The sequence below is a fragment of the Sinohyriopsis cumingii genome, chromosome 16 (genome assembly GCF_028554795.1).
Source record: "Sinohyriopsis cumingii isolate HCF-2022 chromosome 16, ASM2855479v2, whole genome shotgun sequence".
NCBI classification, from domain to species: domain Eukaryota; kingdom Metazoa; phylum Mollusca; class Bivalvia; order Unionida; family Unionidae; genus Sinohyriopsis; species Sinohyriopsis cumingii.
The window spans coordinates 63,909,835-64,024,996 of NC_142976.1; the positions used below are offsets into that span (position 1 = coordinate 63,909,835).

The 115,162-nt window shown below is 37.8% G+C and overlaps 1 protein-coding gene across 1 annotated transcript; it reads left to right on the top strand.

Moving 5' to 3' along the window:
* Window positions 1-28,080: 28,080 nt before the first annotated feature.
* LOC149780588 (sodium-coupled monocarboxylate transporter 1-like) lies at window positions 28,081-110,916 on the top strand. The gene is made up of 14 exons (XM_089936401.1): window positions 28,081-28,445; window positions 47,501-47,566; window positions 83,503-83,554; window positions 86,305-86,372; window positions 86,843-86,997; window positions 87,857-87,997; window positions 88,835-88,964; window positions 95,416-95,504; window positions 95,985-96,112; window positions 97,256-97,413; window positions 98,060-98,250; window positions 99,899-99,996; window positions 103,136-103,251; window positions 109,952-110,916. The coding sequence occupies exons 1-14, from the start codon at window positions 28,104-28,106 to the stop codon at window positions 110,180-110,182; spliced, it is 1,965 nt and encodes a 654-aa protein (XP_089792527.1). The 5' UTR covers window positions 28,081-28,103; the 3' UTR covers window positions 110,183-110,916.
* Window positions 110,917-115,162: the final 4,246 nt, after the last annotated feature.

Here is a 115,162-nt window from a genome sequence, read left to right on the forward strand (position 1 = left end):
AAGACGTCAATATTCTGGTCGTTGATAAAATAAACTATTTCTTTGCGCTTTTCCGGTGGCCCTACTGACTGGGCATTGAATAATGCAATACGCAGAGGTATCTCTTGGATAGTTGACACAAGGGTTGACGAATTAATAGGGATTTGAATTAGGTTATCTAAATTAACGGTCGAATTTTTTTGAAATTGTTAAGCCGAAATAAGGGAGATAACTGGAATTCTTCTTCCTGTTCTACGCCGGCAAGCTTTGAAACGATGTTTCTTTTTTCGCTTCTGTTTACATTTAGGTAATGATGAATGAAGTCCCAGTTCGTTTAGTCTAGAGTACAATGTAGTGTGGAGAGCCAAAGAATGATCATTTAAAGCTATTAATGAGGGTCCAACATAGCATAAACGGGTTGACTGACGTGTATCACGTGATGGCGGTTTGTTCAAAAACAGTGGAGCAAGACAGCTGAGAAAAAGTCTAATTGTTCTCATTTCCAAAACAAGGAGATGAGGAAACAGCCAAGACATAATGAACACAATAACGTAGATGAAGGCAGGCAAAAAGCACAAATATCATGAAAACGGCACTAAAAAAACGGAACATCTGCTTTAAGCCGGTTAAGCGACAGAGACCATCTTGTTTCCATGTCTGTATTTAAATTCGATTTTGTATACTTCTTCTTTTACACGCTACCCTATGTTAATGGCATGGTCGTGTTATTTAAATTGGAAGGTATGGTAAGGTATGTGCATTTTTGAGGTACTGGAGGATTTTTTCAACTTTATTATTAATGGAGATCAGAAGGTGGCAGGGGTTCTAAGGAAGGCGTATTTTAATTTTAGTGAAATTATACTTTTTTTAACGAAATGAATAAAAATATGTTAATATTGAAGAATGTGCTTAGATATCTTCCTTTCGTTCAATATTCTGATCAAACTTTAACCGATTTCGGTATTCCCGGCTTCCACTCATTCCAGCCAGCTGAAATGTAGACCAACGCAACTTGAAAACAGGTCCATTTGCTTGTTTGCGAATTCGAATTTATTAAGAAAAAGACATCAGATAAAGTCTGAGTAAAATATTATAACTTTAATTGGTAGAAAATCGCCGATATGGGCTGCCAAGTGTGTGAGATATTCCTGAAAATTAGTTTTATCGTTCGGATGTTATCGACATCGGAACACGCTACACAGCGTCGTGATTTAGGCATTAAGACATCGACGCCCAAAGCATAAATATCAGGGTCGAGGGCTTACATTGTAGGACTAGGCCATTCGTGTGTATGTGAGGAGGCTTGTCGTAGCTTCCCGTGGGTCGGTGGTTCTTTCACGGATTTTCCGGGTTTCTTACTCCACCAAATATACTGGCCGCTATATATAGTAGCTTATCATGTGTTGAACACTAGCGTTAAATCCATAGCAACAGCAACAACAACAGCAAGATGCATATCAATGCGAAACTGTAATTAATACAGTGTGTTAGTACTCAAGAGAGATCGTTATCAATACAACCTTGGCACTCAGTTTGTGAGTTACTTCTCATTTGGTTTACTAGTTTAAACCTTTGTTCTAATGACGATATTGCGCCCAAGTACATATAAACAAAGCAAAGATAAGGAGAGTTTCATTTTATTTATAGTGGTGATTATATAGTGGTAAGGGGGACAAGGAGAGCCTTTCCTGATCGATGATGGCTTTAAGTCATTTTAACTAATTTCTTTTACATCCTACCTTGTGTGAATGGAATGATAGAAACATTTAAAATACGAAGGCGAGGAAGGTATTGACGCAGTGGATGGAAATAGGAATTTTACTTTGCTTTACGTGGGGTAGTGGTGAGGGGGACAGAGAAATTAGTTTTGTTTCTCAGGGATTTAAATTCAGACTGGTATACGTCTTTATTTTACATCCTACGCTGTGTTATTGGAATAGTTGTCTTGCTAAAAAATAGACCAGAAAGGGAGGGTAGGGAGTTTATAGAAGGCCTTGAGGTTTCATGCTTCATAAGGAGTAATCTGAAGGAAGTTATTGGGAAAGTATTTTGTTAATAATGAATTTAAATTCAATTTTGTATCCCTATTATTTTAACCATAAACTATATGAATGAGATGGTAGTTTTATTTAAATTGGAAGGTAGGGGAGGGTATGGTCATTTTTTTAGGGACTAGATTTATTTTTAATGGTGATCATAAGGTGATATGGGGTCTAAATAAGGTATGCTTTATTTTTTTAGGGGAATTAAAATCTATTTTTATTACCCTTCTTTTCAATGTGTGGTCAATAAATGAATTAGAGTTTTATCATTATAGTTCTTGTTATAAGCCAAAGCGAGTAAGTTGATTTTTAATTGATATAGTTCTTGTTATAGGCCAGGGAGAGTAATTAGAGTTTTATTATTACAGTTCTTGTAATAGGTCAAAGGGAGTAAGTGGATTTATATCATTACAGTTCTTGTTATAGGCCAGAGAGAGTAATTAGAATTTTACTATTACAGTTCATGCTATAGGACAAAGGGAGTAAGCGGATTTTTAATATTACAGTTCTTGTTATAGGCCAGAGAGAGTAATTAGACTTTTACTATTACAGTTCATGCTATAGGACAAAGGGGGTAAGCGGATTTTTAATATTACAGTTCTTGTTATAGGCCAGGGAGAGTAATTAGAGTTTTATTATCGCAGTTCTTGTTATAGGCCAGGGAGAGTAATTAGAGTTTTATTATTACAGTTGTTGTTATAGGCCAGAGAGAGGGAGAGAGAGAGAAAGAGAGTAATTAGAGTTTCATTATTACAGTTGTTGTTGTAGGCCAGAGAGAGTAATTATACTTTAATTATTACACTTGTTGTTATAGGCCAGAGAAGTTAATTAGAGTTTAATTATTATAGTTGTTGTTATAGGCCAGACAGAGAGAGAGAGAGAGAGAGAGAGAGTAATTCGAGTTTTATTATTACAGTTCTTGTTATAGCATTGAGACCTACATATGATACATCTATATTCAGCTCAGTTAGAGGGTAGGCAACTCCAACCTGTTTAATTTGGCATCAAAACAGTAACCAACATGTTACATACAGACACCTTCCCTTAAACATATGACGTATTTGACGTTTATTTTAGAGTTCAGATGAATGAAAATTCCCCGCCAAAATTAAACCAACATGCTACAAACATTCTGTGACATACGTAGAAATTGTTTAGAGAGTGCATTTAGTAACACCCCTCCTTGTACCTCAGGCTGTCATTCTCATGTTTAGAAACTAAGACAAATATAAAAGTGTTTTTGTTTACCTTGTGTTTATCTATTTTCTTTATCAAAGAAATATATGGTGGAATGACACTAAATAATTGGAAGTTTTCTTTACAATGTTGTTCAGCTTTGGTCTCAAGTGTCAATACGACTTCTTACATTGTACCAGACAGAGGCAGAGAACCATAGATGGTCATAAAATACATTGACTACACCTACATGGTTGCATACATGGCTAGAGTCGAGTTGAAAAAGATGAGTGTATTGGCTATTGGCTTGGTGGGTGGATGGAAAGGATATAATTACAAATGGCGGCCCGCTGCTTGATCATGAACCCTACAGCATTAACTTTGTATTTCTGTTTTGCTTCAATTTAGCAAGGTTGTATTAGCATTTTCTTAATTTCAATGCCGAGGAGTGTCAGAAACTTTGAGAGGCTCGCATCCTTATTATACAGAAGGCGATGATTCAAACTATGGTACGTCAATAGCATCCTCGCTGTAAATAAGCTTACAGCGTCCGTTTACCTGACTTCAAAGGATCGGTCAGTTAATTTAACATCCAAGACCTTGTAAAGCGACGAATACTAACTGAATGCATGACAAGACTGTGTGAATTCAGATTTTAAGACACAGCGTACATTAGAGAATTTTCTTACATAAGGCCATAATACAATGGTTTCCATAGCAACCATGTGAAAATCAGCTTAGTGTGACTTCTTAAAGCTGTTGAACCAATTTTGATCACGTATGGCAGAACATAACTTATTCAGTTTTTCGTCCAAGGTGAGTTCTCGAGCCACAGAAGTGGCCAGGTTAAATATTTATATTTTTCTCTCCTGAAAGAAAATTGTTGGCATGGCTTACACGATTCACAAGCAATGCATATCATTAGCTATCTCATCGTTAATATTTCTCATCTGATACGTTCATTGGTTTTCGTGCCACCCTAAACGCTGTTATTATTCGAAAGCACTACTACTACTACTACCACTATTACTACTGCCTCAATGCAAGCACAGGATCGTCCTGGTGTTTACATCAGCGACGCAGCCAAACCAGATCAAATACGCTCTTTTTTTAAAAAAAAAAAAACGTAATAAGCAATCAACAGTTATCTTCCTTTGCCTAGTCGAGAGGTGTCACGCGTACAGAGTGGGACAATGATCTAGGCACACTGATCTTCTCATGGTACTAATGGCGTTGAAAAATTTGGAACCAGTCTGGAAATAGGTGTATATAAATTGAGTATATATGGGTTTGGCAGGCCAGGATTGGTTGATAATTAAAGTTAGATTTTAGTTGTTAAAAATTCTTTTTGAGAGCTTATTCGGGTTGATGAAATTTAAGACCTTGAACAGACCTGAGTTTTGAACATCCCTTATTGAAATTATCGCCTGACCCTTCGGTGTGGATTTTAAAGAACATGTTTCAAACACAAGTAGATCAAGAAAACGCCGAGGCTTACATACTTTACTCTATACGGACGTTGCCATTCAGGTTTCATCTATACTGATATATAAATATAGGTTTGATCAGGAGTACTCAGAAATTTAAGGATAAGGAATATTTAATATCATGGTGTTTGCATAGGTTTACTATGGGAACTGAATTAGTACCGTGAGTCCTCCAATTATGCGTGTTGAAATATGCCAGTATTAAAGAATTCTGCCATAAATGTTTACGAATTTTTTAAACAGGATAAACATTCATGAAAAGCGTGACATTTAGTAAATTCCCCATTCCTAAATATCCTCGTGGTCAGAATTCATAATTTATCGAGAGCAATCTTATGTGGAGTAAGATTTACATCTGCAATACAGCCAGATGAGATAAAATACTTTCTTTTCAAAATACCGTAGTAAGCAGTAAACAGTTATCTCCCCTTGCCTGGTCGACAGTTGTTATTTATTATATATATATATATATATATATATATATATATATATATATATATATATATATATATATATATACACACATACATAGAGAGAGAGAGAGAGAGAGAGAGAGAGAGAGAGAGAGAGACAGAGAGAGGGATACTTATATCCGACGGATACTTCTTTATTTATAAAAAAAAAATATTTACATGATTTAAATGAAGATAGACTTATTTAATGATGCCGCGGTAGCTCAATTGGTTGTGCGTTCGTCTTGTAATGTTGCGGGTTGAATATCCGCCCAGGCCAGCATGGATCGGATACCTCGCTGTATCCTTCTGAAAGGCAGTAAGCTCCCATTTTCAGTGGCATTATATAGCCAATAAACCCGAACCCCTCCGAACCCCCCCCCCCCTTTGTGGCGTGATGTTAAAGGTAAGTTGACTTATTTTCCCAGTGATAGCGCAAAAATTATTTGATATTGGCACCACGTGCTTTTCGCTCAATGGTCTGTGATCTTCGAAATATATGAAAGAAAAACAATAAGTCTGCGTCAAGTGGTGCTTATTTAAATATATTGAACGAATTTCTAATACATTAATATAACAAAGCAACTTGTCACTTTTGGACTTCAGACATATGTAAGTGTAAAGGTTTAAATTTACCACCATTGAACTTGCAACTGACAACAATTAGATCTGATGAAAACGGCATTACTCTACCCCGTGACTGTTACAGGCTAAGGTCTCGCTCACCAAACCTTATTATCTCAATCGTTCATTAAAATATTATAGTGTCTTAGCTCCGTTTTCATCGAACTGTGCAGCTCCGAATGTTGTTATGTCGAATTCTCTATTCGGCGTCTTCGTTAGGAGAAGATAAATTCAACAGACACCGTACGTACTTGCTTACAACACTAGTCCAACTTCAAAACTGTACAGACCCAGATGCCGTCGCATAATGTGCAGGCGGATGTTCATCTGTGCAGTATGTTAGGAGTAAGCAGTAGAACTAACAACATACACTCTGATGTTCAGGCGCAGTATGCTACGATAAATCAGGATCTATGGTATTTATTGCGGCCTGACTAGACTTATAAGCAAGTACATATGGTAGTCGCTCCCTATAAATACTCTAACATTAGCTACTTCTTTTGCAATAATTGCTCTTGCTACAATCACCTGTCAAACGATAACAATTAAACTTTTTATATGCAATTTTAATTTTTACAGTCTATCCAAAGATACGTAACAAAAGGTATGCTCTGCAAAATATAACTGTGCTTTTCTTGCATCTAAAAGAACCAAGTTTAGACACCTCACACTGCTCTTATTATAAATCTCCACTCTTAATTTATCTTTAATCTATATATAATCAAAACGCTATTCTCTTTTCTGATCAACATGAATTTTGGCAAAATACACTGAGCCATCCAGGGCCGGCGCTACCATATAGGCAAACTAGGCAGCCGCCTAGGGCGCTGATTTCAGGGGGCGCATTTCTCCAAATCAACAACAGTTTTGAAAAATCAATAAATAAATTTCAGTTTTATTGAGGGTCGTTTTTATCCTGGTTTATTTCATACAGGGATAAATAATCGGGTAGATTCAGTCTGACCGAAACACCAGACTGACCGGAACAAGCAAAATGAGTGAGTGAAAATCGCGCGTATACGAAACTTGCAATACGTAATTACGTTCGCGTGTTTTTATAGGCACGAGTTTTTCCGTGGAATCACGCGTATACGAAACCTTCAGTTTGCCGCGGAAACCAAACTGAAGGGGTTAACTAATTATTTTAATGGTATAAACAAGGAAAGAAATGTTCAACTGTCCATTATGCTGTTAGTTCATCACTAATGTCCATCTTTATGTGTGTTTATTCTTGTCTTAATTTTGCACAAAAAAATAGTATCAAGTAGCAGACATTTGAGCACAGAGGGGTATTTTTTTTTTAAAAATTACCCTTGGTACGTGCTCAAATGTTGAATTTTTTTATATAAAAATCTATTGTTTATAAATTTCGAAATTGATATTTTCTAGGGCGCCACATAGTCTGGCGCCGGCCCTGGAGCCATCACAGTACATTTTTACAGCTCTGTAACTCATCTATACAAATACATCTTCAGAATACGTTTTCTTTTGCGCTACTCCGTCAATGAAAACTTGGCCATATAAAGGACTCCTTCGTAAATGTTAGTAATGAAGTTACACACACAACATTATCAATCTTGCCCTTTAAATGTTGGTTTGTTAATCACAAGAAATCAAAAGATTTGTTGTTGCTGTTCTTGTTGTTGGTGGTATCTTCCACAAGTTAGTTGGATCATCGCTATCCTTAATCCGCGAATGGTTTTCGGTCACTTAAAATACATGCCAACTGGTTTATGAAACAGTCTTGCAACAGTCTGGTTAAAGTAAATATCGTCAGTCCTACGTTGAGATCTGACACAAACCGATACAAATTAATGTTTTGTTGACCCTGGTAAATTCCAATACGCTATAGTTTAGCTATCACATAAAATGTAGTTCGTGTTTAGGAAAGTTATCGTTAGTAACGATATGTTCCGAATTAGCGTGTTAATAATTTGAATACTGTGCTTTGATTGGTGAACACAAGGTCGACAGAACATGACCTCTTATTGGTGCCATCAGATCTCTACGTAGGACTGTGGCGATACGATTTTAATCAGTTTTAATCGGATTGGTCATGGTTTACAGACAGTACATGGGCTGCATAAAATGCAAATGATAAATGCTGAAAATTTCCCTTTAAGTATTTTCTTCCTCTTCTTCATGATCTTTTATTTTCTCGTATTCGCATGCTTTTATTTGTACAAGAATATTATACTGCATGCCATTCACTCAGAAGACTGTAATGTATAACCATTTTAATCGTGCTATCGTTTAAATTTATATCTTTCAGCTTTTGAGATAATCACTTCATCAGATTCAGGAATGCACCTGCACAGGTGTTTATCTTCATCACTAATCATGGCACAAAGCCATGGGGCTCGAGTCAGAATTGGCCGTTGAGAAAAATTAACATGACTTATTTCAAAGATAATAGTTTTAAACACTGAATCTGGACACTAAAGAAGACCTTTTTGAAAAAATATTCATAACTTCTGGGCTAGTTAGTCGTATGCTATTTGCAATAATCTTGCAAGTATTGATTCTTTGCTTCAACAGCAGATTTTAAAACAAGTTGCTTTTTACATAATAAAATGGACTTTTCATAACTGAAAGATCATAGAAACCTGCATTAAAGCTTTAACCATGATGTTTTTTTTTCATTTATAATTTTTTTTGTTCACCATTGTCTAATTTGCTGGTTGTTTTTTAAACACGTCACAGTATTTTTTTTAACCATTTTATTTTCCACACCGTTACATTTTTTTAATCAATAAGAGAGACATTGACCTGCTTACCACCATGTATTCGGTACACTTTGGTACCTTTATATAAATCACATCTGAAATTAAAAGTGGTCATAAATCTGTAAGTAACGATTGTGCAACAGTTTTTATCGAACAAAATACATGAGAGAATATGCAACGTATTCTAAATATACGAAAATGTAGAGCACTTGCACGATTGTACAAATAGATTGACAACTACTTTATACTACGCAATGTTGAATATTGGAACGACTTGATTAAAGGTTGAGTACCTTTTGTCCCATTGTTCGTTACAGTTTTGTACTCATTCCTACTAACACTGACTCAACTGGTAACTGCATTTATAAAATTTCGCCTATTCTCCCCGATCATTTATTTACTGATCCATGCATTTCTCCCTCGATGCATGCATCCATCTGTGGCACTTTAAACGATTCAGATCATGTTTCCTTTTCAAAATATATCATAATATTTTGCTAACGTGGTAAACGGATTTCGTATTTTAGTATCATATGTATTGCCGGTAGCTTCGTGTATCATATGATCAATATAAACCAATGTTTGTGGATGGCACCGAAAGAGGGAATTTCTTAGTCGAGGGCTTACGTGATTTGTCTTTTGCGAGGCTATCTCTGACAAAAGACAAATTATATACCTCCCCTCAGTGCAAACATCTACACTCATTTTGTGCTTAACAGCGTATACATGTGAAAGAGAAAATGAACGTAATTAACAATAATTTGGCAAATAAAAGTACATGTCATAAATACACCACGTCTTTAGCACAATGAAAGAGTGTCATATGACATTATGACATCATGAAACAGTCGCACAACAAAGGGGAAAAAAGCTGACCCGAGATAATCAAGCTTAGATGGAAAACGTTAGCGTCACACATCTGTAAGATGTTTAAGAGAATGAAAGAATCTTTAACCTCGTTCGCACAAGGAACTCCTAGTCGAGCTGTTACTGTATTTTTCTCCTGCAACGCTCTGCCAAACCAGGAGACAAATAATGTAACCCACTCGACAGGGATTTCCTCGTCTCGGCGCAAACCCCAAAATAGATTATTTTTTCCCACGAAATGTTTCCTTTTCAAATGAAAATAAACATTTTTTTCTGCAGTACAGTTCAACACTTTCAACACATATAGTATCAGGTCCTATTATTTCCATGCCTTTTTCTACATGTCATTCGGCTTATAAATGTTTTATCAAAATCTAAATCATTCCGTCGGGCGAATCATACTGTATATCTGCCACTCTTGCAATAATAATAATAATAATAATGATAATTATTATTATTATTATTATTATTATTATTATTGATATTATTATTATTATTATTATTATTATTATTATTATTATTATTTTTATTATTACGTGTTGTCCGTATTGAACCAAAAGCATCGTACGTCAGGTACTGTTGTTTTGTAATATTGATGAAGGCATGAGAGATAGATCCGAATTACATAAGTTCTTTACGTAAGAAAACAACACAAATCGTTTGATAATATTGCTTTCTCATATAACAAGTTAAAGTCATATGAAAATAGCAAAACATAATTAATGTTTTTTATAAGGAAAAACTTTAAATTTTGAAAAAAGTATTTCCCATGCGAGTAGGCACCTTGACTGAGTCAACCTGACCGAGATACGGAAAGTAAGGATAGCAATATATGTAGAGTTCTCTACCATGATAGAGAAAAAGAAATCTTAGCGTTGCATCTTTAAAAAAATCGGTTAATGAGTAAATTATTTTGCGCTAAAGGCGCTTTGCAAAATCATAGCTACTCCGTTGGATTTCAGATAAATAAACAATTATACACGCAAAACAAATTCGACCCAGAGTGGACAGCTCCACGTGGCTCCATTTGGAAAGCGACATCTGGTGGATCAGGCGGATAGTCAACCACTGCTCCCGGACTTGTCTCGAGACGGCTCGACATTGTCGTCCTACTGGATTCAGACAGGCCTGAGAGAGTGAGGGCGACTCTGCGCAACTTTCCCTCCCTTAAATCTAACTTACGCGCAAGTCATGACATTACTCCCTTCCTTCCACCAGATAGTTTATGGTACTGAGACGATGGGCGAGCGATGTAGCTGCATGTCTGCACACTGGCGGATCAGAGCATTATGACGCTTTCATTGGACCGAAGCATTAGAGGAAATTGGCAACCCCCGGGTTACTGAACAGCCATTATTATAATACACTGCACACCTCCGCAGCATTAGGATGTATCTAGAAAAGGTGTAATAAATATTTCCTGATTCACCTTAACAATGGTCAGTCTCTTATTGCAAAACTTCCAAATGGCAGACAAGATCATCATACTTGGTGATTTCAATGCTAGAGTTGACACAGGTTAGCGGACATGTCCATGTGTCATGGGCACAAAGCGCTATGGCAAATGCAAAATCAGCTGACTGCTCCTGCTGTAGAAATGCGCTAAACACGACCTCCTAGTCACTAACACAGTCTTCCGCCTGCCAACCCGCATCAAGACGTCTTGGATACATCCACACTTCAAGCACTGGCTTCTTAATGACTACGTAATCGTCCGCAGAAGAGTTAGAGAGGATGCCCGAGTAACTAAGGTCACAAGAAGTGCAGAATGCGAGGCTGACCACAAACTCCAATCTCCATATCCATATTTATCAGCCAAGCAGATGATCACATGGCGCAAAGTTCACAGAAAGCTTAATGTCTCCAAATTGGAACAGCAACATTTGAAACATGATTTTGTCTAAGAACTGTGCAGTCAAATAGACACAAATGGTATAAACTCCGAGGATGTCGTGGAAAAATGGATATTGTTGAAACTCGCTGTACTCAACTTCATCCCAAACCCTCGGTTCCACTACATATAAACATCAGGATTAATTTGATAAAAACGATGTTGCAACATAGAGACTTCTGAATGAGAAATAAAGGCGACAGAAACCCTGTATAGAAAATAGCGATTCGTTATCCAGGAAGCCAGTCTTCAGCAATGTCAATGGAACTGTCCAATGCAAATTCAGAGAGTCTCAAGATTCATGTCGGAGCAAAAAGGCAGAGGAGATTCAGTTCTCCGCACACAGGAATGACATGAAGAACATCTGTGATGTTTTGAAGACAATCTACGTGTTGCAGTCATCAGGAACGTTGCCAATACTGAGTGCTCACTCACTAAAACTGAGAAAGCAATTGATCTGCTGTCAAATAACGAATCACCTTGATCAGATGAAAAACCAGCAGAAATCTACACAAGATGATTGAACTCTTGAAATCAATGTGGACACGTGGAACTATATCCCTCGAATACAAGAATGCATCCATCGTCCATCTGTACGAGCTGAAAGGTAACATACAATCCTGCGAAAACTAATGGGTGTTTCTCCCTGTTGTCAACAGCCGGCAAAAGCCTAGCCAGAATTCTGCTAAATCATCTTCGATATCACACTGATCAATGAATAATGCCTTAGAGTCAATGTGGCTTTAGAAAAGGACGAGAATCAACGCTATGAAAACTGCCTGAACGGAACTCCAACCTTTACACGACATTTCTTCTACCTGACAAAAGCCTTTGACAAAGTCAGCCGAAGAAGATTTTTGAAGGCCATGGCAAAATGTGGTTGCCTTGATAGCATACTCGTTTATGTCGTGGAAGATAGTGAATCATCTCAACCAATATCAGTCACCAATGGAGTCAAGCAAGGCTGTGTGTTGGCTCCATCCCTATTCAGGATTATGTTCTCTGCCATGCTTACCGATGCCGTGACTATGATGCTGGTGTCAACATCAGATACCGGACTGACGGCAAGCTCTTCAATCTGAGGAGACTGCAGGCGACGACAAAGTTACCGGAAGTGATTGCATGTGTTTTCCTATTTGATGGCGACTATTCCCTGAATTCCAAATCTGAATTTAACATGCATCAGAGTATATTCTATTTCTCTTCAGCTTGCAACAATTGTGGTCTCACAATCAGTATCAAGAAGATAGAGGCGATGCACAAACCTGCGCTAGGAAAAACTATCATCACAGCAAATGGCCAAACCCAGTGGCATGGAATAAGTTCAACTATCTTGGCAGCACACTGTTACCAATGCTGAAGCCGAGGCCAGAAACGATAAAGCAAGCGTGGCCTTTGTCAGCCACACTCTGCTGATGAAATCACAGTTGAGATGGGCAGGACACATGTTAAGAATGTCAGAAGATTGACAACCAAAGATCTAGCTGAAGGAGGGATGGAGACAATCTCAAGGTGGTCATAAGAAACCCTTCAGAGATTCTCTGAGTTCAACATTGAAACACTTCAACATTGACCCTGAGTTTTGCGAAGATCTCTCACAGGATCGCCCCATCTCCATGAACTTCAGATTGCAAGGTATTTGAAGAAAAAATGTGGTGCACCTTAACTATTTGCACACAAAAAATGCTTCACTGTACCACAGGTTGAATTACGTACAGAGCTCTTAACCTTTTGTTTCGACCTAAGGGCTCGAATATAGGTAAAATTCAACCATGTAATTGTAGGTATTCAAGGACATCCCTGCTGATGTGGTATAAGAAAACATGACGATAACCCTTCCAATTCACTTGAAGACAAAGCAATAAAGTATGTCCCTGGTGGTGGAATGTGGAATCAAACCTCCAGAGATGACAGTCCTTAGGAACTGACAGACGAGAAAGCAGCATATAAATTCGACCTCAATTAGAATCAGCATAACTCAATGTTGGAAACATTGCAAAATCCCGTATTCCCAAAACCAACGCCATGGTTATCACCCACTCTGACCCCCAAAACATATTTGGCCTTTGAGAATTCCAAACGTCTTCGATAAATCCTCTCTTCTTTCAGAGTAAATTCACTGAAATCGGTTTCGTATCGTTACCTTCATCTGTTATTTTATTGACATTTTACAATTAGCTTTTCGTTTTATGTTATCTTCTTGTACTTAATTTTAAATTTTTGGAAGGGTTTATCTTCCTACAATTTTGTGCAATTCATTTGTGCATTTTTCGAATTTAGCAGCTTGCAATATATATCCGCTTTTGTGCTGATGTGTCCTAAAACACTATTACATTTGTCTAATCAATATTGAACAGAGTACAAGTTTATGGTTTCTTTCTCTTTTTACAACTGCCTAATTATAAAAGTAGAAATGATTGCATTGAAGGTAAAATATTTGTTTAAACATCTTAGTGCTCAAGTTATGAAAACACCCCGCCCCCCGCCAAAATGCATTTTCAACCTAAATTTACCAAAATGTCACTGATATTCCAACATTTTTTGCGTAAAATTCCGCAGATGTGGTCAGTATGCAAGGATGAATGCGACCATGATCTTCAAATATCACTCCTTTAGTCTTTTAATGTGGTACCTAAATAAAGCATTTTCAAGTTATGAAATAAATATTCATTTATATGGCAACCCCTTGGATGGAAGTCGGTCATAAATTCTTTCTCGTAGTTTCATGAAAGTTAGATTGGTTCACCGCCTGTCGAGCGTCCAACAGTTGTCGCTATCGGACCAACAGGTCGTTATTATTTTATGCCGTTGACAGTCATGTTGGATATGATTTGTGAGCCATAGGAAAATTCTCCAGAAGGCCCCGATGAATTACAGATTGTGACGGCGATGGGCTTCCTAACCTTTGTGGGCCCCCCGAATTTTAAAGTAAACACGATATACACATGTTAAAAATTAAACGCGATATACACGTATTGAAAACTAAACGCGATATACACGTATTACTATGCCAACTGTGCTTGCGTGTTTATGTAAGTTAGCGATAGCGACGTAGAACATACTTTTGGAACTATTATTTGATCAGAATATTAAGAAATGACTCTGTAATATTAACGTATACTGTTCAACTGCGTGGACATAAACATAATAACCCTCATTCTTAAGTTAGCTGAGTACAATTTAAATTTTCAATGAGTTTAACTGGGTAAATCGCTATCAGTTGAATCATAAAACATAAGTCTACTTTTCACAGTGGATATAATAGATATTCTGCATTTAACAATTCCACTTTAAATTATATGGAATCAAAAGACCACAATTTTTGTTCAAGCCATTCTTGATTTATATATGAAATTGTAAATGTACGAATCTGTCCTCCTCTCGTAATTTAATTTCGTCAACCTGCTTGGCAATTACAGATGTTTGGACAGTAATAAATCTGAAACTGCAAATGTACGAATCTGTCCTCTCCTAACTTAATTTCGCCTACCTCCCTGCATTGGCGAAACTACCGTAGTAGCAGATACATGTGTGACTGTCGCTATCGCATCTCTCGTCCTCCCTTCCACATTCCACTTTGGAACATGGTGCACAGGAGTTCATAGCAACTCTTAAATTCATAATTTAAGTATTTAAGTAGTGAACCAATAGCTTAAATCATACATATGCCTGCAAGATATACCTTTATTAAGTATTTACTGTTCTGTCTGTAAATAAGCTGTCATTAAATCAGTAAATTGGAGTTTAAAGTGACGTATTACTCTGTAACTTTATATGCGTGTCTCTAAGTGAAAATCTTATCGAGATATTTACACATGACTTGCAGAATCACTAAAAACTTTTATATTTGACATATTGGAAAAGCCTGACACAAGCAAAACCAATTTAGTTGTGTTTCCTTAATATAAATGAATTAATTTTCGTAAATAGTTCCCTGGGTACAATGCATTCACTATTCGACAAAAGTTTGTATACGATAGGAAAGGAGGAAATTCGGTATGTATGAGGAGAGATATGATTAAGTAGATAGATAGATAGATAAATAGATAGAGAGATAGATCTATAGATGGATGGATGGATGGATGAGTGAGTGGGTGCGTGGGTATTTGGGTGAATATCTGGCTAACTGAAATGTGTAGGCGGTCCAGCGTACGCCAAATTCCACATATATTTTTAGTTTTCTCTCTGTGATACCTCTTGCTACCACGTTGACGTCAATTACTATAGATGATATTTTCTTTATTGAGTGAATATCGGATATATTTCATCAAGGGGGTGAAAAACTTAGTATTTACACGAATGGCAAAGGCAGGACTGAAATTGTTTGTTTTTCACCCACGAGATGCAATATATCAGTTATTCACTCAAGAAAGGCAAATTTTCTCCTTATTTTATGCTCAAACGTATATACCTGGTACAGTCTACTTACTTAGTCGGTGTTTATAGTGGAATGAAGCAGACAGCTTGTATGAACGAAATTGCAAGCTTTCTGGAGTCTTCAAATTAACTGGCATCGCTTCTCAAGTAAGAGGTGTCTGACATGTCTGCAAAATCCAAATATGTGTGATAGTTGAATCACACATGAATATTCTTCTTCATCATTTAACATTAATCTACCTAAGTTGAATTCTGGATTAGCATCATGAACCACATGCCACACACCAGGGTCAGCGTTGTCGGCGGCGTTCCTTGGTCGTCTTATATCATACTGTCTGCTTTCTGGATGATCAGTTGTATCTTTTGCAAATATCATTGACGAACCAGTTGATCTCAAGTAATCGCCTCAGTATCTTGCAAGGTCCAGTATCGTCGTGGCAATATAGACGTTTAACAGGCCTGATTCAATGGGTCTTCCGTCAATCATGTATATAGCATTTTTAAATAACGCCATAACACCATTGTTAACAAAACCAGGTCGATCACCAATTCTGATTCCTGTAATATCGGCTTGTAAAAGTCTACCTTCTACTTCAATAAATGCTTCAGCGGGTAAGAATTATCTGCTTGTATCCTGAACTTGAAGTTCGATTCGTCATCGCTGATTTTGCTCTCGTGTGTCATAAGAATAATATTGATAATAGCGCACAGATTGATCTTTGAGAACTGGCGCATCCATGTCAAATGCGGGATCAGATACACATTTGAACTTTTTATTATATTTATTATCATCTAACACGAAGAACACTTCCTGCTATCAGACTAGCAGTTATATTTGTTTCTTCTTTTTCTGATAGTGGTACTCTGCTGGTTTTTATTTGAAGCTTGATTTGTTATTTTGCTTACATTTGAGGGCATAACTTCAGTACTGGGCAGTTTTACTGGCACGGTTTTCGTTGTATTAATCGTGCTTGTCTATCCTTGATTGATGAAAATGCTTTACCAGCAACATCACCAGCAGCACCAATACCTTTATCACGAACAACGTCAATATCTTTCATTGATAATTGTTGTGCAATCGGTGTTGCTTTTGGGGCTATCCTTCTGAATTGACCCTGAATAACATCACCGAGTCCATCACCGTAAATCGCTTTGTATGTTGGTAATCGCGAATTTATCACCCTAACCATTACAGGTCCACGTTTAGCATTATGTATGATCATCTTATTTTATTGTCACTGATCTAATTAAATTCCCTCAATCACGGTGGTAATCATCAATGATTTCATCGATCGATGAGAGACCGATAAACATTAATGTCCATGATACCGCCTGTAAATAATCGTTGACAAAATATCAGCTGCTTCAATAATAATTTCTGGGGAATTTTTACCATGTCGCCTTACGCCAAACAGAATTTCTAATATTTCAACATCGGCAAGGACATTATTGGAACATGGAGTAACAAGACCACTTCCAGTTGCTGCTTCTTCCTCGATTGTTGTTTTATCTGCTTTTTCTTCCATGCTCTTGTGGCCGATTTCTTTCTGCCTTTGCTTTTCCAAGTTGCTGCTTCATATTTTCTTCTTTTATTCTCCTTTCTTGCTTTACTTGTTTGAAAATACTCATATACTGTATTGTTAAAGAGGTCACAACTATTAATATCTTGCTCAGATCAGAGTTGCTGAGTATCAGTAGCGATGCGATATATATCCCTTACCCAATCAGCAACTTTTAGAGTATTAACATATTCGGGTTTCATGTACCTATCTCTATCACGATATCCATACGGGGCAATATTAATTACTTGGTTTGGGTCTTTGAAAGCGGTAATACCTTCGGGCATGAGTTTATCTATGATGTTAATTCTGACTCTTGGCAGAGGTTGTGGTTGAACTTCATGTTGTAGTTGAGGAGGTCGCTGGGGTGGTGGTTGAGCTGCTTGAAGACGGCCAACAAAATCAACAGGTAAAAAATGTTTCAAGAGCCTTTTTGAGCCGCCTCAGTTGTTATAACAATTTTACTGGTTGGTTCGACAATTGGTTTAAATAACTGTTCTTACCTTCTGTAAATTCCACCTGAGACTCCTGACGCGCTCTTAGTTGTTGCTTGACAGAATCACGGACGGGGAGATATTTCCTAGTTGCCTCTAGTCGCACTTGAACTAATCTAGTTGTGTATATTCCATTATTGATATAAGAATGACTTAATTACTCACACACTACAGCAGCAGAAAGGGTGACGACTAACAATGAGTGTCCGGGTGGGTAAACAAACACACATATAAATTTGAAAATACAAGCGACAAAGATAAAGTAACAAAATGAACTAACCCAAATAGAGAAAATCTCGGTCGGTTAGAGACCTCGGTTTGACGTTATTGACCTTGTATTTTCATTTTTTTCGTATGAAGTTTTATTTTCAAAGAAGATTTGCTCAAAAATTGGTCTGTTCACCCTCTCTGCTGCTGAATTATTTGCGTGTATGTCTCTCAACTACCGGGATGGAATATTAGGCCAACTGCGATAAGCGCGCAACGATGCTAATGCGATCAAGAGTGTGCGGGAATGTCCGCGGTGATTGGATTCGGAAAAAAAAAAACATGTAGAGTTTAGGTTTAGTAGACGAGATTGTACTCATCGAGAAAATAAAAGGGGTGTATTTGCAATGACACACTGCATAACGACCTCATTTTGTAACGAATGGGGAGGGCTTCAGAACTCATCACTGGTATTATATGTCATCACTATTTTCAACGAGTTAATGAATTAACACGATGAAACACGCGTTCCTGCTTAGCCACCATTGACAAATTGACGAGGCCTCGATGATGACTCTGGTGTGTTTTTGCCGGTGTGAACTTATCTTACTAGTTTTTCCCATCAATCCATACATTCGTGGACCCGTTGATGGTATGCGGTCGCGCAATCAAAGAGAGATCTTTCTTTCGGCAAACGCTGCGCCTTGGTGTCACCTTCACCACCAGCTTTTTCCAGATCCGGTCTCTCGATGACGTCTTGTAAATGCTGCCCTAAGCGTTCACTTTTATAATGATCAAAAGTTCACCGTCAATTTCCTCCCATTCTTCGTCTTTTGATATCTCTTATCAAACCTCTCCCGAAATACCCACTTAGCCCAGTTTGCAGATGCCATATCAAGGAAGGTTTCTTGTATGATTCTTTACCGTAATCGTGCAATTCCCTAACAAGGAATGAAGATTTAAATTTGACTTATCTTCATTGATTACGTGGCGGCCTAGCTCACTAGGTCTGTGGAAAGATGAGTTCCAGTAGTGGATTGCAGGAACTGGATGAAATGTATCCACATCAACAGGATGCAACGCAACAGTTATATTTCATTCAAATCAGCATTGTAGCTCAGTGATTTGTCGCCTCAGTGTCTTGAAATTTAGCTTTGCCCACATTATTGTCGAGTATGTCATGTCGACTTGCAACCCGTGAGACAAGTAATTTACATCAACTCGATCAAGCAGCTGCATCGTGATGTGCCACCAGAAAATATCTTAGACTGTTCGAGAGAATGTAGTATATATAATTGTCGTTGACACTATGTTTTAAGGAGTTTAGATGTGTTACGGTTATCTTTTATTATTATTATTATTATTATTATTATTATACCTTTTACAGAATGTTAAAATTTGTACCTTTTATATTTTATCATATATTTTGTAGGCTTTATCTTCCTAGACTTATCGTGAATTTTTCATTTCTTAAAACTTCTTTTGAACTTTTATTTTAGTCAGCACGATATAGCCTATAGTGTCGTAAGCTGCCGTCAAACTCTACTCCATACATGTATAATAAGCGTCCTATAACGACGTCACACAACAGCAAAACAAGCCTTAGTCAAGGGAGGTAATGTACTCTGTAGATTGAGCCAATCTGACAAGCTAATAATTTCAACGGTAATTTCGGGTATCGAGATTAAGTGAACTTTACCTGATGAACGGATTTTCAATCTACACATAATGTACTACGAAACACATAAAAAATGTACATTAACAATGTCCTCCATAATTGACATTTACAAGCCGAATCAGCTGGCTAATGACCTGTATAACGACATTAGTTCTAGAAAATTTACGTTCCAATGTTAATCGCTGACTTGTTCATTATGATTGTCGTCTCTTGGTTAAGGGCTTTCATTCAATTTCTTACTAGGTGTATTTATATGCAGCAACATGCGATCGTTTTCAATCCGTACCGTATCAATCCAGACAACGCGGAGGAGCGAAAGAGAGAAAGAGAGATGATGCAGAGAGAGAGAGAGAGAGAGAGAGAGAGAGAGAGAGAGAGATACGAAAAGAAGAATGGATAAAATGATGGTTGCATGAAAAGTTATAGATATAATAAATCCTTCAATTTCTGTTTTAAGGGGTGTTATGTGAACAATTTCCCCAAATCATTCGGGTCTCAATTTTGAAAATTCCTGATAAGTTAGTCTTGGTAATTTATCTTGCCACCCATTGGATTTTATTCTTGAATATTAATGACTAACTATGTTTAATTTTATTCGTTGCGGTCAGTATGCTAGCTCGGTTCTTGCGTATTGTTAGTACATCTTACGAAAGTTAAGGTCTTGAGAGCACTTAGGTTGTTTGCAAGCAGCGCAAATATTGGAATAAATGGATCTAAGTAAGATGTGTTTCCAATGAAAATGATTTTATTTTAAAGTCCTAGCATACCATAAAGAGACAGATTCGGTGACTTCGAGTTTGGTGCAAAGTGAATCCAATGTCTCTGATTCAAAAGTGATACTTTTTATTTTATTCATTTCAGAATCATTCAAACTTTATTTTAATGTGATGTCTTTGTATGTTTTTGTAGACGTGTGCCTTGATAAATCGACGGATGGATAGGTTGGTGGGTGGATCGATATCTCTATTTACATGTCTTTCTATATTGAACGAAAACTGTAAGGAATGAAACATATTTCTGGACAAGGCTACAATATAATATATTGTACGTTTAACGTTTATGGTCTGTCACATACAGAGGCACCGACAAATGCTGCAAAATCGAAATATAGTAAGTAAACAAACAGAAAGACCCTTCAGGGTTCTCCGAATCAAATAAAACTTTGTCCTACGCAAAACCACTTGACTGTCCCAGTGCCGTGTGGCTGATGATCTGTTTACTTGTAAGCACATTTAATCGTTTATACGACGACAGAAAACATTCAGTCGAGTGAGCTTGGATCGTACACATAGGACTGTTCCTTTTGGAAGAGATAAGGGTATGTGTACAATAGTACATTCAGTTATTTTCTTTATCATCGGAAATTATATTTTACCAAAAAAATTTGCGAAAGATAATCTGTTTTAAAAGTGTTTAAACTTATTTATGTCGCAATCATTTAGATGTTCAGTATTTTGTCATTTTCTTTCAGCTAATGAAAACGTATTTAAATCTCGATAGAACGTAGTTCTTCTTAATATAAGATATGTTTTTGTGCTATTCTGTTAAATGTTTTAAATGATTTAAGATGTTAATGATTCTTTGATTCTAAGATAATTTTGTGTAATTATGTTTAATTGTTATCAAACTGTTTAAGGAGTTAGTGAAAGTTTTATTCTAAGCAATGTTACTTATTATATTATAAGAAATTAAAAGCACCAAATGATTGATTATTAGTACTGTTATAAAAAAATTGCCTACTTTCAATTCCAAATCATTTTAAGAAAGCATCATACTTCTTTTAAGAAATAAAGGTTTTTCATAATATCAGTTGATTTAAATGCATATTTACTTTTTCAAATATCTAATCGATGATCACGGTATTCCAATCTTGTAATTTTTTTTGTCTGTCAATCTCTTCATCTTCTTCTCGTCCTTCATTGCAGTTTAGAAGTTTTTGACAATAACCACAATTTTAATTTGTAACCAAACTTGAACCAATTTTAAGGTGACTTGCAAAATCGGGATGTACATTGTTTCCTGTTGAGCCCGCTTGAGTGGTAATGTTTCCTATAACGGAAGGTACTGTACACTCTGCCAGTCGCAAGAAAGAGGTGGCGAATAATACTACATTCTGTCATGTTCTTACCTTCACGATGAAAGACAAAAATGTATACCTTAGTTTTACATTTCAAGGACTAAATATAATTAGTTAATGAATTCAGGTAACATACGATTCTTGAAAAATATTTGCATGTTGTTATATTGTGTTTTCCGAATTTTGTAATCCCTGTTAAACATTATGATATAACACCGCAAGTGTTGTAAAGTTTGCTACCTTAATGTAATAAAGTCATGTCTTGTATTGACTGCTAGGAGCATGTTTGCATTTATTTCTGTCTTTAAGTCTAAATATACAGCTACATGGCATAAAATGGTATAATATATTTATAGCATTATAATACGTTTTGTGAATACGCCATGTATAACCACAAACTGAGCAACACATGGGCAAAATGTTGAATACTTTCATGTCTTGTTTCGCCTCTTTGTAGACCTGTTCTTTCCATGGCAATCATCACGTTAACACGAAGCGAATGTCATAATTAAATAACACCACCATATGCATGTAATAGAATTGAATATAACAAAGCTAAGCCCTATCCATGCAATAGTTCTCTGGCCTCTCGCAAATTACCTATAAGGTGGCGCCGATTATATATATATATATATATATATATATATATATATATATATATATATATATATATATATATATATATATATATATATATATATATATTAGGGGGTCGATATTATTTAGTGTTTAAAGTAACTGGACACTGCGAGAGAGAGAGAGAGTACATCAATAAAAAGCGTTAAGACTACATAAATGATGCGTCAAGACAGTGCTTAATAAAACTCTACCATATAAAAAAATTCAACGGTTATTATTAATGAGATGTTGAGACATAGTAAAACCATACAAATGTGTACCGTAGATACTCATCAGTTTCAAATACATAATAAGCAACGTACACAAAAGTGAAGTAAGAAAAGAATATAATAAGAGCGGTATATAAGTTTAAATATATATATATATATATATATATATATATATATATATATATATATATATATATATATATATATATATATAAGAATCACAATATGTCAAAACGATATCATAGCGGCGTGGGGTGGGTGTATGCCGGGAGGGGGCAATTGTCCACAGACGACAAATGAATGGGCGTCATCGGGAGCTTCTTTTCTTTTCGGGAGCTGAAGTTTGCATGGTATTTCACATTCACCTTTATATTCAGGAGGTGGGAGGAGGGAGGTTGGCAACTGACAAAAACTATTGTTCTCTGCTGCAAAGTAGGGCGCCACCAAAGAACATCTAACTTAGGTGTCGTGAACCCTCGCACCGCCACTGAACAAGTACAAAGATTAAATATTGATATAAAGAATAAAAAGCTATAGAAAAAAACTATCCAAAACTACCATTCGTAAAAGGGAAAGTTTCTTCTATATTAGTATTGCAAACACATTCATGATGCTTTTAAGAAATTTAGACGTTTTTCATAAGGTTTGATTTATTTGTTATGAGGGGCCCCGAGTGGCCGAGTGGTCTAAAGCGCTCTCCGTTACGGATCACTGCCATCTCACCTCTGTCTGCGTGGGTTCGAGTCTAGGATTCGACCAATGTGGGTATGTGAGAAAGCTTGCCAGTAGCTTCTCGTGGGTCGGTGGTTCTTCCCGGGGTTTTCCCGGGTTCTTCCTCCACCATTAATACTGGCCGGCATACATAGCCTATCTTGTGCTGAAAAATGGCGTTAAACCCCAATACAACAACAATATTTGTTATGAATTCTAGATCAAGAAACTTCACCAAATATTGGTCCAATGCAAAAGTAGGAGTCCAGGTAAGTTACTAAATCTCATAAAATATGTGGAAAGACACGCGAATAGTGAAACTCATTCCCCACTTGCCCCTCCACATGGGTTATGTATCCTATCCTCGTTTGATACAGCTCCCATTGCCTTTACTCAACAGGTGATTTATGCTTATTAGGTCTAAATTTCGGTACAAATATACATATCCTTGTCTTTAAAGGTATCATGTAATCTTCAAACTAATGTCTTCTCTAAATGTACATTATTTTCTTTCCTTGGACAATTCACATACTTTTTAATTATACTCTTGTATGTACAAATCAACCACTGTGTCTATAATACTTTCGTTGGTGGTTCTCGGATTATTGATGGAATCTTGTTATTAAATAAAACATCGTATCGTACAACATAAAATGAATGTTTTTATTGCAAGAAACCGTTTAATTAGAAATATCACCATTGTTTGAATAGTTAAACAGGATTTAATATAAAGTTTAAGAAATTTCAGATTTTGTTCCCCATTTGCTATTGAACTTATATCCCCAATTATTCTAGATTTAATTAAATTATCAATTGGTTTTGTTTACAATTCACCATATTGCATTTAAATATGAACGATTTTTACTTGTTTAGTAATGTTTCTTTGAAAATCTGTTCGCAGATTCCCATTAATCGAAGTACATGTATTTTTAAAAAGCCAGAATGCTCACTGTAACGCAGATTTGATTATACTTTATGTAGTGGAAGTATTATAGCTGTCAGTCATTTGGAATATGTAAGTCGCGTGTTTATTATTTTTGCATAAAATACATGTTGTTTTCTTTGCCTGTACGACATTATGTTTCAAAGATTTAAAAAGAATTTGGTTCCTCGAAAAATATCTCAGTGTATTTCAATTCTATACAAATCTTAGTTCTGGTATAGTTTATATTAAACGTTTACAATCACAGCTACAAAACTTATAAATTAGGCTGAAAAGGGTCTGCTTCCGTAGACCAACAATTCAAAACATAACACCATCATGATTAGTTAAATGTTTATCTCAGTATACTGATATTGCTACAGACAGTTTTAAAGGCCATTGAGAAACAACGACAGTAGACAGGTGAGAGGTTCTCGCCTTGTCTTACATCTGAAGGACACGAAATCTGATTTGTTCGCCTGCACACATCACACATGATAACTTAACTGTGAAAGGAGGTCATAAGCCCACACCATCATGGCCCACCGCAGAAGGCGGTAACCAATTTGACTTAAAATAACACCCCATAATAACCGGAAGGAAACTAACAACAACCCTTCAATAAACTAGGTAGTTATAATCTCAAACCATCAGGCCCCGTCGCACAAGGTGACAACGATTATAATTTCGAGCTAGTAAAACCCTCATATTGTTACAAATGGCACAGAGTTTTTTTTTTAACATCAATTCAAAATTGTTAAGAGCAGATCGACAACCTGGATATCGGGAGTCCTTCACCGCAGCACCTTCACTTTTTCCTGCCTTTGCAACAACCAGGCAAGAAACCCAAGCATGCGGTGCATGCATAAATACATCGAGTGGTGGCTCGTGTTTCCTCCAAATGAGTGCTCATACACTCAGATTAGATGTAAAATCTTGCTAGATGGTGGCTCCTTTCCCATCCCTCAAGTGGACATACATGGTCGAATGGCCGCACACGTCCAAAATTTAAGATCATCATTATCATCACACTTGATTTTAGTTCTACATATAAGTTGGGAATGGTCCTGAAAATGTTTCCATATAGAATTTCCTCATAATTAGTTATAGTCAATATCAATTCATCAACACAATTTCCTTCGCGGTGTTTAATATGTTTAGTAAATTAAAAAAAAAAATCACACACCATTTCAAATTCAAAGAACAGGCCCACCATTGCATTAATTTTGTTTCATACTGTTGGTAACCGTTTGCTCTTAATTTTTTTATGTGGTTGATATGATTATATTTCTTAAGGTAATGACTCATTGACCGATACTAATTTTAGTAGCTCCCATTAATTAACTTTTGTTCTTTTCGAAGGATTAATATTTTTGTCGTCTTTGTTGTTGTTTTCCCCAACTTTATGGTACTTTTTGCGACATTTAAATGCAAAGTGTGCTCTCAGCTTTATGGTACTTTTTGCTACATTTAAATGCAGAGTTTGTTCTCAGCTTTAGTGTTAATGTTTTTACTTGCCAGCGTGGTTCATGTAAATATTTTTCCTGCTGAATTGCTAAAAGGTCTAGATATTGTTTCACGTGTACATTTTTCTCATTTAACTCACTCAACCTCATGACGGCTGTAAAATCACCTGCTCTTCACTTGGAGTGAAATCAGGGTTGTAAGTGGCACAGTTCGAATGACGTGCTCTTTCAGAACGTCTGCCAAGGCGGCAGGTTTATGCGCTGGTACGTTGTCATGGAGTAGATGGATACCTCGGGTATCAATGCGCGGTAGTGTTCCACAGCTTATGGCAACACTTTGGAGACATCATAGTACTCAGCAACAGTAGTAGAGTCAGGCGGCGCAGGTACCTGCACTATTTGAACGTTTGAATAAAAAACCAATGCGTATAAAACTCTCTTGACAACCCGACTTCCTCGAGCGATGTGTGGTCCTATCTATTTTCTCTGAGCCAAAATTCATTGTTTTTTCTTGCAACACTGTCTACCCAATAAAATGTATAACACGAATATATGACAAATACATTCAAAGTCAATGTAGAAAATCTGAATACAGACATTTACATAAAATTTATTTAAAACTATTTGTACCTTAATTACTTTAACAAAACTGATGCGTTGTATGAGATTAATAAGAAAATACAAAAATACCAGAGTACAAATAATATTCCACAAAATACAGTTTAAATGTCACCGACACAATTTAATCTATCAAAACAAGCAACATACTATATAAAGAAACTTGGAAACTTGTTTGAATTGTTATATATATATATATATATATATATATATATATATATATATATATATATATATATATATATATATAATATATACGGAGCATAACAATCAATAACAATTTTCACCGGTGCCCATGTTACTATACATGGAAATCTAATCCTTTTAAGATATATCACGCATAATCAAATTATAATTGTTCGCGGCGAAATGTCCGTCAAAGTTCTCAATTTGTTGAAACAAACTGATTTTTGATACCATAAGATGAAAACAAATGTATGTTACAAGATTATGTTCTCACGGAATGTGGGTAAAAGAAACTGTTTGAAAATGACAATATGCAAGTGTATTTTTACGTCAGCGGCCCAGATTTCGCGCCATAAAGGTCAACATATTAGTGTTGCAGTGCAAATGGCATGGACGGAGCTTACAAATGTCAAACTTTTGCCAGCATTTATGAGAAACTATTTCCCATCAATTTTTTTTTAATATTTAAAATCAGGTGTTTTAGATCATTTACTAACTGAAGTTTCCATATCAGTCGTGCAAAGTTACAGCCTGACAGATTCGAATTTCCCTTCATATTAAAATTATCATTTTATTATCTAAGTACTGGTGTCAAATAGTTCATTTGAACATTCTTAGTTTTAAAATTTAAGGCCATATTGTTCAGGTATTTTAAATAATGTAACTTATAATAATAATAATAATAATAATAATAATAATAATAATAATAATAATTATTGTTATTATTATTATTATTATTATTATTATTATTATTATTATTATTATTGCTTGTTGTTGGTTGTTAACTTATAAGTAATGTATTGGTTCCAAAATACAGTCAGTCTCCCCATGAATATTGACTTATCAGTGAAAACAGTTGTGGCGAAACACATTAAAATTAATTTGAGAAAAAAATATCTCCGAACGTCTCATGACAAATATCATATAATTCATGATTTTGGTGATGCTACTTTTGTCCTGTCTTAAAAACCATCGCAATATTCCTTGGCCGAATACCGTTTTATTTCTAAAAGCCCTCATGTTTTTAAAATGAAAGATTTCGTTTTTAAATCTTGGATTGGTAAATTTAAGTATCATCTAGTAACAACGAAATAAAAACCAACCCCAACAATAACTGTCATCATTGTCATCATCACAGCTACCACAAGCTCCATCTCCATCATCATCATCATCATCATCATCATCATCATCTTTTATTCATGGGTATAATAATAAATACTAGGGAAAACATATACAAATATACAAGTTACTAATTATAAGGTTGTATCAAAGAACGAGAAGAAAAAATTGTTTAATTTTTTATTTAAAATTGGAATTTGTGCAAGAATGCAATTTTTTTCTCTCCTAGAAATACAAAATTGACTGTTTTACAGACCTTGTCCTAAACTTTGAAAAGAAAACTATGCAGGCTTTGATTCACTTAGAGAAACCTTGTCTATATTTGTCACAAAAGTTTACACACAATATTTTATTCCAAGGAGATGATACTGCGGCAAGATGCTTTCTTCGAAAGAAAAATTGAATGGACACAAGGACAGCGACATTCTAAAATGCAGTATAAGAGATTTTGTTTTGGCGTCACCAATTAGATGCAAGAGGAATAGACAGACTTCGGTCTCCCATTGGATAATACTTGTGCATGTTCTCTTCGTAAATCTTATATCACATCATACATATTTTTTTCAGGTCTGTTTCGAATCGTTCCGTTCAGAGGAAATGGCGAGCGTGAAAGAATTCCATTGGGCGGACTATCTCATATTTGCCCTGACCCTTGTCATTTCTACGGCTATTGGTATATTTTTTGCATGGAAAGACCGAAACAAGCAAAATACAGGAGAGTTCCTTTTAGGAGGCCGAACCATGGGGATACTTCCGGTGAGCTTGTCCTTGATGGCCACTCTTCTATCCGCTGTGATGGTGCTGGGAGTTCCAGCGGAAGTCTATTACAATGGTTCCATATACTGGCTGATTTTGTTCTCTAATTTCATCACTTATCCACTGGCTGCACACGCTTTCCTACCCGTGTTTCACGACTTGGGCCTCACCAGTGCATACGAGGTTAGTTGGAGTTTAAATAGTTCTTGCCTTCATTTTACTTTCATTGTATGCTTGTTCTTTCTTTCTTTATTTTTTCATGATTTTTCTGAACATGGTATTGACTAACCTATTTTGTTATGTTGAGGCTATCGAGATTACAAGAGTCCTAAGATGGGATGCGACAACGAATATATCGTAATCCGTCCGTTAGCAACTCTGAATTCAGCTTTACTTACCTTTTAAAGGATGCACCATAACCAACTGGATGCGCTGTAACAATAAACAACGTGGAGTTAATAGGTCTGCTTATAAATATTACAAAATTCTTTCAAACAAGAAAGATGTCAAATAACATCAATGTATCTTTTTTAATGTATCATTCGTTAGTATAATCTTCGTAAAGATGTCAAAGTATTTAAAGGCAAAATATTTCATATTGTCTTGAACATTCTGGTGATTTTCATTTAACATGTTTCAATCGGTTAAACTTGAATAAGCTTTCTTTCATATGACGTTGTGTTCATGAAATCTTTCAAATGTATTGACGTTTTCGTAGGATAAATATCTTTTACATCGATACGTGGATTTCATATCGCTATAATGTTTCATTTTCTCAATGAATTTTTCATCTGTAAGTTTTCAAACAGCCGTTGTATTGACTGCCTTATCAATCGAAATTTATCTACAAATCTGGCTGGCGTTGCGCCCAGACTACCCGATCTCATTTCATAACAGTGCCAAACATAATTATTCATTTTCACCTGTACGCTGTAGTGTTTTCTAGTATCTTGGAAATAATATTTCCCGGTCTGGCAAACGTATACGTGTTTTTAATTGTTTCTTAAAAGTATAACACCGCTCCGGTGGCCTAGTGGTTAGAGCGTCCGCCTCGATGCGGGAGGTCGCGGTTTCGAACCCCGGCCCACTCATACCAAAGAAGTACAAAAATGGTACTAACAGCTAACTCGCTTGGCACTCAGAATTAAGAGGTTAGTGTTAGGACTGGTCGGCCTGGTGTCAGGATAATGTGACTGGGTGGGACATCATGCTACATGTCTGCGGCATGATGCCCCAGTCCTAGACATCACCATAAACTATCACACTGCAGACATTGTAGCGATATGACTGAAAAATTGTTAAAACTACGTTAAAAATCTAAATCACACATAAACACACACACAAACACAAACACAACCACAAACACACTTAAAATTATACTTGGGTCTGAATAAGACAGAACTGTGACTTATTTTGCCACTTAATAAAATGTTAGTTTTAAATGATTCAATACCTAAGCGTTGTTAAATGTTATTGCTGTGAATGTCGTGTTCCTGCAACATCAGTAAGAAACAATTAACTGCTGCAAGTAGAATGACTGATTTCAAGATAAACAGAAACAACATTAAACAGTATACGACAGCTTCTTCAACTAAAATCAATTTTATGTTGATTAATGTGTGCAATACAAAGCTCCCACCTCAAATAAATCAAAAATATTTACTCTCTTTAAACGGATTGGTTTTGTGGATGTAAAGTCTGTTTTAAGTAAAGATAAGCTATGTATAGCTGTCAGTGTATTTTGTGGAGGAAGAACCCGAAGAAACGTCGGGAAGAACCACCGACTGACGGATGGCTGCTCGCAATCTTTCTCGCCCATTGCTGGTCCGAAGTGAGACTTGAATGCACGTAAACAGAGTTAAGATTTAAGCGATCTGTAACGGAGGGCATGGAAGAGAATCGACCGCCCAGGGTTCACATTTTTATTCAGAACGAAAGATCTGTATATAAATGTAAAGATGCAAAGATGTGTAGATTGATATATAGGCCGTTTACGATAAGTTTTGCAATACCTGAGTGAATCAGAAACATGATCAGATGAAACTTCAACACCTTGTATTTATCAAACGTGGGACCTATTTGGAATAACTGAGCCAAAGACTTGTCAACATGTGAACCTGTACATTTTCTTCGTATATCTAAAGTTGAAATTACAAGTAAAGGATTGAATTATTCTCCGATCTGACGTTTTAAGTTGTAGAATGTTTAACAATTCAACCAAATATTGCTAGCGCTAATCTCATTTTTCACAGAAAGAGATGGCGGACGTGTGGAGAGAGAGAGAGAGAGAGAGAGAGAGAGAGATAGAGATGGCGGACGTGTGGAGAGAGAGAGAGAGAGAGAGAGAGAGAGCGACGTGTGTACTTAAATAATCTAGATCTTCCTATTTTTTGACCTATTTCGGACAAAACATAAACAGAAAATGACAGCGTGCAAGATTGATTTTCCTGATAGTTTATGGTGTCGTAAATAGGCCACAGTAACTGAAATCTGTGTTTAACATCCAACAAACGTTTCAAAACCTACCAATCATCAAACGTAAAATAGACAGGCAACACCAATGCAGCTTTTCAGAGCTAGAATTATATATTTTAGCAATAGATAAAAAGACATACAAATGTATCCAAATAACAGAATGCGAAATATGAGATATACTGTATAATAAGTAAAGCCACAATGAATAGTTAATTTATCTTCTAGGTAATTTTCATTGATTTAGATCAGAAAATGCATATAAAAAAGGAAAAAAGGCGGCAAATATACTCATAAATATTATGGGTAGCCAGTGAAAAGTGAACGATGAGAGAAAATTGCTAATGTATGTTCTCTTAAACCAGAATGCTTAAACCTACTTAAAAATGATCTCAAAACGAAGAAACACGACTATGGCCTCATTCTGGCGTTGAAACAAATGAATGTAATGCCGGTATCATGATACTAATATTGGTGCAAGTATATTGACAGTATCAAAATGCCGTATTTTACACTTCATCAAAGCAAAATATAGGGATCTAAGAAGGACTTTTAAAACTCCATGCTTTTAAACTTCACAACTTCCCTGGCGAGCCTTTTTTCTTCCTAAAGAATCTAAAAAGAATTCAAAATCCCATGTTTAAAAACTTCCTAGCCTCCTTGTGTTTTGTTTCTTTTTCCAATCAAAATACACAGATGTAAGAGGATTAAAAACTCCATGTTTTTATACTGTCAAAAAATACCGTGTTTATTAATTATCCATATACAGGTAAGGATATTTTAATACACGTGACTCGGGAACTGTATTCAATCGCATCGTCTAAATGTGACGATGGATACGCGTCTATCAGGAACTGTATGGAATTTAATAACACTGTTGGTGAAGAGAAAGATCAAACGATCCATCGCTCGTTATGCGCAAATTCCTATAATATGTTTTCAGATCGTCTCCTTACAGGTACTGAAGGGTTGTGCAATTGCATCGTTCAGATCTGGATATTCATTCTCAATGCGCATTGAATAACTTCAATATACTCGCACACACAGACAAACACACACGCACGCAACGCGCAATGAACAAGTTCAATAATTTGACTTCAACACCTAACACACACATTTTAAAAAAATATTGTGCACTTCGAAACCTGCATGCGTATGTGATGTTGCAATTTATCATTTACCCCTGTACGTAAAACATTCTTTTTTAGTTTTAAATGCAGGCAATCACAACGGTTCTAAAATATTGATATACGCCATAAAAAAACTGGGGGCGTAGGATATGTGGATGGTGGGACTGGGTGAATGTAAGTGGAGAATGGTATAACAAAACCATATCCGAGGATTAACCCATTCTATACATGTTGATAAAATATTGTATTGGTTTCTTGGTACTTTCATAGGAGAAGTACGGTAAAGCTTGCTGTTTAATACTCCAATGTACTTTTCTTTCCTAATGTCTTTTATTTGGTTTAGCTTTTGCTACATATGCGTCTGTATAACTTTGACAGCTAACATGTAAAAGCATTATATCACTGAATTAAACTGATCACTAGTTAAGCCATTGGGTTGATACTGCCAGGTATGACAGGAACCGTGTACAAGAAGCAGTTAAGACATCTGCGTGTAAATATATCTTTGTGAACGACCAAGCAAACTTAAGTGTGCCTGTTGTGTTGTTAGATCTACAAGTAAATTGTAAATGCGTTTTTAGTTTAGTTTTTTTTTCCTGGATACCAATATTTGTGAATTTTAGTTTGAAAAGAAGTTGAAAAAAAGTTTTAAAAGACATAGGAAACAGTAATTCCTTTGTCAAGACCATTCATAAGAAAGACATATCAAAGATTTCTTATGCCGATCAAAATGTTTTATTTTTTCCCCTAATCTATTCCAAAATCTTCTACACGCGCAAATAAAAAAAATCAGCATCGTTGATCGATAATTGTACTCCATAGCACATATTGAAGGCAACTCGGCAGACTGAGTCATTTTCCTAAATCTTTCATTTTTGACCAAAGTCAATTTGCCTTATGTGTAGGCAATGTTTCTAATCTACCATTGGTTTACTGCACGTGCTTCATTTTATCAAACTACCTTGTGTATCTTTCAGTCATATATTACGAAGTCCTTAAATAGGATTTTTAAACAGTACACTAGGCACGTAGAGTGTACATTTAGTATTTAAAATACTTACAGTGCCTATGGCAGACTTATTTGAGATGAGTTGAAGTACACTCACTCACACAGACACAGACATATATATCTTGTGAGCAAATTAACTCTAGCGTAAGTCAACATCACAAAGAATACGAAGGATGTAAACATACTGACATAAATTTTGCGGTCTTTATTGTATACATACCATAAACAATGGTCCTAATTTCTACGTCAGTGCTCCGTCTCGAAATGACCTTGTGGGAATACATTAATGTAACTCACGGTATCGTGAGACTCACACAGATCAATATATGATGTAATTTTATGAAATGTTTATTTATGAGGTACTGATGGTTGGCTTGTTCTATATGAGTTAATTGCTGATGGCTGACATTGCTTTAACTAACTAATGTTTAACTGTTGTATGTTAACTTGTTTTATATGAGTTAATTGCTTTTGGTTAACTGTCTTATATGTGTTAATTGCTGATGGTTAACTTTTATATGAGTTAATTGCGGATGATTGACTTGTTTTATGAGTTAATCGCTGATGGCTAACTTGTCTTATGTGTGTTGGCCGCTCCGGTGGCCCACTGGTTAGAGCGTCAGCCTCAGAAGTGGGAGGTCGTGGGTTCGAACCCCGGTCGAGTCATACTAAAGACTTACAAAAATGGTGCTGACAGCTGCCTCGCTAGGCGCTCAGCATTAAGAGGTTAGTGTTAGGACTGGTCGGCCTGGTGTCAGGATAATGTGACTGAGTGGGACATCATGCTACATGTCTGCTGCATGATCCTCCAGTGCTAGACATCACTATTAACTGCCACACTGCAGACATCGCAGCGATATGACTGAAAAATTGTTAAAGCTACGTTAAAAATTCTAATCACACACACTTTCATATGTGTGTTCATTGCTAATGGTTAACTTATTTTATATGAGGTAATTGCTTTTGGTTAACTTGTCCTATATGTGTTAATTGCTGATGGTTAACTTCTTCTATATAATTTAATTGCTGACGGTAGACTTGTTTTATGAGTTAATCGCTGATGGCTAAGTTTTCCTATATGTGTTAATTGCTGATGGTTATCTTGTTTTATATGAGTTAATTGCTTTCAGTGAACGTGTCTTCTATATGTTAATTGCTGATCGTTAACTTGTTTTAATGTATTAATTGCTTCTGGTTAACTTGTCTTATACTTGTTAATTGCTGATGGTTAATTTGTTTTATATGAGTCAATTGCTGACGATTAAATTATTTTCTGAGTTAATCGCTGATGGCTAACTTGTCTTGTATGTGTTAAGTGCTGATGATTAACTTGTTCTATATGAGTTACTTGCTGATGGTTGACTAGTTTTATGGCTTAATCGCTGATCTCTAATTTGTCTTATATGTGTTTATTGCTGATCGTTAACTTGTTTTATATGAGTTACTAATTTTTGTTAACTTGTCTTATACGTGTTAATTGCTGATGGTTAACGTGTTCTTTACGCGTTAATTGCTGATGGCTACCTTGTCTTATATGTGTTAATTGCTGATGTTTAACTTGTTCTATATAAGTTAACTGCTGAGTGTTGAATTGTTTCATTAGTTAATCGCTAATTCTTCTTATATGTGGTAATTGCTGATGGTTTACTTGTTTTATATGAGTTAATTGCCTTTTGTGAACTTGTCTTAAATGTGTTAATTTCTGATGGTCAACTTGTTTTATACGAGTTAATTGTTTTCGGATAACTTGTCTTATATGTGTTAATTACTGATGGTTAACTTGTTTTATATGAGTTAATTGCGGATGGTTCATTAATTTATAAGCTAACCGCTGATGGATAACTTGTCTTACATATGCTAATTGCTGATTGTTACCTTGTTCTATATCAGTTAATTGTTTTTGGTTAACTTGCCTTTTATGTGTTAATTGCTGATGGTTAACGTGTTTTATACGCATTAATTGCTTTTGGATAACTTGTCTTATATGTGTCAATTGATGCTGGTTAATTTGTTTTATATGAGTTAATTGCGGATAGTTGATTTGTTTTATGAGTTAAGTTAATCGCTGATTGATAGATTGTCATATATTTGTTAATTGCTGACAGCTAACGTGTTCAGTGCGAGTTAATTGCTGATAGATAACTTTTCTTATATGTGTTAATTGCTGATGATTGACTTGTTCTTTGAGTTAATCGCTGATGGCAAACTTGTCTTATATGTATTAATTGCTGATGGTGAACTTGTTTTATATGAGTTAAATGCTTTTGGATAGCTTGTCTGGTATGTGTTAATTATTGATGGTTAACTTGTTTTATATGAATTAATTCCGGATGGTTTATTTGTTTTATGAGCTAACCGCTGGTGGATAACTTGTCTTGTATGAGTTAATTCCTTATGGTTAACATATATTTGTTAATTGCTGATGGTTGATGTGTTCAATATGCAGTAATCGCTGATATTTTACTTGTCTTATATTTGTTAATTGCTGATGGTTAACTTGTTTTATATGGGTTAATTGCTTTTTATGAACTTGTCTTATTTGTGTTAATTGCTGAAGGTTAACTTGTTTTATATGAGTTAATTGCGGATAGTTGATTTGTTTTATGAGTTAAGTTAATCGCTGATTGATAGATTGTCATATATTTGTTAATTGCTGACAGCTAACGTGTTCAGTGCGAGTTAATTGCTGATAGATAACTTTTCTTATATGTGTTAATTGCTGATGATTGACTTGTTCTTTGAGTTAATCGCTGATGGCAAACTTGTCTTATATGTATTAATTGCTGATGGTGAACTTGTTTTATATGAGTTAAATGCTTTTGGATAGCTTGTCTGGTATGTGTTAATTATTGATGGTTAACTTGTTTTATATGAATTAATTCCGGATGGTTTATTTGTTTTATGAGCTAACCGCTGGTGGATAACTTGTCTTGTATGAGTTAATTCCTTATGGTTAACATATATTTGTTAATTGCTGATGGTTGATGTGTTCAATATGCAGTAATCGCTGATATTTTACTTGTCTTATATTTGTTAATTGCTGATGGTTAACTTGTTTTATATGGGTTAATTGCTTTTTATGAACTTGTCTTATTTGTGTTAATTGCTGAAGGTTAACTTGTTTTATATGAGTTAATTGTGGATAGTTGATTTGTTTTATGAGTTAATCGCTAATGGATAACTTATCTTATAGATCCTAATTGCTTTTGGTTAACTTGACTATATGTGTTAATTACTGATGGTTAACGTGTTCTATATGAGTTCACTGCTGATAGTTGACTTGTTTTATGAGCGAATTGCTGATGGTAAACTTATCTAATATGTGGTAATTGCTGATGGTTAATTTATTTTAAATCAGTTAATTGCTTTGATTAACTTGTTTTATATGTGCTAATTGTTGATATATTGTTCTGTATAAGTAATTGTTGATGGTTATCTTGTCCTATATGTGTTAATTGCTGATGGTTAGCTTGTTCTGTATGAGGTAATTGCTGATGGTTGACTTGTTTTATGAGTTAATCTATGATGGCTAATTTGTCTTATATGCCTTAATTGCTGATGGTTAACGTTTTTTCTATGAGTTAATTGCTTTCATTAAACTTGTCTTATATGTGTTAATTGCTGATGATTAACTCCTTTCAAATCTGTTAATTGCTTTGGTTAACTTGTTTTATATAAGTTAATTGAAATGGTTGACTTGTTTTATGTTAATTAATTACTTTTGGTTAACTTGTCTTATATGTGTTAATTGCTGATGGTTAACTTGTTTTATATGAGTTAATTGCTTTTGGCTAACTTGATTTATATGAAGTTAATTGCTGATGAATATTGCCGTTTTTTGTGTTTCTATTGCTGTACTTTCTGTTTCCATAATGTTACAACCGCTATTTTTCTAGACTCTGCTTCTAAAGTTCTGTTTTCTTACGTTTTCTTGCTCTATATAAGAAAGGCGTCCTTGTCTTTGTACAAATGATGATGCTTTCAGTATTAATATCGATTTAGGGAAATGCGCTCCAAAGCAATCAACTCTTGTATTACAGTATTTATGGAAATTTGCAAATGATCTCATGTGCTCCAAACAAAATCAGCTATTGTATCACAGTTTTGTTGCAAAGAGAACTGTTCTGCAAATTCACTGTTAAAATTTTTAAACATTGTACTGTATGGCTGTCTTGGCTAATTTTAGCACGGGATTTCCCGTATATTTTATATGATTCGAACAGTAAGGTAACTATGGTGACTATGTATTGTCAGGGTTTATGGACTCTCGGCAAAAGAAAACAGGTTTTCACCTTTCTATAAACGAAAAACATTTAATTCAGTTCATTTTCTGAAGGCGAACCGTTTTATATATACTTCATTAATGTGATATTTTCACAAGGCTTATCTTGTGTTTTGTTTTGAATGTTATTTAAGATCCATATTGTCCAATTCAAGGGGTTGTAGTTATTCTTTCGAGAAATAACTTTTAATTTATTATTCAACAGACAAAAAGCGTAGTATTGAAACAAATTTATGGTACATTGCAGTATAAAATTTCAGTTTTTCACTGATCAACATTTACGAACTTAATCGAGATAGTTAAATATTCCATTCGCCAATAAGGGATGATATTACTGAATTAAATAATAATCACGTAATCATTGGGGCTAATTTCACACTGGCCATTGATCCAGATTTAGACACACGCAATTATATCCAAAATACCTCTGAAAAATTAATTTGATTTCTAAATTTTTTTTAAAACAGCAATAATCAATAGAAGTATAATAACGTTTCTTGACACAAAAAAAATAATAATCAAAGAGATAATTCGTGAAAGTCAACAACAATACAATGGTATAGAATAAGCATCCAGTACATTGTTATATTTCTGATAATTTGTTGCTGTTGTTGTCCATAAACGAAAAAATTTTTGTTGTGAGTTTGCTTATAAATATCAGATTAAAGGCTATTTAATGTTTTTCATGCAATAAAAGACGGGAAGATCAACTTTATGGAGAGACTACTTCTTATAGCTATTAGAATGTTAACAAAACTAAACCATTTATAGATTTAAAGATAAACAAATTGAAGGTGTAAGAGTTAAATCTAGATCAAAACGAACTTGGGGAGACGGGGGCCGTCATCATATTTGCTTAACTTTGAAATGAAATTGTACAATTAATATAATGCCGTATGTACGAAATTAGACTATACTTCAGTCAACAAATGAATATTTATTAGGAAGAAAAATCATGCAATGAAAATTTAAACATATGGACCAACTTAATCATCAGTCTTTTCTTAACTATTCATATGTTTTATAATAGATTAATGTTGAAATAGAATAATTGGAAGGGCCCATAACTTCTGCAAAAGTAACACCAATTGTTATTTGAAAGGATTAGATAATATTAGGCTTCCATGATCAGATAGGTATACAGTTGAATTTTTTAAGTTCTATTGGAGAAATAGTGGTAATTTTAGCTTTTTTCAATTGATTATTTGTTACTGTATGAGCAATACTTTTGTTATTATACTGGGAAATTATCTTCTAGTCAGAAGGATGGGGTCATAAATTTCATCCTAAGGGAAACAAACCAAACATTATTTAAAGAAATGAAGGCTTATCTCTTATTAGATAATTTAGATTGTATTGCTTATATGCCGCAAACTGTTCTTCCTGATATTATTAACACATAAAATTTGATTTGTTAAGGGCAGAAAATCCTTGAAAATACCCGTAATCATTATGGCCATTAGTGCTAACAACTGTAACAGACTTAGGCTCTTGCTTCTATTCCATAAAAGTATTACGTTGTTTAAGCTTGCCTTTTATTGGTAAAATATGCAATTGTTTAAAGGTTAGATCGGATTTTATAAAAACATTCACCTGTTCATAATATCAATATAAAATCCCCTGTGAAAGTGAATAGGCAAGGTTCGTCAAAGTTTAAAATAAAAAACAGTGTTCGTATAGTGGCGGCGCGAAGGTTCGATGCCCCCGGAACAATATTTAATTATAAACAATGGTTTGAAAAAGGAGCATACTGTCTGAGCGCTTTTATAAATCAGAATGTTCCATGAACTATTTTAGAAAAATTTATCCCGAGTTTAATTGCATTTAATTTTTGTATACGGCTTTAAATGCGTTCAGATCTATAAAAATAAAATCAATTCAAAAATATTGATACTAGTATAGAGCATTATCATTATATATATATATATATATATATATATATATATATATATATATATATATATATATATATATATATATATATATATATATATATATATATATATATATATATATATATATATATATATATATATATATATATATATATATATATTATATTAATTGTTTATCATGTATTTAGAAGACATGAGTTTGAAGAATTATCTTAATGTGTTTCCGATCACTCCCAATTTTTACCCCCCTCTTGTTTTTCCCCGGTCTAAAGAGACGTGTTTCTATATTGTACTTTAACCATTTTACCAATACTCGAGCCCATAAGGGATGTGCGCATCTGCTGAGATTGTTGGGGACTTTTTACAAAAGAGCAAAACAAAGAGAACATGCATGCTTTTAATTTAAAATTGATCAAATGAACGACATGTAGGTAACACACACAACATTAGTCTTCCAAACCGACCGAACGACCTACATTCTTGTACAAAATAAAGTAAATTAAGATTCTAGTGCACGCCTATAAATGAACCATAAGTTGACTCGCCGCCTTGGACCTTTAATTACAAATGTATTAAGGTTATATTGTTTAGTCACAAATGTATTACGACGCGCGTGCTGTAGGACAATCGGTACTAATGGTATGGAAAAATGGGAACCAATCTGGAAATGGGTGAACCTAAAATAGAGTATATACAGGTTTGGCTGACCAGGATTGGTTAATAATGTAAGTTATGTTTTAGGAAAAAGAATCTTTTGAGAGCTTATCCTAGCTGTAAGTGAACAAAAATAGAGACATTGTTTTATTGATGGAATTTCAGTCCTTTAACAGTACTGAGTTTGGAACACTCATTACTAAAGTTAGCAAATGCTTCTTTGGTACGGAATTGAAAGCACATGTTTCAAACACATGCAGGTCCAGAAAATGCCGCGGCTCATATACTTTCCTCTACACAGTAGCTGACATCCAGATTTCATCTATACTGATGAATATAGGTTTGATCATGAGCACTCAAAAATTTTAAGTTATTGAATTTTTAATATCATGGTGTTTACATATGTTTACTATTGGAACTGAATTAGTACCGTGAGCCCTGTACGGCGTGCTTATGCTCATTTATTTATACATGAATGCAGCAGTGAAAGTCTCAGTAAAAGGATAAAGAGTAGGAAAGTAATAATTTTGTTTATTCTGGTTTTGATGATACAATATTCGAAGACGATGTTGATAAAAAATGATCACATATGATTCCATCAATGGATGATGTGATTAATTAATGTGCAATTTGGCAGATGTTGACCAAACTGTGAGAAATTAAGAAACAATTTGGCATCACAGCTAGAGGGCCGCTAACATCATCATAAACTCTTCTCCAGAAAGAGCTTGTAATTGTACAGATTAATTGGCGGTTTAAACAACAAATGTGTAAGTTTGTTTGCGTTTATTCAGATATTTAAATGGAAAGGCAGTCACACGTTTTGTTTTTCTTCTCCAGATGGTACACTATCGATGCAGCTATCAAAAACGAAAAACTTCTTATTTCCCAAAGTTTGGCATCTTTATGATCAAAAGATTTAAAGAGCTTCCGAATGAATGGTCTAATGAGACTGTTAGCCAAACCCATCAAATAAAAAATTTCACGTCATCCTAAAGATCTTGAAATCCCAAACCCACCATAAACTCTGCATCGTGTAATCAAACAAATTGTAAACAGAACCCGATAAGTATAACATGAAACACGCAACAAAGTTCCAAATAGCTAAAGGTTGATGAATAGCTGTGGAATTATACGGCTGAAATACGATTTAACAAAATATGTTTTACTTTATGTAAGGTTGTTGAATGGTGTTCCACACCAAAGGCGGGTACGTACGATGAGATAGAGTGGTTTAAATCGATGAGTTTGGAAAGTAGTATACAAGATTTTGTTACCGACCTGCATGAGGCTCATGAATGGTTTTATGAATTCAAACAATCGATAAAGCACCAGAATAAATAAGTCACCTTTGCAATTCCATTAGCCCAGCTTCCTCGAACTGCACAAAGACAATGGAGTCATTTATTTTAATAGACGGATCGCATGGATGATGCTTAGGTGATTCGAGAGAAAGATATTCACCTTTACCGGCTTATTTGTGCTAAAACTTTGCTTCATTTGCGTGATAATTGTAAGAAATACCCTCCATTTCTACTTTCTCCCACTGTACATGCGTAGTGGAATTTCTACTGACAACTGTCGTCTTTAAGTGTATTAATGACATATGCTCGAAGATCGGTATGTTTCCGATTTGGAAGTTCATCTTTAGCACACACCACATGATTCCAAGAAGCTGTGTTCGACTGTGTTGAAGTGTTGAAAGGAGTTTGATCGATGGCTTCGTCAGGGCCGCAATGCTGACTATGCCAGTGAGAAAACGTTCGGGTAACTGTCTTTGGAACACAAGACCTTCCATCTTGGATCAGAGTCCGATGGCAATAGTGATGATTTTCACTTCCACTCGTCTTAGAGGATACTTAGCTGTCGTTCTACCAGAGCTTTTGATGTTGTTTAACGCTTCAGGTAAAATGTCTATACGGCGCACGTAGAGTCTTACTTCTTTGGTTATTGCTTTGTACTCGTTTGCATTAGCCATGAAATGGAACACGGTGCTGCATCGATTCAGCCTTAGGCGTACATCCACACCATGCAACAAATACGTGCTATGGGACCACATATCTAAAACCAAACGATCCATCATTTCTAAAATGCGACCTTATTTGACTTTCTTTAAATCCAGTATTGTGAGGATCGTCATCTTCTGTCAACACTGTGTCGTTTAAGACATCCAATATGCCAGGTTTCCTTACCACGGAAACATCCAGATATGTGTTCTTGGCTTCTTTTCCGTATGTCAAGAGATTTTCCAGATACGTTCGGTAAAGGTATGTGTTCATAATGCTGCTCGCCAGTTTATTGTTCATGTACAAATCTACCTCGCTTAACAACGAATGCATGAAAGTATGGACAGGAACTGCTGTGGCTTCTTCCCTGTATTGGTATTTGTCCACTTTGAGAGCTTTGCCTTTCAGGTACAATTGACTGTTTTTCAGATCGATGTACTCTTCGGTTTTTTCTTTGGTACAAACTCGATCGTGGCCGAGGTAGTTAAAGACTACACAGGATGAAATTATATCCATTAAGATTCTTTCATTACAGTGATGGTTGGTGGCATGAGGAAAAGACCGAGTTCAAAACCCCGAAGGTCTTTTTCATTTTGAATAAACATATTTCTTCCTGCTTTCATCAATGCTTTGTTAGGACTTTGATGGTCCATAAAGCATGTAAATCTTCCAGTGACCACATGTTTCAAGATGGGCCCTGCCGTACTAAATGCTCATAGGCTGTCCTTGTTGTGTAACGCTCCTCATTACACAGAATACATTTGGTTATATAATTCGCTAGATACTCGTTTTCGAAAATGATGTTTCTCTATGACCTTTCCTTATTGCGATAAGAATATATCATCCAAAGCATAATCAACACACAAAAATTGAAAAGCAAATTTTAAAATAACAAATAAGAAATAAAAATTTAATTTTTTTTTGCTAATGACAATTAAATAGACTATATTTTCTTCCTACTTAAATACCAGATATAAAATCAAACTAAAAAGACTTGATGTTGCAACGAGTGGTGAAGCCACGAATTAAAATATGTCGTCTTTGATACAAGGTGAAATACATCTGTTATTTACCTCAACTTTCTTTCAAACCCTGATATAGATGTCAGTCACTTAAAACAGCAGTAAATTAAATTTTTTACATCTTGTAAAATATTTTGACCCAATATGAAAATAAAGCAAGTCCGATTCAGCAATACGTCACAGCAGATTTATCGTTGTTGTCAACAAAGTACGGAGAAATAGCATAAGAGAAACGCGAACGTGGTAGAGTCATTTTACTTTAGAAAAATAAATTCCATGTTTGAAATGTAATGCAGTTTCTATTTATTTCTTATAGCTCACAAACTTCTCGTTTCTGCTGCTGCATGTATAACCTCTGTAAGCACACATAAACAAGTTCTGGATGGCATGATAGGAAGCCTATATTATCAGATGTGAAAATAAAGTAATTTTTTACATATAAAAATATAGGAATAAAAAAATATGTGAAAATTATTTTTGCCAAAACGTTTCTATATTTTACACAGGAGTATATTATAAAAAATTAACAAAATTAAAATTTTGCAAGACTGAACATTGACAAAACTAAATTTAAACTAGTTAAATTGGAAACTAAAATTCAATCAGATAAACTGAAAATAAAATTAAAAATTGTTAATTGAAAATGAATAATTTAAAAAAACAATTGAGAAAAATAACACATTTCAAAATGAAATTTTAAAAAGCAAAATTCCAAAATAAAACAATGAAAATGAATAGTGAGACACAAACATGTAGAATTGAAAATTGAAAATGAAACATTGAAAACGAATTTTGAAAATGAAAACTGAGAAATTAAAATTAAAAATTAAAATTCAAACTTGAACCTGTCTTGGTATTTACGTTTTAATAAAGAACAATTTCTTCCTCTACGACATAGATATTTCAACCACTTGTATTTAAATCCTATAACAAAGCTGATTAGTTTAAAGTTGTCAGATGGTTAGATGACATTCTTATAAATGGACAAAATAGAGAAACACATTCAGAGTCCACATCCTAAGCTACACGAACGCATTTGCAACTGTTTTGTACACATTCAAATGAAACGCAAAGAACATCGTCATCCAAAACGGTCTAGATAATTCAATAATTGGTTTCTATATGTATTCAGAAGACTAATTACTTTGAAAATGTCCCAATGGTCTGATATTGATCAACTGAGAAGATATTTTAAGACCTGAAGTGACACGACTTGTGTTAACAGTGTTACACCAAATTCCATGGAAGAAAGTGGATGACACAGTTCAAGGTCTCAGGAGTATTACAGTGTAATTTTAAAAGAAATTATTCCGCCGGCCAAGAAGTTTCTTTTGAATTTTGGAACAACGTGTGTGTACTTGTTGACTTTCGTTTACCGATTGATTATCTGTGGCAATATATGAACAGTACATGCAAATACATGACAACCATTGGGACCTGAACTGTTTAAATTTTGGGCAGAGAGATGTGAAAATAATCTTCACGAGATACTGAACGACTTTCTTGGCTGATCTCTCTCTCTCTCTCTCTCTCTCTCTCTCTCTCTCTCTCCAACAGATGGTGTTGAATTTGGGTCAATCATTGGTTCATTAAAATTTCTAGAGTGAACTTCTGCCGACATTTATTGTAATGTCGTCGTCGCTTGGCTTCTGCGTAATTGTTCCATGACAGTAGATAATTCAAATTTTATTTCACTAGGTTATATTTTTCCCCTCAATTTTTAATTTGTGAAGATGGGAGAATCACAACAGATAGCACTTTGGATCGGAGATGGTCATTCGAAAGTACACTTCCAACAAGCCTACTGACTAATCGACTCCGGACAAAATCTGGATACCTGCTATGTCAACCGTACATTGGGCTTCAGAATGTCCACATCGTCAAAGAACTGGAAAGACAAGAAAAAAAAGACAGACACAAGTAAAGCTACATGTTATTCATGTGAAGAAAAGAGAACCATAATAAGAAGCATTCGGAAGCAGTCTAAAGGAAAAACCGATTCCAGTCAGAAATCCAGGAAGGCAAGACAGGTGTAAGAGACAGCGGAAGAAGAAGAATATATACCAGTAACGAAATTGAAACATATAAATGCAGTAAAAAGTGGACTTTTGTTGTATGTTATGACATATCACTGTGATTCCTATTTAAGAGAATATACTAAAACATGATTTTTTGTATGGATAAGATACTCAAACACACTTTCACAGACAATTAAAAAATGGCGTTGTGGATTGTCAATATCCGGTGTTGGGTAGTTAGTGTAAAGTGTTGGATAGTATAAAACTGAGTGTTGCTCACTCTACCCTTTTGATTGGTTAGTAATTGTGAGTATTGGTCACTGATAACAGCTTGGTGTACATACATATTTCACAATTTGTGGGAAAAATCTCTTATTTTACAAAATGTAAAGCAATTTCAATTTTTTATTTGCCAAAATATTTTCCAGTCATCGCTAAATTCCATATAATTCCTTTGATATTTTAAATGAAAAATTGTCCATGTTTCACCTTTGAATGTCTTTGGGCAATTGGTAAAAAACATTTTTTAAATGTGTTTATTTTTGGAAAATAGCTTTTAATTTCCACAAAATTATTACTTTCAAAATGTTAGTATTACTTTCGCCTCTGTGGTATTTTAATTTTTTCCCGAATATTTTTTCCATCCCCACTAAGTCCGTTTGAGTTTCGGGAATGTTGTATATGATTTAGTTATAAGCATTTTTTACATTTTTCTTTATTATTTTAAGTCTCTGATAAAGTGCGATAAATTTTTTTTAAAATTTTAGTCTTCGTTAATATCTTTTTAAGTAGTGAGTTCATATTTGTGGTACAACTTTCAACCAATTTTGCTTTCATTTAGGGGGAATTTTGGGATCTTTAGTCCCTGCTACTGTCAGTACAACTGTGGAATTTTGTTGCTATTTTTAGTCTCGGTCAATTGACTCTAATGTTCTGGATTTTCTGTCTCCTCTAGAGTCTAGGACATTTTCGTAATTTCAGCACCACATCTAATCTCTAATGTTCCGTTTTTCGTTTAGTTTCATATAAAGTGCTTGTGTTACTTTTAGTCAGGTCCATATTAGTCAGTTTTTGTCAGCTCCAAATTAGTGTGATTACGATGTAGTTCCCTTGATTAAAGCTATTTATAACATTGACATGATCTGATGTGTATGTAATGCTTTATAAATAAATTTCGGATTTATACTTACATCAATTATGCAGCAGGTCACTACCCACATTGTGTTAATTATATTGTATGGGGTGTTGAATAGTACATGACGAGGTATTGGTCTTTGCACCTGGCATTTTGATGGCATTCTGTTTAGTGTTTGGTTAGTAGATAACGAAATATTGGTCACTACACACCGTATCACTACCCACCGTGTATTAATAGCATAGCGTGGTGTGCTTTATAGTAAATAACAGGGTGTTGGTCCTACACACGGCGTGTTGATAGTATAGTGTTGGGTTTGGATAGTAGATGACCGGGTATTGACAACTACAAACTGCATATTGATGGTAGAGCATAGGGTATTGGATAGTAGCTGACGGGGTATTAGACAACAGACATGGCGTGTTGATGGTATAGTGTCGGGTGCTGGATAGAAGATAACGTGGTGTTCGTCACTACACATGTCATGTTGGTTGTATAGTGTGGTTGGGTCGTAAAGTTGTATGTTGGTGTGTAGATAAAACATTCTATTATTATTCCCGTTTGTCCCCATATACTCTTAACAAATTTAACATTGCTATTCCCTTTTGTCTACATTAGCACTTTCATCCATATAATACCATTGTCGTATAAAACCTATGGACAATGTTAACATATTATGTTTCCTTTGTCCCCATATCGCATCTTAATGTAAGCTTAAGTTTATCTGCTACAGTTAATTGCCAAATGTACCCAATCGAGTTGTGCAACTACAGCCACTCTACTAGCTCGCATTATAAAGCGCACCCACAAATAAAACAGTTTAGTCGAAGATAAATGTACGCATGATGATCCTATATAATATGAAACAAATACCATCTTCATCTGTGTATAAAGCGCATTTAACGTCTCTTACACCCAAATCTTCCTTCGCAAAATACAATAGCATAGCAGTGTCTACACATACATCTAATACTATTATTACAAGCAACAGTATAGACCCAATTCTATCTGAACATTATTCAGCTGGCAGATAGGGCCGCTTTATACATAAGGGTTGCTTTGATGATGTATACGCGTTTGGACCGAGTCCAGATTTTGACAAAGTTAAACTTCACATCAATAAAATATCGCAATAAAAACCCTATGGCTAATATAAACGTCTGTGTTGTCTCAGTATAAACCTTATAACTAATACGACCTTTAGTCTTGTTTAAATATAAACCTTGTAACTAATATGAACTCCGGTGTTGTTTGAGTATAAATCTTGCAACTAATATGATCTCCTGTTTTGTTTCAGTATACACTTTGTAACTAATATTAGCTATTTCCTTGTTTCAGTATAAACCTTGTAACTAGTATGAGCTCCTAGTATAAACCTTGTAACTAATATGAACTCTATTCTTGTTTCAGCATAAACTTTGTAACTAATATGAACTCTTTTCTTGTTTCAGTACAAACTTTGTAAATAACATGAGCTCCTGTGTTGTTTCAGTATAAACTTTGTTTAAACATGAGCTCCTGTGTTGTTTCAGTATAAACCTTGTAACTAACACGTGCTCTTATGTTGTTTTTCAGTATAAATTTTGTAGCTAATATGAACTCTTTTTTGTTTCAGTACCTAGAGTTGCGCTTCAACAAGCTGGTAAGAGTTGTAGGCTGCTTCCTGTTCATAATAGGGATGGTAAGTAAAATAGTTGCGATCAACGGATAAGTGCGTTATTTCTTTATGATTTAATTTATTGCCAACAACACACACATCGTACCGTAATTTGTTTGGTTTATCAATAGTGCCATTGTCCTAGTTCAATATGCGACTAATTCTATACTATGATAATTTAAATTGGATACACGCTGATACGAACGACATGAATGTACAATCACACTGTTGTTAGATGTGCAGTTTAAGCAGCGGGGGGGGGGGGGGGGCGAATCGGACATTTTGTCCAATCGTCATTTGGCTTAATTAATACCTTCTGCACTCAGCGGATCCGGTGTCGTCAGCGCCCGGTAAAAAAAAAACGACGTCGTCGTCGGGGGGATCGTCCAATCGTCATTTGGTTTAATTAATACCTTCTGCGCGCCGATCCCCAGCGTCGTCAGCGTCCGGTAAACACAGCGACGACCGCGTCGATGTCATCGCCCCCCCCCCTGCTGCTAAGTGGCTATTTACAACTAACCGAATATTTGGTCAAGTCCGATACGATATCGTGTCCGAGGATCATGTAAATTTATCGTTACAAATCCATGTGGGGTCGACTGAGCATGACTAAAAAAGTTTCGAAAAACATTAAAGTCCATGTCACCGCCGCACCATGTCTGCCAAATATTTCGTAGCGTGTGTGTATCAACGCCGTTGAATACAGCAAGAATATTGCAGTTGTCTCTGATTACTTTTGGAATCTGAGTGTATCGTTGAGTGACATATATCACGTCAGTGTTTTTATGCCTGCCTCTGGAAAATATCCTAGCTGGGTTTTTTTTGATTGTCTAACATAACATCATCGTACACGACTAGATTGTTAACGTCGCCATCAATATCATCGATACCTGGTGCATCATTGATATCTGTAATAAACTCAATAACATTTTTTTTCAGCGATCGCTGATGCATTCTCGTTAAAATCTTTCAACACCTCGTAACATCGTTGATCATCCACGCTAGGGGCGATTAAATACAACTTATCCCACTGCATCCATCTCATTATTAAATTGAGTAACAATTGCGTCTTGCCGGATCCAGATGGTCCGATGATAATCATCCGGATCGAGTTTGGTAACGCTGCAACATGCTTAACTGGTTCTCTTGTTTTAGTCGCCGAAAAATCAATTATATTCATATCTTTATACATAAATTATGGATCTATATTGTGTGAAGTGTAGAGTGCGTACTGGCACAAATGATATGACAACCGTTACAACAAGAAATAACAGATCGGCGCTTACTGGTAAGTGCGTACAATGCGGTACAAAGAAATTTAGATTTATTTCTATTAGACCCGGGGATGTTTTAAAAAAAAGCGAGGAGGTGATATTGCAGCCAAATTGGCAAAACTCCCCGGAACACTGTGGGCAAAGTATCCAGGAGAAAAGCACCTCCCAGGATATAGCTACTGTGGCCCCGGAACACGATTAGATATCAGACTCGATGATCAAAATCAGCCCAAACCCGGTGAGTATCCAATAAACGCTATCGATAAGGCGTGTCATGCTCATGATGTTGCTTACTACAAAAGTAGCGATCTGCAACAGCGTCATATCGCGGACGTAAAATTAATTCACGCGTTAAATGCTATTCCTGATAAATCCTTCAAAGAAAAATTGGCCTCATGGTTGGTAAAATCGGCTATGAAAGGTAAATTAATGATTGGAAGCGGAGCTTCTCGCGCTGGTAATTGAAAACGCTAGCGTTTATAATAACAACATGGAATCCATCTATTATTCTCCGAGAGGATACTGGAAGGGGAAGGCCGCAATTGGTAAGCTTGCAAGCGCTGCAAAAGTAACAAGGGCCACTGCGGCTAATTGGTTATCCAAACAGGCTATATGGCAAATCTATCTACCACCGCCTAAACAAACTTCTCGCGCTTTGATGTCAGCGTACCTAATGAAGTTCATCAAGCTGATATACTATTTCTGCCGCATGACAACGGTTACAAATACGCGCTAACCGTAGTTGATGTTGCGAGTCGATACAAACAAGCGGAGCCGTTAAAAACAAAGTCAGCAACTGAAGTGGCCGATGCGTTTGAGCGGATTTATCGAAGAGGTCCTCTGCGCTGGCCAAATCTATTACAAGTTGATCCTGGTAGTGAATTTCGCGGCGCTGTTTTATCAACGCTGAAACATCATAGCGTCGCGATACGACGAGGTCATACTGCGCTACATCGTGATCAAGCAATTGTTGAACGATTCAATCGGACTGTTGCTGAACGGTTATTTGGATATCAATACGCGAAGGAATTCATCCAAGAAAAACGATCTCGTGAATGGGTCAAAAGGTTGCCAGGCGTAATTGCAGCGTTAAATAACGAGATTACCCGAGCAATCAACATGAAGCCCAGCGACGCGATTAAAAAAAAGTGTGTACCCGGAAGATCAAAAATAAATAGCTTTTCCAAGCCGATTCTCGGCGATGTCACTGTTAGATATCTGTATGAACCAGGAGAGCTTGAAGGCGGTAAAAAACAGAGCTACTGATCCTATTTGGAGTGTTACCACACATAACATATCAACGATAACACGATCAACTGGTAGACCACCGATCTATAGACTGGATTGAACTGCCCCACAGCGGGGGTTTACACGCGAGCAACTACAAGTGATACCTGACGATACTCAATTACCCCCGCGTGGTCTTAACTAGCGCCGTTGCGTCTATTGCACTCAAGACAGGTCAACCTCACATTGTTTTTGACATGACCGAGACTGTTATCGATCCTGTCCACGGTAAATTGGCGAGCGTCTTTATCCGAATAACGCCAACGCATTACACAATTACAACTCGCGCAGTGATTATTCTGTTGTTGTCGTAACGCAATTATTAATTCGGCATCAATATCAAAACGCCGCTGTTTTTTTTTTATCCTGTTGGCGGTAACCCGAGAGTTTTCTATCAATGACGCTTGCATCGGTGACTTTGTCGCCGGCTTCGTCGGTGGCTTCGTCAATAACAATTCTTCGAAGCTGATTTATCCTCCGTACTCGGGACACTGCAAGATAGACTAGATTTGACCATTCGATGCGATTATCAACTATCCAAACAATTGTGTCCGTGATAGTCAGTCCCTGCGAGGAATGTATTGTCGTTGCGTATCCTAGCGTCCACGGGGATTTATCAGCACGTAGCGCGTCCTCGACGACGCTAATATCAACGAGCACGATATCATTCAGCACGAGAATTTGTTTTTTTGTCCCTGACGCTGTCGGGTCCGGAATTTCAACTTCAATGTTTTGCCGCCGTGTGTCCGCGTGTCTATAACATAACGGCACTGGGCGCGTTGGAAACTTTTCCTTATGCAACGTAAACAACTTCCGCTGAAGTGTGTCTCTGACTATCTTTCTACTCGCTACAATCAAATCGTTTGGTCTCCATGTTTCCCAAAATTCATTCATTGGAGTTTCGGGAATCACCTCGCGGACTATTTCACATTGAATTCTATCCGGCTGTAATCTGATTAATTTTTTAACCTCGCGCAGTTGTTCATCAAGTGCTCGGTAATCAGTATCGGTTTCTTCATAATAGTCCACAAAACCCTTTAACCAATCATGTGGACCCTCGCCGACAAATGGTGCTGGTTGACCATGATCTCCGCACATTATCACCGCTGTATGCGCGCAGCAACCACTCAAGAAACATTTGTAAAACATCTAACGAAACAGTACATATCTCATCCCAGATGATAACCTCAGGAATAAATTTTTCACCCATTCGATCAGGAGTCCACTCACCGCCGCTGTATCGAAAAAAGCTGTGATAAGTAACGGCGTCAACATTTCGTTGTTTTATCTCTCGCGCTAGTCTATGGGTCGGTGTAAGCACGATTATACTTGCCCGCGTTCGAAATAATTCAATTGCCCGAGTCGTTTTTCCCGACCCGCCACAGCCGCTTAAATAAACTGTTTTATGTCTACAAATTGGATCAGAACACGGTGGTGCATTAGACCATTCTGATAGATTATCACCGCGTAAGTAGTTGTTCTCAACGGTGACATCTGCTGACGGGGAATAATCGCGTCGTATTTCATTTTTAATTCTCCATGTACCCCAACTCTCGTCCGGACTAGTAAACTCGGCTATGTTTCCCTTATACTTTACGTCTATATAAAATGAATCAACGGCTACTCTAACCGCGGTGTCGGGGAATCTATTTATCATCGAGAATAAATTGATAGCGGCATAACCCAGCATAGACGCCCTCAAATGTGGATATGCCGGGCTGTCTCCATCGCTGTAAGTAACAACTGTACCCAACTTTGTTCCATTGGATAAGAAAGCTGTTTTACAGTTCACGTATCTATTTTTTGCCACTGCGTCCTTGATTACGAAATCATATTCTGCGTCATCTATAATCAGCCGTGAGCAATATCGTTTGTAGTCGCAGTTTTTTCCACCTTGTGTGAACTTACCAATTATTCTTCTACCGAGATCTTTTGCCTTGCGGTTTCGTTGGTTAAATATCCTCCTGGACCATTCGATGATATATTCCTCGTCGGCATCAATATGTTTTCTGGATTCGTCAATTATACTATCTAGACGCTCCGGTTCTGGTAACCAGACTTCAGTCTGCGCCCGGTATGATATAATTGCGTCACTGACAATCAAAGAAACTAGCAGTTTACAATCAATTATATACCGTAGCAGCGCTATTGGCAACCACTTCTTTTCAGACATGTGTCTACCTATCCAAATATAGCAACAGCGATGAAGTCCTGCCGCAAATTCAAATGATACTATGCGAGCGAATCCGGTTAAATCAAAATCAGGCAGTGGTCCATTAATAGCAACACGAATCATTTCATGTCTGGGGTGTCCAAATCGTTTAAAGTACTCAGCGGCGGATTCATACCCGAGAAAACTCGCTGGATAACAGGCAACCATATCAACGGAAATCATAGCGTCGCGGTTGTATTCAGTGTTCCATAGTCCACCGTGATAGTATTCCAAACAACTGGATTGCACATCCGGCAGAAATTCCTTGCGTGTTGGACTCCACGCATTTTTCCTTGCTGCAACATGAGCCGCAACCGATGGAATCGTAAAACAATTTGTTAGCAGTTGTTCATCATGCTCTCCAAATTCCATGGCGGTTTTTTTCATCTTGTTGTGAAACGCTTCAGTGCGATATAATTCACCGTTTGGTCTTACAAACTGATCAAAGGTATCCGCATCGTTTTCAGCGCTGCGAAGTAACCACACTGACACAGGGTCGTTTTTACACAAACAAGCAATAGCATCAAATAGTTTCCTCTCCGCGAGAAAACCATCTTGTATAAATTCCCCCGGGATATACTTTACTGTTCTATCCCGTGGAAATATTGTGACCGCGGACGTCCATGCGTGTTCGTTATGATCAATAATTTTGATTGGGGCTCCCTTTGATTTATACTTTGATTCGTATAATACTTCACCGGCTATCGTTGTAACGGTTATTGGAAATCTCAACGACGTTTCTAATTTCGCTATGTCGCTAATGGTTGCTCCACGCTCGCGCACTGTCTCCTCCCACTGGTTGATTTTGCTACGTCGTAAATCAGTCAATTTGTTTCCTCGACGCGCATTTGTAAAATGCTCTATTATTCGTTCTGCTACACAATTTATCCCCGTTGACTGTTTCATCGGCGCTAGTTTTCCGATATCAGGTTTCTTATTTAACGGGTATATTCCATAAACAACTGCTGTTTCAGGATACGCTCGTTCATAGTATGGTCTGTCAGTTCCGGTTAACAGCCCCGGCTTGGAGTCGCGGCTAACAATGACTGTTTTCTTGTCGCTGAGAACTGGTTCAAATTTATCACGTATGATCCAATTACCTGATTCCACCCGGACAATGAATTTTACTCTAAAGAAATACTTTTTACCGTCAAGTTGTGATATTGTCGTTGATGCGCGTTTGTCGTTCATGGTAGCATCAACAACACCATCAATTCGAAATGTTGACCAACTATGAGATGCACCATCACGCTTGAATTCATTGATACAATCGCGTATTTTATTCAACAGGGTTCTATCGTTTATTAACGTTTTTGGTGTGTCCTTGAGGGCTCTATCGAGATTGAACTTGATATTTTTCCAGGGCTTAATTGCTGCTAATCTCTCGAACTCATCCATATAATTAAAACAAGTATTTAAATGAAAGAATATAGTATAATGAATCACCGCAAATGGTTGATGATTGGGTCGACAACCCCGTGCAATAAATCATGTAGAGGTGAATTCTGCGGGTATCATTTACAAAGCGTTCGTAATGGTTCTCTTGGCCCCCTCCCGTGCTTGGTTTGCCACGTTGGTGTAAGAGGAAAATCGCAGTTGTGTATCAATTGTGGCGGCAAACGATACAGGGAACTAAAACGTTATTATGACAAACGAATAAAAAACGCCGTCATCGACCCCACCAAGGACAAAATCATCAAAACTCCTCAAGACTACATTGAAAGATTTATAATTAAACCAAATAATGAATTAGACAAGTAGTATTATTATACAAATGGACCAAGAGTTCAGACCTCACCCTGTGTTTGTTAATTACGAGGCATCTCGCGACGGCGTTGTTAGAAACTGCAGACTGAAGAAGCCGGTTGGTACCGTAAATAATCACGGATACTTGCGATTTAATGCTGGGAAAAAAATCTGTCTTATTCACAGGATGGTATATGAAGCGTTTAACGGACTGATCAACGACGGTCTCGTTATTGATCACATTGATGGATGCCCTCAAAATAACAGACTGTGTAATCTAAGAGCTGTTACACCGAGTCAAAATTCCAAATTTGGAAAAACAGGAGGGATGAGAAAGGCAAAACTCGTAAAGTCATTTGATACAATAACGCACGAAGAAAAAATATTTCGCTCTATGAATGCGGCTGGTAAATACTTCGATATTTGTAGTAAATCAGTTCGAGATGTTGCAGAGAATATAACTAAAACAGCGATCTCAAAAAGGACCGGACATAGAATTCAATTTTCGTATATAAATGACAAGGTCACCGGCGCCTATGGCGCTGACGAATTGTCTGTAAAATAACACACTGCGCGGGGTTCATTTTGTAAAATAATTTTTTTATTATTTAAAAATAAGATGTTTTTTAAGAATATGAATATCGAAGACATCAATAATATATTAACCGAGATTTCAAAATTAAAAAATCAAGGAATTGAATTATCTGATGGTCTCAACAGCGAAAAAATATTATCCGATTATGAGATTATTAACGAACAATCGAAACGGGGGCGTTTTACCCTGGCCCGCGAGTACTTTTTTATAAAACGATTACAACATACGATTAATGAGAACCTGTACCACAATGACGCAAATGCATTCATTGGACTATTTACTGCCGTTGAAATAATACGAAAAAAACTTGGACGTGTTTATGAACGACGCCGGGAGATTTCTAGTAAGATCAAAAACATTAGAAGGATTATAGACGAAAACTCCGTGGAGCCCCCGATGGTACACTCGGCGGGAAATTAGAAATTGCGGAGCAATTGCAATAATGGTAGGTGAATCACTTACTACTCGGCTAGCCAGAGAGCGGCTAGCGGCGCTTTAAAAGTTCATACCGTTACGAGATAGGGTCCGAGAACAACTTCAAACGTGGCAGCAACTACAAACTGATTTTACTGCTGGAAGCGAACAACTCTTTGCTCCGATAACGAGTGCAACCAAAGACGTGAAAACAGCGATATACGGGGATATTCCCGACGAAGAAAGAAAGAAAAAGGCGCCACTGCTTGGCGTACTTGAAAAGATAGCGGCTCAGACCGAACAAACAAAAAGGTCTTTAGCTACAACACGGAGGCCACCACCACTCGCTATAACGGACCCACAAGAACCCTATGTTACAATGGCCGACGAAGAAGAACTAGGTGCTACTGCGAAAGAACCAGAAGAAGAAATACCGGAAGAAATACCGGAAGAAATACCGGAAAAAAAGAGAAAGGGGAGAATATACCCCGTAATGTACTTAAAAAGGACACAATAGATAAAATTAGAGGCTTCAGCGGGGAAGAATTAGTTAATTTTACTGTCACAAATTTTGCTAAGAGCACACGAGATAAGAAGCATATCAATAGCGGTTACGAGGAAAATGTAAAGGAGTTAAAGGATTGGGCAAGAATAGTGTATTTAGCGAGTAAACATAGAGATGCGGTACCACGTGGTGATCCCGATTACAAAGCATTCCTCGATGAGGTTAAAAGTGTAAAACCAAAAAAGGGAGAAGGATACTCTGTTGGTAAAGAATCCTACGGCGTTACCTGTCCTGGTAGTGTTCTCAGTGATATATCACGGCTAGAAATACTAAACGGAGGAAAACGAGCCGGAAATAACTCTCCGGAAATAATCAATGAGGCCGCTGATATTTGCAGGCGTTTATTTGCAGGCGGTATCATGGACATTAATGCATATCGAACGCTCATAGACGAGCTCGTGGATGATTAATTGGAAAACTAGTGTTTTTATAATAAAGATGATCATACACTACAACCATGATAAACCAGTACTCGTCTACGTGGTAAACTCGCGATTGCCTGTTTACCGCGCGTACTATGGAGATGGTCTCGGTAGCACCATTGCGGGGTTATTTACAAGAATGGCTCCAAAAGTAGCGCCGTTAGCCAAACAATTAGGAATGAAGGCTATTGATGTTATTCGTGATAAGGGTATCGATGTTGCCGGAAAGGCGTTTTCTGCAGCAAAGGACAAACTAATGTCGTTGGTGAGAAAAAGAAAACAAAAACCACCGGTGATGCCATCAACGACAGTGATGCCTGCAAATGTCAGTAAAGTAATAAATAACGCCGTGGAAGAAAAATTAGAGTCGTTGGCGGCTCAGTCATCCACCAACGCGCTCATGAACGCAATAGCGGGAAGTGGTCTTAAACAGAATTCAAAGAATTTACGACAAAAAAAATCGCAATTGAAAACATCAACATGATAAATAATAAATGTTTGCGCGAACCGCTGATCCCGCGTTTGATATGGACGCCCCAGTGCGCAGGGATGATTCTGTCCGTGATTATCAATTTTATTCTTATTATGCAATACAACCTGACCTACGATCGCGAATTGAACTTCAAGTCCAAGATACCAGTAAATACTTTTTGCCGTGTGAAGCGTTTATCGAAATCGAGGGAGAACTCGTGACAAATGTTATCGCTAACACACCGTACGCAGACGACCCTCGTGTTCGAGTTGGTTTTGTCAACAACGGTATCATGGCGTTATTTGAGAGCGCCAGATATCTTATTGACGGGCGAGAAATTGAATCAATAGAACGCGAGGTTGATGTTGCAACAACGATAATTGGGCTAGCGAGATACTCGGATGATTATACAAGATCGGCGGGCCCATCTATGATGTTCGCAAAGGACATCACTTATAGCGCTGACCACCTTCAGTACATTAACGTGCTGTCGGCAAGAGATACCGCAGTTGACCCACAGGCTGAGGCGGCTAATCCAGACCGCAGGGCAAGACCGGGCGCTGATTTCAATATTATAAAAAGTGCTAATGGTAATTTTAATCTAGGCTTTGCAACACGAGTAGGGATGTTGCAAGGACCACGCCGACGTTTTTCATGCGCGATTCCACTCCATCACATATTCGGATTTTGCAGAAATGTCAGAAAAGTTATCTATGGGGAGTAGTGAATGGGGATACTAGAGCGACAATGGGAATTAGCATTACAAGACCCCTTGGGAACATATAGCGACAATGGAAATTTAACATGGAGAAAAATCGTGGGAACATATAGCGACAAGGGAAATTAACATGGAGAAAAATCTTGGGAACATATAGCGACAAGGGGATTTCAACATGGAGAAAAATCGTGGGAACATATAGCGACAAAGGAAATTAACATGGGATTTTTTTTTTTAAAAAAAAAAATAAAAAATAAAATAAAAAAGGGGTAGGCAATTCAAAGGCTATCTCTTTTCGAGAAATATGGCTGGCCCTGAAAAGGGCCTTTGGGTTTTATGTTAATGTATTCATTAACATAAATGGCACCGCATTGGTCTTCTTCTTGTCCTTAGGCTGCGTCTTACTGTTGGTCCGTACATCAGCACTCTTTTCAGGCATCCTTGTCTTTCGACGTAGATCCTACGTATCCACAGGCTGGTGTTTGTCCTGTGGACAACGGTCCACTTCGATCGGACATACATGAGCAAGTCTGTCCGAAACATCATGGAAGACACAAGGGTGGATGACTCAACTGTAGTCCACATCTTGAAGCGACGAGAACAGGTGAATCAATGCATTGAACGGTGCTTATTTATAGGCGGAGGAAGGATTGAAACGGATTGAGTTCATTTACCAATCCGAACACGCGTTACAGAATTCAGTCAGCTCGCATCCAATCCGAAGAGAGCAGTCTGTGACGTCACGTAGTCTATATAGATTCGCTAGCGCTTGTGTGCAGTCAATCTATGCGACAGTGATTCAACATGACGGAAACTCAGAAAACGATCCATTGGGGTGCACCAGCAGGGGAGACTGCCCAAGGGAACTCGGACTTACTTTCAGAAGAGGTGAATTGGGATTTTGTGGATTTTCTCTCCTCGCAAGAATTTGTTCCGGAACCTTCGTTACTTTCTTCATTACCGCAAGTGGAGAATTTTAGACAGAGACAGAAAGAAGAATTGGAGAAATTTATACAACGACAAAAGGAAGCGGAACAGGCTTTTCTCCTACAGCAACAGCAACAAGAAGAAGAGGTAAGAAAAAAACAACAGCAACAACAGCAAGAAGAAGTAGCAGCAAAGAAACAAGAGGGTGAAAATCAAACGGTCACGGTACTGTTGGACATTTTAGCGGAGTTAAGAAGTTTGAAACAAATGTATCAGACTTCTTTATCACGACCGAAGAGAATACGACCTTCCCGAGCTAAACACGTCAACCCTGTGACTAAGCCTACCGTACCACCCTTAGTGATTTCAACCCAATCATTATCATCATCATCAACATTACGCAGTCCAGAAGTAGGCCTTGGCCGTGGCAAAGGCATAAGGCAGTTAAAGTTGATTGCTTAAACTCACCCCCTTCACCATGAAGAAAAAAGGCCCTTTTCAGGGCCACCCACATTTCTCGAAAAGAAATACAATTTCAATTTGCCAATAACTCAAAAATAAACCCCACCCATTTTACCCTTATAGTACGTGTCTTTGTATGAGTGCGTGAGTGTAGCTTCTTATTTTAAAATCAAAACTCAAAGACACTTACCTTATATCATTAATTTATTCTTTTCTCCATTTTTTTACAATCCAATTCACAATTCACAACACAACACTTTAATGAAAAGTTCATTGACTTCTTCTTTCTCCTTGTTTAGTCTCTCTGTTTTTTGAATTTCTTCACCGTCACACTCTTTTCCTCTTCTTCCTCCTCATTTTCTTCCCTTCTTCTTTTCTTCTCCTGTTTCTTTTTCTTCACCTGTCTGCTTTCTTCCTCTGAAGAATCCCTCTCTTCCTCTGAAGAATCCCTCTCTTCTTCTGAAGAATCCCTCTTTTCTTCTGACTCCTCTTGTTTCTTTTTTGGGCAATCTGGAGACCAATGTCCTTTTTCTTTACAATAATAACAGGTATCTTGACTTTTGTCTTTTTTAGTCCCTGTTTTTGTTCTTTTTTGACGGTCTGGACACTCTGAAGACCAATGCCCTTTCTTCTGACAGATATAGCAAGTATCTTGACTTTTATCTCGAAAGGAAGGAGAGTAGTCCGTAGGCTGGTCTGAAGAGAATTTTCTAATGACCCCTCGCAAAGCTCTGACGAAACGTTCCATCTGGTTAGTCTCTTCCATCGATGTGTTCGGCTTGAGAGTGAAATGAATAGTGAAAGGATAAGACACACACTCTTTTATATACGCTGGTCTGCTATGACTATAAAGTAGCTCATGGTGTTTGAACTTGAGTCATTTGACTTTTTGCTTTCAAGATGAAACGATCCCATTCATTCGAGAAGAAAGAAGAAAGTAAGAGGCAGAAACGTGACCTATCGCCTCGAACCAGGGCTGAAATCTTGGCACAAATTCATGCCAGTGATTTTGAAGAGGACATGAGTGAACCAGAATTTGAAACCTCTAAACCAAGTTCACCACCCTTAGTCAACCCTGAAAAATACTATTCCATTCGAGAGACGGAAAAGCGCTCCTCTAGAAAATTTAGAACCACGGCTTACAAATACACGGTGAAGTTTAAAGATTTCAAGTCCGAAGTACCGTTAGAGAAAGCAGAAGGGTTCATCACCGGAGTGTGGGATTCTCTGCTCACTGCACTCAAGCGACAATGTCAACCCAAAGAAGACGACCGCTTGAGACTTTCCATACAACACGACGGTTTGAAATCCCCTGTTTGGATCGAGTTTAGCACCCCTGCAGAATTGACCGCTTCCAAAGTCATGGACAAGATTCAACACGTGCAACAATCTAATGACCAGTTTGACATCACCGATGGAAAAGCCACATTGGACATGACTCACGTCTCTCCTCCTCAAGGGACCGGACGCAAAAAGATGTTATTGGTGAACGACCTTCGCAGCATTAAGCGTAGCCTTGTCCAAATTCACAATCCTCATGACCAGATGTGTTTAGCCCGTGCCATCGTGGTGGGACGAACTTATGCCAACAAGAACGACACGGTAGAATGGAAAAGAACCTGGAAAACTATTCAACGATCCGATCGAGCCAAACAACGAAATGAAGCAAAACTCCTGTTACAACAAGCCGGACTGTCCAAAGACACACCCTGCGGCATTCCTGAGATGCAAAAATTGCAAGATGCCCTAGCTCCACGATACACTTTGAAAGTGTACCCTCAAGAAGTGCGCGGGTCTCTGTTGTTTCGAGGGCAAGACTTTAAGGACGGAAAATACATTCATGTTTATCATCACGATGACCATTTCGATACGATTACCAGTATCACCGGATTCCTGGGATACGGTTATTACTGTGAGAAATGTGACCATGGTTATAATAATCGAGAGCAACACAAGCATTGTGGATTGAAATGCTCAGGATGTTTGGCCTCTTTACCCTGTCTGAGCGAAGAACCAGTGCCTTGTTCGACTTGTCTGCGCACGTTTGTCAGCCCTACCTGTTACCAACAACATCTGAAAACGCAAGGTTCACAGAAGAAATGTGCTTGTCAACTCCTGAGATTGTGTCCTACGTGTGAACAAGTCATACGTACCAATAGTACCAAGGCACACGTATGTCGAGGAAAGAAAAAATGTCACATTTGTCACCACATCGTGGACTTGGAACACCAATGTTACGTGCAAAAATACCAACCCCCACCAGAGAAAGAGGACGGTCACAAGAAGAAAGGCAATTTCATCTTTTTCGATTTCGAATGCATGCAAGAGACCGGCATTCACATTCCTAATTTCTGCGTGGCTCATCGAGCGTGCGAGAAGTGCATTCAAGAACCTATCTTCAGTCATTGCCCTCACTGTAGCAAGATTCCTGGAGGACGTGAAAAAATCTTTCGGGGACCGAACACGTTAGCCGATTTTGCCCAATGGGTCTTAGACCCCATCGACAAGACGTGGAGCCAAGAGGACATCGAACTTTACGGAGATTGTCATCGTCATGCCACGGTGATGGCTCACAATTTCTCTGGATACGATGGACAGTTTCTTTTGAGGTACTATACGGAACAAGGCACCGAACGTCCTAAAGTGACTTTGAACGGAGCCAAAATCATTTTCATGCAAGTGGGACAAGTGCAGTTTAAAGATTCGATGAGCTACTTGGCCATGCCTTTGAGTCCAATGCCTAAAACGTTTGGAATGACAGAAATGGCTAAAGGGTACTTTCCACACTTCTTCAATACGGAAGCCAATCAACACGCCGTTCTACCCCATTTGCCCGAGGCTCACTATTACGACCCCGACAACATGCGTACCGAACAACGAGAAGCTTTCTACGCTTGGTACCAGGCTCACGCCTCGGACCCTTTCGACTTTCAGGAAGAAATGTTAAAGTATTGTCGTTCCGACGTGGACATTTTACGACGTTGCTGTGGAAAATTTCGAGAACTGTTCATGGAACACGGACGGGTCGATCCTTTGAAAGAAGCTTGCACCATTGCCAAAGCGTGTTCCTTAGTGTATCGACAACGATTCATGCCTCAAAACACCGTGGCTGTCATCAGTCCTCAAACGACCCACTTTGTCAAGCGTCAATACTCGGTCAAAGCCCTACGTTGGTTACATTACTTGTGCGACAAGGAAGACAAGTGGATTCAGCATGCTCGCAACGGAGGGGGCGAAAAGACCATCGGAACGTATTCGGTCGATGGCTGGGACTTAGAAAACCCCAAGATCGTGTATGAGTTTAACGGTTGCTTATTTCACGGATGTCCCGTCTGTTACCCTGACCGTGGCACTAAAAATCAGTTTTTGCAACGAACCATGGAAGACTTGTACCAGGACACTTGTCAGCGACGCCTAAAGTTAGAACAGCAAGGATACCAAGTGGTGGAAATGTGGGAACACGAGTACGATCACCGTTTGAAAACCGATCCCGAGTTTAAACGCCTCGTGGAAAGTTACCAGTTCATGGACCCGCTGAACCCGAGGGATAGTTTGTACGGAGGAAGGACCAATGCCACCTGTTTGCTGTACCAAGCCGACGAAGAGAAAGGAGAAGAAATCAAATACTTGGACGTGTGTTCGCTGTATCCCTACGTGTGCAAATATTGTCGCTTTAATGCAGGGCACCCGCAATTGCTGACGGAACACATCGACCTGAAAAACATTCGACAATACGAAGGCTTGATCAAGTGTAAAGTTTTACCTCCCACGAACCTATACCATCCCGTCTTACCTCACCATTGTCAAGGCAAACTGATGTTTCCCTTGTGCCGTACTTGTGCCGAAACGTGCAACCAAGACCAACCTTGCCATCACAGCCAGGAAGAACGGGCCTTGACGGGAACCTGGGTCAGCGTAGAATTGTTCAAAGCTCTGGACATGGGATACCAACTGTTAGAAGTGTACGAAATTTGCCACTTTCCCAAGACACAACAATACCACAAGGGTGACCCCACGCAGAAAGGCATTTTCGCAGACTACGTGGATGCCTTTTTGAAACTGAAGCAAGAAGCCAGCGGCTATCCTTCCTGGTGTCAAACTCCCGAAGACCAAATAAAATTCAAAGAGAAATATTACGAACAAGAAGGCATCACTTTAGACCACATCGAGAAAAACGAAGGCAGGCGATCGTTTGCCAAAGTGATGTTAAATTGCTTGTGGGGTAAAATGGCACAACGACCGTGTTTACCCAAGACGGAATATTTGACAGAACCTTCCCGTTACTTCCAGATGATTCACGACAAAACCAAATACATGAAACACGTGGACGTCGTTCGAGAGAATTTGATCTTGGTCAATTACGAAGAAAATCTGGACTTTGTACAAGACGACCCTTTTGGAAATGTCATCATTGCGGCTTACGTGACAGCCCATGCTCGCTTAAAATTGTACGAAGCTTTAGAACTGTTAGGGGAACGCGTCCTGTACTTTGACACGGACAGTTGCATTTACATCCATCACCCGATTCAACATCACCCTAACATCGAAGGAGACTGTTTAGGAGCCTGGACAGACGAGCATCCCGACGACAAGATTCTAAGTTTCGTCAGTGGCGGTCCCAAAAATTACGGCTACGAATACCGTGACAAACAAGGAGAAGTGCACACGACGTGCAAAGTGAAAGGACTGACTCTGAATTATCGTACCAGTCGAGTGGTCAACTTTGGGGTATTGAAAGAAGCCTTGCAATCGGGAGAGGATGGAAACTTTAAAGTGACCACCTATCAACCGAACAAGATTGTACGTTTACCCACTCACCACATCGTCAGTCGACCCTTGGAAAAAGTCTATCAAATCGTGTACCAGAAGCGAGTTCGACTTCCCAATCATTTCACCTTACCGTATGGACACGTCGGTATAAAACATTGGTTGTAAGAGGATAGTTACCCTACCAGAAAGATGACTTCGCCACAGCAAGAATCGAGTGAGAAACCCGATGAGAACTCCAAGTTCAAACCCTACCTTTTCCAGTCTTCTTACCTGACTATTGTGATTGTGCCCGTCGATTTGACACGTTTCAGAAATGGCCTACGGATAGGGAAGGATTACCTTCTTCGCATGTTTTAGCTAGAACAGGATTTGTCTACTTGGGACCTGAGTCAGGATTGGGATACGAGGTACAGTGTTTCGCTTGCGGACTGAAGTTACGAATGGATCTATGTATCTATAAAGATTCAGCTATTCTGGAGCATACTCGATGGTCTCCGCACTGCCCTTACCTTTCTATGGCCTTTCCACCCATCACACTACGGTACAATGTTGACGGTACCTTAGAGACGGTACCTTCCAGAACAGGACATAAAAAACGTAAAAAAGGAAAGATGTACAAGCTGGAGACTGCATTGCGACTAATATAGAAAGGGGCTATGGTCAAGATCGATAGTTCATTGTGACCACCAAGACCGAGCGAACAAGATGAATACTTTGAAAGAGACATCGTTCCAGTTTGGGGATTGTAAAAAAGTTGCATCTTCCTCTAGTGTGACTAATATTGGATGGATAAGACCCAGGCATTGGGACGGAAAATGTCCGGAAGGAAACTGCGATTGTCCATGTGGTTACCATTGTAATTGCGTAACGGAGTTTGCAGACGAGTGCGATTGTGAGCCTTGCGATGGGACCGATGCTGTACGTTGTGACCTGAGCGATGCCGTAAAGCATCATGGGAACTTTAGTGTCCCAACCCCTATCATGGAAAGTGATGCTGTGCGTGTCAAACCTGAGGGATGCGAAAGCGATGCCGCTCGTCCTCTTGGACATTTTACTGGGTTTCGTTTTAAAGGGGAATGTTCACCTTCACGTCTACCCCCCTACGGATGTCATCCAGCCCTGAGCAAACTCCTGTTCCTGTCACCCAACCCTCATCGAAACGAACCTGTGAAAAACGAATATTCGTTTCCTGTGCGTTTGTCGGAATACTGCGACTTTGAAAATCGTCTTCAATCGTTCAAAGGAAAATGGCCTAAATATCTGGGAGGACCGACCCCCGAAGAATTAGCCAGAGCCGGATTTTTCTACTTGGGCGAAGGAGATAAAGTCAAGTGCTTCAGTTGCGGTGTGTCACTTCACCACTGGGAACCGCAAGATTCGGCCTACGTAGAACATGCTCGATGGTCACCGAATTGTCATTACTTACCCTTAGTGGGACCGAGACATTGAAGTAACTTCTTACCATAATAATCTGTTCATGGATACTTTACAAGAGAACATTCGTGCTTTGCCTGTGGAGTTGAGAGAACGCATTTACCGAGAGCTGGTCAAAATACAAGTGAAACGTAAAGAACAATTGCATCCGTTACGTCACCGGTGTTTGAACCACTGGTACCTGAAAGCTATACAAGGATTGATTCAATTGAAAGTGTTCCATCGGACAGACATTGATCAACGATCCTCTAGTTTTAAAAAGGATTGGTTTGGTATGGACGATTGTAGTTACATCATTGTAAACGTACTGCATCGAATTCCAGAGGAAGAGTTAACGAATTACCAACATCTTGAACACAATGTCAACTTGGTGAAAGAGGAAACTTCTGAACGAATTGTAATGTGTAGATTAGTGACTCAACGATTTAAATTCGACACTGAAGTGAAACCATGTTTGTGCAAAGAGTACATTTCTTGTGTCAGACCAAAGAGGATTTAGTATGACCTATTCATGGATACTTTGCTAGAGAACATTCGTGCTTTGCCTGTGGAGTTGAGAGAACGCATTTACCGAGAACTGATCAAAATACAAGTGAAACGCAAACTCAAAGTGATTCATCCGTTTTTAAATTATGCTATGTTCCAAAGTACAAGAAGACTGATTATGAGTGGATATTACATTAGGCACAAGGTTAAACGAGGCTATTGGCCACCACCCAGCGATTCCAAAAACAGTGTATATACTTATGGATACTTTACAAGAGAACATTTGGGGCTTGCCTGAGGAGTTGAGAGAAAGGATTTATCGAGAGCTGGTCAAAATACAAGTAAAACGTAAAGAACAATTGCATCCGTTACGTCACCAGATCTTTAACCACTGGTACCTGAATGGTATAAGAGGACTGATTCGTCAGAAATTTTTTCACTGGTCAGACCTTGTTGAATACTTTCAGTATATGAATGATGATGGGCTAGACGTTCGTAATTTTGGTTACTTGGAGATTCACTTACTGCAACGTATTGAGGAAGACGAGGTAAAGGATTACCAACATTTGTTACATGGAATCTGCTTAGAAAAAGACGAAACATCTAGACAAACTCTGACGTTTCAGTTACAGTATGTAACATTTAAATTCCCTACTGGAGAACGAACGTGTTTGGTTAGAAATTACCTTTATTGCTTCCGAAACAAAGACACTATAAAATCAAGTTGCCATGCCACGGATTATGTCACATATCATTCAACAGATTCCGTGGAAGGAACTCAATGACCATATTCAAACCGTGGATCATTACCATCAATTATTACAAGAACTGTATCCGTTCAATTTGGGACGACAAGTGGTGTGTGTCTTAGTGACTTGTTTTTTGGGATTTCGTTTACCAGCCGATTCTTTGTGGACTCTTTACGATCAGTACTTACCACCTCAATGGCCTTAAATGGTCACGAAAAACTCCTTTTGCTCAAAGCCTTGCGGTTTCATCTGGATACTTCTCGACCTCAACAGGAAAAAAAGATTCGTCAACTTTTAGCTACCCAAGACGTGTATGACGATGTGTGTGTAGCTTGTGACTTACATCCCCATTGGACAGATGTCCGTGCCTGGAAAGAATGGGGTTTTGAGGCTTGGACCCAAGAAGTGGCCCAGTATGCACGAGAGTTGTTCAAGGAAAAAAGTTACTTTTCAACCCGTGTTAGTGACGGTGCCAGAAGAACCCGTCACCCAGGACAGGACTGTCGTGGACAGACCTGAAAGACCCTTTCGGGAGGACACTTGTGTGACCTTACCCCCTACTATAGAACTGGTTAGAACATTACCCAAAACATGTGGTTGTTGTACAGACACTTGTGTTTATTCCACGTTCATCGTTATCATGTGCCTTTTATCCTTGTACTTAAGCCTTTGGCTTTTATGTATTTTTGTCTTTCGTATTCATGTTTGAAAAAAAAAACATTCAATAAACGTGTTCTGAAAAAGTATATAAACTCTTGTCTTGTTTGTTTTTCGTGTCACAAGTGACATTTCTCACACCATGGCTACCTCTGCTGTCTCTGCTCCCTCTTCCTCTGCTGTCAAAGTCATCGACGAACACTTAGATCGTGCCAGTTGGGAGGCTTTGTATCTTCGCCATCCCTTTAACATGCTCATTGCTGGACCTAGCGGTTCAGGCAAAACCGAATTCGTCAAACGTTTGATCGAACATAAACATCATTTGATCGATCGGCCACCTCAACGGATCGTGTGGTGTTACAAAGAGTGGCAATCGGCGTACAGCCTCTTGCGAGAAAGTCAAGGAGATTCCATCGTGTTTGTGGAAGGCATTCCTAAAGAAGACGACGGCATCGTCTCTGACTCCCGTCTAACCCATTTGGTCATTTTCGACGACATGTTAGGAGAAGACGAAGAAGAAATTAAACTGTGGTTCACGCGCAAAGGGCATCACCGTAATGCCAGTGTCGTTTACATCACCCAAAATTTGTTTCAACAAAGTAAAGCCCATCGCACCATCAGTCTCAATGCGCATTACGTGGTCTTGTTTAAAAGCCCTCGAGATAAATCGCAAGTGCAAGTCTTAGCCAAACAGTTAGGAACGCCTTGGCTGACTCAGGTGTACGACGATGCCACTCAAACGCCACACGCCTATTTACTCGTCGATTTGAAACCTACGACCCCCGAGGATTTGCGATTTCGTACCCACTTGTTTCACCACTGGTGCCAAGACGGAGGGCCTGTCCTGTACACGTCTCCGTCCTCGACTTCATTTCACTCCCCATAAAAAAATCTATAAAAACCTCAGACCCTTTTTCGTCTGTCTCACTCACAGTGCGAACATGACATCCCTTCAGCCGCATCTTCCCGTCAAATTGATTCGTGCCTTGTATGGCATCAGTCGAGAAAAAGATCCACAAACACGTGCTCGTGTCTTAGAAGCTAGTCTCAAAGAAGTCTTACGATGGTTCACGGTGACGGCACGTCAAATACTCCAAGGAATCATTCAGATTCCTCATCAAACCCAACGCTTTTTCGATCGAAACAAAGTCGCTTTGGTCCAACTGGCCGATCCCCGCATCGACACTCAAACCAAAAAACAAATCATTTTGAAACCTGGAGGGAGCGGTACTTTAGGAGGGGTCATCATTCGCTCACACTTAAGATGGGATCCTAATGCCCCCAAAGTTATCCCCAAGACAAAAGTCCAACGAAGCCCCAAGAAGAAAAAGAAAAAGACCAAGTCCCCAAGAAGAATAACTTCTCCAGTGGCAGGACCCTCCTCTTACGAGACACCACCCCGGAAAAAGAGAAGAAGCCCCCAGAAAAAGAAACAGAGAAAAAGTCCCCAGAAAAAGAAAAGTCCACAGAAGAAAACTAGTCGCAAGAGAGGCACTTCGGCCAGGACGCAACCTTACACTCGCAAACCACGGCCTGCCACAGCGGTGACTGCGTCCCCGGCAGCCTCACGTTTATCCACTTCTCCGTTGATGTCACCAGGAACTGAAGAGTACTTGGAGACGTTGATCACACCAAGAACTTCTCCGTTGATGACCCCCAAAAGAACTTCCCCAGTGGCAGGACCCTCCAATTTAGCGGCAGTGGCTGCTGCTCACAAAGTACCTTCTCCCAAAATCAAAGTCCATGAAAGATCGGGCATGTTACAAAGTTTACTGGATTTGTCCAAGCAAGAACTGGCTCGATTTAGTCCGTTGCGTACCCCTGCACGACGTGTCATGCCTGTCATGAAGTTGATACGACGTAAAGACAATCAGTGGCGACGCGTTCCAGTATAAAAAAGGCCTGTGACCAAGTAGGGTATCAGTGTTTTTTTGGTGCTCCTGAAGACTCAAAGATGTCACCCTCCAGAAAACCCCAAGGAAAGAAAAAGAAAGGACTGCCACCACGTTTAGCCAAACATGGGGACATGTTATCTGTCCTGTCCAAAGCTTCTCCACCCCTACGAAAAAAACTCATTCAAACAGCCTCCAAAGAGGTCATCGATACCGTGTGCGAATGTTGTTTGAACGTTTTGAAAGGCACGATCCCTTTGTCCAAACACCAGAAACAATGCTTAAGCAAACATCGTCACGTTCTTCGCCAAATGGTTCGAAAGAAAATTCCCATTCGTCAAAAAAAGAAGATGTTAGTGCAACGTGGAGGCATTTTGCCCCTCTTGTTAGGCCCCATACTGAAAGGAGTCTTGGGAACCATGTTGGGAGGACTGATGGGAGCAAGATAAAAAGGCCCTCGGAAGTCCCAAAATCTCAGAATCGACCCCTGACAACCCCATGGAAGGACGAAAACTAGCTTTAGTGCCTTACAAACGATGGATGGAATACCATCGGTGGCAAGAACAACGCACCCCGCATTTACCTCCCAATCCCAATTTGAGCGAGATGTCCCAGTTACAACACGAATTGCAATCCTTGATGGATCGCCAAGATTTGTCCGAAACAGAAAAATCGCAAAAGTACGGTCAACTCTTGCAACGACTGCAACTCTTTCACCAGAAAGCTTTAGACGAAACAGCTCTACCCACTTTGAAAGATTTTAAGACCTTGATGAAAAGTCCAGCACCATCACCAGTACCAGTACCAGTACCGGTACCAGTGGTCAAGACAGAAAAAGGAAAAGAAGAAGAAGAAGAAGGGTTTCAAACTCCACCAGAAAAAGTACGCAAGTTAACAACACCACCTACCTCCAGAATTGGATGGATTAAAAAGATGATGGCCACCCCTTCTTCATCACAAGAGAAAAAGAAAGTGAAGACAGAAGTGAAGACAGAAGTGAAACAAGAACCGATATCCCCCGTTCAGACATCCTCCACTTCGACAGCTATTGCCGGTCGCACACGCAAAGCCTTGCAATCCAAGAAAATACCCCAAGAGAAAAAGAGTAGCCTCTTCCAAGAGTGGGTACCTTATTAGCACACAAACACAAAAAATGGAAAAAGTTTTAGCCAGCATTTACTACGATCCCTCGCATCCTGCAGGTTACGCAGGAGTTCAAAAATTGTATCGTGCTGCCAAAACGCGACTGAAAAGTCTCCGTTTACCTCAAGTGCAACGATGGTTACAAGAACAAGCTACCTACACTTTACACAAACCCATTCGACGTAAGTTTGCCAGAAGTCGCACCCGAGTGGAAGGCATCGATCATCAATGGCAAGCCGATTTAGCCGATGTCTCTCATTTGGCCAGCTACAATCGCGGCTACAAATATTTGTTTTGTGTCATCGACGTCTTTTCCAAATTTGCCTGGGTCGTGCCCTTGACTTCCAAATCCAGCAGCGAGTTAGTGCGAGCCCTGCAACGCGTGTTGAAACAAAGCGGTCGTCACCCTCTTCGATGGCAAACGGACAAAGGCACCGAATTTCTGAACCAAGCTTTCCAAAAAGAATTAAAGAAACGTGACATTCATTTTTTTACCACCGAGAATCCCGAAACCAAAGCCAGCATCGTGGAACGTTTTCAACGCACTTTGAAAGAACGCATGTGGAAATATTTTACGCATCACCACACTCTGAAGTACATCGACATCTTACCGCACCTGGTGCAAGCGTACAACCAATCTTACCATCGAAGCATCGGACGTGCCCCGCAAGACGTGACTCCCGACAACGAAGTGCTGGTGTTTGAGCGCCTGTTTGGTACGTCCCCGACGAGGGCTGTCCCCAAGAAAAGTGGAGAGTTGACCGTAGGAGATTGGGTGCGCATTGGCAAAACCAAACGCACTTTCGACAAAGGTTACTTACCTAACTGGACGACCGAATTGTTTCGCGTTACTGGACGAGTGCATGGCCGTCATCCTGCCGTCTATAAATTGGAAGACATGAACGGAGAAGTGCTCAAAGGAACGTTTTATTTGCCCGAGTTACAACGTGTGACCAAAAAAGAAGACGACGTGTACGACATCGAAAGCATTCTCGAACGCAGAACCCGTAAAGTGGGCAAACGACGTGTCCAAGAAGTCAAAGTACGTTGGAAAGGATATCCACCCAGTTTCGATTCTTGGATCGACGCTTCGCAAGTCATCGACTATAAAAAGAAGAAGTGACCATCATGCCCTTTCACACATCAGACGCAGCTACGTCGACCACTCCTTCTTCCCCTAGTTCTTCTGTGCAAGATTTACAAAACAACCCTTGTGGGTGTGGTGTGGAGAACGTGTGCCTAAAACGCAAATCGTCTTTTTCTGCCAAATCTTCGTGGTGTATTGTGTCATCGGGGCAGCCATCGCCAATTTGAGTTTGCAACAAGGAGACAAACAATTGTGGACCATTTTATTGAGCAGTTGCATCGGTTACCTGCTTCCCAATCCCTCCCTGAAATTCTCCTCGAACGGGAACCCCGGGAACCTTGTGTCCAGTGCCAGTGTCAGTCACAACCACAACCAGAACCCCATTTTGGGCGGAGACACGCCTCTAACATCCACTAACCCCTCGGACAGCCACAGAACTTTGGAATTATGAGTCACCAAAACCAATTTTACTTAACCTTACCCAGTGACAGCTCCATGGAGGTGTTTCCCCACAACACGTTGTGCTGTTACACGGCTAAATTACCTCAAGCCATCCCCTTAGATCACGAAGCCCATTTTGAAGTGGCTTTAGTGGAAATGATTCACCCAACCCAAGTCCTCAATGTCCTTCCCAATCAAAATAAATTTGATGTGGAAGTTTATGACGAACAAATGCAACAGTACTTGGATACCCATAGGAAATATGACAAGAAAACCCGTAGCACACCAAATCCAAAGTGGACCACCTATCACTTGTTCATTCCCCCAGGCTATTATTTTAGTGGTCAACATTTGGTCAGCACCATAGCCACCAGGTTTAATGGTGTGTTTCTGAAAGCTTTAGAGCATGTCAAAAAAAGTGTCACCCTGGAGTACCACAAAACAGCTCGTCGCTTCCTGATGAAATTTCCTGAGGGGCCCAAAATCATGTCTTTCTTATTTTGTCCTGAATTGTTTGACATGTTGGGCGGGGACATGGAGATGAAGAAGAAAGTAGAACAACAAAAAGGCGAATTACTAGTCATTTCTGACAACGATACTTTTGCTAAGTATTTCCGTACCCCGGTAGAACTGAACCAAGGACTGAATTTGATGTTTGTGTACTCCGATCTGGTGGAATACAACGTGGTGGGACACACCTCCGTACCGTTACTGCGTGTCATTCCTTTCAAAGTGGATTCTGCCGCAAACGCTGACGAGGAAGGTGGAAACACTTACCACGTCCACCGCGAATTTGTCCATCCTCACTATTTGCCTGTCAGCAAGTCGTATTTGGACACGGTCAACATTACTATAAAAGGAGATTTGGGACAAGATATTCCATTCACCAAAGGAAAAGTCACGGTGAAACTCCATTTTCGAAAACGGTTCTCTCACGACTCGTAAGTCATGTATCCAGTGTACCGAGGGGTGGCTCGACAGCGAGGACATGGTTTAGGAGACATGTTAAAATCGGCCTTTCGTTCGGTGGCTCCGGTGTTGAAACCGATGGTGACACGCGGATTGCACGCCTTGAAAGATGCGGCACTGACGCAAGGCAAAGAATTTCTCCAAAATGTCATCATCGACAAACAAAACCCTAAAGAAGCCTTCATGAGGGCAGGCAAAAATGTCTTGCTGCAAACGGGCAAAGACATTTTAGGCCGACGAGACACACCTATAAATGCCCTGCACGCTACCGAGTCAGGCATTCAGCAAGGACAAGGCAGAAAGAGACGAAGAAGAAAACACCCTTTCACCAGACTTCAAGCTAGAAAGGCCAAGAAAAGAAGAACCGTACGAGACTTAGACGTTTTCGATTATTGAAACACAGAAAAAAATGATGCACCGAGAATCTTGCGCTTGTTCCAAGACGGAACTGGATCTGTTTGCCATGCCCCCCACCATGATGACCATGCAAGAATCCCAATGGGTGGAATTTCACCCCGTCTCCTCATTGACAGCCTCAGCTCCCATCGAGTTTGAAATCAAAGGACAGCCCGAAGATTACATCGATCTGAATAGCAGTTACTTGTACTTGAAAGTCAAAGTTGTCGATGAGGACAATTCGACCCTAGATGGCGATGAGGTAATAGCTCCCGTCAACAATTTCATGCATTCCTTGTTTAGCGGAGTGGACTTGTACTTGAACAACAAACTGGTCAGCAGCAGCATGGATACTTACCCTTATCGAGCGTACCTGGAAAATCTCTTGACGTACGGAATAGACGCCAAGAACACTCATCTCAATGCCTGTGTGGTATGGGAAGCTGACGAAGCTGAAAAGTTTGAAAATTTAGAAACTGATGAAAAGAAAGAAAACAATGACGGATTTATAGAACGAAGAAACAGAATCAAAGATGGACAGAGTTTAGAACTGATGGATCGTTTACATCTGGACATGTGGTTGCAAGAGAAATATTTGCTAAACGGGGTGAATGTTCGCCTGAGACTGAATCGGAGCAGTGCCACTTTCCATTTGATAGGTACTACTGTTTGCAAAACTGTCATCGAGGAAGCCAGGCTCTACGTACGCCGTGTGGAAGTGTTACCTAAAGTGGGTAACGACATCAGTCAAACGTTGAGCAGAACGACCGCCAAGTATCCCATACGACGCGTGGAAGTGAAAACCTTCACCATTCCCAAGGGACAGCGATCCATGATCGAATATCATCTGTTCCAAGGACAACTACCGAAACGTTTGATCGTTGGTATCGTCGAAAATGAAGCCTTCAACGGAGCTTTGGCTAAAAATCCTTTCTACTTTCAACACTTTGGCGTGTCCAAGATCGAAGTCAGTCGCGATGGCAAGACCTTGTGTACCAGACCCTTTGAGCCTGACTTTCAGAAGAAGAATTACTTGAGATCGGACTTGTCCCTGTACGAAGCCACCGGCCAGTTAGGAACCAACACCAGTCACGGTATTACGTACGAGGATTATGTAGGAGGCTATGCTTTGTGGGCTTTCGATTTCACTCCTGACCAAGGCAGCGACGAGGGACATTTTCACCCTATAAAATCAGGCCAGATTCGTGTGGAAATTCAGTTTGCAAACCGAGACCCTGATGTAACGGTGAACGTCATCCTATATGCAGAATTTGATAATACCATAGAAATCAACAGTTTGAGAGAAGTCATTCTAGATTACTAGAAACCATGGAAGACTGTTGTCCCTCTTTGCCCAGTGGAGAAACTTTGGAGATGAAATGTGAGGAGACCGTGGAAGGAGAAGAATCTCAAGACAAAGACGAAGAAGTTGTCATGATGAAGTCGAGATGGCCAGAACAAGAAGCCCATTTAGTCTCCTGTTTTGCCAAACACTTGGTCAATAAAATGACGGAATTGATCAAGAAAAATAGCTATGGATGTCAAAACGATCATCCCAGTCAAATTCAACACGATAAATGCCTAATGTTAAGTCAAGAAGAAAAATTGGACGAGTATCTGGACGAAGCTTGGAGTCTCATCTCGAACAAAGACGTGTTGCACCAGTGGTATAAAGACTTGCGTGAACATTCTTGTCCACCATTAACCACTCAAGAGATCCATCGTATCGAAGCTCTCCTGAATCAGAGTGAGGAAACAGAACGAATAACCGTTTATTCGTCAGACATTTTCAAGCAAAAAGTCAGGATCGAATTGACGACTTATTATTACCTGTGAAGAAGAAAACAAACACAAAACAATGGATACCTGGGAACTTTATTACCTTTTGAACCACAGTTCGTATACGTCTTCTTGGAATCCTGTCGTCTGTGCTAAAGATGAACTCCCTCATCGCAAACCTAAAGACCATCAAGCTTACGTGATCAACACGGACGACAGTCATCTCCCAGGAACCCACTGGGTAGCCGTCTACTTTCCTCAAGAAGGATGTGTGGAATATTTCGATTCGTACGGATTGCCCCCTTTGGAAGACGATATCATTGACTTTATGAGAAGAAATGCTCAAACCACCCGATTCAATAATGTGAAATTACAAGGCACAGATTCCTTGGTGTGTGGACAGTACTGTGTGTATTTTCTGCATCATCGCAGCCTGGGCTATTCCTTAGAACATTTAGTGACTCATTTTGATCCTCGTTCTTCTGCTAGAAACGATGTGAAAGTAGATCGATGGTTTTGTGACCATTATGCTTATCTTTTGTCTCAAGCTAGGAAACGTAGTGTCCATCAATGGCCTAATGATTTCCAACAGTGGAAATCACAATTTCATTCACAACGTTGTCAGCCCTGTTCAAAGTAGTTAGTACTTGAAGAAAAAAATGTTTGTCATTTGAAAAAAATTATTTGATGTTATCATGTTGGATTATTGTTAGAGTTGTTGTTAGTTAGTGTTAAGTGATTTTTGAATAAAAAATGTTGTGTTTTGAAAAAAAATGCCTTTGTGGTTTGTTTAGCTATAAGAATGTTGGATTGATGCTCTTTCATTTCTTACTATCCCTCTCATGACACTCACTGAACGTTGCGGCTCGAAAACCGTGTGGGGGATGTTTTCCTTCACGTCCGCGCTTTGACTTTAAGAACTGGTTTGTTCCCAGTCTAGCCATCCATTGTCGACTCATCCTCCTACGAAGATGTGCTCCAAACTAGCTAAGCTCAACGAAGCCTACGTGAATTTGCATAGGGTCAGACACAGTCTGATACCGAAGCCAGAAGAAATAGAGAATGTGAGAATGTTAAAAATCACTGAAGACCTGATAGAAGAGCTCTTCAGAGAAGAAATGAACAGGGAGAAAGAAGAATGGACAGAGAAGTACAGACTTCAGAGACAGCAGCAACAGCAGCAACAGCAGCAACAACAGCAGCAACCTGAAGCTGACAGAGGCTTTGTCGATTGCCGTATCGACACCAAAGAGTTCTTCTTCTCTTTCCGAAGAAGCAGACCTATCGCCAGAAAGTCTATCCTCAGAGGACATCGCATTCTTAGAAACTAAAAAAAGAATGCCATAGCAAACAAAAAAACAGCCCTTTTCAGGGCTACCCCAATACTCTAGAAAAGAAATAACCATCAATTTGCCAATGTGTGTGTGTGTAGGTAGAGTAGTGTGAAAATAAACACTAACTCTTTTTCAAAAAAATGTGAGGGTATGTGTTTGTGTATAGGATTGAGTGTTTGTGTGTTTGTAAGTGATAAAGTAGGTTGGTGTGGATAGTAGATTAAAATGATGTTTGTTATTTTTGGGGCTGTTTGAGGTGTAAATTTGGGGTTAGATTGGATTGCCTTGCATATGTGGATAGTCTATTGAAGTGATTTATAAAAAATTTTTACAATAGTGATGGGTAGCATAAAAAAGTGAGTGAGTGTTTCTTTTAGGTCCGCGCGTTGTTGTTGTTTTTAGGTCATGATCTAGGTAAGATGAATTTTATGTTTTTAGGGGGATGTTTTCCTTCACGTCCGCGCTTTCAGTATAAATTGAAACTCGCTGGGCAGTCCAGCTACCCTTGTTGATTGATCAACACCAAAAAATGAACACGAGACTTGAGAAACTGTTGGAGCTTCATGTGCATCTGGAATATGCCAGGCGCATATTAAATGAACTGGCCGCGGAAGCCATTGTCGAGGAGGGAAGGATAAGAGAGGAGGAAAGAAGAAACAAAGAAGAGGAGGAGAGAAGATATAAAGAAGAAGAAGAAGAAAGAAGATATAAAGAGGAAAGAAGAAACAAAGAAGAGGAGGAGGAAAAGGAGAGAAGAAATTTCAAAATCCCAGAGAGCGAAAATTGGGATTCTGAAGCAACATATCCTGCCTCTGCTCTCTCCCCCCAAAAGGTAAAAAGTAACTGGGGGATAAGATGTGTATGTGGCGCCAGGCCTGGAAGGTGCCACCATTAACCAGGTGTCCATGAAGTTCCAAAAAAAAAAAAAAACAGCCCTTTTCAGGGCTACCCAATACTCTAGAAAAGAAATAACCATCAATTTGCCAATGTGTGTGAAGGTAGAGTAGTGTGAAAATAAACACTAACTCTTTATTAATATTTTAAGTGTATGTGATTGTGTGTTTGTGTTTGTGTTTGTGTTTGTAAGTGATAAGGTAAGTTTGTGCGAATAGTAGATTATGGGTTTCTTTATTGTTTCTTAGCGTATGTGGAGAGTATAGTTTGGGTTTGATTATATGAAATGAGAAAGTAGGGGATGTTTTCCTTCACGTCCGCGCGATGTTGGGTCATCATCTAGGTAAGATCCATTTTATGTTTTAGGGGGATGTTTTCCTTCACGTCCGCGCTTTTCGTATAAGAACCCACAGTATTCGTCGTTCAAACCATTCTGCAAAGAATAAAAAGAAGATGGCGTCAAACCAAATGGACAAAATACAAACCTTGCAAGACGTTTTAGACAACTTAGGAATAATGGAACAGATGCTAATAAGACTCGTTGAAGACCATTATTCCTATAGTCCCCATCGTGTAAAGATGGAAATTAACAATTTAAGAAAAGCAAAGGACAAGATTAGTGGTGTGATGAAGGAAATAAAGGAGGAGAAGGAGGATGAAGAGGAAAAGATAAGAATAAGAACATGGAACGAAAAAATTGAAAAAGAAGAGGAAAATGAGAAGAGGAAGAAAGAAGAGGAGGAAGAGAAGAAAGAAGAGGAGGAGAAAAAAAAGAAGAGAAAGAGTGTTGGAGATAAAATAAGAAGTTGGTGGAGGAAAAGAAGAAATTAGAAGAAGAAGAAGAAAACCCAAAGGCCCTTTTCAGGGCCAGCCATATTTCTCGAAAAGAGATAGCCTTTGAATTGCCTACCCCTTTTTTATTTTATTTTTTATTTTTTTTTTTTTAAAAAAAAAAAATCCCATGTTAATTTCCTTTGTCGCTATATGTTCCCACGATTTTTCTCCATGTTGAAATCCCCTTGTCGCTATATGTTCCCAAGATTTTTCTCCATGTTAATTTCCCTTGTCGCTATATGTTCCCACGATTTTTCTCCATGTTAAATTTCCATTGTCGCTATATGTTCCCAAGGGGTCTTGTAATGCTAATTCCCATTGTCGCTCTAGTATCCCCATTCACTACTATGGGGCTAAGCATACAATCGCGCTAACGCGAAGGGGCGATGATAACAATGCAATATGGCGTGCTGCTGGCGTCGATAACGGTAAGGTCGTTTTAACTAAAATGGCATTGTGGATGCCGGTGTTGACTCCATCAGTTACCACGGAAGCACGATTGTTATCATTTATGGAACAAGGGGGAAAATCGTTGTTGAGTTGGCTAGCGGTAACAACTGATGCTAAAGAGGATAATGTTGCTGATACATTTACATGGCACCTGGCATCAAAACAGGGTGTTTCAGCCCCGCGTCATATATTTATAGCACTACAGAATAGGGAACGATTGGGTAATCAAGAACGCAGCCATATGATATTTGATCAATTAGGAGTCAAGGACGTTTCGCTGAGAATAAACGGACAACAGGAACCATCCGAGGATATACAGCCTAATTACGACAACAACCATATCGCACGTGTGTACCATCGATTGCTGTCATATATGGGTCGTGATCAAAACGTTGACACTGGTTTGCAAATATCACAACTTGATTTTAAAAACCTGTATCCGATTTATTACTTTTCGTTGGAACATCTTGATTTAACGAGACAGTCCGTCGTTGATATACACTTCCGAGCTCGTATAGCCCCGGGTGGTGCCGATTATAGAGCGGTTGCTGTCATTCTCAGCGATAAATCAATGCTGTTGAAGGGTGCTGGTGGACGAATGAGAATCGTTGATGCGCCAGTGGAAAACATGTAATTGAAAACACAAACGCGTTTACAATAAAATGTCGTATAGTGTTGTCAGTGTAGAGTTAACCGATGGTCAAGTCAAGAAATTACGATCAAAGTCGGCTAAACAATGCGGGACCACAATAACGCTAAAGCCGTCGCAGATGGTAGGTGGTAATCATAAGATATCGTTGACGGCACGTCAAATAAAACATTTCAATGATGCGATGAAGAATAAAAAGGGTGTTCAAATAGATTTTTCGGCCGCAGCGATTAAAAACATGGAAAAGACCGGTGGGATATTTCCGTTGTTGGCTGCGATTCCAGCGTTGATTGCCGCGGCCGCACCAGCAGTGGCTAAGGCGGCGGCGTTAGGAGCCGTTGGTACCGCGGCGGGAATGGCATTGAAAAAGGCAACCGGGAAAGGCTATAAAAAAAAACGATCCGTGGCCGGAAAGGGTCTAAGACTACCGGGAACCCCGTATTCATGGTATTCGGGAAAGGGTCTAAGACTACCGGGAACCGTTTAATGACTCCTATGTCTAATTTTGATTTAATAGATGCCGCAAACGCGCTAGCGATAAAAAACTTCAGGGGTGTTTTTATGAGGGATCAATTACCGGCGGCACCAAGGAATATTGAAACCGGCATAATTAACCTGGATAATTCTACCGGAGCGGGAACTCATTGGGTTGCGTACGCGATTGATTCGCGTGCGATCGTCTATTTTGATTCATACGGGTTAGCCCCGCCGAACGAGTTTATGCGGTATATCCGGGCGTGTTCAGCCCCGGTTTTTTATTCCACGCTGCCAACACAGCGATTAAGTGACCCACCGATATGTGGCCGTGAGGTATTGAACGTACTCGCGGCGATTTCATCATCGCGAAAACCACCTCATGTGGTTGTAAACGAATACACTAGTGGGGTCGTAGAGGCCCGGCGGGTTAATTAAAAACACCGTTTTTTTTACAATAATAATGATTGATATTTGGGGACGACCGGTTTCGGCGCTGAAAAAAATCCACGGAAACGCCCGCCACCGATGACATAAAAAAACTAATCGAGGATGAAATCGCTGATACGTTAAATCTAACAAGTGTTGACCCGGGCGAAATAGTTGCATTTCAGGACCGCCAGGGTAAATTGAAATCCAGTAATGTGTCGTTAGATGACGTTTTAACACGACAGCGTGATGCCGCCGAGAACACTATCGCGCTGTATATCAGCGACGGACGACTCAAACCGGGTGAACATCTGTCGACGATAACATTAATCCGAGACGGTTTTACAAGGTTTTACAAGACGGTTTTACAAGGTTAGATAGATCGGTGACCGAGAACAAAAAGGATATAGACGCGTATTGGCAGGGACTAGAAATAATCAAAACTGACGTTGCATCGATCATAAATAATATAGACGCGCATGGAGAGGAAATAGGAACGATCAAAACTGACGTTGCAGCGAACAGAGGGAATATAGACGCGCATACACAGGAAATAAATACACTCATTACTAAGGTTGCAGCGAACAGAGGGAATATAGACGCGCATACACAGGAAATAAATACACTCATTACTAAGGTTGCAGCGAACAAAAAAAATGTAGACGCGCATATACAGGAAATAGATACACTCATTACTAAGGTTGCAGCGAACAAAAAAAAAGTAGACGCGCATACACAGGAAATAGATACACTCATTACTAAGGTTGCAGCGAACAAAAAAAATGTGGACGCGCATATACAGGAAATAGATACACTCATTACTAGGGTTGCAGCGAACAAAAAAAAAGTAGACGCGCATACACAGGAAATAGATACACTCATTACTAAGGTTGCAGCGAACAAAAAAAATGTGGACGCGCATATACAGGAAATAGATACACTCATTACTAGGGTTGCAGCGAACAAAAAAAAATATAGACGCGTATACACAGGAAATAGGAACGATCAAAACTGATGTTGCGGCGATTAAAGACAGACTACCTAAAATGACAGAGCAACTCGAAAAAATAAAAATCCCTCATGAGAACGCCATCAACACAGTATACACAATTCGGCATGGATCATTCGATTGGACTCCTACGAATAATACAGTAAATATCGCCGCAACTGTCAAGGGCATTTATCGATTGACATTGATTTCAGCGATGCAGTTCAGTATATCATCGTCGAGTTCATTCGGGTTTAACAATATAATATCAACAATCGTTGACAAGAATGCAACCGAACGGTTTATAATTAAAGCCGTTGATAGCGGTCTATTTAGGACAAACATTACATGGTATGCGGAATTTGTAGTGGATCTAAGTGAGTAATTAAAAACAATAATTCTTTTAGAATAAAAATGACCACCAAGGCAATTGAATCGGAGGTATCACCGACGTCACATCAATATCGATTCGATACCGCAAAAGAATTCTCCGCGAACTTGAAAACGCTTTCCGAACAATACCGTGCAAAAATAAAAAAATACCGCCGAAAAATAACCGCCATCGACGTGGCCGTGTACTCGGTGTCCGGTATAGTAGCTAGTACCGGTGTCATTTTATCCACGGTGACCACGATAGCCCCGATCACTGTTCCAATCGCTATCTCCGTGGCGACGACAATTGCTGGAGTCGCCAACGCAATCACTAAAAAGATATCATCGTGTTCTCAGAAAAAACTCAACGAGTATACAGTAAAACATCAAATAGTATCCGACGCGTACTCGAAATTATCCGGGTTGATCTCGTTGTCGATTGATAATTCGTTCATATCCGATGTTGAATTCTCCACGATGGTCCAGTTGTATAACTCCGCGATGTCAAAAATCGAAAATTTTCAACTGGAAGCCGGAACCACTTCAATGGGCTCTGAAAACAAGCAGGTTGTTGAAATTAGACACTAAAAACAACGAATAATAATAATGTCGCTGAACCCCGAAGGGTTTCAATTACTTCAACGGATCGCGGAAAACACCACTCCGGCACAAACAAGTATGATATCGATAACGTCAACGAAACCCGAATTCAGTGTAAACTTCCCATCACCGGTTCCAGTAAAGGAAATAGCACTGGCAAAATTGCGAGTATATCACAGTTGGCCTAATATCCGAGCGGACGCATTTAACGGACAACAACCTAATAACTCGCTGGTTTTTGCATGGACAAATAAACTCGATAAAACCCCAGACTGGAAGGAGGTTACAATACCAACTGGGTCATACCAAATAGAACAAATCAATAAAGAATTTCAACGCAGGATAAAATCGATCACAGGAAAAGAATCAAAAATCGCTATTACGGTTCATGAACCGACGTTATCGTCGACGATTGAAATAAGCATACCGGGGTATATGGTTGATATTTATAACAGTTCAATAAGAACCATACTAGGATGGCCTGAGAATCCACCTCATGAAATCCCCGCGGACTTGCACACGAATGCGCAATCGTATCATGAGATTAATCCCAGTTATCGAGATGATTTGTCTATTATAAAAAACACGTCAATGCCCAGTAGGTTTATATTTCAAGACAGGAATACCATGCAATGGTATTTTCCGTATAAGGAAACTCCTGAATCGTCCGCCGTGGTCACAGTTAGTTTAAATGATATCACTGGTGCGTTTGCCGAGATTAATTATATTTGCCAATCACAACTAGAACAGCTACGGAAAACAAAAGCACGAAAACACGTTGAGGTGTTAAATCAACTCATATCAGACATGGAATATATTAATGAGCAAATCGTTAAAACAATATCCGCTAACAGCGATGATAATAAACAAAAATTCCTAACCGAGTATAATATCACAGAAGCCGATTTACCCGATTTCAAGTTTCCAGGATACAACGCGCCAGAACTAAGAAAATCATTAAGAGATTTTCTCGGTCCATCAATTGTCCTCAGACACGATAACGGAGAGGGTGGTAGGCATATTGCCCCATACAACGTAAATATCGCATCGGTGATAGCAATCAATTTAGTGTGTGATGCTATCGAAGGGAGTTACCAGGTGGATACCAAGCAATCAAATCAGGCTCAACAGGGGTACATCCTTTATTCATTTTCACCAACAGCCCCTCCGGGATTTTTAATCGTTGAGAGTCCGATTAATCCGGTCTATATGCGATGCCATAATCGGTTTTTAACAAGAATTAATTTCAGACTTACCGATCAGTCAAATAACCTAATTGATCTACAAGAGGAGGAGTTAGTGATCACTCTGTTTGTAAGATCATTGTAAGCAGCAGGGGGGGGGGGCGATGACATCGACGCGGTCGTCGCTGTGTTTACCGGACGCTGACGACGCTGGGGATCGGCGCGCAGAAGGTATTAATTAAACCAAATGACGATTGGACGATCCCCCCGACGACGACGTATACTATAATTGACTCTGTATACTACGTCAATGTCATCAAATCCATATAATGTGTCCATACAGTTAATTCTGTATACTGCGTCAATATCATCAGCTACCGTACAATGTTTATTGAGGGGTGGGGGGTGGATGGAGGGTTGTTTTGTTATGACCAGTTAGCAAATAAAAATGGACTGGTTATTCTCGACACAGGAGAAAACATACAACAGAAAAAATGCAACCATTTAGTGACATTCTCTTGCTGAAATTGTTCAGTTTGACAAAACTCAGATTCAAGCGTCGTATGATTTGTGTAATGAATTGATAATGAAATATGCTTGGCAAGACGCGCCTGATAAAGACACGGCAAGAGAGGGCTTATATGGACGAACCTGCGATCTACTGTAATTTTAGAGTGTAGTATAATCCTGGTATCAATCCTTGTGTAGAGACCGCTTTGACATAATGTCGGTCTCATTGGTATGGATAGTTTAAAGAGTACAAACACTTAGTTAATACTATAGGATATTGTTTACTTTCAATATACCAACTGTTCACACTTCATTACGTCAACTTGATGTTTACCTCCGTTTCAGATTCTCAGCATGTCTATGGGATTGTATGCACCAGCACTCGCTTTAAATCAAGGTAACGTCACAGTGAAGGTACATCAATGATGAATTGAAGAAGAAGAGGCCAATCATGGTGCTCGTGAATTATTTCACCCGTCAGCTCTACTCTAATTGTTGTTTCGTGTTTAGGCTCGAATAAACAGTAACACAGAAAGAGTGAAAACAAAAAGCTTTTTAAAATTTAACAAATAATTTATTTCCCTGGAAAAATTCTGTAAAAATGAAGAAAAAAAAAAGGAGACGAACTTACGGTTTCAAGAATCAAATCCAAAAATGATCTAAGAATAATCCACCAATTAAATCGCAAAAGTCCTAGTAATAAATGCTCTAATAATTTCAAGTTCGAATCCTGATGGAATATCCAAGATGGATGACGATGACGTATGCTGTAGTCAGTACTGTGCTTATCTACAGTTTCTTGTAGAAATACAAATAATGACACTCCGGTAATTTGTAAGCAGTGTCTTTCTAAAATTTCTGTGTGAGCACTCCTCAAAATATTTCCAGACGAAATAAAATTAATCCTTTTGAAATCCAACGGAATTGCGAAATCGAATGGGGAGGGAGTTTATGTTACGTACACCAAAAATGACCCTGACGACAAGCAATCATTTTAAGATAAAATATAACTTGTTTACGAAGATTGCTACAAAATCTGAAACAAGGTCAAGATTGAGATCAACACCTCGTGTTTCCGAAAGAATGATTCAGGTCAACTAATTTTCTGGAAAAATATCATCTCCAGTGAATAAATTTACATTATGATAATAGAATAAAAATTTAAAACTGACAAACAATTAAATTAAAATAAATATGAATTAAATCAGATATATGTAACATTGTCCACTTAAGGATACAGCTGACAATAAAATATAACTAGTCAGCCATTATTGGAAAAATATCTTGTACAATACTTTAAGCAAATATCACATTCACTAAGATCGGTGTTTTGGATTTCAAGACTACTTTATCGTCTCCTGAGCTTTATGAATATAAGATCGTATTTCCTTTCAAGATTGCCCGCTGGAGAGTATGAATATTAAAATGTTGAGAAATGTGTAAAATAACGATCTTATTAACAGTCAAAATTGAAACATTGAAGAAATGAACCAATATTTCATAACAACAGAGAGGAAAACTATCTACATTTTAACAGCATGATTTTATTACATTTTGAAATCTGAAAAATGTGCCTTTTTATTACAAAAAAGGAAATTACAGCATATTTCAACATTAGATCAATAATAAATTTCATTTGATAAAAATATTATTTTCTCTACTGCGAATTCACCAATAGTCTGAACTAAACAGAAATAGTACTTTTACTAAGAAACTGCAATCAAAATCCCATAAACAGCCTATTTCCTTTTCGACGGCCGATTATTATTATCCTCTAGGTAAAACAAAACAACATACTTGATAACCTTTTTATAACTCTCTGTCCCCCACCCCATACTACAATTTTCGAAGACAATTCGATGATAATCAAATACGGTTTGTCCGTGCGTGTAATTCTGACATCAGTAGCAATATCAACTTTTAACCTTGCCTTGCCTAGTTTAAACAATTATTTTTCTTGCTGAAAATATAGGAGCTATGCCTTTCCCGTGGACACACCGAGGCAGACAACTTTGGCTGCCCTGGGTGGGCGTAGAGGACACACGGTACCAACTGTATGGAAAAATGGGAACCAGTCTGGAAATGGGTGTAGAAATAATATAGAGTATTAATAGGGGCGACTGACTAGGATTGGCTGATAATGAAAGTTAGGTTTTAGTAAAGAGAATCTTTTGAGAGCTTATCCTAGTTGTAACTGAAAAAATGGAGACATTGTTTTATTGATAGAATTTTAGTCTTTGAACGGTCTTGAATTTGGAACACTCATTACTGAAATTAACACCTGGCTCTTTGGTGTGGAGTTGAAAGCACATGTTTCAAAGACATGTAGGTCCAGAAAATGCCGCGGATCATACCCTTTTCTCTACACAGAAACTGTCGTCCAGGATGCATCTATACTGATAAATATAGTTTTGATCAAGAGCACTCGGAAATTTAAAGTTATTTAATTTTTAATATCATACTGTTTGAATAGGTTTATTATAGGGGACTGATTTAGTTCCGTGAGTCCAAGAATCTTCAATCCATTAATTACGAATCTGATGTTCTACACAACGGGGTCCATAACACATCTGGATCCTACCATATATTGAGGAATTCTATCTTAGAATTTTGACCGAATGGAAAAATAAAATATGTTTCGAAACGTGGATAAACTTTTCACAATAATGAATAGCATTATACTGGAATTTCTACGGTTTTACTGTTTATTTTAACTTGAACAATCGAATTTCTATGGATTTTACTGTATGTTATAACTTCAACACTGGAATATCTACGGTTTTACTGTATATTTTAACTGAAACACTGGTATTGTTACGGTTTTAATGCATGCTGTAGTTGGGAAAAATACTGATAATCTCTCAAACAGTGCCAAATAAATAACAGTTCTGCACTTGCCTATACCGGGAATTCAAGTTGCAAAGAACGGTTATATGATTAACACACATAGATCTGTACATGTCTACATATTTTCGTTCGTTGCTTCTTTTGTTAATTCGGTTACATTCTTTATTTTCATTCAGTCAGCCTGTATGTATGTATGTATGTATGTATGTATTCATTTATTGTTCTCTGAATCGAATGATAGATAACTAATTCCCCACTGATCCATGTATACATATTTGTATGTATCATGTTCCATTGCAGTTATGAAGTTCGATATGTTATTATCCATCCTTGTGATTGGCGCTGTCTGTACTTTCTACACGGCCATAGTAAGTATGCCCAGAAACACCGTCTTGCGAAGTTTCTCCTAATTTTAATTTATCAAGCAACATAATTAGTTTAAAAAGAAATAGTAAAAAGACGATAAACTGAAAAGAAAATGAAAAGTACAGAACTCATTTATTATGTTTTCTATATAGACTGTTTTGCTTCTCAGAAAAATCTGTGATAAACAAAATCTGAAATAAGCAATGATTTAATATTGAATTTACGATGCTCTTTGAATAATTTTCAGCTTTTGTTCCCCATGGTTCTCAAAAGCTGGAAATTATTCAATTCATTGCATAAATTCAATAATAAATCATCACCATGTATGAGAGCCTCTGCATAGAAAAGTTATTTATAGACACGTCGTAACGGTGACGTCATGATGTTGCAGAATAATCTATTTTACGTAATTTAGCAGTGTTAAATAGATGAGTCCGGGGATAAAGCATATGATAAATTTGTGTATTTGCAGGGCGGTTTAAAAGCGGTCATGTGGACCGACAGTTTCCAAATGATAATTATCGTGGCGGGATTTTTGGCTGTAGCAATACAGGGAACGACGGAAGTTGGTGGATTCGACGTTGTGTGGGAAAGGGCTCTCAGTGGGGGGAAGCTGAATCTTAATAAGTAAGACAATGCTTTTAATAAACAAGGCATGCTCTCAATATTTAAAGCCCAAGATTTCAATCTCAATATTTTTGCTTGCACTATCTGAAATACACGTGGATATACGTGTACCTGGCTGCACTGTTGAAGAAGAGGACAAACGGTAAATTACGAAATAAATAAAACCCGAAACTAAAAGAATTGAGATGGTCAATCTTTCTTCATTAAAGCTCAGTTAGTCAATCTTTAAATCCGTTTTCATATGTAAATGTTACCATGTTCCATTGTTATGCTAAATCGAATACAATAATAATAAGTCACGGGAATTACTTATTTTGGAAGCCTCTTTCATGCATCATTTTATAGTCTTCAAAATCAATTCACTAAAAGCTGAGCCCTAATTTGGCGTCTATGTAAGTCCTATTAATAATTCGGCGATTACACAAAGCGGCTCTATGAGTCCTCTGAATACCCTGGTTATATGTGTATATAGAGCTTTGTATATAGCTTTAGAAAAGACACTTAGCTACTTTATTCTTGGCATGATACAGCATAGACGTGATGGAAATGTGGTTAATACCGCCTCCGTCCAGGAACATTAACAACCAAAGATTTATCTAGGTCATGAACCCATGTGAAAATCGATAACTGTGATCATTATGCTTTTTTTGATGTTTATAGTCTGTGCTTATTACACACACACACACACACACACACACACACACACGAAACATTATATGTAATGGGCGGTATCACAAAAGTAGAAAAGTTCTGCATGAATTTCTTTAAATAAAAGAAACGTATATAAGCTGAAACATTTATAAAGATCTACTCATCAAATACGAACCAAAAACGATAAGAAGTAATTTCTTTTTTCCAGCTTTGATCTGAATCCTCTCACACGCCATACGTTCTGGGGCCTGATCATTGGTGGCAGCATAACAAGTTTGACCGCATACGGTGGGAACCAGGCAATGATTCAGAGATATCTCAGCATGGAGAATACCAAAAAAGCTAAAATGTTGGTTTTCTTCATTTTCTTTGAAATATTATTTATCAAAGACAAAACTCTAGCGCCTATTTAATAATTACATTCAAAACGAGAATAATTCCAACGGCAAGGAGTCAAATACATTAGAATTGTGAATAATTCCAACGGCAATGAGGTAAATACATTAGAATTGTGAATAATTCCAACGACAATGATTTAAATACATTAAAATTGTGAATATTTCCAACGGCAATAAGTTAAATACATTTGAATTGTGAATAATTTCAACGTGGCATAATCAAGACTAGCTTCTGTGCGATACCTTTCTATTAATATTAAAACATCATTGAAGACAGGGTACATGACTGTTGGAACCGAGCTGCTGTATTTTGTAATATAGTTTGTGAACGGCATTGTACTTGTCCGCACCATTTGGTAGAAGAATATTATACCAAAAAAATGATATAATATATTCAGGTAGAATGTTTCATTTGTATCCCTTAATGAAGTTATTTATTAAAGTTGTAAAACGATAAAATTTGTATTGTCTAAAACTAGTAATTAATATTATTCTTGAGACTCTTTAAATGCCAACATTTACTAGCTGCACAGGAAACTTGAAGGTAATGACTTAAAGACTAAGCCTCCGCTACCTGATTCAGGCTGATTTTGTTGTTAGCGATTTTAACCACAGTATAAATAGTCACACCTATCTACTGGTACGTGAGTTTTGGAAGTGCACAACATTGTCACCGCTGGCATTTCTTTACCTCAAATAATGAGAATAAAATAAATTTCATAGGTAATATGCTGCAACCATGATATAGTAAAGTTTTATTCAAGTTTTTCCTATTGATTATTTTTCAGAGCGTTGTATCTACAACTTCCGGCTGGCGTTATAGTGACAAGCATGTTTGTTTACGGTGGTCTAGTTCTCTATGCTAAGTACAGTTTAGACGATCCTCTGATGACGTGTAAAATTCGACAGCCTGACCAGGTAAGGCGATATAAAGAAAATTTCCGAGTCTGTATCTGGACAACTGGCCATACAATATGTCCATCATGAAACTGTTCTCCGCTGACGTAGCTAAACAACGCCACTGCTTGCGCAGATATGTGATCCCAGATTCAGCCTCGTTTTGAATCATTATCTTAGTCATTTTTGGGTGGAGTTTGGGAGAAACAAGATGAAACGTTAACCTTGACAGTGTTGGAGTTGCCGGTTAAAGGCTTAAAATTTCTATAATTTCCGAGACTTTTTGCAGATTCCTTGTAAAAATGAAAAACAATAGCTCGCTCTTTTTTGAAAAGCGAGAGCGCCATCTGGGAAACAGTATACATCAGTTATATACCCGTGTCTTTAGCTTGTCCTTTTCCCCGACCAATCTGTAGCTACCATGTACGGGGACCTAGTACGAGCTAATCCACTGTTTCAAAATGGCGGCAGACAGGTTTACAGTTTTAGTTTTTATTGCGTACAGTCGAAATATGCACCATTTGGTAAATAAGACCCCGTATAATCTGGACGTTCCGGGTAATCTGACAGACGTTTAAGGCGAGCCTTTTTTCCTAAAGTATCAATACAGTTCTGAAAGTCTGAAGTATGAAAACTCAGCATTATTTGAATTTGTAGTATGCCCACATTGGACCAACGGTTTAAAAATGGCTGCAACTTATGTGACAAAGGTCATTCCTTTGTCGATGCCTTGTTTATTAAAGGTCTTGACCTTGGTACCTTAGTACTCCTCTTCGTGAATGTTGTACGTTAACGCGTAAACAAGGAAGTTGAAAAAAGTGCCTGTACATGAATTGCCCTTCACCACACACACACACATACACACACACGCACACCGTGGTTCCTTTGTTTAACAAGTTTTTAATATTATTTTTGAAACAGGTAATTCATCAAAATCATTACCAGATGAATATAGCATCCCCCTACACAAGAAAGGGCATATTGAAGTGAAAAAAGTAGTGTGAATATGTGTGATTAGGAATTTTAACGTAGCTTAAAAAAAAAAATCAGTCATATTGCTACAATGTCTGCAGTGTTGCAGTTTATAGTGATGTCTAGCACCGGGGAATCATGCTGCAGACATGTAGCATGATGTCCCACCCAGTCACATTATCCTGACACCAGGCCGACCAGTCCTAACACTAACCTCTTAATGCTGAGCGTCTAGCGAGGCAGCTGTTAGTACCATTTTTGTAAGTCATTGGTATGACTCGACCAGGGTTCGAAAACATTACAGAGGTATAGCGCTACTGAATTCAGTTGGAAAACGTTTCACGGATATATTGAATGCTAAAGTTATGAAATTGGAACGAATAATATTTTTTATTATCTTATTTAATCACATTTAGGGTTTAGGAAAAATATGGAAACGAGATAATATATGAATTTTTTTATGGTTTAATGACTTATATAAAAATAATGGCAAGTTATTACATTGTGGAGTCATTGATTTTTACACAGGCTGTTGATAATGCTGCTAGAGATAATGTATACTTTAAATAAATTAAACCTGGTATGAGTAGCAAAATGTTAAATGTTAACTGTTACTCAAGATAACTATGCAAATATAAAGTATAAGGTTATGTCTCAGAAACCATTTGAAATTTCATGCATTTTAGCTGTACGTAAAGACGAATGTTTTTCTCCATTTTTATTTGTAATGTACATGAATGGCTCAGAAAATGAAAACTACCTTAATTGGATAAAAGTAAGTATGATAAAGTTGTTTTACGGCCTTGAGAACAGTTTACAAGTTATTTCAATGTCTTTACAGATCATTAATGTTTTCGTCAGCAACGCTCTAAACCATTCTTATAAATGTCTTACTCCTGTAATAAAATATAACGCTTTAGTCAAAGCAAATTCCACTGAAATTGTATAATTACATGACATCAAGGAATTATTTAGTGTCAAACATTATTCACAAAAATAATGTTATATATGGTGAAGCTGGCATAATTTCATTCATTACTCTAAGGTATTTTTTAATAACGAAATACTGGCTAAAATTACTCAACTAGTTGTAAGAAACTATACAAAACGTGTGTACCATATGATATTAAAATGATGGTACTCTTTAATCCGGAAAGCAAATTTGAGTTACCAATATTATCGTTTTAATATATAATCTTGGCGTTCTTGAGCTTGGCTTTTCTACGGTGTTGGTGTTTTAATTTAGTTTCTGACTTTTTAAAAACAAATGTTGTCAGATAATTTTATTCGAAATTGAAATTACAGTTTGTCAAATTCAGCAATAGCTAGTTTCTACAGAACATTTGCAATTTTTATATTATCATATATCTAAGCTATTGGCATCCGTAAATTTATTTATTTTCATTTCTCCCGTAACCTGGCTGGTCGTAGGGGTGCCACTGATAAATTTGCGGACTTTGGGACTTTGCGAATTCTATGCATGTCCACTCTTTGATATTATCTTCACATCTCTTCTGTCTGTCATGTCTTCACTTTTCTCTCACTGTACCATATGAGATTGTATTTAACAGGTCAGATGTGCGCTAGACGTGACCATACCATCTTGGTTTGTCTTTCTTTACGATGGTGAGAAGATCTTCATATGATCCTATTGCACCTTGGATTCTAATGCGCACCTATTCACTCGAGACGTGGTCTAAGTATGCGATTTTCAGGATTCTTCGAAAACATCTCACCACTAAGGCATTGAGTCTTCTCTCTAGTTATGCTGTCAAGGTCAGTGTCTTACATGCATACAGGAATATGAACATGACGAGGAATCGCATAAGCTTAATCTTGGACCCAAAGGTATAGTTGCTGACCTTCCAAAAAGTCTTCAGCCTAGCCAGTGCAGTTGTTGTCTGCGCAATCCTGGACAAAGCCAGAGGTCATGAACCTTCATCAGAGGTTATTGCACTTAGATACTTGAAGCTTGTCTTGTGCACAGCTTCTGTCCATTCACTCTTATTTCATTTTTTTACGCCGCTTGGCTTGTTTGCCATTAGCTTAGTCATTTCAGCGCTGATCTCCATCCCATACTTTCGTGATGCTTGTTTGGGACGGTTCACTAAGGTTTCAGGATCTTGTTCATCTCCTGCTAAGCCATCGAAATAATCATCAAAGCGCAGGTTAGTGATAGTTATATCTTCAACTCTAATATTGTCCCCATGGTCATCCGATGCATCAGACATGATCCTTTTCAGGTAGATGTTGATGAGAGTGGGTGAGAGAAGGCACCCCTTTCCGACTCTGACTGTGGTTCTGAATCAGTCTCCCTATATTGCCATTGATTTAAGCTGCGCTCGTCGCCTTGTCATACAAGTTTCCTATCGTGCTGATTAGTTTTGAGTTTATATTGTATACCCGCATGGTGGTCCACAAGGCTGCATACCATATCCCTGTCAAAAGTCTTCCTGACCCCTGTCATGTCATTCATTGACTTCAAGAAGGCGTTCGACAGGGTATATCCGAAAACAGAGAATTTAAAATTTAATCTGGTTGATTGATTAGACCTAAGAAGACTCCCAGAGAAATTAAAATATGCCCAGTTTGCTCAGTGTTAGAAAATGAGTATCATTTAATCATCAAATATTGAATATATAATGATTTTAAAAATACGCATATGCCACGCATTATTAGAGAAAACCTAACATGCTTGAATGTATCACTTAAATATCTAGTTCATTTACTTGTCATGTTAGGAAGTATTTGCATTTATCGAGCTTGTTAAATGAGAAAAAAATTCGTTACTTCATTCTTCTGCCAAGACTTATATATTGCAATAAAAAAAATGAGTCTACCATTCCTGTATTGGGAAGCCGCAGTAGCTCAGTTGGTAAAGGGTCGCGATTTCGATACCCACCCATGCAGTCCATCTTCGCTAGCCAAGTTTCTGATATGGTAACCTAGCTACTCCTTGATGGACCGATCAGATATGTCAGTGCTATGCACTAGCGAGATTCATTGGATTTCACGAGCTACCTCACTTGGTACGTAACGCCAACTAACCAACAGAGTGTAATAGTCGTGCATCGTACATTGGTCGAAAATGGTGGAGGCGATTGACTTCAAAAGGATACTTTGTAAGTTTAATATCGAAACTCTGACTACATACCAGAAAGAAGCCATTACATGTGTATTTGAGAGAAAGGATGCATTTGTACAAACACGGAAATGCAGTGGAAAATCACTTATTTATGAGTCCGCTCAGGTTGTGTGCACCCAGTGTATTGATTATAAAGGAAACATTTTCAAATTTGAACAATTGTATTTTGATTTGATGCAGTGGATCTGATCTATCCGCGAAGTTGTATATAGCTTAACATATCAGAACTTTGGCTAGCGAAGACGATGGCAGCCAACAACAGCAGCCAAAGCGTATCCTTGATAAAGGCGCTTGGTTCCCGTTTCCTATGCAAGACGTAGCCAAAAATGCATTATAAACGCCGTTAAAACCAACAACAGTCCATTTTCCTGTTCTATAATTTGAATTATTTTTAAGTGCTGTACTCTAACATGTAAATGGAGTGAAGATCATAACATTTAATTATTCTTAGTTGAAGAGCGATTCTGTCTTTCTTTTATAAACAGTATGATACATTAAGTTTAGTGTGTGCAGCAGTTTTGATTGGTTTATGACCTCTTATCCTGTTTTGTACTTTAATTTAAATCTATTCTTTTTGTGGACCAGAATTTAATCCAATAGTATTTCATAGAAATAAATTTAAAGATTTATGTCTATCAAATAAGAATATGCCGAACATGCCTTCCCAATCTATGTTTCTCAAAAACACTCCTTATCATTTCAGATATATGTTCTAATTCCACGCATTATCAGTTACAGTGAAAACATAGCATACTGCTTTCTTACAAAACACAGTGTTAATTGTCTTTGTTGACTTATCGATATGTCTCTACAATAATTTATATCCACTCACCCAACTACACCTAATGTGCCCAACTACACATAATATGTGTACTCACCCAACAACACCTGATGGTGGCACTGTACTCTGAAATCACCAATGCCGTTTACATATGTCTTGTTAGAAGCCAGTGGTCTTTACTTGACCGAGCGGTGTCAAACCCAGGCGCGATTCCTGCTAGAAGTCATAAGCTTACCTCAAATTTCCAAAGATTTCCATACAAGTTCAGTTGTAAATTAGAAAACCCGACGTGTCCAGTCTATGCATAAATTTTACTCTAATCAATGCAAGACCACAGAGCTCACAACCTGCCTAATATACGCCGTAGAAACCCTACAACTAACCCTTTTACACAGGGAACTATTTTAACTACGCCACCTTAGGCCAGTTAATCCACGGTTTCCAGGCACATTTTGCCAGTACAAAATGCATCACATTTGCCACCATGGTGACATGAACGATATCTGCGGAGTCCCTTCTAATTGATTCCATTGTGTAATTTACCAGTTTCCTACCCATAAATACAGCCACTGCAGTCACACCACCAATGTACACCACTAGATTTTAATATTCCAGGGTCACGTATTCGGTATTTCTATTGCACCGAATTCCAATAATCAGACAAGTAATCACAAAAATCTAAGAATTCCTTTTAACGGGGCGCTATAACCAAATGTGCATACTCCCAAGTTTATTACAGTGTATTCCAGTTATCTCCTGCTGTGCTTAATTTAAATATTGGCGCCATCTTACTGTTAAAGAAATTATATTAAAGATTTGTATCTTTAAAGAACTACATACGTTACTGAATCCATTATCTATTTTCAATTGTTTTTTTTAGTTTGAAAAAGTGTTAAGCTCGCTTATCCGATTCTCAGCTCTAAAACTTAGTATCAAAGATTAATTTTTTATTGACTCTAAAATTTGGTTCAAAGAAGTGTTCGTTTTTAATTTTGTGAATTGCCTGCTATGGCAGATGAAAATAAAGGCATGTTTCTAATAATAATAATAATAATAATTGCAAAAATTATTATTATTATTATTATTATTATTATTATTATTATTTGAGATACAATTTGCAAACATCAGATATCTTAAACATATTAAGCTATTAATAGTCCATGTAAATTGTTAGTTTCAGACATTCAGTCAAAATAAAGAATCTATAGTGTTTGGTATTTTATTCCCAGCAACATCAACATGGAATATCGTTGTAAATGGGAGTTACTGGATCCACTACGTTGTCCAAACAATCACCTGACAGATTTGACTCGCAGAGAGGCTGAAACGATTCCCAATCTACCTTTATCGAGTTCCATTTCTGCCCGAGCCTTTGAGGTTTGGGAATATAGTAAAGTAGTATTAAATTTAAGTTGATTGTGAAGAATTTTGTTTTCTTTATGATGATAAACACGCCTCCGGTAGCCTTATCAGTAGTTAATGTGCTGACGTGATGAGCTTTTTAAGACTGACTCTGTTGTTTTCTTTTAAATAGAAATATCTTTCTCATAAATAAGTTTGATCATATCTTTCAGTTGGTGCCATGGATGACTATGGACGTTCTAGGGGATTTCCATGGCTTCCCCGGGTTGTTATTGGCATGCATTTTTAGTGCATCACTAAGGTACAATAATTAGCCAACTGTCGTATGAGATAACCATGCCTACACATTTGTATAACATTTTATTTCAAATTCAAATTTTTCCATTTATACTATCTCCATGAACTAAGTAGGAATTTGAAGTATATTGTGAAAATATCATTAAACTTGGATGAAAAATATTTAAGCTATGACAATTTCAATAGGTACGTTTTACATGATATTAATTAACTTGGTGTCGGAGCAAAGACCAACATGATCAGTGAAGTATTCGCGATAACTTAACAACATAGCTCAGTGAAGTACTCGCGATAACTTAACGATACGACTTGGTCAATATTGTTCTCATAGGTTTTCTGTTTCTCTCAGTATCGATATCATTAGCTACATATAATGAGATTGTGTAATGCTAGTCTTGTCACACATCCAAATAACATTTTCCCCCACAAGTGACATCTCGTACTGAAACAGAATAAAGAAAAGCAACTTTTTTTCTTCTTCTAGCACTGTTTCGTCTGGGATAAATGCGATTGCCCTCGTCATAATGATGGACATGGTTGAGCCAGTCTATGAGTCCGTTAAGGGCGTCAAGATGACAGAAAAAGCATCAACAGTTATATCCAAGATCATGGGTTTGTTTTTTCGCGATCTAAATTACATACATATATATATATATATATATATATATATATATATATATATATATATATATATATATATATATATATATATATATATATATATATATATATATATATATATAAAGAGAGAGAGAGAGAGAGAGGTTTAATTCGCAAACGTTATGGCGGTTTTAGGAGAAATTAAAAACTGTGCATGATAGTTTACTGACTTGTGGACACAGTTTGAATACGTGAGTGTTAACAACCCCCATTATAATAAAGTTACAAGCAGCAGAGGTTCTCATTGCACGCAACTACAACGTATATTATAAAAACGTCGGCTTAATTGCAGTGAGGATTTGACGACTTAGTTACCCCTATTAAAAATACAGAAGATATAAGTAATTTAACCGACAAGCACCTAACATGTCATGTGAAAAGCTCAGCCTTTTCCGTATACAGGAATACGCTTAACTATCGAGCACCTTAGATTATTCCTAGTACTAACAGAGAAGCCCAAAGTACTACGGAAGAGAACTTTCAAAAGGGAAGAGATGATGGCCGGGGTTTTGGCTTGGATTTAGCTCACACATTGATGAAAGAGTACTGGAATCAAGAATAGTATGTCCCTTGTCATGGATATCACTGCAGACTTCTGGACAGTAAAGTTATTGGATTTTAAGTCGGATAATTACATTTTCACATACAATAGAATAATTGTTCCTCGAACGGAATACATACTTTGATACCTATCAATTTTTTAATTTGAAAATCTCCACGAGACAACAAAATAAAAAAAGAAGAAGAAATACCCCGATGTGAAACTAATATATAGAGCCTAGCAATGCAATCCTATTTTCGATTAAATAATGACAAGAAGACAGATATAACAGAATTTCCTCAGATGTGATTGAAATGCTGTAATAATAAGTCAACAAAGCAGAAAGGAATGACATATATGTATCACGTGGACATAAGTATAATACAGTACAAGACTGTATACGTATGTGTAAATTAAAGTTGATTTACATTCTACATACAGTAAAATTATGCTTTGCTTGTGGAAACTAACACGGAAACAAACTTTCTATTGTTGCGTCGCGTTGTATATGAACAGTGTTGATTCTACAAATTTTTATAATATTGTCTCTTTAGCTTTCGGATCAGGAGGCCTGACCATCGGACTGGCATTTTTAGCGGAATATTTTGGTAAATTAATCCTACAGGTGGGACTGAGTATATTCGGGGTGCTCGGCGGACCTCTACTGGGTGTCTTCGTCTGCGCCATGTTCATCCCCACCGTCAATGCCATTGTAAGTACAGCTTCGTGATGATCTTTTCCTTTTCGTCCTTAGAGTTAGTAGTTAACACATATGATGTTCATCTATCTATCTATCTATTTAGCTCTATATATCTATCTATTTAGCTCTATCTATCTATCTATCTATCTATCTATCTATCTATCTATCTATCTATCAGTTCAATATGTAAAACTTTAAAAGATATCAGATTTATGTTTAGGACCATTGCAGTATTACCGCCAATACGAGAAAAATAAACATAAAATATAGACAAGATAGAACAACAATTACACTAAAATCTGCATATAACAGTTTATTACAGTGAGCACCATTGTCACCGCCACGATAAATAAATAAATAAATAAATAAAGAATAAATAAATAAATTATGACCACAAAAGATATTGTACGTGAATGCCCCAATTAAAGTATTTCGTATATTGATGACTAGACTTTCATTATAGTTAGACAGATATACCGAGTGTGCGCCGGTTGTTTTTGTTTTTCCTTCTTATTGAGAAATAATAACGTCTATTTATAATTAAAGATTCCATCTCCACACAGTATGATCAATATATGTTATGTAATTTTTTTCCTGCACCTTACAAACAGTTTCGAAACAATCAGGTTAGAGGTTAACTTTTTAGTCTTACTCTTAGGGGGCTATGGCGGGTATGATAGCCAGCTTGGTGATATGCTTCTGGCTTGCAATAGGATCAATCGTAATGGCCAACGCTGATGCCCCTCCTAACCCATGTGATGCCCCTCAGAGTGCCAGTATCACAAACATAACAACTGTTACCATGATGTCAACAACGACAGCAGCAGCATTGCCGGAGAAAGTGAAGAGGTGAGCTTAGTATTTGACAAATGCATAAATATTTTAGACTGTTGTAATAAGCATATGAATTTCCCTAAACGCAATCTCCTTGATATTGCGAATTTGTTTGCCTCAAGAAACTCATCCTTGCATGGCTACAAAGAGGTCTTTTCAATGAACCTATTACGATATGCCAATATAACCCATATATTTTCTGTTTTGTACTTTTGTATAGTAATCGTGACTATTAAAAAAAAATCTTGCATGTCTTTGGTATTATTAAAGAACTTTGATGTCCTCTTTTTTAGTTCGTGATTGATGGGTGTAATTTGAGTCGTAGAGTAGACAGCTTGGCTTTACTTCAAATGTGCATCTGTTATAAAATGCTAGTTCCACTTGCTTTTTTTTCACTTCCCGGACCTCAAAAGTAAATTGGAGGGGAAAAAACGAGCCGATAATATATTTTTTTAATACTTATATAATTTATTTATTCCACTTTCAGAAGCTTGTTTTACCTATGTTGACTATTTCATAATTTCCTATTTTAACAATTGCTAAAGTTAGTGCTCTGCAGACTTGTTCGGCTCATTACCAAGTTTAAAAAATGTCAGTCACGGTATATGAAAGCAGCATAGAGGTAAGCCAACATTCTCCCCACTGTACAAGTTGCAAATGTAAGCTAACTTCATCTTGTGCCTACTCCTGTTTCTGAATTACGTACTAATTGTTGATCGGAAACGATACTCATGGGCTGTATACCAGTCTATGCCGGCAATGGTGTAAGACCACGTAATTTAAAGGGACACTGAAATATTTTTTTTTTTAATTCAGGTCTGCTGGAAGCCACTATATATATCAAACTCAGGTTTACATGCTGATGACTTCAAAACTGTTCCGTCATTTTTCATGAAATTTTCAGTATATACCAAAATTTAAACAAAATTCAGATGTGGTAATTGTCATTTGGTCTATTCGGATTCAGCGTATCTGAATATTTCCGTATCTTAACCACAGTTTCTTGGAACAGATCATCTGTTATATTTCGCTCAACCGCTTTTAAAGCCTGATTCTTCTTTGATCCGAACTAAAACAGTGTGTGCGTTATTTAGATGTGACTTTCAGTGAGGTTATCGGCTTTAGAATTAGCAAATCTCGAACATTGTTTGCCATAAGCAAAGCTTTGATTTTGAAGGTCTTGAAACTCGTAACTGTCTGTTCTCAATTGTGAAGAAAGATTGAAAATAATTATATATTACCACTTCGAAAACCAATTCGCGGTTGAGAGTTCAAACAAGGCACAGTGCTGATGCCCGCGTCTTCGAAACGCAATGAAAATTCCAAGTAAGTAAATAAGGCGACAAAATGACATAATATAATGTATCCTACTGGCTCATGTACAACTCCAAACAACATAGACCCAGTTATGTCGTCGTATAATGTCTCCACAGATCAAAGTCAAAGCTTTTCGCTTGAGATTAATATAAGAACAAGACGCGTAGAGCCCGGTCATCAGTCACAATATGTGCTGACAGATTCGGTAATGTGTTCAATTGAATATGCTTGCACAGAATTATATGATTGCTAATCCATATGGTAAATGTATCTTATTTGCATGTCTCTATTTCATGAATAGAAAATCTATTTTGCACAATAATATATATAACATAATCTTTTGCAGTGGTCTGGAAGAGTTTTACAGCATATCATATTTATGGTACAGCCTTATTGCAGTTATTGTAACTGTCGTTGTCGCAGTTATCGCCAGTTGTTTAACAGGTTCGATGAAATTAAGCATTTTTAAACTTGTATATAGATTTATACAAATCAGTGTCAATTATATGATAATATGTTTTGATATAATTTTTGTTCGGCCAAATAATTGTACGATTTTTTAATATCGCCTTTTAAGTGTCTGTGAATAAGGTACTTTACGGTGGTTCATTGAAACCGTGAGCACGGAAACACCCGAAGTATAATGAAAATGCATAGCAGGAATCACTGAGTATGAAAACCACGAGTACAAATCACAATTTCTCTCAAGGTAGGACACACCGAGTATGGAAACCACGAGAACACATTGCATGGCACGAAACCGCAAATACAGAATTCGATTGACATCGACATAAAGAAATACATGTTTATGTTGACAGTAGCTGTATGTGCCAACTTCAACAAAATCTTTTGTTTCCTATATTAGTTTATGGAGACAAGCTTCTAGTTTCGGTTTGTTGGCTTTCATCTACTCGGGGCGTTGTGGGCGTACATCAAGGGAAGCCTACAAACTTAAATAATGCATGCCCCCTTGCGGCATTAACAAAGACGCCAATTTGAGGACACTTTGGTTTGCTTGCTTTCATCTAATCAGGGCATAGCGGGCATGCATCACTGCACCCTTGTTGCATTAACAAAGACTCTTTGCTAGCTTTCATTTACTCAGATCTTAGCGGGAGTGCATCATGGGATGCGAAATACAAGCCGACACCAAGGTTAAAAAAAATATTATTCGCAATAACGTAAAGTGCCCATCAATGAAGTTTATCGTGGAAGTAAGACATGTCAGAAGGGCTTTAAACATAACCGTATGAAGATGGAGCCAAAATCCGAATTGATTCTTTGCAAACCATTGGAGCTTTCTATACGTATACGATGAACACTTGCTCAAGTACTATTGTACACGCCGCGGGTGAAATATGCGAAGTGCCAGTCAGCCAGTCAGATATGCTAAAAGAAATAACATGAAGGTAGTTAGCTGAGAGTTGCCGCAAACGAGCCGATGTGACGATAACAGAATCATTTGGCGTCACTACCAACAACCATCGACGGAGTGAATGTTTACATTAATGGCTCAATGTGTGCTGGGTGCAACGGACTGGCATTCTACCAGAATGATGTAAAAGCTCTTGACCACGGCTCTTGTGTTTTTATCGAAACAGATGGGCAGTTAGATTTGCTGAAGGAAGCCAATGGATGAATACGACGTTTCAAACCGTGCCTCGTCTGTTTTATCAACTGTTCTCAGTGAGATTTTTCATGCTTACGCCTTTTAAAGTGTGTTTTATTTTAATGATTCTGAAAATGATGACTCTTTACGAGGCAGTGTTGGGAAATGTGGAGGATATTCTTCCAAAATTTCGCCACATACCATAATGGCTGATTACGAAGAAGCGGAAGTAAAAGCTGGGGCGAATATGAAGAAATCAGAGAATGTTGTTTTCACTTTGTCAATACTCAGATAAAGAGTTGTCGTTCATTGTGACCCTCAAACTACTACCGTGACAACGACATTGTACGCAAATGCATCCTGACATCTCTTTCACTCCAGCTACTACTACCGAATGACATCGTCGAGGCCATGAGCGATCTGTGACCAATAACGTTCAACAATTATCGAGGCCTATACTAAGCTTATTCGTAAGCAGCTTAGACACGACAGGACACAGGAGAGAAGTCATCAGTCCTACTCTCCTCTCAGTCGTTGGCTCTATTAATCGTACAAACACGGGAATAGACAGCTTGCGCGCGATTCTTCAACGTCGCATCATGAGAACGCATCATAACATATACGTTTTAAACATCTGCAAAACTGGCCATTGATAACATTACTGGTGTTAATCAACTTCATCGACAATTACTAATACGTCGACCAAAGCAAAAAGTATCATCATGAATGGTCAGCGCATTCGACGGTGCATATCACGATTCTTATCAAAATAATACACCTGAAAGGAATTCCTATGCATCGTTAGCCAATTCGTTAAGGACGTCACTATAGCCTTTTTGAACAAAGATGACTCCAACACCAACATATACAATATTTACGTCAGTGAGATTGAGAGTGTCAATGAATCAGCAAAAGGAATGACCGCGGCAAAGGAGGTTCAATTCATCAACGTGCATCAGTGTGACGTTGTCTGATTAATGCACGAGAGGTCATCGCTTTGGTGCATTGTGACTGTTCTCGCTTTTATACACAGTCTGTGGACAAAATTCTGAAACAGAATCTCATCTGTCTACTGTGTCATATTCCCACACTGCTGACGTTAATCTATTCTCATCGGCGTTAGACCTATAGCAACACTTTAAGTACACATATTATTATAATTAGTAACAATTTTTGGTTTACTTATTTGACATTAAATTTGCTTTATACCTATCTTGCTTCTTCGCCGATACTATATACTAAATTACACGAAATGAAAGATTTCTTGGATGTGTATTTTTGGTCTGCCTTTGGTGAAATGACCTGTATCTTATAACATTAATATTGTGTTTCTTTCCAAAAAGGAATACTTCCACTTTCTTAATTTTCTTTAATTATTAAATAACGTCTCTTTAGAGGATATTAAAAAGGTAGAAAATTCCCCTACTGGAGAGAAGAGATGGTCTATAGTCCTGCACGCGGTGTACCTCAGTGGAATGTGCTTGGATTCCGTACTGATGATATCCTACCGCGCGATGTGTGCTAGGCAATTCTGTAATTCCATCCTTGCAAAAAGTTCCGATTTGTACTCGTTTTTTTTTTATTCTAACGGTTTCAATCCACCCCTTTACACTCATTGCCTCGGCACTTAAGAGTCTTTCATGTCCTGATGAGGCGATTAATCAGTTAATGATATTTCATGATTATATGATTTCGAACCATGATTTAATTTTACTCGACACTCATACTTAAATTGCAGACAATGGCATTTATTAAAGAAGCAACTGTTAAATCAAATATCATAATACGATTATATTTTCTAGATATAATTTCAAAAATTATAATTGCGAAAATTTAGACCTTTAACATATTGTAATAATAAACATTTAGTCGAATTATCCGCAATAAATGCAAGATAGTGTTACAGTAAATAATAGTTTTAGGTGTTCAATCCATGAATATCACTTTATTATTATTATTATTATTATTACTCAGGTGGCACGAAGAACAGACCGGTTCCCCGTAAATTTTTGTCACCCCTCTATCATCAAATGCACAGCTTCGGACGTATCAAGGACGAAGAGATCACCTACGAAGAGCCTATCCAAATGGTAGGACCGAGTTATATATGCAACAACAAAATCCTTGGTATTTGTGGGTATTAGCATTTAACGGCACCTCAGCACAACAATCGCTATATGGTACCAGATAAACGAATTCATAAATACATACAATTACACAAAAGCTATAGGAAGATAAACTCTGGGAAATAAATGAAAGTTGATATGTTACAATTCTGGAAAATGTATTAAAGCAAAACTTAAAGACAACAAATATTAAATCACTAAAATATATGGTCAAAACTCGCATTTCCTCAAAAATTAAAAATTGTATTGTGTGTTGCAGATTCTGCATCGAGATCACATTAAGATGCTTCTGTTTCACAAGATAGATGTTGACACACGAGAAAATTATGTTCCATACACGAGAAAAGTATGTTCCACTGTCAGTGGACACTGACATAGTAAACACTTTGGTTAAGGTTCACGCAATCGGCACAATGCTACTTCATCTCTGCCAATTTGTTATACAAGGGACGTCACTCTCAAATACTAGGTTTCATAATCTGACAATTTTTAAGCTTCCATTCCACATATATTGCCAAGTATGAAGATCCTACTGATTTATATCATGCTCTAAATTACAAGTCATACAGGTCATGTAGGCATTTAGTAACTACCCGTACAGTAATGGGTGTACTTTTTACGACCCGTACAGTAATGAGTGTACTTTTTAGTACCAGCCCGTGCAGTAATGGGTGTACTTTTTAGTACCGACCCGAACAGTAATGGGTGTACTTTTTAGTACCAACCCGTGCAGTAATGGGTGTACGTTTTAGTAACGACCCGTGCAGTAAATGGTGTACATTTTAGTACCGACCCGTGCAGTAATGGGTGTACTTTTTAGTACCGACCCGTGCAGCAATGGGTGTACTTTTTAGTACCGACCCGTGCATTAATGTGTGTACTTTTTAGTAACGACCCGTGCAGTAAAGGGTGTTCATTTTAGTACCGACCCATGCAGTAATGGGTGTACGTTTTAGAATTTGATTACAGATACCTTAAAATAGCTGTTGTACATTGTATTGTGATTCTCACACATCCATATTCCTTGGAAGGTCATTATGTACATTCCCCAATGAACACATATGACAAAATCAATGTTAAAGTACGTAGACATTTTTGGACGAGGTCATCCTAAAGGTGTGATCCGATACAAACCGGACTGAATGTCACGCACTGTGATGGAACATTGAAAGCTGCGTGTGTTGAAAAAAAAAAATGAGTACTACCCTGTTATTTCTTACGATTATACCTTACGTGCTCAATTTGTACCTAATTTAGTACCCAGGGACGGCGCTATCATATAGGCAAACTAGGCAGCCGCCTAGGGCGCTGATTTCAAGGGGCGCATTTCTCAAAATAATTTGAAAATTTTATTGTTTACAAATTTTGAAATTGATTTTTTTTTTGGGGGGGGGAGGGGGAGTGCCAGAATCTAACCTTGCCTAGGGCGCCAGATAGTCTGGCGCCGGCCCTGTTAGTACCAGTTTAGTAATGGTCCATAGCGATCAATAATTTTCGTCTGGAAGGTACACAACATTCAACAATCAGGACTGAATAAACTTTGGTTCAACTATATTAGTATCAAATTTTAGAACATTACTATTTAATTTTAGCAAATTCACCTAAAAGATCACGTTGATATGCACTTTGAGTCAGTATATGGAAGCTTCCATTAGGAAACGGGTGACTGCAGGCTGCTTTATCTACCTTTTCATTACCGTTAAGATCAGTGTAAAATAGGCAGCTATGAATAGAGAAAACTTTGTCCAGTTACGTATATGCAGATCACGTTTCTGTAAGATCTGGCATATTACCGACTTGTCAAATGTAAGGTCTGCCCAGGCTTTTAGTTCGGAAAGAGTATATAAAAATAAAATGAATTTAGTTTTTAGAGGTTTCACTGTGATTCAAATATTTCAGTATGGTTTTAATTTCTACATTAAAAAATGGAAGCTTTGTCTGGTAACTGGTTCGAGATGGTGCCATCTGGTTTTGCAAACGTGGCTCCAACCTCGTCTCCATCTTTTGATCCATCTGTATATGTGATATATCACAACGATGAACGGCTCGGATATCGTTTGTATATGTGATATATGACAACGATGAACGGCTCGATATCATTTGTATATGTGATATATGACAACGATGAACGGCTCGGACATCATTTGTATATGTGATATATGACAACGATGAACGGCTCGGATATCGTTTGTATATGTGATATATGACAACGATGAACGGCTCGGACATCATTTGTATATGTGATATATGACAACGATGAACGGCTCGATATCATTTGTATATGTGATATATGACAACGATGAACGGCTCGGATATCGTTTGTATATGTGATATATGACAACAATGAACGGCTCGGACATCATTTGACTTACTATGAAAACAAAAAGGATTTCTTGAAGACAGTTGGAATTGGTAAAAACATATATTATGTTGTTTTGATAGCCGATGTAGTGATTTGAACATAACTTTTTTTGGTTACCAGCACCGAGTTTTCTGTTTATAAGTGAGAACTAATTCGATGTCAAAAGGTGTAATCGAATATGGTTTTGAGCATGCAAGGTTTTAAATTTGTACATGAAGACATCATCATATGTAAAGTTAGATGGATTCGATGTAAAAAGGTCCTGTTGTACAAGTACCCATGCGTGACTCTTTTAGTGTAACCTAGTCATATTTATGCCTCCAAAGTGTTCCCAAACGTTGTGGTGCACTACCGAAACACATGTCCGCTCAAGGATGCACGAGGTTTTAATCAATTCCACGACAACGCATCAGCGCATAAATCGTGACAGACGTCCTGGAGGATCACATTATTCAAACTTTATTAATCATCCATACAGCCCTGATGTAGCTCCTATTTATTTTGGCTGTATCCCTTAATCAAAGACTGGCTGAAGGGCAGACGATATGAAATGCACCATGAGGTTGTAAATGCAGTTTTTTGGCGTCTTAACAATATACCACAAGTGAAAACAAAATTTCACTGAAATATTAGATAATCAGACAGAGAGTGTGTAAAGGCGCATGGGGATGGGCTGACGTAATTTTCACTAATAAAACACTATTTTGTACAGCAAACTAATACTCAGAACGTCTTAAATATCCCCTGGTAGAATTCGCTGGAAGCTGAAGGTATCCAGCAGACTTAGGTGGGCAAAGAGAACGGTGGGGGTTTGGTAACAATTTAATTTAATTTAAAAACAATTTGTCGCCTATCGTGTTATAAAAGAACCCAGTACTTTGTTATACACACATCCAGCATACACATACAATTAAACACACTTATCGCAATTACCTTTGAATTTAATTGTACTTAAAAACTGACAAAGCTAGCTGACTATTTGGTGTTACTTTATTATGTACACATTTCCATGACATGGCAGATGTGAGATTCTTTAAGATTTTTCAGATAATGGCTTCGAGATAGCCAGTTACCAGCATAGATCTACTATTCTTACATATACTGCCAACCCATTCTTACATATTTTATCAACCTTTTAATGCATATACTACTAATCTATTATTTCATATACTTCCAACCTTTTATTGCATAAACTGCCAACGGTTTATTGAATATACTACCACCCGTTTATTGCTAATCCTACAAACCGTTTATTGCTAATCCTACCAAACTTTTATGGCATAAATTACCAACAGTTTATTGCATATACTACCAACCGTTTATGGCATATCCTACCAACCGTTTATGGCATAAACTACCAACCTTTTATTGCATATCCTACCAACCGCTTATGGCATATACTACCAACCGTTTATTGCATATACTACCACCCGTTTATTGCATATACTACCACCCGTTTATTGCATATACTACCAACCGTTTATTGCATATCCTACCAACCTTTTAAAGCATATACTACTAATCCATTCTTGCAAATGATACATATTCTGTAATCATAATATTTTGCCTTTAACCAGAAGCAATTTAAATTACTCTTGCCAATACTGCAATATTCTTCGCATCTAATTCACCATCTTGGCTAGTAAGAAATACCCTCCACGTCCACAATATTTGGTCATTGACCTTACAAACTTCCTTAGCCAGTGCTCTAAATTTCCGGACTAATTACATTCAAATCGGAGACTCCGATCGAAGCAATATTGTATACAGACGGTTCAAAAAAGGCTGCTGATAGCTGCCGGTCAACGCCCAACAGCGCCATCTCTCTGTAGTAACCGGATAAAGCCTATATTTGTACCACATAATTTTATAGCCCTACTAAAATAATTAAACTAGATGGAAACCTGTCAAAAGCAAAATGCCACACTCGTGTCTGATTTCCTTTCCATGATGCCAATCGTGCAAAACCTTTCATTTCTTAGTAGGGCAATGCAAAAAAGAAGGCTGCTCATTTCTGATTCGAAAATTCCATATACTGACTTTCAATATTATGTTCATCGGCATGAACACTGTACATGGCAATATATATGAATGAAATCTCCACAAACAGGTTTCTGAATATGAAGTTAATCCTTGGAGAGTTGCATTCTTCACATAGAATAAAATCATAATCATGAGATGGTATTGAGTCTCTTGCGTTTATGATGCACATAACTAACACGTGTATCTCCTGAAAGGTGAACCGTCTCTTGCGTTTATGATGCACATAACTAACACGTGTTCTCCTGAAAAGTGAACCTAGGACAGAGAGCATACAATGCCAATGCAGTGTCCACTGACAGTGGACACATTCTTATCGAGTATATTGGCTTCACTATCTAATACGGAAGTTTCTTTGATGTGAACTGACTTAAGATGTGTTTGACGAGAAAATCGTTGACTTTTTATCATTCACCTTTTGTCTTGTACATGTTCAAATTTATTTGGAAATGTTTAGATTCCTTAGGATTTAGCTGAGACAGAAATAGTTTACGTAACAAAACACATGCCCACTTTCAAGTTCCAATTGCCAAACAAATTTATTTATACTTATCGTACCAAGAATCTTGAACATAATCTATGCCGGTGGCCCAACTGGTTAGAGCGTCCGACTCGGATGCGGGAGGTGGTTGGTGCGGACCCCAAACGAGTCATACCAAAGACATAAAAAGGGTACTAACAGTTACCTCGCTTGGCGCTCAGCATTATGAGGTTGGTGTAAAGTCTGGTCGGCCTTGTGTCAGGATAATGTGACTGGGTGGGACATCATGCTACATGTCTGTGGCATGATGCCCCAGTGATATATTCATCACTATAAACTGCCACACTGCAGACATCGTAGAGATATGCCTGAAATTTCGTTAAAGCTACGTTAAAAATCCAAATATCACATATACACACACAAACACACACATTATGCACGAATTAGGTATGTACCCTAGTTAATTTACAAGACAGTTGAGATGATGTAATCACAATATTGTCGACTCGTTAAATATATTAGTTTCCTTTATTCAAACGTTGCTAGTTCATCTTTAAAAAAACAAACAAAACAAGACATAATGGGGAGAAAATAACAATAGTTCAGGAAATTTAAGAAAAAGTAAGACCCAGATGTAGGTATAGCAACAAATAAATCAGTACAGTAATAAAACAGACTGATATGAAAAGAGTAATTTTTCTTCCGAAAATATATACTAGAATTACTAGAGAAAGTTGGACTGTGTAATAGTTGTTCCCAAATTATATTGATAAATGCAATGGTATGTTAATGGAGGATGAGTAACTTTAAATATTATCGCGTAAGTAATATATATATATATATATATATATATATATATATATATATATATATATATATATATATATATATATATATATATATATATAAAATAAAAATCATATGGCGAATAACATTCCTTTTAAGTGCACTGGATCCAGCAAAGGATCACGTTTGTCAGGGATTAATTAAGATACATGTTATAAACTGACTTCGGAAAGTGCAAAACTAGTATCTAGCTAGCCTAAGCGTTTTCGACTCTTTAATGAGTCCCTTTCAAAGGCAAATACAAAACATAGACAAGACAAACAAATAAAATGTATGTTTTATGATGTTTCAAGAGGTACAAATAAAAATTCATTAAAATGTTGAGTCATGATTTCTAATTTTTCCTTATTTTCCTTACTTGTTAGTGAGATTAACTTGTCACCAGATACAAAATAACCGTGCCTACACAGTAGCGTATTTTTCTCCATAAAAAGATATTTTCTGTTGAACAAAATACTAAAGTTAAATGAAAACTCTTGATTACTTGTAAGAATTGCACGAATGTTGTAATACAGATCGTAAGGTTAGAACACTGTTGCATGGTATATACGGTACGGTGAAACGTGTCCTAATGTCGAATTACCCAGATTAAGAGTCAGACAAACTTGACTGTAAACAGCCATCATGCAATGTTTACTACATAGCCCATAAGGAAACTGGTGTGATGTTCATGGGACTTTCGAATAAAACAAAAATGACAAAGAATGTGTAGATGGTGCCATTGGGATGTAGCTTGGCATGCAGTCAAGTAGAATTTGATGAAATATGGAAAGCAAGTATCCTCTTCTACTCTATATTAGTGTCCGTTACATACACTTCAAATAATTTTTGGGGGGAATATATTTCTTAAATATTCTGAAAATGTACTCTTTCGAAATGTGTTCTTTTGAAGAATTTTATGCTTGGAAATATTTTTAGAGAAATCATTTTTGCAGAAAAAAGTCAGTCCAGGATTTGACAGCCCAAACATGAACAACGGTGACGTGATGGTAAAGAATGGAGGCTTGAAGAATGGAGACCTATTCTTTGTGTCCAAGTCCCCTCCAGAGCTTCAAAAGAAACACGTAAACAACTTGCCGAGCGTCAACGAGACATCCAACAATCTCTATTCAGATATATCACCGGAAATGGTGGATAACTTACACCAAGCTACGACAAAATTTTGAATGATCTATATTTTGGTATCCCATGTAATCCATATCTAACTTGAAACAGGATTTCTTTGTAAAAGCAAAGCCTAAATGTACAGTAATGCTGCATTGCTATGTACTGTACCGACTACTTGTTTATACTTCATCACATATATCGGTCAGTTTGTTGTGGCAAGCTTAGGTTTTTAATGCTATTTAGACAGGAATAGTTAATCTTGATGGAGTGAATAAAGCAGAGGAAGATTATTCGAAAAAGGTGATTCTCTTCAAAGATTTTGCCAAACCAAGGTCCACAGTATTAAAACTAGTTGAAGTTACAACAGGAGGGCATAGCTCTTTTATATTTATCCTCTAAGCAATAATGCATAATAAAGAACAAGAACCTAGATGCACATTTTTGATTAGACACAGCAGCTACAATGCAAATTTAAACACCGACTAAACGGCGTTGAAGACCAGTCATCATATTATTTCGTAGTGTACTCCATATTTGTTTTTATATGCTTCTCATATATCACAATGACATTTTGATTCCTAACGTTTTTAGTATTATTTTGAAGAAGAAATATCTACTTTAATCTTCCTTGTGTGATGTTTTGCAGCATTTTCCGACAAGAAAGCAGCTAATGTATTAACGAAAATGAAATACTGAGGAATGCAATGTGGTACAAGTGTGGTTAACTTTACTTGAGGACCAGGCGTTGACTTTTTCGATAACAAGCCCCTGACCTTTACTCATCATAGGACCAGTAAAGCCAATAAAATTCAATGAATCACTTAACTGAGTTTGATTTCTTTTATTAAAGTCAGATTAAGCATGGTGACCCGGGGATTAGGTGGCGCTCTGTAGCTTCGTATTTTGCATTGGGTTAGAGTTTGAAAGAGTTTTCTTTACTGGTTATACTGGCTATTTAAAAATTATCTTGTATATATTAGGTGTTGTTAACACAACGTTTAATTTCCTTTATTTTGGTGTATGATTGATTGGTGTGTTGTGGGTTATATTTTATAAATCTTGGTCTTACTTCAGATGTACACCATTAAGCAAACTGCGAGCTCCGCTTGGTCATTTTGACTTCCTGGAATTCAGAAGTAAATTGTCAAAACAAACGGAGATGATAATTTTTAAAACATTTTATGTATTTGGTAATTCATTTATTTCACTTTCAGAAGCTAGTATTGTCTAGTCTGGAAAATTAATTTTACGTATTTTACTATATCCTAAGGATAGTGTGCTTTAGACAAATTCATGCTGATTTGTCGAGCACAAGGGAGTAATCATTATGGTTAGCATTGTGCTTAGATCATTTACAATTTCCACAAGTACAGTACCCAAATAAATGTCAGCCAAGTACATAAAAGTAACAGAGATATGCCAACATTCTCTCCATTGTGCATGTTGCAAATGAAAACAAATTCACCTTACACTTCTCACTCTCTCAGAAGTTCATAATATCCGTAGAGCGCCCCCTCATAAAAACAACTTGTATTGGACACCTACATTATATGGTCCATACGTAATCATGGAAAGGTACAATGAACGATTGTTAGTAAATGGTCTCGGGCTGTTGGCCAATATGGATCAACGAATGTAGTGGGTGTGGAGCGTGGTGACCTGGAGCTAAAAGCGTTTCCAGGGCATAAACTGAACCATCTATCTGTAAAGAAATTTTACTCAAGCAAACGTTCCTGTCGTTTCGCTCAAATGTTTTAAACTTTCCTTTCTCTTTGTGGGGAAGGGGTACATGCACTGCTTCCCTACTTCATCAAGGCTCTGTTTTCGGCCTCGTTCTCTTCATTATATATGCTCAGCCGTTCTTAAGATCTTAGATCGAGATCCAGTGTCTCACCAACTGTATGCCTATGACACTAAAATATACAAATCAATCTGCCAAACTAAGGTTGAGGTTACCACCACAAGTATATAGCGCTACATTTCCGATGTGAAGTATTGGATAACTTGTAACAAGTTTCAGATGAATAATGATAAAACTGAAGCCATCCTAACCACCATGTTAATAATTTCTCATTCACATCCTTTCCCTCGAACAATAAGTATCAGCGATACCAACATTAAATTCACACAGTCAGTACGAATCGAAGTTATCACTCTCGACAGTACTCTCTCTTTACACCAACATGTAATGAACATAAACAAGGCTGCATATCTGGAGCTGAGACGCTTCAGTTCAATTCACAGATTTCTTTCGGTTGATGCCACTAAAACACTTGTGTGTTCCTTATTACTTTAAAGACTGTACTATTGTAATTGTTCTTCTATCTTGCTCATCTCAGTATCTACTACAGAAACTTCAGAAAGTTCAAAACACTACTGCTCGGATTATACTTAGAGTACGAAGAACTGAGCACACCTCCCACATGATCTGTTACCCTCACTGGCTATCCATCGGATCCAAAATCAAACATAAAATATGTTCACTATGCCTTATTTCGTTGACTAGCTCCAGTCCAATATGACATTCTCACCTAACCCAATATGACTATCTCACCTCACCCAAATGTACATCCCATGTAGAAACTTACGCTCTTTTTCTGAGACTAGCATTCTCATTGTTCCCACTGATACGACGAAGTCATAAAGACAACAAATTTTTGCGTACCAGGCTCAGCTACCTGGAACGAATTGCCCATTAATCTTAGACACAAGGACAATATCGTCTGATTGAAGACTGCTCTTAAAACTTACTTCTTTCAGTATTGTCAATATATTTTTATTTTTGTAATTTCACGGTGTTTGTTTTAGTAATCTTGTCGTTGTATGTGTTTTATGAGTTACCTAATAGTGTGAGCGTTAAGAGCTTCTAAAGATTAGGAGCTGTACTAAATGCACATTATCATTATTATTCTGCGGAACTTGGCCTTGTTGGCTATCTACACTCAGGCCGCTTGTGTTTGCATCTAAAGAATCATTCGTGGTGTGTGCACATGAACTATTTAAAAATCCAGTCAGATGAAAAATTAATTAAATTTTGAAATTAATTGATGACTAAACAAATTAGTATTTTTTCAATTATTAATATCATTTAATGATTATTAGGGGGAGCTTTCCTCGTCCCTTAAAGAAATATATCATGAGATGCATGATAACGAATTCCAAACTTGTGTTGCTGAATCCGTCCATAGCCAGAGTTTGACAGTAATAGTTGACAAATTTCGTATTCATCCAGGTTTGATGCGCGGTTTATTCCACGAACTGACCGCGAATATAGTCGACCATGTCAATTCGATGCTTCACATGAGGTTGGAAGTGATATCACTTTAGTCCTTGTGGTGGGCGTTTTATTTTAAAAGCCCCCCCCCCCCCTTAATCCAGGATGTTATGCGTGGGGAGCTTCACAACAAAAACGGTTTGAAGGCGACAATCCCGAAGAGACTAGTGTTTCTATTGTGAACGTAGATATCATTTTTCGTTGACTTCCGGATAAGATCCAATCCAGAATATTGCGTTTCACATACGGCGTGTAAGTAACAGCAGAGTTCAAACCAGATGCCAATGAGCTTTTAGCCCTTTTATCACAATGGATACAGAAGTCAAAAGTGGTCACCAAGTAACTCAGGCGAACGGTACCACAGGGGAGTTCCAAAGAGATTTAAAAATAGCCGGGTACGCATCACAAAAAGATATCAAGTTTGTTACAGACCCCGAATGTCAGTTTCTTGACACTCTGAATATCATCATACTGAATCCAACCAAAGAGCAATGTACTGTGGTGGCTGCGTTTACATTTTGGTGACATAGATGAGAGTAGCAGCGATAGTGAAAGACAATGAAATTTCTTTCGTAGCAGATTTCAAGAAGATTGAATGAAATTTGAAATCAGCGTTTTATGCTCTTTAATGTGCAAAAGAAACATTTAATTTTAATTGCAATTTAGAAGAACGTTTCATTTTGATTAGAAGATAGAAGAAACAGTTAATTTTGATTATTTTGATTCGATGATCTTGACAATGATTACTTTGTAAGTGAAGAAGTTTAAATTGTCTGCACTACATTAAAGAAGCATATAAACGAGGGTTTTTGAAACCAGAGATGCATTTGAGAAAATACATTTTTCGGTGATTGACAGACAATTATCTTTTTCATTGGCGAAATAGGTAAAGCTCAAATTGTAAACCAGGGAAAAATAGACCACACTACATGTGATATCTACTAGCAATATGATCATTCTTATCAATATTGGTAACGGAAATGACATCACAAACTTATGACGAAGAACGACATTTTCTATGTAAAACTTTGGGTTCTCTAAGATATTGCCCTTGTATATTGAGCGATATAAATTCTTATATATTGTTTGTTAAACCAAATTCTTGAACTTTCTGTTTCTGTTTTAATGTGAACGATGCAAGTCTACACATTGACATTCGTGTGTAATTATTTTTACTTTGTAAATCCGTTAAAATACTCCCTTTGGTGGGCGTAACTCTGAATAACTTGGTACATACAACTGACATGGAGGTTCAAATGTCATGCAGACAGCAGACACAGGGACAAACATTCGGTCTCAACATCGAAATTGCAAAAGGCACATATTCTTTCATGGTACTATATGCTCGGAGATTCAGAAAACTTCATTTAATTTAAAACAAACTTTTGCTTCATTTTACCAAAATTTTATGTTGAATGGATTCCATTCTGAAGATACAGCAACATTAACGTGGATCCTGGTATAAGACTCGAACTTTGCTCCTTCTTTCTTGTCTTGTATGGGGTTTTTTTGTTGCTTTTTTTAAAAAATTTAAAGAAAGCAGCATTAACATTGATCCTGTAACAGACCATGAACAAATAACCTCATAAACACTTCAGGGGTGTTTAAATATTATTTTAAAAAAATGGGACGTCTTTTAAAATACCAAATTAAATTAGACTTTGAAATAAGAAACTGCGAGTTTCTGATTTTTGAACATACTGGACTGAAGTTATTTTTCTAACAACCTTATCTGCGTAATTATAATGTTTACTGCCTTTATCTT

Coding starts and splice junctions, on each gene's coding strand:
- LOC149780588 (XM_089936401.1), top strand. CDS start 28,104: ATGGCGAGCGTGAAAGAATTCCATTGGGCGGACTATCTCATATTTGCC. Junction 47,567..83,502: donor TCCTGTTCATAATAGGGATG/GTAAGTAAAATA, acceptor CCTCCGTTTCAG/ATTCTCAGCATGTCTATGGG. Junction 97,414..98,059: donor TCCCCACCGTCAATGCCATT/GTAAGTACAGCT, acceptor TCTTACTCTTAG/GGGGCTATGGCGGGTATGAT.